Below are 132,028 nucleotides of genomic sequence, written 5' to 3'. Positions count from 1 at the left end.
GGTTCTTTCCATGGATGTTAAGTCGGTCCTCGGTCTTCAAACAACAACTAATCACACACCTTAAATGAGATTCACTTATCACTTTCAGCAATTTGGTTTTTCTACAAGAAAATTTCGTTTTTAACGACAAAAAGATAACGTTAAGCCTATCTTTTGAAATCTAAATTACTTTGGTTTCCAGTCACCACTACACTATAAGTTCGCACATTGATAAGGCCTGTGTATTAGGGTGGATCGAAAAATCCAAAATTTTTATTTTTCTAAGCTAGTATGTCAAAAAGGTGCGAAATACCCATAATAACATACATGCAAATTTTTTTTCGGTTTTGACAATTTTTTGATCGCCCCCCGCAAGGTTTTAATTTCCCTAATATCGGGTTGGAGAAAGTCTCCCACAAAATTGGTCAAAAGCATAAATACTGTGTGACTCACTTATGCGCTTTATGATGTCATAATAAGTGACTTGTGTTTAAACAGATAGGCTACAATTGACCGTTTTATCACTATGGCTAAAATACTTGGTTGTGTATCTCAACAATTAGCTGATGTAGCATTTGATTCTTCAAAAGAATTCTAGATGTAAAAGAAGCTTTATAGTACAATTATTAGAATTTGCTTGCACTGCAGGTTCCACAAAGTTTAATAAAAGTTATTTGCGCTTCTTACAGATTAAAAGGCAGTTCACTTAGACTAGTACAGGTAACTCTTCTGGGCGATGGCCTAGTTTTATACTTGGTACTCCCTTCATCAATCTTCACCATTGAGCTTACCAGTCTGTACTGGTGAATGTAGCATTGATCTGGCGATGCGAAACCCAGGATGCTTGAATCACTCAGACACTCACGATGGCTGACTACAGCTAATTAATAGAACCCTTAGATTGTATGTCAGCGATAACAATCCGTATGAGAAACTGCAAGCATTGGTTATGTTCATTTTCCGTGTTTATGCTCCAATGTGGTTCGCAATAAAATCACACTCATCTTGCAAAGATGGAGCTAGACACATTCACCAAATGATAACCACATCACGATATCTTAGTCAGAAGCACATGAAAATGATCGACCCAGTTATGCACCGCAACTCATACTTTGCTCATCCGGAAAATATAATTTTGGCTATGATAACTTACCATCGACCACATATTCGAGAACTAGGCCTGCGTAGAGTAATGAAAGCTAGAGCTGCAAAACCCAGCGGAAAAATACAAAAATTTAAAGTTCCCTCAAAGCTTAATTTTGATGCAGTGAAATACTTCGAATTGATTAACTGGACAGATCTTCCTATCACGGAGCCTCCTGTAATTAAAACAATGACGGATGCTGAGCTCCTGCAATTCATCATGATAGATGTGACTCCCGCTGTATTTTTTCCCAAATTTCCATGTCACACGCAGGCTGTTGAAAGGCTCGTGCAAGCTGGTTACCGACGCATCTAAAGCAGTTTGTGGACCGAAATATCGAGACGGCTTCATTCGTGCCCGAATTGCTTCTCGTCAGTTAATGCCAACATTTGAGTCTAAACGTGACTTTACTCACTTCAATTTGTAACTGTTTGTTATATTGCTTGCAGTCTTTGTATGCATGAGCGCATAAATTAATAAGAAGTAACTTTGCCAATGGGCCACCTGTCAACCTAGTCATATAAAGTTTAATCTTGTGAGTCTATACTCGGCCATCTGATGGTGATGGTTAATAGGCGTTTACCTGTTGGAACCGCGGGTGGTCCATCAGCCAAGTCACTTTAAAATTAATATGTTGAAAGAGGGTGAAGTCAAAACTCTTAAGTACACAAATTTTCATTGTATTTGGTGTTATATTAGAACCTTTTGCCATGTCTGCAAAGCGAGTTAAAATCGAAAAAAAATTTGCCATGCAGTTCTTGTATGTTTAAGTGCCTAAATTTGAATGTCGCGGGGGGAGATCAAAAACTTGTTCAAACCTCTTCAATTTTTTACATTGTGTTATGGTGATATATTGGCAACTTTTGCCATATCTAGCTAATTAAAATGGAGAAAAAAATTTTTTTTTGCCATTTTTGATCCACCCTACTGTGTATATTAGGGGTATAACATTTTTTCAGCCTCATATTCTTGGGTGTTAACAATTGTAAATGTTTTGTTTTTAAATGTTTGTCATATGATTGACTTTGGTTATTTATCTCAGTAAACTCTTCTTACGAATGTGATGTTTTCAGCAATGAGTATGATGTTTTTGACAAAGTTGATGTTACGTACTCATAACTCTTAATGCTTTTCTTGTACATATGATCTGTTTGATTTTCAGGAAAATATTACTTCATTCAGTTGCTTCACTATAAAATAAAGTGTTTTTAAGTTGGTTTGCAGTTTCCTATAATTTTGAATATGAATCCACACGAAAGTGTCCCTGTGAAGCTTGAAGTTTCTGAAGTATGCGAACCTTACGAAATTATTGGTCAAGATCGTTTTGAAATTGGTCCAGACAACAAGAAATGTTATCAATGTTTGCATCATGAAGAATTAACATCTCCAATTCAAGCAACTGAGAATGAAGTTCTGAATGACATTGTGTGGTATGTACCGTGTGTTGTAAGCATTGTAATCTGAAATCATCATTGGTCAATCATTAGATTGTTCACCAGAGGAACCATTCTACTGTAAGTTTTGCATTAAAAGTTACAAATGCATATCTACTGGAACCTGAAAAGTCATCAGTGGGCCCTTTCTTGTAAAAAGACATGTTATTAGTAGAGCTGCCTTATTGTATGAATCAACATGTAAAGATTTAAATAAAGCTTGAAGTTCCTAAAGTATGCAAATCGTATGAAATTATTGACCAAGATGATTTAAAAACTGCCTCAGGCTTCGAGAAATGTCATCTATGTAACTATCAAGAAAACTTATCTCCCCTCCTATCAACTGAGAGGGTGACTATAAACTGCAGTATATGTAATAAACATTTTGTTGTCAATTGTCGTTCACCTTTCAGTATAAATCAAGATGAAAATGTTCCACTGAAGCTTGAAGTTCCTGAATCATGTGAAATTATTGACCAAGATGATTTAAAAACTGCTTCAGCCACCGATAAATGTCGTACGTATTTGTATCAAGAAAGGTTATCTTTCATCCAACCAACTGAGAAAGAAACTTTAAAGTGCAATAAATGTTATAAACATTTCCGAAGCAAGTCAGCATTGATCAGTCACAAAAAAATTCATTTGTGTGAACTACTTTGTTGCAAACTTTGTGACAAGAGTTTTAAATGCAAATCTGAATTGGAAAGACATCAGCGATTTCATACTGGTAGAAAACCATATCGATGTAATGTTTGTGAAAAATCATTTGCGCAATCTGGTCATTTGAAATCTCACAAGCTAACTCATTCTGGTGAAAAACCATATAAATGTGATGTTTGTGAAACGTATTTTTCGCAATCTTGCAATTTGAAATCTCACAAACTAACTCATTCTGGAGAAAAACCATATAAATGTGATGTTTGTGAAAAGTCATTTGCACGATCTGTTGGTTTGAAATCTCATAAGTTTACTCATTCTGGAGAAAAACCTTATAAATGTGATGTTTGTGAAAAGTCATTTGCACGATCTGTTGGCTTGAAATCTCATAGGCTAACTCATTCTGGTGAAAAACCGTATAAGTGTGATATTTGTGAAAAGTCATTTTCCCGATCTGGCTATTTGAAATCTCATGAGCTAATTCATTCCGGTAAAAAAACATATAAATGTGATATTTGTTACAGGTCATATTCGCATTTGGCCAGTTTAAATCAGCACAAACGTCTCCACACTGGAGAAAAACCATATGAATGTGATGTTTGTGCAAAGTTGTTTTCGCAAACTCGTAGTTTGATATATCACAAGCTAACCCATTCTGGTGAAAGACCACATAAATGTGATATTTGTGACAAGTCGTTTTTATTCATATCTGGCTTAAATCGACACAAACTACTTCACGCTGCTGAAAAAGCATATAAATGTAATGTTTGTGAAAAGTCATTTTCGCAATCTGGTGGTTTGAAATCTCATAAGCTAACTCATTCTGATGAAAAACCATATAAATGTGATATTTGTGGCAAGTCGTTTGCACAATCTCGTGGTTTGAAATCTCATAAGCTTACTCATTCAGGTGAAAAACCATATAAATGTGATATTTGTGATAAATGGTTTTCGCACATGCATACTTTAAATCGGCACAAACGGTTTCACACTGGTGAAAAACCATATAAATGTGATGTCTGTGAAGAGTCTTTTTCGCAATCTGGTAATTTGAAATCTCATAAGCTAACTCATTCTGGTGAAAAACCACATCAATGTGATATTTGTGACGAATCGTTTTCACTCAAGTATACTTTAAAAAGGCACAAACGGTTGCACACCGGTGAAAAACCATATAAATGTGATGTCTGTGACAAGTCATTTTCACAATCTAATCATTTGAAACGGCACAAGCTAATTCATTCTGGTGAAATGCTATATAAATGTGAGGTTTGTGAAAAGTCGTTTTTGCAATCTAGTCATTTAAAATCTCATATGGTAACTCATTGTGATGAAAAACTACATACGGTAGTTGCGATATATTATCAGCACTAACAATATAGTTGCGATATATTAAATCAGCACTAACAAATCACACAGCTTATATGAGATTCATTTATCAATTTCAGAAATTTAGTTTTTCTACAAGAAAATTTAGTTTTTCAATGAGAAAAAGCTTACGTTTAGCCATCTTTTGAAATCTAAGTGATATCGGTTTCCAGTCACTACTACACCATAACTTTGCACATTAACAAGGCCTGTGCTTATTAGCCTTATAACATTTTTACAACCTCATATTCTTGGCTGTTTTGAATTGTGAATGTTTGTTTTTACATGTTTGCCATATGATCGACTTTGGTTAATTACTGAGTAAACTCTTACGAATGTGATGTTTTTAACAAAGTTGATTCTGCGTACTCGTAATTTATACTGTTTATCTTTACTTGTTAGTTCTGTTTGATTTTCAGAAATATATTACAGTAATTCAGTTGCTTCAATTAAAAGTATTATTAAAAGGAGTTTGTACTTCCTTTCAAGTTTGAATATGAATCCACACGAAATCATAGACCAAGATCATTTAGAGGTTGTTCCTGACACTAATCAGTGTTGTCTATATTCGCCTCGAGAAGATTCATCTCCTATCCAATCAACTGCGAATGAAACTCGGAATGACAATACACGGTTGTAACAAACGTTTTAATTGTTTTTTATTGTTGACTTCGAGTCACATCCACACCATAACGTGAAACCCCACTGTATTGGTTTTTCGTATTAGCCTAAGTGTCTTGCCAAATACACAGCCACTGCTCTTGAACAGTGTCGAACCGGCAGCCTCTTGAACGTCGAACCATGACTTTCACCACTTTGTTGTGCTGGTTAGCCTACTTTTCAGCCTACTTTTCTAACAGTACGTTCTAAGACCTTGTGAAATATGTATTATAAATTAATAATATATTATGTTACTATCAGGAACTTTGATCTATAGTGGATTTTTACATGTATGCCTATATTCACATGACAGTAACTACAGAAATATTATGCATCGCACTACACGAAAGAGCAAAGAGCCTGTAAAAGTTTCGAAATGGATTTTAAGTAAATATGGTTGCGCACTATTTAGTTTAGTTGTTGATTTATTTGGATTAATACTAAACTCGAAAATAAAACTTCGTGAATAAACTTTTCATTAAAAATCTTTGTGTATAATTTTATGTGATTTTAAGTTACTTTTGTTCTATTGTTACCATTTAAATATCGGACTAAATTTTGGCACTTGTGCTAAAAATCAGAAAAGCATATGGCAACACTGGTGATTGGGAAAAATTTGTGATTTTTTATACAAAAAATTAGAAGTTTTGCAGTGATTTTACATTCAGTGATCACCATCCCTAGTTTCTTCGTAAAGTGTTTAAATAGTGATTTATATCACCAAGTTCCATCCTTGTGGGTTGTTTACTTTTACACATCAGACGTTGGAAAGTGCGACATACCCTTTCCAGTTTCAATGATGATTCATCAGTGTTTTTCTACGTTTAATTTAAGTGATGTCGAAAGCGTTGAAGTTGAATTGTTAACTTGTTAGGTAACTCAGTCTGATGCAAAAGCATATGCATTCTCATTTAAATGTAATTAAAGCTCATGCAATCAACTCATTTTGGTAAAGAACCGTATGAATGTCGCAAGGATTCTTGTCACATGTTCCCATGGAAATCGACACAAACGTCTTCACACTTTAATAACATTTTTCATTTCCAGCTTAATGTCAAGTATCAGTATAAACGTTGTTGTCGCATAGTTAATACATGACGTGACTCATTCTGATGGAAAATCATATGCATCTACTGTATACTACAAAGCGTTTTCATGCTTTTAATAACTTGAAACCCCTAAGATCAATCATTCTATGCCTAATATATTAAGGTTATTTCATCATACCAATATGTTGTAAGTGGAACTACATATTTTCCCTCAATTTCTTTGAAAAGCATAAAAAGTTACACTTTGCTACAATGAAGCATATGAATATGATGTTTTTGACAAAGTTAATTTACCAATGTGTTTCATTTGACCAATCGTTTTTACATCAGCTTAGAAGTGTTTGCTCTGGTGAATCACCCATATAAATGTTATGTTTTCGACAAAGTTGATTCTACATACTCGTAATTTGGAAAGTTTATCTTTACCTTATTGATGTTTTTTTTGTGATTTTCAGGAAAATATTGCTTCATTCAGCTTCTTCATTAATGGCCTCTATCACCTTGGTTTTGGTTGTACAATATTTTTTTGCATAAATGAGTCTTTACGATTGAATATAATTTTCGATAAAATTGAAACCTTGTAAGTTTTCAAGCCAGTCTAACAATTTTATCTTGCTTGCTTTGAAAAAGATCGGCCAGAATTTTCGACGTATGGCAAGGAGCAATGTCCTGTTAAAACACACCTGTACCATCTGGAGTCGCCTTCTGCATGTCTGGAATCGCCTGTTTATCACGTCGATGTATTGGGAAGATCTCATCATTCCTTCGACCGGACGAAGTGATCCCGCAACATGGAAACAGAAACAACCCCAAAGTATTTTTTTGTCAGGGTGTTTCACGGTTTGGTCGGTGTGACATTCACGGAGTTTCTTATCAGGGGAGCGGCGGACGTATTGACTCCTATTTCCTTGAACGAAAACATAGCTTACATGGAGTGTGCAAGGCAGCCTTTGTGTGAATGCGTGGACGTTGCCATTTTTTTTTTCTTCGCCCTCTCTTGTTTCGAGTGGTGATTGCTTGAAGCAATAGTAAAACGGGCATGACCGAGAGTAACCTCAATACCTTCAGTAATGTTTTGTAGCAAGGTAAAGCTTTTTTCACAAAATTATTTCTACCACCTACTGTAGTTAAAGATTTAGTTATCAAAATTGTCAGCTAGAATCTTGGCTCCTCATCTCGATCAACGTGGCATTCTTGATTCCGAGGCCAAGATTGCGTTCTTCTGCAACAAGGATAAAATTCTAACCAGCTACAGTACTTTACTGAAGAACATAACTTTGTATAATATATTGTGTAATTATATAAATGGCCTTCATACCTTGATGAGTGTTGCTCAGTAGGCCTACCATCATAAAGACTTGCGTTTGTTCATCATTAGCTTTGTTTTGCTTATTTGTCTAGTTTGTTAAGCAAAACAATCTATGCATTTTGTTTGTACTTAGTTGCTTACCGGTACTTAGTAAGTCTGATATTGTTGAAGTCAACAAAAATATTAACGCAAGTTACATATTCTACATCTTGTATCTTCAGTCTTGTATCTTCAGTCTTGCTTCACATCATATTTTGGTTGTTACTAGACCAGTAAACGTTAAATAGCTGTTTGTTTGGGTTGTAATAAACGTGATTGGTTCCGAATAGCGTTTATACAACTCAGAAATGTGCCTGGGATTACTTCCAGTTTGGTCTATGTAATAAACGACACGAAGTTAAATCTATAGGGGCTCAAAATTGCGAAAAAATATTTTATTTGTGCTAGGTACTCATAACTTTTTATGTTTATCTTACATTTTTCTCCTGTTTGATTTTCAGAACAATATTACTTCATTCAATTGCCTAATTATAAAATAAGTGTTGTTAAGTCAGTTTGCAGTTTCCTCCAATTTTGAATATGAATTCACACGAAAGTGTCCCTGTGAAACTTGAAGTTTCTGAAGTATGCGATCTATATGAAATCATTGGCCAAGATCATTTGGAAATTGGTCCAGACACCAAGGAATGTTATCCATGTTTGCATCAGGAAGAATTGACATCTCCAATCCAATCAACTTAAAATGAAGTTCTGAATGACATTGTGTGGTATGTACCGTGTGTTATAAGCATTTTAATTTGAAATCATCGTTGGTCAATCATTAGATTGTTCACCAGAGGAACCATTTTACTGTAAGTTTTGCGCATTAAAAGTTGCAAATGTATATCTATTGGAACGTGAAAAGTCATCAGTGGGCCCTTTGTTATGAAAATACAGTAAGTTAGTAATAGAGCTGAATTTTAATATGAATCAACATGTAAAGATTCAAATGAAGCTTGAAGTTCCTAAAGTATGCAAATCGCATTGAATTATTGACTAAGATGATTTAATTGATTTAAAAACAGGTGCCTCATGCAACCAAGTGTACAACAGACTAAGGCGTTTGGTGAAGGCGAAGTCTTGTGTATTCTTTTCTTTGTATTTTTCTTCATATGTGTAATTTTGTTCTTGTTTAGATGTACTGCTATTTCAATAAATATTAGTCTACACTTGGTTTGATCACCCTATAAATGTGATGTTTCTGAAACATTGCTTTCTCAATCTGGTAATCTGAAATGTCATAAACTAACTCATTATTGTATTCGGAGTGGCAAATAAAAATCTAATCCAGAAAGCCATCAGTACTCACCGGTAAAAAACGTTTAATTATGAAGCATTAACTTTGGCTACTACTTACTAAAACCTTAACAGCCTGTTCATCTTAATAGGACCATCAGAAGGAACTCATCCTATTAAGGTGATACATGCTGTTAAGGTTTTTATAAATAGTAGCTAAAGTTGATGTAATTCGCTCTGCTTGGCCTTTTGCTTGGCATTGGGCACTTTTGTAGGAATGATAGCATTTGTTGTTTAATTTTGGAACATGTATTTTTCGCGTTTGAGTAATTTGAAACGTCACAAACAACTTGACACTGCTGATAAACTGTACAAGTGTACATACAAGTTTGACATGACTTTGAAAGTAGCTCGCTTATTGTGATACTATAACATACAAAGAGAGCCGTTAGTCTTGTTGCTCTCTCCTCTTACTTCCGCATTTGTTATTGCTTGTTTTGAGCTGACACAAAAGTGTTGGTAAAAATAATGTTTAAATTTCAAATTCTTTGCAAAGGTTTGAAACAACAGCTTGTGTTAGGCTACAAAACTATTCAGTAATTCCTGTAGCAAGACATCACATTTACTTGTTACAATGTAGTTACATCTTACAAAAATCAATTGCGTTTTTGCTGCAAAATTCCAATGAAATTTGAACTTGCAAATTTGCATTTGAATTTTGCACATGCTAGGTTGGCCTTGTCAAGATGTCTGGTGCTCATATTATAATATTTTACCCACGCCTTTTCACATCTCATCCTTTCTGTTGCTATCGAGTTGCACGATCAGTTCACAAGAAACAATTAATCATCATTTTACCTTTCAGTATGAATCAACATGAAAAGGTTCCAGTGAAGCTTGAAGTTCCTGAATCATGTGAAATTATAAACCAAGATGATTTAAAAACTGCTTCAGCCACCAAGGAATGTCCTCCATATTTGTATAAAGAAAGGTTATCTTCCATCCATCCAACTGAAATGGAAGCTCTGAATTGCAATGTATGTTATGAACATTTCCAATGCAAATCAGCAGTGAATACTCATCAAAAAATTCACTTCGGGAACGATCTTGTTGCAATTTTTGTGGTAAGAGTTTTAAATGGAAATCTGAAATGGAAAGACATAGCGAATTCACACTGGTGAAAATCCATATAAATGTGATGTTTGTAAAAAGTCATTTTCTCAATCTTGTAGTTTGAAATCTCATAAGCCAACTCATTTTGTAGAAAAAACATATAAATGTGATGTTTGTGAAAAATGTTTTTCGCAATGTGGTAATTTGAATCGTCATAAACTGACTCATTCTGAAGAAAAACCACATAAGTGTTATGTTTGTGACAAGTCGTTTTTAGTGATATATAACTTAAACCGGCACAAACTTCTTCATACTGGTAAAAAAGCATACAAATGTGATGTTTGTGAAAAGTCATTTTCACAATCTAATCATTTGAAATCTCACAAACTAACTCATTCTGGTGAAAAACCATGTAAATGTGATGTTTGTGAAAAGTTGTTTATGCATTCTGGTCATCTAAAATCTCGTGACCACATTCATCCTGGTGAACAATGAGATAAATGTGATGCTTGTAAGAAGTTATTTTCACAAATTGGTCATTTAAAATCTCATAAGCTAATTCATTCTGGTGAAAAAACATATAAATGTAATCTTTGTGAAAAATCTTTGTCGCAATGGGGTAATTTGAAACGTCATAAGCTAACTCATTCTGGTGAAAAACCACATTAATGTGATATTTGTAACAAGTCGTTTTTAGTGATATATAACTTAAACCGGCACGAACTCCTTCACACTGGTGAAAAACCATATAAATGTGATGTTTGTAAAAAGTCATTTGCACAATCTAGTAATTTGAAATCTCATATGCTAACTCATTGTGATGAAAAACTACATAAATGTGATGTTTGTGACAATTTTTTTTCACGCATGTATAATTTAAATCGGCACAAACGAATCACACACCAGTATGAGATTCACTTATCAATTTCAGCAATTTAGTTTTTCTACAAGAAAATTTCGTTTTTCAACGAGAAAACGATTACGTTTTGCCTATCTTTTGATATCTAAATTACATGGATTTTCAGTCGCCACTACATTGTAAGTTTGTACGTTGACAAGGCCTGTGTGTAGTGGGGTTATAACATTTTTACAACGTCATATTCTTGGGTGTTATGAATTGTGAATGTTTTGTTTTTGCATGTTTGTCGTATGACCGATTTCGATTATTTACCTGAGTTAACTCTTACGAACATGATGTTTTTGACAAAGTTCATTTTACGTACTCATAATTTTTAATGTTTATCTGGTATAAGTTATTTTGGCAGCCGATTGTAGCATCGAATAGACAGCGATAGACACGTGTTTCGCCCATGAGGCTGGGCTCATCAGTATCGCACCGTATTCTTGCCACTTGAGTAATCGACCGCCGCTTTACCAGTCAGTTTAACTCTTATCTTTGTGGAAAGAAAGAGCCAACAAAACCAGCAGGTGCCAGGGGTAGGTCAATGTGAAGAAAGGCGTTCTTCCCGGCTATCAGCACAAGGCTGATTACTCACTAGCACAGCGAGCTGCAGTGACGCTTCGCTAACCAGAACGGTGTAGCTTCCACGCCATTCCACAAAGATAAGAGTTAAACTGACTGGTAAAGCGGCGGTCGATTACTCAAGTGGCAAGAATACGGTGCGATACTGATGAGCCCAGCCTCATGGGCGAAACACGTGTCTATCGCTGTCTATTCGATGCTACAATCGGCTGCCAAAATAACTTAAACGTTTAATTGGAGGTCTCAATGGCTGGCGTGGAAGCTACACCGTTCTGGTTAGCGAAGCGTCACTGCAGCTCGCTGTGCTAGTGAGTAATCAGCCTTGTGCTGATAGCCGGGAAGAACGCCTTTCTTCACATTTATCTGGTATGTTTGTTCGGTTTGATTTTCAGGAAAATATTACTTCATTCAGTTGCTTCATTATAAAATAAGTGTTATTAAGTCAGTTTGCAGTTTCCTTCAGTTTGGAATGAATCCACACGAAAGTGTCCCTGTGAAACTTGAAGTTTCTTAAGTATGCGAACTTTGTGGAATCATTGTCCAAGATCATTTGGAGATTGGTCCAGACACCAAGGAATGTTATCCATGTTTGCATCAAACAGTGTCGTAGGCAGCCGTGAGATCGTGTTTGTCGATCTCACGGCCGCCTACGACACTGTATGGCACAGCGGCCTTACCTGCAAACTACTCCGTCTCCTTCCTGACAGGCACATGGTCCATATGATTATGGAACTTGTGCAAAACCGCATCTTTACCCTTTCCACCGGTAGCGGCCGACAAAGTAGACTACTTCGACTCAGGAACGGCGTCCCACAGGGCTCTGTTCTGGTTCTCCTCCTCTTTAACACTTACATCTATGACCTGCCTGACACCATCTCCAGGAAGTATGCTTACGCAGACGATTTGGCTCTCCTGCATCCAGCCGGAGATTGGCAGTCAATGGAGAGGAACCTAAGCCAGGACATGTCAACTATATCAACATATCTCCAGAAATGGAAGCTACAGCTCAGCAAGGCAAAGACAGTGTCGGCGGCCTTCCATCTAAACAACAAGGAAGCAAAACGTGAGATCAACATTACCATCGATGACGAACACCTCCCCTACTGCGCCGAACCCACCTACCTCAGCGTAACCCTGGACAGGTCACTCACGTACCGACGACACCTGGAGTCACTGCGCAAAAAACTATCGGCGCGCGTTACACTTTTGAGGCGGCTGGCGGGTTCCGGCTGGGGAGCTGATGCGAAAACCCTTCGCACAGCTACCTTGGCCCTCGTCCATTCTACCGCTGAGTACTGCGCACCAGTGTGGTGCCACAGCTCTCACACCCGCCACATTGACACCGCCATCAATGACGCACTACGCACTGTGACTGGATGCCTGCGTCCCACTCCAACGGACTGCCTTCCCATCCTTGCAGGCATCCAACCTGCTGAGCTTCGCCGTAAAGGAGCCATGATTTCCCTTGCTCGTCGTGCACTGGACCCCGACCACCTCCTCCACAGTACACTCCAGCGCCTACCTAGAGGACAGCAGCGACTGAAATCAAGACGCCCATTTGTGCCCGCCGCCCGAAAGCTTCTGAACAACGTTGAAGATCTTGAAATAAGTGCGGCACACTGGACGAACTACACATGGAACATGGAGTGGCAAAACAACACCTCCCGACTCCATGATTTCCTACCCGACGTCGATCCCCACCCTCCGGGAATGTCCCTCGCAAGACTTGCGTGGGTCCAGCTTAACCGGCGTCGGTCGCTTTCGTTCAGACATGTGCAGATGGGGCCTGGCTCCCTCACCGGGATGCGAGTGTGGCGCCACAGACCAGACAGTATATCATGTCGTCCATGACTGCCCAATCCATCAACCACCACTTGGAACGCTTGGACTGAAGGCCCAAGGTACATATAGTCCGGAAGAACAGCTCACACGACGAAGAAGAAGTTTGGCCTGGTATTGTAATTTATGTTTGGGAGCCTTGGGAGTTGCGGAATACCTCGAAAGCTTGGCACTCCTTTGCAGTAGTTCATTTCGTTCAGGTGTGTCGGTGTATATGGGGGACTTTACTTTATATCGTCGGCAAGATGTCGAAGGTCTCAGCTCCAAATGATGTAATGGCCGTATGTTTTCTGCGCTCACATTAACAGGGCATTCAACAACATTCAAAATTGTACCATTATCCTAGTTTGAGGTTGTTGGGTTGTCCTGACCTGAATGTCTTGCTCTATGGCTTGATCATTGTCAGACCTTGCAAAAGTCGTGGTCATAACTTCAATATCTTTATCAGCTAGTAGTAGTAAAGGGGCTATTTCTTGCTCAGAAAGGAACGTTCGATACGTTGCATAACTTTGCAGATATTCATCTGGTCTAATTGCATTTCTGTCAAATGGGTAGATACCCGTTTTTCGAAATCCAGCAACAATATTAGATGGTGTGAAAGCTAGTGGAGAAGAATATGAAACAATCGATGGAATAACATGGATAGACATGGATCATCTGCCAGGGTTTTCTCTCATCCAACAGTCCATTTTCTGGTTTCGGTAAGTTTTAAGCGGTCCATATACCGATACATCCAGCGGTTGCAGTCGATGAGAACAATGTGGTGGAAAACTTATATAACATTGTAATGTTTTGTTTTTTGGCAGAATCAATGATGGACACATCAATATGAGAAGAACACTTATCCAGCAAGAGCAAAATATGATTACTTGTAGATGGTTTAGTGTAGTTTACAAAATGTTGCATCCACATCGAAAACGTTTCAACGTTTTGCCATCCTGTTTGCGCTTTATGGCCAGTAACGACGCTGCCTGGAGGAGCTGCAAAAATCCAACGTCCCTGCGTTCTTACTTAGGAGAAAATGAAAAATGGAGGGATTGTGTTGCCTAAAGCGTTTTCAGCACAGCACAAAGTTACCAACTGACCACGTTCCTGTGAAACTGCAGTCCCCACGTGTTTACATCCTTTTCAGCTACAACCTTTTGAGTACTTTGGACAGTTGTCGACGTTCCATATTTGGTTTGGTCCATAGTTATTTCTCTTTAGCACTGTTTGTAAAGTATCCAAAAATATATTCACATTGTGAGGGTTGAAATTTGCCATCCTTTAAATAGAAGTGGCTCTGGGCATTCTCAAAGACAAGTCTTTTCGTCTGCTCATAAAACTTTTCATCCACTCTTCTCCAGCCAGTTTATTTGTTGTCCAAGATTGTGGCACTTGCACATGGTTTGCAACTGCAATTCGATAAGCTAGTTGTCGTAGATCATAGTAAGTATTGCCATAAAAAATTGCTGAAGCTTTTTTAGCATATTTTGCTAACTCTTGTTCAAACTTAAGGAGGAGTATTTTTCCTGGAGTGGCATACCCGACTATAGAGGTTGGGTCTTGTTTCTTTACCTTCACATATCGACCAAGGGTTCGGTAGTTTATGCCAAATTTTACTTCTGCTTCTCGTAAGCTGTGACCATAATCTAATACATATCCTACAGCAGTATTAACTATAGAGCAGAGGTTCCCAACTTGGGGGTTCGTGAGAAAGCATTTGGGGGTCCGTGATTACCTTGATAAATTTTGGAGAAAAAAAACGAAAAGCGATCTTTTTACTTTTATTTCTCTCTTGAAATGCAAATGTGTCAAGCTCAAGCCCGCGAGATTAAATTGTACCGGTATGCATTAAAATAAATCTATGCTGTTGCCTACAGTGTGTACAACTGTAGGCCCTACATTGACCTTAAACTACAATGCAACCACAATGCATGTTGATTACAGTCAAGAATAAAAACTAAAAGTCAAGAAATTTCACATTCCTATCATATTTCCTTCTGAGAAATATTTCACTACTAGAGTGGGGCGTCCTCATAAAACACCGTGTCTGTCACAATCTAGTAGTTTGAAACGGCACAAGCTCATTCATTCTGGTGAAATGCTATGTAAATGTCGTCGTCAATAAGCTGAACTATCGTAAGTCCAATTTTTTCAAAATTGCGTTTTTGATTGATTTGGTATCTTTATAGACTACAGTTTATTTTGTTAAAGCATCGTAACTTTATCTACTTTAGTTTTGATGATACAGAACGATGAACTATCGTAAATGGGAGTTACGATACTCTGCTCTAAAAGTAATTTTACACGTTTCACGTTAACACTCCCTTTTCTTTTATTTAAGTTTTCTTTCAATCGTTTTGTGCATGTTGATGTTTAAGGTTTAGTTATATTTCTTTCTATTTCGCATAGGCTACAACAATTTTGCTGTATTCAACAATAATCAACAATAATCTCTACATCCACCACCAACCACCACAACAACAATCTCAAATCTCGTAATTAATAATTACGCCAATTACACCTCTATTTATAGCAGGTTGTTTGGTCTAGTAACTTCGAGAAGGTTACGTAATGTTACATCATAAGAACTCATTGTTCTGTTAAGTTTTAGTACACGTGAACATCTTTGTTACGTCATAAACCCTGCACCTGGCAAAATATGAGAAGTAAGCAAAAGAACATTCCCGACTCGCACGTAGACAGAATGTTCTGGAAATACGTCACATAATAAGATTTCGCAATCAGAGATCATTACAGGACAGTAACCGATAATAACACATAGCATAAGAATGTTACAATTAAACATTACGCTCGATCAAGACATAATGTAGCCTGTCGTGAGGCTTCGCATATTGATTGTGACAGTAACAAGCCCAGTGTACTATTAGTTCTCATATGTTGAGTCATTTTTGTGAAAAAGGGCTAATTGTGTTAGTTGTCGTATGGGAATATAAGTACCTTTTCTGAAAAAGGGCTTGAATGTGATGTATGCAGAGGTTGCCAACCATGATTTTGAAAGTAGCTCGCTTTTTGTGATACTATAACATACAAAGAGAGCCGGTAGTTTTGTTGCTTCCTCCTGTTACTTCCGTATTTGTTATTGTTTACTTTCAGCTGAAAAAAAAGTGTTGGTGAAAGAAATGTTTAAATTTCAGATTATTTCCAAAGGTTTGAAACAACAGTTTGTGTTTAGGTTCCTAAACTGGGTCTGCTACTATTCGGTGAGTCCGATTTGGTTGGTCCGATTCGGTGAGTTCGTAACCTCTAACCCCTAACCCTAATCCCTAAAACGGCAATGATAATTAAGCTACGGTACCCGATAATTTAAAAAAAAATACAGAACAAATCACAGAATAGGGATCGGACTCACCGAATCGGACTCACCGAATCGGACTCACCGAAACGGGCCATACCGTCCTAAACTATACCATTACTCTTAAAACAAGACATCATATTTTCTTGTTATAATGTAGTTTCATCTTACAAAAACAATTTTGCTTTTGCTGCAGAATTCAAATAATTTAATTTGAACTTGCAAATTTGCATTTGACTTTCCCTCACGCTAAGTTGGCCTTGTCAAGATGTCTGATGCTCATATTATAATGTTTTACCCACACTTTTTCACATCTCATCCTTTCTGTTGCTATCGAGTTGTTTCTGAGTCGAGTTTCTGTTGCTGTTGCTATCAAATCTGCATTGGAAGACATCAGTAAATTCACACTGGTGAGAAAGCACGTTGATATGATGTTTGTGAAAAGTCATTTGTGCAATATCGTGGTTTGAAGTCTCATATAAGATAACTGGTTCTGGTAAGAGAGGACATACATGTAATGTTTGTGATAAACTGTTTTCACGCATGCATAATTTAAATCGGCAAAAACTAGTTTACACTGGTGAAAAAATCATATAAATGTGATGTTTGTGAAAGTTTGTTTTCTCAATCTGTTAATTTGAAATGTCATAAGGTAACTCATTATTGTATTCGGAGTGGCAAATAAAAATCTAATCTAGAAAGCCATCAGTGGGTACTCACTGGTAGAAAAAACATTTTATGATGGAACATTAACTTTAGCTACTACTTACTAAAACCTTAACAGCCTGATTCATCTTAATAGGATCATCATAAGGAACTCATCCTATTGTGAAACAAGCTGTTAAGGTTTTAGTAAGTAGTACCTAAAGTTGATGTAATTCGCTCTGCTTGGCCTTTTGCTTGGCATTGAGCACTTTTTGTAGTAATAATAGCATTTATTGTTTAATTTTGAAACGTTTAGTGTTTGCTCGGGTAAACGAGAAGTGTTTGTTCTGGTAAATGACCATGCGATTATGATCATGTTTTTTTTCACAATGAATATGATGTTTTTGACTAAGTTGATTCTACGTACTCATAATTTTTAATGTTCATCATACATGTTTTTCCTGTTTGATTTTTAGGAAAATATTACTTCATTATAAAATAAGTGTTAAATATGTCAGTTTGCAGTTTCCTCTAATTTTGAATATGAATCCACACGGAAGTGTCCCTATGAACCTTGAAGTTTCTGAAGTACGCGAACTTTATAAAATCATTGGCCAAGATCATTTTTTGTATTAGTTTGTGACAAATCATTTTTACGCATGCATAATTTAAATCGGCACAAACGAATCACACAACTTATACGAGATTTACTTGTCAATATCAGAAATTTAGTTTTTCAACAAGAAAAATGTTTCGTTGAGCTTATCTTTTGAAACCTAAATTACATCGGTTTCCAATCACCACTACACTATAAGTTTGCACGTTGACAAGGTGTGTGCATATTATGGTTATAACATTTTTACAACCTCATATTCTTGGGTGTTATGAATTGTGAATGTTTGTTTTTACATGTTCGTCATATGCTCTGCTTTGATTATTTCCTGAGTAAACTCTTACACAAATGTGATGTTTTTAACAATGAACATGATATGATGTTTTTAACAAAGTTGATTCTCCGGATTCGTAATTTAGACTGTTTATCTTTAACCCTTTTAGGACCGTTGGTACATATGCGTACCATGAACTTTTTCCATGATTTCTAATCATTTTCTTGTAGTTATCAAAAAGTGTTTGTCTTTAAACGTTTCTTAAATAAATAATATATTTATAAATAAAAAAAATTAGAAACTGTATTTTGTTTTAGCTTTGCTTAACTGCTTTTGTTTGGTGAACTGGTAAGGGTTTGAAGTGGTAAACTTTGAAAGATCAACAAGACAAGAAAAAAATATAAAAAAAATATAATTTTTATTCTAAATCAATGTTTAGTGATTAATCTGACTTATCCCATCAGTAAAACCACATAAAAATTAAAAAACCTGCTGCTAGACCATGCTAAACTTTTGTGGTACACATATGTACCAAAGGTCCTGAAGGGTAAATTCGATTAGTCTATGGAGAGATATAGTAATGTGGGAAAGACTTAAAAATTAAGACTGTTGTGAAATTTTAATATAAATAGCATGTAATATTTTAGGAATAATATATTATGAATTGTGAATGTTTTGTTTTTACATGTTTGTCATGTGATCGACTTTGGTTATTTATCTGAATATTATGGTTTTGACAATGTTTATGATATTTTTGACAAAGTGAATTCTACGCACTCGTAATTTGGAATATTCATTTTCACTTTTTACATGTTTCTTCTGTTTGATTTTCAGGATTCAAACGTACTTTGTTCAATTGTTTTATTTTTAGGAAGTACCGGTAATATAAGTTTGTAGTTTCCTCCAATTTTGAATATGAACCCACTTGAAAGTGTCCTTGTGAAGCTTGAAGTTTCTGAAGTATGCGAACCTTATAAGTATGCGAAGTATGGTCCAGCCACCAAGGAATGCAATCCATATTTGCATCGAGAAGGATTATCTCCCATCCAATCAACTGGGAATAAAGTTCTGAATGGCAATATGCGGTAGGGTGGACTTGGTGGTGTCAATTATTAAATCATCATAAAGCTTATCAGACAAAACTGTTTTGCCAGAATTTTTGTAGTAAGATTTACAATGTAAATCCAATGTAGAGAACAATGAAAATTCACAAGTGAAAATTCAAAAATGTGTTATATTTTGTAGCATGTGGTTTTTGCGTTTTAATAATTTGAAACGTCACAAACAACTTCACTAACTTGTGGCCAGATATTTTCACAAACCTCTAAGGCTATCTTGACATGGCAAGTAAACATGAAATTATGATTCGACAAATTAACAAATTGAAATTACAACTTATGTAATTAAATTAATCATTAAATAAACTAATTTAAAACCATGTGCAATTTCGGAAGCACGAGTCTTGAAATATTCTAAACTAGCACTCAAACTTAGTGCAAAAAAATTTTGTTTTCCTTTGTGATGTATTGATTTCTGTTTGGGACAACAAACAGTACATAAAGTTTGAGAACCAATGACCACTGGTCTAGAACGTAAACAACACAGTACAATTCAAATTGTGTGTTCACGTTCATTGTTTGTGTGCCTGTTCAGAATTTTTTCCCAAATTTTACAAGTTAAACTTGTTATTATCAATGCTAACATGTCTTCAAAGCAAAATTTTTCACTCACAGATTGCAGTAGAAAAATAAGATGCGCAAAGTAATCTTGCTGAAAAATGTGTTTTCCATCGATTTGTTGTTTCACCAAATCAATCAATCTTGTTCAATAATATTGCTCAAGTTTGCTGCGTCACGACATCTTGTCCTCATTTTATACTTATTTCCAAATATGCTTTTTCACAGGTCATCATTTCTGTATGCCAGTTTTATGGTTAGTTCTCAGAAAACAATTTTAAAAATCATTTTATTTTTCAGTATAAGTCAACATGAAAAGGTTCAAACGAAGCTTGAAGTTTCCGAAGTATGCGAACCTTGTGAAATCAATGATCAAAATAGTTTAGAAACGGCTTTATCCAACAATGGATGTCATCCATATTTGTATCAAGAAGGATTATCTTCCATCCAACCAACTGAAAAAGAAACTTTAAGCGGCAATATATGCTGTAACCATTTCCAACACAAATCAGCATTGATTACACATCAAAACATTAACTTTAGGGATCAATTTTGTTGCAATTTTTGTGATCGAAGTTTTAAATGCAAATCTAATTTGAAAATTCATCAGCGAATGCACACTGGTGAAAAACCTTATAAATGCAATCTTTGTGAAAAGTCATTTTCGCAATCTGGCAATTTAACATCTCATAAGCTAATTCATTCTGGTGCAAAACCATATGAATGTGATGTTTGTGACAAATCATTTTCGCTATCTGGCAATTTAAAATGTCATAAACTCACTCATTCTGGTGAAAAACCATATAAATGTGATGTTTGTGAAAAGTTATTTTCACTTATATCTGCTTTAAAAAGACACAAACGGGTTCACACTGGTGAAAAACCATATAAATGTGATGTTTGTGAAAAGTCATTTTCTCAAATTGGTACTTTAAACTGTCATAAGCTAAGTCATTCTGGTGAAAAACCATATAAATGTGATGTTTGTAAAAAGTCATTTTTGCAACTTTGTCATTTAAAATCTCATAAGCTAATTCACAATGGTGAAAAACCATATAAATGTGATATTTGTGAAAAATGTTTTTTGCTATCTGGTAATTTGAATCGTCATAAGCTAACTCATTCTGGTGAAAAACCACATAAATGTGATATTTGTAACAAATCGTTTTTAGTGATATATAACTTAAATCGGCACAAACTACTTCACACTGGTGAAAAACCATAATAGATGTGATGTTTGTGAAAAGCCAGTTTCACAATCTAATCATTCAAAAACTCATATGCTAACTCATTCTCGTGAAAAACCATATAAGTGTGATATTTGTGAAAAGTTGTTCTCTCAATCTGGTCATCTGAAATCTTATAAGCACACTGATATCAGTAAAAAAACATATGAATGTGATGTTCAAAGTCATTTTCACAGTCTAGTCACATTTAAAATTTCATATGTAACTCATTGTGATGAAAACATAAATAAACATGAAACATGAAAACTACATAGATACGATGTTTGACAAATCATTTTCACGCATGCCTAATCTAAATCGGCACAAACGAATCACACACCTTATATGAGATTCGCTTATCACTTTCTGCAATTTAGTTTTTCAACGAGAAAGAGATTAGGTTGAGCCTATCCTTTGAAATCTAAATTACATCGGTTTCCAGTCACCACTACACAATGAATATGATGTTTTGACAAAGTTCATTTTACGTATTCATAATTTTTAGTGTTTATCTTGTATGTTTGTTCTGTTTAATTTTCAGGAAAATATTACTTCATTCAGTTGCTTCATTATAAAATAAGTGTTATTAAGTCAGTTTGCAGTTTCCTCCAGTTTGGAATATGAATCCACACGAAAGTGTCCCTGTGAAACTTCAAATTTCTGAAGTATGCGAACCTTATGAAATCATTGACCAAGATCATTTGGAAATTGGTCCACACACCAAGGAATGTTACCAATGTTTGCATCAGGAAAAAATATCATCTCCAATCCAATCAACTGAAAATGAAGGTCTGAATGACGTTGTGTGGTATGTACCATATGTTATAAGCATTTTAATTTGAAATCATCGTTGGTCAACTATTAGATTGTTCACCAGAGGAATCATTTTATTGCATTAAAAGTTACAAATGCATATCTACTGGAACGTGAAAAGTCACCAGTGGGCCCTTTCTTTAAAAAGACAACATGTTATTAGTTGAGCTGCCTTTTAGTATGAATCAACATGTAAACATTCAAATGAAGCTTGAAGTTCCTGAAGTATGCAAATCGTATATAATTATTGACCAATATGATTTAAATAAACTATGCAGTAACTCTTATAGCAAGACATCACATTTACTTGTTATAATGTACTTTCAATGTTTCATCTTACAAAAAATAACAATTTTGTTTTTGCTGCAATATTAAAATAAAATTTGAGCTTATAAATTTGCATTTGAATTTTGCTCACGCTAAGTTGACCTTGTCAAGATGTCTGATGCTCATATTATTATATTTTACCTACGCCTTTTCACATCTCATGCTTTCAGTTGCTATCGAGTTGCACGATCACTTAGCAAGAAACAATTAATCATCATTTTACCTTTCAGTATGAACCATATAAATGTGATGTTTGTAAAAATTTATTTACGCAATCTAACAGTTTGAAATCTCATGAATTAACTCATTCTGGTGTAAAACCTCATAAATGTGAAGTTTGTGAAAAGTCATTTTCACATATATCTGCTTTAAGAAGGCTCAAACGGGTTCACACTGGTGAAAAACCATATAAATGTCATATTTGTGAAAAGATATTTACGAAATTTAATACTTTGAAATCTCATAAACTAGCTCATTCTGGTTAAAAGCCACATAAAGGATGTTTGTAAAAAGTCGTTTTCGCAATTTGGTGGTTTGAAATCTCACAAGCTTACTAACTAACTTCACAAATGTAATAACATATTTGAATTCCTTGGACCCAAAACTATAAGAATACATTTTATTATTTCTGACTCATAAAAAATAAAAATTTTAAGCTATTTTTGTTTTTGTAATATGAAAACAGTGCCTCTAGTGACACAAATGTAATCGTGGATATGTTGAAAACCTCTTGATGGCGTAAATGCCAATCTGCATCTCTTCCCAATAGCCCTAACATATTGAAAAATGAAAAAATTCTGTGAGGATGGGTTACAAAATTTCAAAATTTTGACTGCATTATTATAATAGAATGACCCGTTTGTGATGTGATCTGCTCAAAAGTGTTTACTCTAATCTAGTGGATAACCATATAAATAAAATGTTTTTGAACAACAAACAAGATGTTTTTGACAAAGTTTTTTCTGCAATCTACATATCAACAATTTGGAACGTTGATCTTTGCTTGGTTCATGTTTCTTTCTCTTTAATCAATACTCATTTAACACAAAAATCAAAAGTGAGGAAAACTAACTGGAAAAGGTGATCTGGTACTATGACACTTCCTTAAATGGGCGATCTACGTATCACAGAAAGCAATTATTAAGAAAACAAATCGATAGTTTTTTTTTCAAGTCTAAACCTTAAACCATTTGACCAGGTTAACACTCACAATAGCATTTCAAATTTTTTTTACATATAATTGATGTTGTGGAACCGGTTTTCTTCCATTAGGAGTCATCAGCACAACTGAATCGAAACAAAAATAGGAAATATCAGCACAACTAGCCCAAAAACATTTTTTTTACATATTAAATAAATAAAAGTCACTGAATGTTCAAAACCTTCATTTCTTTGCTTTATTCTTTTTCATTTCTTTTTTTCTTCATAGTATTGCTAAATAGGCCAAATACAGAAAATATTGCAACAATCAAATACGGTAACTTACTAACTTTTGATCATAGATTGGTTTTTCTAGTTTTTCCATCCCTTGTCACCTATTTCTGCCGCATTGATTGCTAAACCGTTTGCATCTTGCAAGTTTAGCATGATGATGTAATAGAAGTGTTTGTTCTAGATTACACCGTCATAAGCATTTCTTATCTTACTTGAAAAATTCATCTCAGGTATTCTACTTTTTACTGCTGCGTATACGGTCAGTTTTAGTAAGTTACCGTATTTGATTGTTGCAATATTTTCATAAACTAGCTCATTCTGGTGAAAAGCCACATAAAGGATGTTTGTAAAAGTCATTTTCGCATTCTTGTAGTTTGAAATCGCACAAGTTAACTCATTCTGGTGAAAAGCCGTATGAATGTGAATATGTGATGTTTATAAAAGCTATTTTGCAATCTTGCATTTTGAAATCTCATGGGCTAACTCATTCGTATGGTGTCTCACCAGTATGAGTTAGCTCATCAGATGGATGTTTACAACAAGTCTTTTTTGCTGATGTACACTTGATGTATGTATAACGAAGACGTATCACTAAATAAATTTACGGTTATACATCAACAGATACGACGTGCTCACCATGTTTTGCTCCGTCCTCAAATGAATGTGATATACTTGATTGCAATTAATGTTATGATTGTTTCGTTTTTAAAGGTTTGTGATATGATCCTCAGAAGTGTTTACTCTGGTCTAGTGGATAACCATATAAATAAAATGTTTTTGAACAACAAACAAGATGTTTTTGACGAAGTTTATTCTGCAATCTACATATCAGTAATTTGGAACGTTGATCTTTGCTTGGTTCATGTTTCTTTCTGTTTAATCAATACACATGTTAACACATATGCTTTAGCACAGAGTATCATTTCTGTTTGCCTTCTCATTCTGTTGAAATATCACATAAATGGGATACGGTATTTGTGATAAATCGTTTTCACGTTAGTATACTTTCATACTTTGTACCACGAGAAACCAAAAGAAAAAAAGGAAAACCAAAAGTGAGATGGAGGGACGACATTGACAAACAATGCAATACAACCAATTGGTACCAACTAGCACATAATCATGTAAATTGGCATGAAAAGGGGAAGGCTTACGCTCTGCAGTGGGCTCTCACAGGCTGAAAATGATGATGATGATACTTTGAATCAACACAAACGCTTTCACACTGGTGAAAAACCATATCAATGTGATGTTTGTGAAACGCTGTTCTCTCAATCTGGTCATCTGAAATTTCATACTAGAGAAAAACCATATGAATGTGATGTTCGTGAAAAGTCATTTGCACAATCTAGGCGTTTGAAATCTCATATGTAACTCATTGTGATAAAAAACTGCTTAGATGGGATGTTTGTGACAAATCATTTTCACGCATGCGTAACCTAAATCGGCACAAACGAATCACACACCTTATATGAAATTCACTTATCAATTTCAGCAATTTAGTTTTGCGATGAGAAAAAGATATGATAGGGTTATAACATCTTTACAACCTCATATTCTTGGGTGTTATGAATTGTGAATGTTTTGTTTTTACATGTTTGTCATATGATCGACTTTGGTTATTTATCTGAGTAAACTCTTCTTACGAATGTGATGTTTTTAACAATGAATATGATGTTTTTGACAAACTTGATTGTACGTACTCATATTTTTTAATCTTTAAGTTGTATGTTTGTTCTGTTTGATTTTCAGGAAAATATTACTTCATTCAGTTGCTTCATTATAAAATAAGTGTTATTAAGTCAGTTTGAAGTTTCCTCCAGTTTTGAATATGAATCCACACGAAAGTGTTCCTGTGAAGCTTGAAGTTTCTGAAGTATGGGAACCTTATGGAATCATTGGCCAAGATCATTTGGAAATTGGTTCAGACACCAAGGAATGTTATCCATGTTTGCACAGGAAGAATTATCATCTCCAATTCAAGCAACTGAGAATGAAGTTCTGAATGACATTGTGTGGTATGTACCGTATGTTATAAGCATTTTAACCCTTTGGAGGTTGGGGGGGTGGGCTGTCAATTCAACTTTTTTGTATCAACAGTTGTATCTCTAAAAGTAATTAATTAGCCCATGTCTCGTTAATCCTATCTGTTTCACAGCGTGAAGGGAATTGGCTGTATGTAAAATTATGTTATAAAAATTTTAATCACAAAATTGCAATGCATGTTCTTCGTTACTCTACCAAAAAATAATGTGTAAACTCACGCTAAAATTACAGCCATAAGTCACCTCAACATTTCAACGTATATGAGCAGTTCTAAAATTTACATAGTTTTAATCTTCAAATATGTTCATTGTTCAGCGTGAATAATTTTACAAAGTGAATCCCAAATTTTGAATCCGTGCCTTAAAAAATAACAGAGATATCACTCCTAAAGCATAAGAAGAATCGACAGCCCCCCCCCCCCAAACTGAGCAAGACTCCAGGAGCCCAACCTTCTAAGGATTAAACAGAAATCATCGTTGGTCAATCATTAGATTGTTCATCAGAGGAATTGTTTTATTATAAGTTTTGCATTAAAAGTTACAAATGCATATCTACTGGAACGTGGAAAGTCATCAGTGGGCCCTTTGTTATCAAAAGACAACATGTTATTAGTTGAGCTGCCTTTTAGTATGAATCAACATGTAAAGATTCGAATGATGCTTGAAGTACAGTACCTGAAATTGCAAATCGTATGAAATTATTGACCAAGATGATTTAAATAAATTATGCAGTATCTCTTACAGCAGGACGCCATATTTACGTGTTATAATGTAGTTTCTTCTCACAAAAACCAATTTTGTTATTGCTTCAGAATTCAAATAAAATTTAAACATGCAAATTTGCGTTTGAATTTTGCTCACACTAAATCGGCCTTGTCAAGATGTCTGATGCTCAATGCTCATATTATAATATTTTACCCACAATTTTTCACGTCTCATCCTTTCTGTTGCTATCGAGTTGCACGATCAGTTTACAAGAATCAATTAATCATCATTTTACCTTTCAGTATGAATCAACATGAAAAGGTTCCAGTCAAGCTTGAAGTTCCTGAATCATGCGAAATTAGAAACCAAGATGATTTGAAAACTGTTTCCACCACCAAGGAATGTCCTCCATATTTGTATCAAGAAGGGTTATCTTCCATTGATTTGCAATGTATGTTATGAACATTTCCAAAGCAAATCAGCATTGAATACTCATCAAAAAATTCACTTCAGGGAACAATGTTGTTGCAATTTTTGTGTTAAGAATTTTAAATGGAAATCTGATTTGGAAAGACATCAGCGAATTTACACTGATAAAAAGTCATACAAATGTGATGTTTGTGACAAGTCGTTTGCTCGATCTGATGGTTTGAAATCACATAGATTAACTCATTCTGGTGAAAAATCATATAAATGTGATGTTTGTAAAAAGTTATTTACGCAATCTAACAATTTGTAATCTCATGAATTAACTCATTCTGGTGAAAAACCACATAAATGTGATGTTTTTAACAAGTCATTTTCACAATTACCTAAATTAAATCAACACAAAACCATATAAATGTGATGTTTGTGAAATGTTGTTTTCGCAATCTAATACTTTAAAAATGACATCTAATACTTTTAAAAATGAAGTAAAAATAAATTATGACTCGTTTGACACACAAATCTGGAGACAACCCACCAACACTGGCTTACTTTAAAATTACATCGCTTTTTGCCCAAATAAGTGGAAGTCTGGATTAATCTTGTGTCTTTTGTCTCGTGCCCGTTTGGTTTGCTCGACGGACTTATTGTTCCACAATGAAACTAACAAGTTGAGAAATATGATATATTTAAATGGATACCCGTCATACTTTTTTGATGAAATATTAAAAGCTTTTTTGGATACGAAACCAAAAGATAAACCCGAAGAAGACGATTTTAGCAACTTTTTTGATGTACCATTCTTGGGAAAATATTCGGTAAGATTTTCAAAAAATCTAGCTAAAATTGTCAAAAAGAAATTTGATTGTGACATTTACCCTGTATATAGAACGTTCAAAGTAGGCAGATATTTCCAGCTGAAGTCGCCTACGCCCTTTGCTCTATGTTCTAATGTCGTTTATAAATTCAGTTGTTTGCGTGATGCAAGCCTGACATACATCGGTATGTCAACAAGACATTTATCGACTAGAGCTGGGGAACACCTGAATTTGAATTCTGTTCAGAAAAGCGCAATTAAAGATCACATTTTCTCATGTACAGAATGTCAAAACAACGTTTTTATCAAACAATTTGAGATCATGTCCAGAGGCAGGTCTGAGTATCAAACTAAAATCTTGGAAGCCTTGTACATAAAACGTCACAATCCACTTTTGAACAGACAATTGTATGCTTGCGGCTCATCTTTTTTGCTCTCTGTATTTTAAAATTAGTTTTTTCGCACCTTGCCTTTCTACCATATCATGTGATCTGTTTAACACCTTTTGATGCAGTTACCTTTGATTCTCGTGGAGCCTATCGTTGAGTTTGAGCTAGTCAGAAGTACTGTGCAGTTTTTGTATTTTCCTACTTATAGATTTAGTTAACCATTGCATTTTATTCAGATGTAGTTAAGTTGTGTGTATATTATTCCTGAAGAGGACATCTTGTGATGTCGAAAACGTTCGATATTTAATTGTTGCGTAGTTTTGTGTTTTTTGTAAATATAATAATCTTTAATATTATCGCATTGGATAGTCTGATATTGTTGATATATCAATACATATATATACATATCAAAACAATGAAAACTATCAATACTACAAAAAAGTGCTCAATGCTAAGCAATTTCTATTTGAATAAGACCTTCTGATGATCCGTTAGGTGAAACAATTTGTAAAGGCTTCAGATAGTAATAACTATATTTGATTTATATATACATATCAATACATATCGTTGATTGGATAGTCTGAATGGCTAGCGTGGAAGCTACACCGTTATGGTTAGCGAATCGCAGCTGCTCGCTGTACTAGCAAGTGCTCAGCCTTGTGCTGATAGCTGGGAAGAACGCCCCTCTCTTCACAAATCTTTAATATGTTAAACTTGATAACGTTGCTCGGCTTCGTATGCCTATGGTTCAACAAGACAAACTCTCTACCGAAGCTGTATAATTTTTAAAATTTCATAAACTAACTCATTCTGGTGAAAAACCACATAGATGTGATGCTTGTAACAAGTCATTTTCACAATTATCTAATTTAAATCAACACAAACGACTCCACATTGGTGACAAACCATATAAATGTGATGTTTGTAAAAGCTATTTTGCAATCTTGTATTTTAAAACCTCATAAGCAAACTCATTCGTATGGTTTCTCACCAGAATGAGTTAGCTCATCAGATGATGTTTACGACAAATCTTTTTTGCAGATGTACACTTGATGTTTGTATAACCAAAACGACTCACTAAAAAAAATACGGTAAATATCAACAGATGCGACGTGCTCCCCCATTTTTTGCTTTGTCATCAAATGAATGTGATTTACTTGAATGCAATTAATGTTATGATTGTTTCGTGTTTAAAGGTTTGTGATGTGATCGGCTCAGAAGTGTTTACTCTGGTCTAGTGGTTAACCATATAAATAAAATGTTTTTGAACAACAAACACGATGTTTTTGACAAAGTTTACTCTGCAATCTACATATCAATAATTTGGAACGTTTATCTTTGCTTGGTTCATGTTTCTTTCTGTTTAATCATTTAACACATTGCTTTTGCATCATTTCTGTTTGCCTTCTCATTCTGTTGAAATATCACATAAATGGGATACGGTATTTGTGACAAATCGTTTTCACGCTAGTATACTTTGAATCAACACAAGTGGTTTCGCCCTGGTGAAAAACGATATCAATGTATTGTTTGTGAAACGTTGTTCTCTCAATCTGGTCATCTGAAATCTCATACTAGTGAAAACCATATGAATGTGATGTTCGTGAAAAGTCATTTGCACAATCTAGCATTTGAAATCTCATATGTAACTCATTGTGATGAAAAACTACTTAGAGTTAGATGCGATGTTTGTGACAAATCATTTTCATGCATGCGTAACCTAAATCGGCACAAACGAATCACACACCTTATATGAAATTCACTTATCAATTTCAGCAATTTAGTTTTTCAATGAGATATAGTCGGATTATAACATCTTTACAACCTCATATTCTTGGGTGTTATGAATTGTGAATATTTTGTTTTTACGTACATGTTTGTCATATGATCGACTTTGGTTATTTATCTGAGTAAACTTTTCTTACGAATGTGATGTTTTTAACAATTAATGTGATGGTTTTAACAAAGGTGATTTTACGTACGCATAATTTTTAATGTTTGTCTTGTATGTTTGTTCTGTTTGATTTTCAGGAAAATATTACTTCATTCAGTTGCTTCATTATAAAATAAGTGTTATTAAGTCAGTTTGCAGTTTCATCCAGTTTGGAGTATGATCCACTTGAAAGTGTCCTTGTGAAGCTTGAAGTTTCTGAAGTATGCGACCCTTATAGAATCATTTATCAAGATCATATGGATTATGGAAACTGGTCCAGCCACCAAGGAATGTAATCCATATTTGCATCGAGAAGGATAATTTTCCATCCAATCAACTGAGAGTAAACGTAATACTTTTCTGTCGATGCGGCACCAGTCATCTTTCATATTACTCAGTTGTAGTTGGTCTGGATGTGACGAGTCTGATGACAACTGGGATTTATCAGAGTGCTTGCTACTGTCATCTGATACGTCATTACACGTGGTTGTTAAAGGAATATCATCATCACTGCTGTCACTTTCAAATTTCTTGAATTTTTTTTCTATCTTCAGTTTGGCTTGGTATTGTAATTTACGTTTGGGAGCCTTGGGAGTTGCGGAATACCTCGAAAGCTTGGCACTCCCTTGCCGTAGTTCATTTCGTTCAGGTGTGTCGGTGTATATGGAGGACTTTACTTTATATTGTCGGCGAGATGTCGAAGGTCTCGGCTCCAAATGATGTAATGGCCGTATGTTTTCTGCGCTCACATTAACAGGGCATTCAACAACATTCAAAATTGTACTATTATCCTGGTTTGAGGTTGTTTGGTTATCCTGAATGTCTTGCTCTACGGCGATCATTGTCAGACCTTGCAAAAGTCGTGGTCATAACTTCAAGGTCTTTATCAGCTAGTGAAGGGGCCATTTCTTGCTCAGAAAGGAACGATCGATACGTTGCATAACTTTGCAGATATTCATCTGGTCTAATTGCATTTCTGTCAAATGGGTAGATACCCGTTTTTCGAAATCCAGCAGCAATATTAGATGGTGTGAAAGCTAGTGGAGAAGAATATGAAACAATCGATGGAATAACATGGATCATCTGCCATCTGCCTTAGGGGGGGGGGTGGAGGTGTACATTGCGGAGGTGTACGGCGGAGGATGGACATTGCGGAGGATGGAGTTGTACATTGGGGGATGGAGGACGGAGGTGTATAAGGAAGCGACCAATAACGTAATCCAAAAACTGTCGACAGGAAGAACACAAATCTGCAGCCCGTTCCACCCTGAAGAGATCGGTTCCCTTCTCGAGATTAACCTTCAGAACAATGTCTTCACATTCAAGGAGAAGTTCTATAGCCAAGTTGACGGTCTACCAATGGGTAACGCCATATCTGGATTTCTCGCCATCTTCTTCATGGACACCCTTGAAAAGCAGACATTGCGGAACCAGACAAACCTCACTCTCTACAGACGATACGTTGACGACACATTTTTGCTGACAGTTAACAATAAGGAAGCCTTAGCCATCGAAAATGCTCTCAACCAAGCGCACCCAGCCATCAACTTTGAAATAGAATTACCAACAGCAGACAACACCATCTCACTACTGGACTTCACCATAAAAATCGACAAAGACGGCACACTCCACCACGAGTGCTACCAGAAAAAGGCAAAGGCAAAACTACTCCCACACTTCGATCCGGCCCTACCCACAAGCAGTAAGAAGACCATACTCTTTAACGAAATACAGAGAAGAAGGGATAGATGTTCTTCACCCAATAAAGCAGCACCACACCTGACTGAATTTGAAAAGACAATCAAGGAAAACGGATACCCCAAGGACTTTCTTAAGCAACCACCCAGACGACGACGACACCGACAAAGCAGACAACTCCCACCTCAGACACCATACAACCCAATACATTTCGAATTTCCTTATGTATGAGCGACGACACGGATCGTAAAATAAAGAAAGTCTTCAAAGACCTGGACTTGCCAGTCCGCCTCTTTCGACGTTCACAAACGCTCCGAAACGCATTTAAAAAACCACAAAAATCCAAACCTTGCCGGCTGCAAAACTACCAACTACGGAACGACGACATGTGTACCACCAAGAACTGTGTCTACAAGATCACATGCAAAAAATGCAGGGAAAGCTATATAGGCAGCATGATCCGCCCACTCCACTCCCGCATCAAAGAACACCTTTGCTCAGATAAAAGTTCGGTCTTTGATCATCAACAACAGTGCCACGCCGACTTTGAATTTAAAATTATTGCCAGAGAAAATGACGCGGTACAATTACGATTTAAAGAGGCCATATTCATCAGCAGGCAAAATCCAAAAATCAACAACCATGCCGAGGAGGAAGAACTGCGTCACCTAATCTACTAACAACTAATTCGGCAAAATTTTACTGCAATGGCGCCTGGCAGCGCAGGGGCTCAACAGCTGGCAGCCTCAAGCTAAACCAAAGAGCCACATGAAAGAACCACTCGCTGAATTCAACACCATTCGTCGTGGCGCATGGCTGGGGAACTGTGTTCCGAAAGCTGGTGTAATTCGATATTGCCACAACTAACTCGCAGCATCAGGCTTAAACAGATCGTTAGAATCTGCACTGTGAAGTTATTTAGTTGATTTGTCATCAAAACATTCATTTTAGGGAACGAAGTTGTTCCAAGCTTGTGATACGAGTTTTAAATGCAAATCTAGATTGGAAATTGGAAAGTCATCAGCAAATACACACTAGTGAAAAGCCATAAGTTGATTGTCAAACGTCGTTCTCGGTACTTGGTCATTTGAAGTCTAATAAGCTCACTCATTCTGGTGAAAGACCACATAAATGCATGGGTTAGCTTGTGACAAATCGTTTTCATGCTTGGATGTTTTAAATCTGTAGAAACGACTACACACTGGTGAAAAACCATATCAACGTGATGCCTGTGAAAAGTCATTTTCAATCTGGTAATTTGAAATCTCATAAACTAACTCCATCTGGTGAAAGACCACACAGATGCAATGCTTATGACAAATCGTTTTCAAACTATTTCACACTGTTGAAAAATCATAGGAATATGATATTTGTGACAAGTTATTCTCATTCGTGTTATTTGAAATCTCGTATGGTAACTCCGTCCAGTGAAAAAAAAAAGATTAATACTGTAATGTATGCATATGTAGAGGTTGGCATCCAAACTTCTAACAGTACGTTTTAAGACCTTGTGAATTATATGTTATAAATTATGTTAATACATTATGTAACTGTCAGGGACATTGGAGTTGAAGCTTTAAACAAACACTTTGCTCCTGTGCTCATAATTTAGACAATTTTCTATACCATTTACATGTTATTTCTGTTTGATGTTCAGGAAAATATTACTTGATTCAATTGCTTCATTATAAAATAAGTGTTATTGAGTCAGTTTGTAGTTTCCTTCACTTTTGAATATGAATCCACACGAAAGTGTTCCTGTGAAGCTTGAAGTTTCTGAAGTATGCGAACCTTGTGGAATCATTGATCGACATCATTTGGAAACCATTGTAGACACCAAGGAAGGTCATCCATGTTTGTATCAAGAAAAATTACCTTCCATCCAATCAACTGAGAATGAAACTCTGTATGGTAATATACGGTATGCTGCAAACATTTTAAACGTTCACCATTGTTGGTCAATTATTATTAGATAGATCATCAGATGAACCATTTTGCAGTGATTCTTAGATTATGAGTTGCAAACTAGATAGTCATCTGTGAACACTCACGAGTGAAAGAACATATGCAGGCTGTAGAAATGTTTTTTGTTAGAACTGTTGTTATTTTCGTTTTAGTAATTTGCAACGTTACAAACAATTTCACACTGTTGATAATGATAAAACCGGCAAGTTATTTTAGTTACACCAGTTGGGTGAAAAATACTGTAGCATCAATAAAAAGTCTCCATCATTGGCGATTTCAGCCAATTTTTATTGTCCTTCTGGGCTGTACTCTGCAAGAGATTCAATTCTTTGCATGAAAGTTTGTGCTGGTTTTCCATGGTGAACGTGAAGATTGGCTTCGTTGACTTTCTGTTCACTTAATCCAAGTATTTAACTTGCTAGGCATGAATCCTAGATGTGACAAAAATAAAAGTAGGCAACCATGTATTGAGTTGGTGCCGTAAGATGACTTACATCACAGAGGACTGTAGTAGATTACTTTAAAACTCTCATAAGAGAATCAATAGTGCAGTTCGCATCGAAAATTTATCAAGAAAAGAGAATACGTTTCAACACATTTTTTTTCGGACAAAGAATGGACAAAGATAAAGTAAAGAGTATGTATGTAGTTTGCAGCACGTAGTCTTGCGGTAAAATGTATTCCACGTCGACTTGCTGTTGCGCCAAATTAACCTTGGTCAATTGTCTCACGGAAATTTGGTTTTGTCAAAATGTCTTTTAGGCGTACCCATATTATACTACTTTTATTAATACTTTTTCACATCCCATCCTTTCCGTTCCTATCGAGTTGCATGATCAGTTTGCTAGAGACGATTAATTGTCGTTTTACCTTTCAGTATGAATCAAGATGACAAGGTTCCAGTTAAGCTTGAAGTTCCTGAATCATGTGAAGTTATAAACCAAGATGATTTAAAAACTGTTTCAACCACCAAAGAATGTCCTCCATATTTGTATCAAGAAAGGTTATCTTTCATCCAACCAACTGAGAAAGAAATTTTAAAGTGCAATATATGTTATAAACATTTCCAAACCCAGTCTGCATTGATCAGTCACAAAAAAAATAATTTGAATGAACGACTTTGTTGCAAACTTTGTGATAAGAGTTTTAAATGCAAATCTGAATTGGAAAGACATCAGCGATTTCACGCTGGTGAAAAACCATATCCATGTAACGTTTGTGAAAAATCATTTGCCCGATCTGCTTATTTGAAATCTCACAAGGTAACTCATTCTGGTGAAAAACCATATAGCTGTAATGTTTGTGAAAAATCATTTGCCCGATCTGGTCATTTGAAATCTCACAAACTAACTCATTCTGGTGAAAAACCATATAAATGTGATGTTTGTGAAAAGTCATTTTCGCAATCTAGCAATTTGAAATATCATAAGCTAATTCATTCTGGAGATAAACCATATAAATGTGATGTTTGTGAAAAGTTGTTTGTGCAATCTGGTACTTTGAAATCTCATATGCTAATTCATTCTGGAGAAAAATCATATAAATGTGATGTTTGTGAAAAGTCATTTGCACAATCTGTTGGTTTGAAATCTCATAAGCTAACTCATTCTGGTGTAAAACCATATAAATGTGATATTTGTGAAAAGTCTTTTTCGCTATCTGGCAATTTAAAATCTCATAAGCTAACTCATTCTGGAGAAAAACCATATAAATGTGATGTTTGTGAAAAGTTTTTTGTGCAATCTGGTCATCTGAAATCTCATAAGCTAATTCATTCTCGTGAAAAATCATATAAATGTGATGTTTGTGAAAAGTCATTTGCGCGATTTGGTGATTTAAAATCTCACAGGCTAACTCATTCTGGTGAAAAACCATATAAATGTGATGTTTGTAAAAAGTCATTTTCACAATCTAGTAATTTGAAATCTCATAAGCTAACTCATTCTGGTGAAAAGCCATATAAATGCGATGCTTGTGACAAATCATTTTCACGCATGCCTAATTTGACTCGGCACAAACGAATCACACACCTTATATGAGATTCACTTATCAATTTCAGCAATTTAGTTTTTCTTCAAGAAAATTTCGTTTTTCAGCGAGAAAAAGATTACGTTTAGCCAAAATTATGAATGTTTTGTTTTTACATGTTTGCCATATGGTCGACTTTGGTTATTTACCTGACTATGGGTGTTATGAATTGTAATTGTTTTGTTTTTGTTTGTTTGTTATATGATCGACATTGGTAATTTACCTAAGTAAACTCTTCTTACAAATGTGATATTTTTAACAATGAATATGATGTTTTTGACAAAGTTGATTCTACTCGTATTGATTATGTTTTATATATTATTTACTCGTAACTTAGACGGTTTATTTTCACCTTTTACATGTTTGTTCTGTTGAATTTTCAGTAAAGTATTTCTTCAATCAGTTGCTTCATTAGCCTATAAAATAAGTGTTGTTAAGTCACATTGCAGTTTACTCCAATTTTGAATATGAATCTACGCGAAAGTGTCCCTGTGAAGCTTGAAGTTCCTGAAGTATGCGAACCTTATAGAATCATTGGCCAAGATCATTTGGAAATTGGTCCAGACACCAAGGAATGTTATCCCTGTTTGCATAATAAAGAATTATCATCTCCAATTCAATCAACTGAAAATGAAGTTCTGAATGATGTTGTGTGGTATGTACTGTATGTTATAAGCATTTTAAACTAAAATCATCATTGGTCAATCATTGGATTGATTATCAGAGGAACCATTTTACTGTACGTTTTGCATCAAAAGTTGCAAATGCGTATCTACTGGAACATAAAAAGTCATCAGTGGGCTCTTTGTCATAAAAAGATAACATCTTATTAATAGAGCTGCCTTTTAGTATAAATCAATATGTAAAGATTCAAATGAAGTTCCTAAAGTATGCAAATCGTATGAAATTATTAATTCACACTAGTAAAACAGCATGTAGATGTGATGCTTGTGAAAAGTCATTTTTGCAATGTGATAGTTTGAAGTCTCATAAGCTGCCTCATTCTGGTGAAAGACAACATAGCCTACATGTGATGTTTGTGAAAAACCGTTTTCAAGCATAGGTGATTTAAATCGGCACAAACTAGTTTACACTGGTGAAAAACCATATAAATGTAATGTTTGTGAAAAATTGTTTTCTCAATCTGGTAATTTAAAATGTCATAAGTTAAGTCATTATTGTATTCTGAGTTGCAAATGAAAATCTAATCCAGAAAGCAAAGAATTTATTTAAAAGTGCAATCCAGAAATTCTTGAAAAAAGCATGGAATGTGATGTATGCTGAGGTTGCCAACCATGACTTTGAAAGTAGCTCGCTTATTGTGATACGATAACATTCAAAGAGAGCCATTAGTTTTGTTACTCCCTCCTGTTACTTCTGTATTTGTTACTGTTTGTTTTCAGCTGAGATAAAAGTGTTGGTGAAAAAGATATGTAAACTCCAGATTATTTGCAAAGTTTGAAACAACAGCTTGTGTTAGGCTACAAAACTATGCAGTTACTCTTATACCAGGACATCACATTTGCTTGTTATAATGTAGTTTCATCTTACAAAAAACAATTTTGTTTTTGCTGAAGAATTGAAATAAAATTTGAACTTGCAAATTTGTGTTTGAATTTTGCTCACGCTAAGTTGGCCTTGTCAAGATGTCTGATGCTCAATTGCTCATATTATAATATTTTACCTACGCTTTTTCACACTCCTCTTTGTTTCTATCGAGTTGCACAGTCAGTTTGCAAGAAACAATATTAATTATCATTTTACCTTTCAGTATAAATCAACATGAAAAAGTTTTAGTGAAGCTTGAAGTTCCTGAATCATGTGAAATTATGAACCGAGATGATTTAAAAACTGCTTCAACCACCAAGGAATGTCCTCCATATTTGTATCAAGAAGGGTTATTTTCCATACAATCAAATGAAAAGGAAACTCTGAATTGCAATGTATGTTATGAGCATTTCCAATGCAAATCAGCATTGAATACTCATCAAAAAAGTCACCTCAGGGAACGATGTTGTTATTTTTGTGGTAAGAGTTTTAAAAGGAAATATGAATTGGAAAGACATCAGAGAATTCACACTGGTGAAAAGCCATATAAATGTGATGTTTGTGAAAAGTATTTTTCGCGATCTGGTAATTTGAAATCTCATGAGCTAACTCATTCCGGTGAAAAACCATATAAATGTGATGTTTGTAAAAAGCAATTTTCGCAATCTAGCACTTTAAATTCTCATAAGCTAATTCATTCTGGTGAAAAACCATATAAATGTGACGTTTGTGAAAATTTATTTGCACGATCTAGTAATTTGAAACGGCACAAGCTAATTCATTCTGGTGAAAAACCATATAAATGTGATGTTTGTGAAAAGTCGTTTTCTGAATCTAGTAATTTGAAACGGCACAAACGAATTCATTCTGGTGAAATGCTATATAAATGTGAGGTTTGTGAAAAGTCGTTTTTGCAATCTAGCCTTTTTAAATCTCATATGCTAACTCATTCTGGCGATGAAAAACTAAATAGATTCGATGTTTGTGACAAATCATTTTCACACAAGCATAATTTAAATCAGCACAAACGGATCACACACCTTATATGAGATTCACTTATCAATTTCAGCAATTTAACCATTCTACAAAAAAATTTAGTTTTTCAACGAGAAAAATACTACGTTTAGCCTATCTTTCGAAATCTAAATTACATCGGTTTCCAGTCACTACTACACTATAAGTTCGCACGTTGACAAGGCCTGTGTATATTAGGGCTACAACATTTTTGCAACCACATATTCTTGAGTGCTTTGAAGAGTAAACTCTTCTTACGAATGTAGTGTTTTTAACAATGCATATGATGTTTTTGACAAAGTAATTTAATGTACTCGTAATATAGACTATCTTTACCTTTTACATGTTTGCTCTGTTTGATTTTCAAGAAAATATTACTTCATTCAGTTGCTTCAATTAAGATAAGTATTATTAAAAGGAGTTTGTATTTTCCTTTTATGTTTCAATATGAATCATACGAATGTAGTGTTTGTAAAAAGTAATTTTTATGTAAAACTAATTTTAATCGACATAAACGACTTTGCTCTGCTGAAAGATCACATAATTGTCCTTGTCAAGATATCTGATGAAAATTCAAACTTAAATTGACAACGGCCTTTGGTCAAACCTCCAGTTTGCACGTTGTCAAGGCCTGTGTATATAGATCGGTTTAGATCGCTATACCCTAACTATATTTCTTCCATCCCTAGTTTCTTGGTGAAGTGTTTAAATAGTGGTTCATATTACCAAGTTTCACCGTTGTGGGTTGTTTACTTTTACACATCAGACGTTGAAAACTGCGACATACCCTTTCAAGTTTCAATGACGGTTTATCAGTGTGTTTCTACGTTTTCTTTAAGTGATGTTGAAAGCGTTGAAGTTGAATTGTTAACTTGTTAGGTAACTCATTCTGGTGAAAAAGCATATGCATGCTCATTTAAATGTAATTAAAGCTCATGCAATCAACTCATTTTGGTAAAGAACCGTATCAATGTCGCATGGATTCTTGTCACATGTTCGCATGGAAATCGACACAAACGGATTCACACTTTAATAACATTTTTCATTTTCAGCTTAATTTAAAGTATCAGTATAAACGTTGTTATCGAATAGTTAATACATAAGGTAACTCATTCTGGTGCAAAATCATGTATATCTAATGTATTTTAAATAAAGTGTTTTCATGCTTTTAATAACTTGAAACCCCTAAGGTCAATCATTCTATGCTTGATATAATAAGCTAAAACCTCAATTGCCAAGGTAACAGGGATCAGTAGTCAGTAGATGTAACAGAAAATATATTTCGCACTTGCTAGTGCATCGTCAGTTTTAATAAAGGGCAGTTAAAGCCTACAAGTAATGTTTTAAATAACACTACAGTGACGCAATAATGTCAAAACATGAGCGTAACTGACGATGCACTAGCAAGTGCGAAATATATTTTCTGTTACATCTACTGACTACTGATCCCTGTTACCTTAGCAATTGAGGTTTTAGCTTTCGAGATATGGAACAGGGATCGTGTCAGAACAAGCCTAGGTTAGAAAGCGAGGCAGACTCCGACTCAGCTCAGCAGCAGCCTAGAGCAGTTAGCTACTTAATATAATAAGGTTATTTTATCATACCAATGTGTTGTGAGTGGAACGACATATTTTCTCTCAATTTCTTTAAAGAGCATAAAAAGTTACACTTTGTTACAATAAAGCATATGAATATGATGTTTTTGACAAAGTTAATTGAACAATGTGTTTTGTTTGACCAATCGTTTTTACATCGGCTCAGAAGTGTTTACTCTGGTGAATAACCCATATAAATGTTGTGTTTTCGACAAAGTTGATTCTACGTTAGGGTGCTTATTTTTTTGCCAAAAAATTTATTTTTTCTTCTGCCTGTGTTTAAAGTGTTCCTTTTGGGAAAAAAACACTGTCTGCAAAAAAAATTTGAAAAAAAGTGATCCCTAGGGGGTCCTCCGGAGCAATTTCATGAACCAGTGTGAAAATAAGCATTTTTGCTTATAATTTCCTTACTTTTGATGATAGCACAAAGATTTTGGCATCTATCCCCACTAATTCAACTACAAGGATGTCATTTTAGCTAATAAATAAGTTCTTGCACTGCATTGGGATGACAAAATGAGCATTTTTTGCTATATTTATTAATCTTTTTCAGATTGCTGTAGGTTAACTGAAGCTTATAGCTCACTGAGTACTGGTAAACCTATCATGATAAAATGAGTGTTCTGTTTGATGAGTGTGGTTCAGCATCTGGATCGAGTTCTGAAAAAAATTCTTCTGCTGTTGAGGCATCAACGTCAAAACCAACTCGTAATGCAACAAAAATTTTTGGTCTAGGTGAAAGCATTTCAATTGCTGATGCTGAAATTACTGGGGCAAGATTGCCAACCTACAGCCAAGTCATCCGTTGTTACATGTATTTGCAGCAGTATAAGCCAGGACAAACCAAGTACATAATGGCAAAAGAAGTTTTAAACAAGTTAATTCCGTTCTATAAGAAGGGCAATATTCCCATGATTCGTGAAGAAAAAGCGTGCAAAAAGATAATCCAAGCAGTTCAAAATAATGCAAAATTGAGGACAATTCCAAACAAAAGAAGAACTAAAGAATTTACCCTTGAAAAGCTTGAAAAAGAAACCAAGCTTCTTCAGAAAACATTTCCACTGTGGCCTCAAAATGCGGAAACTCTTATAACAAATCGAGAAGATTTGAATTTTTTGCAATCCATGAAAGCAAACAGAATTGCAACCTTTGGAGGCTTTGACAGAATTCACAAACAGAAAATACAAAAAATAAATGGAAGAGAAGAAGCGAGGCAACGGCGAAAAGAAAGATCAATGCAACAACAAAAAGAAACAGAAGAAACGCTCGCATTTGCTAGCAGTAGCGAGGAAAGTTTAGTTGATGATGACGATACTTTCAGTGAATCAGAGGTTGCTGATGAAGTTTCTAATCAACCACCATTCAAGACACAACGAAAAAAAACTGGCACTTCGGGAATTTTTACACCAGATCTGCTTCAGTCGCAAAAGCTCATATCTGTAGCAGCAAGAATCAAATTGACCCCGGCACAACAACGAATTTACACCAGAACGCTAATCGAAGAAAGTGGAGGTGACCCGACAAAGCTAAAAATGTCATATAGTTATGTGGACAAGTCTCGTCGCAAAGTGGCCCAAAATATTGCTACTTCAACCAAAGAAGTTTGGAAGCCTCCAAGAATATTGTCCTTGCACTGGGATTCCAAACTTCTGCCAATGTTGAACAACCCAAATGTTTCAGAAGAACGACTTACAGTTATAGTTGGAACCCAGCACGAAACAAAGCTTCTTGGTACTCCTGCATACCCACCACAGTCAGTCGGTAACAGGCAAGTTGGGGGTAAGGTAGCTGATTTCATCATGCAGTTGCTTCAATCATGGAATTGTGCCTCAAGCATTGTCAACATGGTGTTTGACACAACAGCAAGCAACACTGGTCACCTTACAGCAGCATGTGTTTGTATGCAGCAGCAGCTTGGTCATGCGCTTTTATGGTCTGGATGTCGACACCACATCGGAGAGGTAATTCTCAGTCAAATTTTTAAAGATCTTGAGATTGAGGCATCAAAATCGCCTGCTGTATCTGTGTTTCTGAGATTTAGGAAACACTTTAGCTCATTGGATACATCCATACAGCTAATGGATATTTCAAGCTCAGATTTGGGTAGCAAAACAGCACATGCAATTGAACAACTGAAAGAATATTCTTTGTCAGTGCTGCAAAGCGATTTTATACCAGCAAGAGACGACTACCATGAACTGATACAGCTGTGCACTAAATTTCTAGGAGGAAATATCACTTTGAATTTTAGAAGACCTGGAGCTTTACACAAAGCACGCTGGATGGCAAAGTTGTTGTATTCTTTCAAGATCTGCCTCCTTGAATCAGCCATTAATCGATTATCACCTAGTACAATTGCAACAACAACACAGCTGAGAAAGTTGAGACAGTTTATAAATTTTTCAGCTCTAGTATATTGTCCTTGGTGGTTTTTAAGCAGTTCTGCTGTGGATGCTCCATGCAATGATTTGAAATTGTTTAAATCAATCTTGCTTTATGCTGATGTCGATGAGTTGGTGTCTAGTAGTGCAATGAGCGCATTGCAGAGACATCTGTGGTACCTCACACCAGAGATGATTCCTCTTTTCCTTTTCAGTTCAGAGCTTTCGAATACTGAAAAGGAAGAAATTGTACAACAACTCTTATTGCATAGACCTCTTAAACCGATGATGTGCCCATCAAGTCGCTATGGTACTGGATTCGGAAAGCCAGGTTTCACAACTTGGCTTACATCTACCACCTCCTTGAGTGAACTTATTACAGAGGATTCATGGTTCTTCTTTGAGATCATAAAAATTGATGCTACGTTTTTACTTGAAAATGCTGCTAATTGGCCAAGTGCAAATTCATACCAGAGAGGTCTTCAAAATGTTGATGCTTTAAATGTTGTGAATGACTGTGCTGAACGAGGGGTGAAACAGTGTGCAGACTTTTTACCTTGTGCACATTCTGAGGACCATTTTCAAAATGTTCTGCAAGTGGTGGAGAACGACCGTAGACAGATTCCAGACATTCGAAAAAGCTCCACATAATTTTTGCTCCTACTATTTGAGTAACTGCTAGTGCATTCATTGCTATTCTTGTATCATTTTCATGTTAGTTTTGTGAAGTTTATTCATTCTTATGTTTAAACTCAATTTTTTTTTACAAAATTCATTTTTTTGTTAATTGCAAAATGTGGGCAAATTGTCTACTCAGGTTGGTTCCAGAATCTTTTTGTTAGCATAAACGACATTCTTGTAGTCGAATTTGTGGGGATAGACACCAAAATCTTAATGCTATCATCAAAAATAAGGAAATTATACGCAAAAATGCTTATTTTCACACTGGTTCATGCAATTGCTCCGGAGGACCCCCTAGGGATCATTTTTTTTCAAAATTTTTTTTGCAGACAGTGTTTTTTTTCCAAACGGAACACTTTAAACACAGGCAGAAGAAAAAATAAATTTTTTGGCAAAAAAATAAGCACCCTATTCTACGTACTCGTTATTTGGAAAGTTTATCTTTACCTTTTTCATGTTTTTTTGTGATTTTAATAAAGTAATTGCTTTATTCAACTACTTATGATGTTTTTGACAAAGCTGATTTTACGTACTCGTAATTTAGACTGTTTATCTTTACCTTTTACATGTTTGTTCTGTTTGATTTTCAGGGAAATATTACTTCATTCAGTTTCTTCATTTTAAATAAGTATCTAATTATTAAGTCAGTTTGTAGTTCTCTTCACTTTTGAATATGAATCCACACGAAAGTGTTCCTGTGAAGCTTGAGGTTTCTGAAGTATGCAAACCTTATGGAATTATTGATCAAGATCATTTGGAAACTGTTGTAGACACCAAGGAATGTCATCCATGTTTGTATAAAGAAGAATTATCTTTCATCCAATCAACTAAGAATGAAACTCTTTATGGCAATATACGGTATGCTGCAAACATTTTAAACGGTTATCATTGTTGGTCATTTATTATTAGATACGGTAGTTCATCAGACGACCCATTTTGCAGTGATTTTTTAATTAGTACCGATAGTTGCAAAGTTGCAAACTAGAAAGTCATCTGTGAACACTCACGAGTGAAAGAACATATGTAGACTGTAGAAAATGTAGTTATTACTATCTGAAGCCTTTACAAATTGTTTCACCTAACGGATCATCAGAAGGTCTTATTCAAATAGAATCTTTTGAATAAGACCTTCTGATGATCCGTTAGGTGAAACAATTTGTAAAGGCTTCAGATAGTAATAACTACATTTGATTTAATTCGCTCTGCTTTGCCTTTTTGCTTGGCATTGAGCACTTTTTGTAGTATTAATAGTTTTCATTGTTTTAGACTGTAGAAATGTATTTTGTTACAACTGTTTTTTTTTTTCGTTTCAATAATTTGCAACGTCACAAACAACTTCACAATGTTGATAATGATTAAACCGGCAAGTTACTTTAGTCACACCAGTTGGGTGCAAAATACTGTAGCATCAATAAATAAAAAGTATCCATGATTGGCAATTTTTAGCCAGTTTTTATTCTTTTGAGCTGTACTGTGTACGAGATTGAACTCTTTGCATGAAAGTTTGTGTTGGTTTTCCATAGTGAACGTGAAGATTCCTTGACTTTTTTTTCACTTAATCCAAGTATTTAACTTGCTATGCATGAAGCCTTGATGTGACAAAAATTTAATTAGGTAATAATGTATTGAGTTGGTGCAGTAGGATGACTTACATCACAGAGGACTGTAGTAGATTACTTTAAAACTGTCCTAAAATAATCAATAGTGCAGATCAAAACGAAAATTTATCAAGAAAAGAGAACACGTTTAAACACATTTTCTTTCGGACAAAGATAAAATAGAGAGTGTGTAGTTTGCAGCACGTAGTCTTGCGGTATAATGTATTCCACGTCGAGTTATTGTTGCGCCAAATTAACCTTCGTCAATAGTCTCACAGAAATTTGATTTTGTAAAAATGTCTTTTAAGCCTACCCATATTACACTACCGTACTTTTTATTATAATTTTCCACAGCACATCATTTCTGTTGCCTTCCATTTGCTTTATCAGTTTGCTAGAGACGATGAATTGTTGTTTACCTTTCAGTATAAATCAAGATGAAAAGGTTCCAGTGAAGCTTCAAGTTCCTGAATCATGTGAAATTATTGACCAAGATGATTTAAAAACTGCTTCAGCTACCGAGGAATGGCCTCCATATTTGTATCAAGAAGGGTTAACTTCTATCCAACCAACTGAGAAAGAAACTTTAAAGTGCAATATATGTTATAAACATTTCCAAAGCAAGTCAGCATTGATCAGTCACAAAAAAATTCATTTGAGTGAACGACTATGTTGCAAACTTTGTCACAAGAATTTTAAATGCAAATCTGAATTGGAAAGACATCAGCGATTTCATACTGGTAGAAAACCATATCAATGTAATGTTTGTGAAAAATCATTTACCCGATCTGGTCAATTGAAATCTCATAAGCTAATCCATTCTGGTGAAAGACCGCATCAATCTGATATTTGTGACAAGTCATATTTACATATAGCCAATTTAAATCAGCACAAACGTCTTCACTCAGGCGAAAAACCATATAAATGTGATGTTTGTGAAAAGTCATTTTCACAATCTTGTAATTTGAAACGGCACAAGCGAATTCATTCTGGTGAAAAACCATATAAATGTGATATTTGTGAAAAGTCATTTTCGCGAATTGGCATTTTAAAATCTCATAAGTTAACTCATTCTGGTGAAAAACCATATAAATGTGATATTTGTGAAAAGTCATTTTCCCAAATTGCCACTTTAAAATCTCATAAGCTAACTCATTCTGGAGAAAAACCTCATATATGTGATGTTTGTAAAAAGTCATTTGCACTATCTGGTACTTTGAAATCTCATAAGCTAACTCATTCTGGTGAAAAACCATATAAATGTGATGTTTGTGAAAAATCGTTTGCGCGATCTGCTGATATGAAATCTCATAAGCTAATTCATTCTGGTGAAAAACCTCATAAATGTGATGTTTGTGAAAAGTCATTTTTGCAATATGGTGGTTTACAATCTCATAAGCTAACTCATTCTGGTGAAAAACCATTTAAGTGTGACGTTTGTGGCAAGTCATTTTCGCAGTTTAGTCATTTAAAATCTCATAATCAAATTCATTTTGGCAAAAAAACATTCGAGTGTATTGTTTGTAAAAAGCTATTTTTACGTAAATCTAATTTCAATCGACACAAACGACTTCATTCTAGTGAAAGATTACATAAATGTGATGTTTGTGACAAATCATTTTCACGCATAGATAATTTAATTAAACACACAAGACTTCACACCTGCGAGTCACCATATAAATGTGATGTCACCTTATAATGTCCCTATAATGTCACCAAACAAACACCTTGCTTCTGTGCTCTCAGATTTATTGACGATTTTCTTTCCAGTTTTACACAACAAAAACTGTTCAAAACTATGTAATTTTGCTGTGAAATTATAATAAAATTACGCTACTTAAATGTAACGCAATCATATCTGTATATATCAATACATACATATCAATACAATGCAATACAAGTATTCATATCAATACATATCTGTCAATGTGAAGACACATTGACACATCTTCACATTGACCTACCCCTGGCACCTGCTGGTTTTGTTGGCTCTTTCTTTCCACAAAGATAAGAGTTAAACTGACTGGTAAAGCGGCGGTCGATTACTCAAGTGGCAAGAATACGGTGCGATACTGATGAGCCCAGCCTCATGGGCGAAACACGTGTCTATCGCTGTCTATTCGATGCTACAATCGGCTGCCAAAATAACTTAAACATATCTGTCATTCAATATCTACATCATATTACTTTATAGGCTGCAAAACTTAGAGCTTGGGGGTGCAATTGGAAACAGTCCCTGCCATTCACATAGCAAAAGAAAAATTGCACTTTTCACATTTATTGTTTATTATGTTTTTTAATTTTTGGTTGTGCATAATTTACACCTTTTTCTTACACCTGATATATCCTTTGTCATTTTGTGACCAAGCAATTGTCCTGAATTTTTAATTCGACTTTATTGTTGTGGAGTGACAATAGGTCTTGCGGGGACTGACTTTTTACGACCGCTGTAGCTACCGATCAAGCTTCGTGCTGCAATTCGTTCGAACGTCTTCAAATCTATGGCAGAAATGCCATCTCTGTGCTGTGCAAATTTTGTGTGCACAGTATGGGCATTATTCACAGCAATGTCCAACAAGTCAAATACAGCTCGCAAGCAATATTTGAATTTTGACTTGTGGTCAAATTGATATACGACCATTCTTGGTCCATCAGGTCAACACCCCCCATGTGTTGGTTATATTGTTTAACCATATAGGAGCAGTTGATTGTTTCTTTCTCACCACAATTTTTTTTTCTTTGAATTTGTTGCAGTGGATAGTTTGATAAAAAGTTTGACATCATGTGTACAGATTTGTTGTCCATCCATTTTGGACAACAGAATCAAAGCACCGTGTAGCTGCTTAATACGCCGCATAACTAATTAACTTCCACCGAACGAAGTGGTGTGGCTTCAATGCATCACAATCACGAGTCAGAAAACTTCTGCACTAACGCTGCTTTGTTCTACTGTGCAAAGTTTCACTAGGCTTTTTTCTTTAGGTTGTTTTTGCATGTCATGTGAGCGAAAGTGAATTTTCCCTGGGCCTTGTCTTTCTTACTGTAATACCAAAACTTAACAAATTTTGTTGCATCTTGCTGTAATAGCCTACTCGCATTTTAATCTAATTTTGTAACCAACCTTGCCTTATCAATATTACTTGGAGATTGAAGCCAGACATTGTGACGTAAGACTTGAACTAAGTTGCGCGTGATTAGTGTAGAAGTACAGGTACTCCCATCGATTTTTAGCGAAGATTTTACCTTTATCACGCTGATTCGATCTCATCAATCGTGGAAGCAACGTAACAATCGAAAGTTTTCCTACTTGAATGGAAGCTAAGGGCTACAGTATTCACATTTTCTAGATGCGCGGGAAATTATATTCTCGCAATAATTGTTCGTACCATGCAATGACAATTTATATCGCTAGTTCCTGTGTTATTTCTCTGCGGACAAATATGACTGATCTAGATGTTACTTCCCGCGGACATCACATGCTGTGATGGCGGACATGTCCGCCGTGAATTTCGAAGCCTGCGATCTGATCGTTTAAAATCTCATAAGCTAACTCATTCTGGAGAAAAAAACGTATAAATGTGATGTTTGTACAAAGTTGTTTTGCAAACTCGTAGTTTGATATATCACAAGCTAACCCATTCTGGTGAAAAACCACATGAATGTGATGTTTGTGACAAGTCATTTTCACGATGTGATAGTTTGAAATGTCATATGCTAACTCATTCTAGTGAAAAGCCATATAATTATTAGTGTGATGTTTGTAAAAAGTTGTTTTCTCAATCTAGTACTTTGAAATCTCATATGGTAACTTATTGTGATGGAAAACTACATAGGTGCGATGTTTGTGACAAATCAGTTTCACGCATGTATAATTTAAATCGGTGCAAACGAATCACACACTTTATTATGAGATTCACTTAGCATTTTCAGCATATTAGTTTTTCTACAAGAAAATTTAGTGTTTCAACGAGAAAAAGATTACGTTCAGACGAAATTGTTAATGTTTTGTTTCTGCATGGTTGGCATATGATCGACTTTGGTTTTTTACCCGAGTAAACTCTTCTTACGAATATGATGTTTTTAACAATGAATATGATGTTTTTGGCAACGTTTGTTCTATGTACTGGTAATTTAGACTGTTTGTGTTTACCTTTTACATGTTTGTTCTGTTTGATTTTCAGGAAAATATTACTTCATTCAATTGCTTCATTATAAAATAAGTATTAGTAGTTAGCAGTTTTCTGCAAATTTGAATATGAATCCACACGAAAGTGTCCCTGTGAAGTTTGAAGTTTCTGAAATACGCGAACCTTATGGAATCATTGGCCAAAATCATTTGGAAATTGGTCTAGACATCATGGAATATAAATATTTGCACCAGGAGAATTATCATCTCCAATCCTGTACTGTGGTATGTACTGTGTGGTATGTATGTACTGTATGTTATAAGCATTTTAACTTGAAATCATCGTTAGTTAATCATTAGATTGTTCATCAGAAGAACAGTTTTATTTTGATCATAGATTGGTTTTTCTAGTTGTTCCATCCCTTGTCACCTATTTCTGCCGCATTGATTGCTAAACCGTTTGCATCTTGCAAGTTGAGCATGATGATGGAATAGAAGCGTTTGTTCTAGATTACACCGTCATAAGCATTTTTTATCCTACTTGTAAAATTCATCTCAGTTATTCTACTTTTTACTGCTGCGTATACGGACAGTTTTAGTAAGTTACCGTATTTGATTGTTGCAATATTTTCATAAACTAGCTCATACTTTGAATGGACACAAATGGTTTCACACTGGTCAAAAACCATATCAATGTGATGTTTGTAAAACGTTGTTCTCTCAATCTGGTCATCTGAAATCTCATACTAGTGAAAAACCATATGAATGTGATGTTCGTGAAAAGTCATTTGCACAATCTAGGCGTTTGAAATCTCATATGTAACTGATTGTGATGAAAAACTGCTTAGATGCGATGTTTGTGACAAATCATTTTCACGCATGCGTAACCTAAATCGGCACAAACGAATCACACACCTTATAGGAAATTCACTTATCAATTTCAGCAATTTAGTTTGTCAATGAGAAAAAGATATGATAGGGTTATAACATCTTTACAACCTCATATTCTTGGGTGTTATGAATTGTGAATATTTTGTTTTTACATGTTTGTCATTGATCGACGTTAGTTATTTATCTGAGTAAACTCTTCTTACGAAAGTGATGTTTTTAACAATGAATATGATGTTTTTGACAAACTTGATTCTATGTACTCATAATTTTTAATTCTTATGTTGTATGTTTGTTCTGTTTGATTTTCAGGAAAATATTACTTCATTCAGTTGCTTCATTATAAAATAAGTGTTATTAAGTCAGTTTGCATTTTCCTCTAATTTTGAATATGAATACACAAGGAAGGTCCCCTTTGTGAAGCTTGAAGTTCCTGAAGTATGTGAACCTTATGGAATCATTGGCCAAGATCATTTGGAAATTGGTCCAGGCATCAAGGAATGTTATCCATGTTTGCATCAGGAAGAATTTTCATCTCCAATCCGATCCCAATCCAATTTTTTCTCAATTTCTTTGTAAAGCATAAAAAAGTTGCACTTTTTTACAATGAAGCATGTAGAATAGATATGATGTTTTTGACAAAGTTATTGGACCAATGTGTTTTATTTGACCAATCGTTTTTACATCGGCTTAGAAGTGTTTACTCTGGTGAATCACCCATATAATAAATGTTATGTTTTCGACAAAGTTGGTTTTACGTACTCGTAATTTGGAAAGTATGTCTACCTTATTCGTGTTTTTTTTTGTGATTTTCAGAAAATAATTGCTTCATTCAACTACTTTGTTTTAAATAAATCCTCATAAAATCAGTTTGTTCTTCCCTCACTTTTGAATATGAATCCACACGAAAGTGTTCCTGTGAAGCTTGAAGTTTCTGAAGTATGCGAAAGCGAACCTTATGAAATTATTGATCAACATCATTGGGAAACTGTTGTAGACACAAAGGAAAGTCATCCATGTTTGTATCAAGAAGAATTATCTTCCATCCAATCAACTGAGAATGAAACTCTATATGGCAATATACGGTATGCTGCAAACATTTTGAACGTTCATCATTGTTGGTCAATTATTATTAGTTTGTCTTTTTAAACCATAGGCATACGAAGCCGAACAGCGTGATCAAGTTTAACATCTTCAAGTTTATTACATTTACAGAAACACAAAACTACGCAACAAAGTAAGTATTGTCCTCTTCAGGAATAACATACATACAACTTAACTACATCTGAATAAAATACAATGGTTAACTAAATCTATAAACAGGAAAAGACAAAAACTGCACAGTACTTCTGACTAGCTCAAACTCAACGATATAGGCTCATATAGAATTCAAATTTATCGACTAGAGCTGGGGAACACCTGAATTTGAATTCTATTCAGAAAAGCGCAATTTAAGATCACATTTTTTCATGTACAGAATGCCAAAATAACGTTTCTATCAAGCAGTTTGAGATCATGTCTAGAGGCAGGTCTGAGTATCAAACTAAGATCTTGGAAGCCCTGTACATAAAACGTCACAATCCACTTTTGAACAGACAATTGTATGCTTGCGGCTCGTCTTTCTTGCTCTCTGTATTTTAAAATTAGTTTTTTCGCACCTTGCCTTTCTACCATATCATGTGATCTGTTTAACACTTTTTGATGCAGTTACCTTTGATTCTCGTGGAGCCTATATCGTTGAGTTTGAGCTAGTCAGAAGTACTGTGCAATTTTTGTCTTTTTCTGTTTATAGATTTAGTTAACCATTGTATTTATATTTTTTCAGATGTAGTTAATTTGTATGTATATTATTCCTGAAGAGGACATCTTGTGATGTCGAAGACGTTCGATACTTAATTTGTTGCGTAGTTTTATGTTTATGTAAATGTGATAAACTTGAAGATGTTAAACTTGATCACGTTGCTCGGCTTCGTATGTCTATGGTTCAACAAGACAAACTCTCTACCGAAGCTCTATATGTATATTATTCCTGAAGAGGACATCTTGTGATGTCGAAAATGTTCGATACGTAATTTGTTGCATAGTTTTTTTTCTGTAAATGTAATAAACTTGAAGATGTTAAACTTGATCATGTTGCTCGGCTTCTTATGCCTATTATTAGATAGTTCATCAGATGAATGTGATGTTTTGCAGTGAATCTTTGCTGATGAATTGCATAGTTGCAAACTAGAAAGTCATCTGTGAACACTCACGAGTGAAAGAACATGTGTAGGGCGTAGGCTGTAGAAATGTGTTTTGTTACAACTGTTGTTTTTTCGTTTTAGTAATTTGCAACGTTACGCACAACTTCACACTGTTGATAATGATAAAACCGGCAAGTTATTTTAGTTACACCAGTTGGGTGCAAAATACTGTAGCATCAATAAAAAGTCTCCATCATTGGCGATTTTTAACTAATTTTTATTCTCCTGGGCTGTACTCTGTTAGAGATTGAATTCTTTCCATGAAAGTTTCTGCTGGATTTTCGCAGTGAACGTGAAGATTGGCTTCGTTGACTTCCTGTTCACTTAATCCAAGTATTGAGCTTGCTAGGCATGAAGCCTAGATGTGACAAAACTAGAATTAGACAACAACGTATTGAGTTGGTGCAGTAGGATGACTTACGTCACAGAGGACTGTAGTAAATTACTTTAAAATGTCCTAAAAGAATCAATAGTGCAGTTCACAACGAAAATTTATCAAGAAAAGAGAATACGTTTCAACACATTTTTTTGGGAATAGAGAGGACAAAGATAAAATAGAGAGTATGCAGTTTACGGCCCGTAGTCTTGCGATAATATGACTGTATTCCACGTCGAGTTGCTGTTGTGCCAAATTAACCTTGGTCAATAGTCTCACTGAATTTGGTTTTGTCAAAATGTCTTGTAGGCCTACTCATATTATACTACTTTTGTTTATACTTTTTCACAGTACATCATTTCTGTTGCCTTCTATTTGCATGATCAGTTTGCAGGAATCAATTAATTATCGTTTTACCTTTCAGTATAAATCAACGTGAAAAAGTTCCAGTTAAGCTTGAAGTTCCTGAATCATGTGAAATTATTGACCAAGATGATTTAAAAACTGCTTCAGCCACCAAGGAATGTCCTCCATATTTATATCAAGAAAGGTTATCTTTCATCCAACCAACTGAGAAAGAAACTTTCAAGTGCAATATATGTTATAAATATTTCCAAAGCAAGTCAGCATTGATTAGTCACAAAAGAATTCATTTGAGAAAACGACTTTGTTGCAAACTGTGTGACAAGAGTTTTAAATGCAAATCTGAATTGGAAAGACATCAGCGATTTCACGCTGGTGAAAAACCATATAAATGTGATGTTTGTGAAAAGTCATTCTCACGATCTTATGATTTGAAATGTCATCAGCGAATTCATTCTGGTGAAAAGCAATATAAATGTGGTGTTTGTGAAAAGTCTTTTTCCCAAACTTGTAATTTAAAAATTCATAAGCTAATTCATTCTGGTGAAAAACCTCATAAATGTGATGTTTGTGAAATGTCATTTGCGCACTCTGGTAGTTTGAAATGTCATAAGGTAATTCATTCAGGAGAAAAACCATATAAATGTGTTGTCTGTAAAAAGTCATTTGCACGATCTGGTGATTTGAACCGGCACAAGCGAATTCATTCTGGTGAAAAACCATATAAATGTGATATTTGTGAAAAGTCATTTTCGCGAATTGGCATTTTAAAGTCTCATAAGTTAACTCATTCTGGTGAAAAACCATATAAATGTGATATTTGTGAAAAGTCATTTTCCCAAATTGCCACTTTAAAATCTCATAAGCTAACTCATTCTGGAGAAAAACCTCATAAATGTGATGTTTGTAAAATGTCATTTGCACTATCTGGTACTTTGAAATCTCATAAGCTAATTCATTCTGGTGAAAAACCATATAAATGTGATGTTTGTGAAAAATCGTTTGCGCGATCTGCTGATATGAAATCTCATAAGCCAATTCATTCTGGTGAAAAACCTCATAAATGTGATGTTTGTGAAAAGTCATTTTTGCAATATGGTGGTTTACAATCTCATAAGCTAACTCATTCTGGTGAAAAACCATATAAGTGTGACGTTTGTGGCAAGTCATTTTCGCAGTTTAGTCATTTAAAATCTCATAATCAAATTCATTTTGGCAAAAAAACATTCGAGTGTATTGTTTGTAAAAAGCTATTTTTACGTAAATCTAATTTCAATCGACACAAACGACTTCATTCTAGTGAAAGATTACATAAATGTGATGTTTGTGACAAATCATTTTCACGCATGGATAATTTAATTGAACACACAAGACTTCACACCTGCGAGTCACCATATAAATGTGATGTCACCGTATAATGTCCCTATAATGTCATCAAATAAACACCTTGCTTCTGTGCTCTCAGATTTATTGACGATTTTCTTTCCAGTTTTACACAACAAAAACTGTTCAAAACTATGTAATTTTGCTGTAAAATTATAATAAAATTACGCTACTTCAATGTAACGCAATCATATCTGTACATATCAATACAATGCAATACAAGTATTCATATCAATACATATCTGTCATTCAATATCTACATCATATTACTTTATAGGCTGCAAAACTTAGAGCTTGGGGGTGCAATTGGAAACAGTCCCTGCCATTCACATAGCAAAAGAAAAATTGCACTTTTCACATTTATTGTTTATTATGTTTTTAATTTTTGGTTGTGCATAATTTACACCTTTTTCTTACACCTGATATATCCTTTGTCATTTTGTGACCAAGCAATTGTCCTGAATTTTTAATTCGACTTTAATTTTGTGGAGTGACAATAGGTCTTGCGGGGACTGACTTTTTACGACCGCTGTAGCTACCGATCAAGCTTCGTGCTGCAATTCGTTCGAACGTCTTCAAATCTATGGCAGAAATGCCATCTCTGTGCTGTGCAAATTTTGTGTGCACATTATGGGCATTATTCACAGCAATGTCCAACAAGTCAAATACAGCTCGCAAGCAATATTTGAATTTTGACTCGTGGTCAAATTGATATACGACCATTCTTGGTCCATCAGGTCAACACCCCCCATGTGTTGGTTATATTGTTTAACCATATAGGAGCAGTTGATTGTTTCTTTCTCACCACAATTTTTTTTTCTTTGAATTTGTTGCAGTGGATAGTTTGATAAAAAGTTTGACATCATGTGTACAGATTTGTTGTCCATCCATTTTGGACAACAGAATCAAAGCACCGTGTAGCTGCTTAATACGCCGCATAACTAATTAACTTCCACCGAACGAAGTGGTGTGGCTTCAATGCATCACAATCACGAGTCAGAAAACTTCTGCACTAACGCTGCTTTGTTCTACTGTGCAAAGTTTCACTAGGCTTTTTTCTTTAGGTTGTTTTTGCATGTCATGTGAGCAAAAGTGAATTTTCCCTGGGCCTTGTCTTTCTTACTGTAATACCAAAACTTAACAAATTTTGTTGCATCTTGCTGTAATAGCCTACTCGCATTTTAATCTAATTTTGTAACCAACCTTGCCTTATCAATATTACTCGGAGATCGAAGCCAGACATTGTGACGTAAGATTTGAACTAAGTTGCGCGTGATTAGTGTAAAAGTACCGGTACTCCCATCGATTCTTAGCGAAGATTTTACCATTATCACGCTGATTCGATCTCATCAATCGTGGAAGCAACGTAAAAATCGAAAGTTTTCCTACTTGAATGGAAGCTAATGGATACAGTATTCACATTTTCTAGATGCGCGGGAAATTATATTCTCGCAATAATTGTTCGTGCCATGCAATGACAATTTATATCGCTAGTTCCTATGTTATTTCTCTGCGGAGAAATATGACTGATCTAGATGGTACTTCCCGCGGACATCACATGCTGTGACGGCGGACATGTCCGCCGTGATTTTCGAAGCCTGCGATCTGATCGTTTAAAATCTCATAAGCTAACTCATTCTGGAGAAAAAAAACCTATAAATGTGATGTTTGTACAAAGTTGTTTTTGCAAACTCGTAGTTTGATATATCACAAGCTAACCCATTCTGATGAAAAACCACATGAATGTGATGTTTGTGACAAGTCATTTTCACGACGTGATAGTTTGAAATGTCATAAGCTAACTCATTCTAGCGAAAAGCCATATAATTATTAGTGTGATGTTTGTAAAAAGTTGTTTTCTCAATCTAGTACAGTGGTTCTTAACCTTTACTAACCTGCCGAACCCTTATGCTAGCATGCAAGCTTTCGTTGAACCCCCAATTCGAGGTTTTGTCTCGGAAACAGCAATTCTCATGTCATTTTGGCATGCAACCCGGTATCGTTTTTTTGCTTCAACATCCACCAGAATAGAAAACGCATGCTCGCATAAATAAGTGGTTACGAATGGCATGAGAACTTCAAGGGCAACTTTTTTAATAGGAGGATAACTTTCCATTTGTTGGCATCAAAACGATTGAGGATTTGTTGTGTTAAGTTTCTTTTTGGCATCTCGCTTTCGAGGCATTCCATTATAATTCAACAAATCCAAATAACCACTGAGTCTTCAATTTTGATGACTAAAACATATGTTATAGTATGTGAAAAATGCATATCGGCAAAAAAAAAAATTGAAAATCGGGCAAGAGGTTTTCGAGATATCGCGTTCTGAAGTTTTGTGGCTGCCACAAGGTGGCGCTGTTGATGTGTCAAACCATATATCTGTGACGTTTGTAACAAGTCATTTTTGAAGTTTGGTCATTTGAAATATCATAAGCTAATTCATTCTGGTGAAAAACCACATAAATGTGATGTTTGTGAAAAGTCATTTGCACGATCTAGTGGTTTGAAATTTCATAAGCTAATTCATTCTGGCGGAAAACCATATAAATGTGATGTTTGTGAAAAGTCATTTTCACAATCTAGTACTTTGAATCAGCACAAGCTCACTCATTCTGGTGAAAAACCATATAAATGTGATGTTTGTGACAAATCATTTTCACGCCTGTATAATATAAATCGGCACAAACGAATCACACACCTTATATGAGATTCACTTATCAATTTCAGCAATTTAGTTTTTCTACAAGAAAATTTAGTTTTTATTGAGAAAAAGATTACGTTTAGCCTATGTTTTGAAATCTAAATTACATTGGTTTTCAGTCTCCACTGCAGTATAAGTTCGCACGTTGACAAGGCGTGTGTATATTTAGGGTGTATCACTTTTACAACCTCATATTTTGTGTGTTATAAATTGTGAATGTTTTGTTTTTACATGTTTGTCATATGATTGACTTTGGTTATTTACCTGAGTAAACACTTTTACGAATATGATGTTTTTTACAAAGCTGATTCTGCGTATTCGTAATTTAAACTGTTTATCTTTACATTTTGCATGTTTGCTCCGTTTGATGTTCGGTATAATATTACTTAATTCAGTTGCTTCAATCATGATAAGTATTATTAATTTAAGTTTGTAGTTCCTTTCACGTTTGAATATGAATCTACACGAATGAAATCATTGACCAAGATCATATGGAGATTGTTCCTGACACCAATCAATGTTATCTATATTTGCCTCGAGAAGATTTATCTCGATTTATTAGGCCAAAACAACTAGTCTTTCTGACAAATACCATAAATGGCAGTCCAGTTTTTTGAGGTATGCTAAAAGCATTGGCATCATCCTTGCAGCTTGATGGGTGGAAGAGGTTCTTTCCATGGATGTTAAGTCATTCCATGGATGTTTAGTCGGTCTTCAACACCTTATATGAGATTCACTTATCACTTTCAGCAATTTAGTTTTTCTACAAGAAAGTTTGGGTTTTCAACGACAAAAAGTTAACGTTTGCATCCTTGCAGCTTGATGGGTTGAAGAGGTTCTTTCCATGGATGTTAAGTCGGTCCTCGGTCTTCAAACAACAACTAATCACACACCTAAAATGAGATTCACTTATCACTTTCAGCAATTTAATTTTTCTACAAGAAAATTTCGTTTTTCAACAACAAAAAGATAACGTTTAGCCATCTTTTGAAATCTAAATTACATTGGTTTCCAGTCACCACTACACTATAAGTTCGCACGTTGACAAGGCCTGTGCATATTAGGGTTATAACATTTTTTCAGCCTCATATTCTTGGGTGTTAACAATTGTAACTGTTTTGTTTTTAAATGTTTGTCATATCATTGGCTTTGGTTATTTACTTGAGTAAACTCTTCTTACGAATATGATGTTTTTAGCAATGAGTATGATGTTTCTGACAAAGTTGATGTTACGTACTCATAACTTTTAATGCTTTTCTTGTATATTATATGTTCTGTTTGATTTTCAGGATAATATTACTTCATTCAGTTGCTTCATTATAAAATAAGTGTTATTAAGTCAGTTTGCAGTTTCCTCCAATTTCGAATATGAATCCACACGAAAGTGTCCCTGTGAAGCTTGAAGTATCTGAAGTATGCGAACCTTATGGAATCATTGGCCAAGATCATTTGGAAATTGGTCCAGACACCAAGGAATGTTATTCATGTTTGCATCAGGAGGAATTATCATCTCCAATCCAATCAACTGAGAATGAAATTCTGATTGACGTTGTGTGGTATGTAACGTATGTTATAAGCATTTTAAACTGAAATCATCGTTGGTCAATCATTAGATTGTTCATCAGAGGAACCATTTTTCTGTACTAGCCTGCGCGTTAGCCATAATCCCTGAACTACTTCGTGTTGTGGGATACATGTTGGCAACTTTGTCTGGTGAAGATGATAAAAACAGCTTTTTTCGTTTTAGTAATTTGAAACGTCACAAACAACTTCACACTGTTGATAATAATAATAACGGCAAGATTTTAGTTACACTAGTTGGGTGCAAAATACTGTAGCATCAATAAAAAGTTTCCATCATTGGCGATTTTCAGCCAATTTTTATTGTTCTTCTGAGCTGTACCCTGTAAGAGATTGAATTCTTTGCATGACAGTTTGTGCTTGTTTTCCATAGTGAAGAATGGCTTCCTTGACTTCCTTTTCACTTAATCCAAGTATTTAACTTGCTCTGCATGAAGCCTTGATGTGTCAAAAATAGAATTATTCAACAATGTATTGAGTTGGTGCAGTAGGATGACTTACGTCACAGAGGACTGTAGTAGATTGCATTATAACTGTCCTAAAGGAATCGTGCAGTTCGCAACTAAAATTTATCAAGAAAAGAGAATACGTTTCAACACATTTTTTTGGATCAAGAGAGGACAAAGATAAAATAGAGAGTATGTAGTTTGCAGCACGCAGTCTTGCGGTAAAATGTTATTCCACGTCGAGTTGTTGCACCAAATTAACCTTGGTCAACAGTCTCACGGAAATTTGGTTTTGTCAAAATGTCTTTTAGGCCTACTCATATTATACTACTTTTTATTATACTTTTTCACATCCCATCCTTACTGTTGCTATCGAGTTGCATGATCAGTTTTCTAGAAACGATTAATTATCGCTTTACCTTTTAGTATGAATCAAGATGAAAATGTTCCAGTGAAGCTTGAGGTTCCTGAATCATATGAAGTTATTGACCAAGATGATTTAAAACCAGCTTCAGCCACCAAGGAATGTCCTCCATATTTGTATCAAGAAAGGTTATTTTTCCTCCAACCAACTGAGAAAGAAACTTTAAAGTGCAATACATGTTATAATCATTTCCGAAGTCAGTCAGAATTGATCAGTCACAAAAAAATTCATTTGAGAGAACGACTTTGTTGCAAACTTTGTGACAAGAGTTTTAAATGTAAATCGGCATTGGAAAGACATCAGCGATTTCACGCTGGTGAAAAACCATACAAATGTGATGTTTGTGAAAAGTCTTTTTCGCAATTTAGCAAGTTAAAATCTCACAAGCGAACTCATTCTGGTGAAAGACCATATAAATGTGATGTTTGTGACAAGTCATATTTCCGTATATCCAATTTAAATCAGCACAAACGTCTTCACACAGGTGAAAAACCGTATAAATGTGATGTTTGTGACAAATCGTTTTCACACATGTATATTTTGAATCGCCACCAACTACTTCACACTGGTGAAAAACTGTATAAATGTGATGTTTGTCAAAATGCATTTCTACGATCTAATGGTTTGAAATCTCATATGCTAACTCATTCTGGTGAAAAACCATATAAATGTGATGTTTGTGAAAAGTCATTTTCGCATTCTTTTAATTTGAAATCTCATAAGCTAACTCATTCTGGTGAAAAATCATATCAATGTGATGTTTGTGAAAAGTCTTTTTCGCAATCTAGTCATTTGAAATCTCATAAGCTAACTCATTCTGGTGAAAAGCCATATAAATGTAATGTTTGTGAAAAGTCTTTTTCGCAATTTGGTCATTTGAAATCTCATGAGCTAGCTCATTCTGGTGAAAAGCCATATAAATGTGATGTTTGTGAAAAGTCATTTGCTCGATCTGGTTGTTTAAAATCTCATAAGCGAATTCATTCTGGTGAAAAACCATATAAATGTGATGTTTGTGAAAAGTCTTTTTCGCAATTTGGTCATTTGAAATCTCATAAGCTAACTCATTCTGGTGAAAAACCATATAAATGTGATGTTTGTGAAAAGTCATTTGCGCGATCTGATGGTTTAAAATGTCATATGCTAACTCATTCTGGTGAAAAATCATATAAATGTGATGTTTGTGAAAAGTCATTTTCGCATTCTTTTAATTTGAAATCTCATAAGCTAACTCATTCTGGTGAAAAACCATATAAATGTGATGTTTGTGAAAAGTTTTTTTCGCAATCTGGTAATTTGAAATCTCATAAGCTAACTCATTCTAGTGAACAATCATATGAATGTGATGTTTGTGAAAAGTCTTTTTCGCAATTTGGTCATTTGAAATCTCATAAGCTAACTCATTCTGGTGAAAAGCCATATAAATGTAATGTTTGTGAAAAGTCATTTGCTCGATCTGGTTGTTTAAAATCTCATAAGCTAACTCATTCTAGTGAAAAACCATATAAATGTGATGTTTGTGAAAGGTCATTTTCACAATCTGGTAATGTGAAACGGCACAAGCTAGTTCATTCTGGTGAAAAACCATATAAATGTGATGTTTGTGAAAAGTCGTTTTCTGAATCTAGTAATTTAAAACGGCACAAACGAATTCATTCTGGTGAAATGCTATATAAATGTGATGCTTGTGAAAAGTTGTTTTTGCAATCTAGCCATTTCAAATCTCATATGCTAACTCATTCTGGTCATGAAAAACTAGATATTTTCTCTCAATTTCTTTAAAGAGCATAAAAAGTTACACTTTGTTACAATGAAGCATATGAATATGATGTTTTTGACAAAGTTAATTGAACAATGTGTTTTGTTTGACCAATCGTTTTTACATCGGCTCAGAAGTGTTTACTCTGGTGAATAACCCATATAAATGTTGTGGTTTTGACAAAGCTGATTTTACGTACTCGTAATTTAGACTGTTTATCTTTACCTTTTACATGTTTGTTCTGTTTGATTTTCAGGAAAATATTACTTCATTCAGTTGCTTCATTTTAAATAAGTATCGTATTATTAAGTCAGTTTGTAGTTCTCTTCACTTTTGAATATGAATCCACACGAAAGTGTTCCTGTGAAGCTTGAGGTTTCTGAAATATGCAAACCTTATAGAATTATTGTTGATTTGATTGATTTTATTGTTGAACAGTTGATTGTTTCTTTGTCACCGCAACTTTTTTTTGAGTTTGTTGCAGTGGATATGCTGATAAAAAGTTTGACAGCATGTGTACAGATTTGTTGTCCATCCATTTTGCATATGATATGCCAGTTTCTGTCTGATAATAAGAAATGTATCCTCGCTTCATGGCTTTGTCGGTTGGCACATCTGTTCTGGGCAAATGCTTGCGGTTATCCCTAACAGTGCCAGCACTAAAAGTACCTGCAGTGTTGGGAAATTGAAAAAATTGTCTACAAACATCTTGTAGGCAAGATCTTTAATACTTTAGGTGAGCTGCAGCACAACAACTTCATCTAACCCATGTTGCACTTGTCCAGATTTTTTTCCTACGTTAAGGTCACATTCAAATAAATACCCAGTCTTCGAGTCACATCGACACTGTAACTTGAAACCCCACTGTCTTGGTTTTCCCTTGACGTACTGCTTCAGTATAGTTGGCCCTTTGAATTTAATCATATGTTCATCTATCGACTGGTTCTGTGCTGGCAGCATTGCCGATATTAACTGGTGGTTGAAGTGGTGGTCTAGTACCGGACGAACTTTAAATGCATGGTTATGTAATGGGTCATCACGTCACCTTATTTTAGTGTTGTCATTAAAATGCAATGTTAAAAATTTATCTTTACCTTTTTCATGTTTTTGGTTATTTTCAGGAAAATATTACTTTATTCAGTTGCTTTATTTTAAATAAGTGTCGTATTATTAAGTCAGTTTGTAGTTTGAATATGAATCCACACAAAAGTGTTCCTGTGAAGCTTGAAGTTTCTAAAGAATGCAAACCTTGTGAAATCATTGGCCAAGATCATTTGGAAATTGGTCCAGACACCAAGAAATGTTATCCATGTTTGCATCAGGCAGAAGTAACATCTCCAATCCAATCAACTGGGAATGAAGTTCTGAAGGACATTGTGTGGTATGTACTGTATGTTATAAGAATTTTAAACTGAAATCATTGTTGGTCAATCATTAGATTGTTCATCAGACAAATCATTTTTCTGTACTACGCATTGACTATATACAATCCCTGAACTATTTCGTGTTGTGGGATACATGTTGGCAACTTTGTCTGGTGTACAACGTTGTACAACTTTGTCTGGTGAGGACGATAAATAGAAAGGTACTAAAACAAATAGAATATTCTAATTTACTTTCAAGTTGAATGATTTGATTAAAAATTGATTTCTCAATCTAGTATTAGTAATTTGAAATGTCACAAGCTAACTGTTTTTTGTTTTTTTTCTTTTTAGTAATTTGCAACGTCGGAAACAACTTCACACTGTTGATAATGATAATACCGGCCAGATTTTAGTTACATCAGTTGGATGCAAAATATTGTAGCATCAATAAAAAGTCTCGATCATTTAGCGATTTTTAGCCAATTTGTATTCGTCGGGGCTGTGCTCTGTTAGAGATTGAAATGTTTGCATGAAAGTTTGTGCTGGTCTTCCATAGTGGACGTGAAGATTGGCCTCCTTGACTTCCTGTTCAGTTGATCCAAGTATTTAACTTGCTAAACATACATGAAGCCTTGTGGTGACAAAAATAGAATTAGACAACAATGTATTGAGTTGGTGCAGTAGGATGACTTATGTCACAGAGGACTGTAGTAGCTCACTTTAAAACTGTCTTAAAGGAATCAATAGTGGAGTTCGCAAAGAAAATTTATCAAGAAAAGAGAATACGTTTACAACACTTTTTTTTTGTTCGGACAAAGATCAAATAGAGAGTACAGTACCGGATGTAGCTTGCAGTAGTGATGCAAACCACGCCCCGCCACGTACGTGGCCTGACTTTCGCCGCGTGCCGCACCGCGTGGAAAGTTGAAATGACAAAGCCGCGCGGTTGCCGCATAAACTTTCAAGAATATCAGTTATGAAACTTCAAATTTAATTTGGAAACACGGATCACTTTTCCTTTAACGAAAACCCTCAGCTGGAAAGCTATGAAAATGGCTTGCATTTGACAGGGTTTTTGGGGCTGGCTTGTGAGGGAAGCTGTACGAGTGTTTTTGGATAGCCTAGCTGATAAGCTCAGCTCCCAATTACCAGGCTATAGGCCTAGCGCAACTACCGCATTAGTTACTGTAACAGTTAACCAAGTGAGTTCAGGCTATAAGTTTTACTCTTGATGTCTTGTTTGTCTGTGCAGTTCATGCAACCACTGACATTAAAATTGCGTTATTGCTTACCGTACAAAAGGTGTTTAAAAGTCCCTGATACTGGATCCAGTAAATTTCTGTTTGAAAAAGCATGATGTCTTAGAACTTAGATGCATTGCTGATAAGACAATATGATCTGGTTAGCCTAGTCAATTGGTGCACAACTGTCCCGGTAGGTTACCAGTTATATCCCATGGGTGTTTTTTGGCCACAATCGGTGTTTTTCTTCAAATGGTGTTTTTCTGCTGCTATCGAGTTGCATGATCAGTTTGCTAGAAACAATTAATTGTCGTTTTACCTTTCAGTATGATTCAAGACGAAAAGGTTCCAGTGAAGCTTGAAGTTTCTGAATCATATGAAATTATTGACGAAGATGATTTAAAAACTGCTTCAGCCACTAAGGAATGTCCTCCGTATTTGTATCAAGAAAGGTCATCTTCCATCCAACCAAGTGAGAAAGAAACTTTCAATTGCAACATATGTTATAAATATTTCCCAAGCAAGTCAGGATTGGTCAGTCACAAAGAAATTCATTTGAGAGAACGACTTTTTTGCAAACTTTGTGACAAGAATTTTAAATGCAAATCTGAAGTGGAAAGACATCAGCGATTTCACGCTGGTGAAAAACCATATCGATGTAATGTTTGTGAAAAATCATTTGCCCAATCTGGTCATTTGAAATCTCATAAGCTAACTCATTCTGGTGAAAAACCATATCAATGTGATGTTTGTAAAAAGTCTTTTTCGCAATCTGGTAATTTGAAATCTCACAAGCTAACTCATTCTGGTGAAAAACCATATAAATGTAATGTTTGTGAAAAATCATTGACCCGATCTGGTCATTTGAAATCTCATAAGCTAGCTCATTCTGGTGAAAAGCCATATAAATGTGATATAATTGTGACAAATCGTTTTTAGTGATATGTGGCTTAAATCAGCACAAATGTCTTCACACAGGTGAAAAACCATATAAATGTGATGTTTGTGAAAAGTCATTCTCACGATCTTATGATTTGATATGTCATCAGCGAATTCATTCTGGTGAAAAGCCTCATAAATGTAATATTTGTGAAAAGTCTTCTTCCCAAACTTGTAATTTAAAAATTCATAAGCAAATTTATTCTGGTGAAAAACTTCATTAATGTGATGTTTGTGAAATGTCATTTGCGCAATCTGGTAATTTGAAATGTCATAAGGTAATTCATTCAGGAGAAAACCATATAAATGTGATGTCTGTATAAAGTCATTTGCACGATCTAGTGATTTGAAATGTCATAAGATCACTCATTCTGGTGAAAAACCATACAAATGTGATGTTTGTGGCAAGTCATTTGCGCGATCTGGTATTTTAAAATATCATAAGCTCATTCATTCTAGTGAAAAACCATATATATACATGTAATGTTTGTGAAAAGTTTTTTTCGAATATATCTGCTTTAAAAAAACACAAACTTGTTCACACTGGTGAAAAACCATATAAATGCGATGTTTGTAAAAAGTCGTTTTCACATATATCTGCTTTAAAAAACCACAAACGTGTTCACACTGGTGAAAAACCATATACATGTGATGTTTGTGAAAAGTCGTTTTCACATATATCTGCTTTAAAAAAACACAAACGGGTTCACACTGGTGAAAAACCATATAAATGTGATGTTTGTGAAAGGTCGTTTTCGCATACATCTGCTTTAAACAGACACAAACTTGTTCACACTGGTGAAAAACCATATAAATGTGATGTTTGTGAAAAGTCGTTTTCACATATATCTGCTTTAAAAAAACACAAACGGGTTCACACTGGTGAAAAACCATATAAATGTGATGTTTGTGAAAGGTCGTTTTCGCATACATCTGCTTTAAACAGACACAAACTTGTTCACACTGGTGAAAAACCATATAAATGTGATGTTTGTGAAAAGTCGTTTTCACATATATCTGCTTTAAACAGACACACACGGGTTCACACTGGTGAAAAACCATATAAATGTGATGTTTGTAAAAAGTATGGGTTAGCTTGTAAAAAGTTGTAAAAAATTTTTTTCGCAATTTAGTAGTTTGAAATCTCACAAGCTAACTCATTCTGGTGTAAAACTATACGTTGTAGTTGCAACTCCTTGTTTGATATTTCGTGGACTGAGCGCTGACTGACACCAAAAGTCGTAGTGATCTCTCGGTGACTGCACAGTATGCTCGAATAGCATATAAATCGTCGTAGGTTTCCTAGAAGAGATGTCCATTTACAGACCTGTGTGGTGAATGCTAAGTGAATCAATGAGGCTGACGCAATGCAGTGTACTGTAGTGCATCAGCCGGCTAACGGATCAGTCGGCTGACGCAATTCAGCTTCATGCTAAACAAATCTGTGTTCATAGTTCTGGTTGTCTTTTTATTTGTATTTCAATGATCCTTTAATAGGCAAAATGTTTCTTACTTTGTAAAGGCCCAAAACGCCTGTGTATATTAAGATTATATCATTTTGACTACCTCGTATTCTTGGGTGTTATGACGATGATTTCGTTCTGATATGATTTTGATTTGATCGAGTCAGCAGTGTTTACTCTCTCTAGTAAATAACCATACGAATACTATGTTTTAGACAATGAATATGATGTTTTTGCAAAGTTAATTTTACGTACTCTTAATTTGGAATATTTAGTTTCACTTTTTACATGTTTCTTCTGTTTGATTTTCAGAAAAACTTAATTTGTTCAATCGTTTTATTTTTAATAAGTATCAGCAGTATAAGTTTGTAGTTTCTTCCAATTTTGAATATGAATTCACTTGAAAGTGTCTCTGTGAAGCTTGAAGTTCCTGAAGTATGCGAACCTTATGGAATCATTAACCAAGATCATTTGGAAACTGTTTTTGACACCAAGAAATGTAATCCATATGTGTATCTAGAAGGACCATCTCCCATCCAATCAACTGAGAATAAAGCTCTAAATGGCAATATGCGGTATGGTGGTATCAATTAATATATCATCATCACGCTTATCAGACAAAACTATTTCAGTGGTGTTTTTTTAGTAAGATTTACAATGCAAATCTAATGTAGAAAGCAATCAATGAAAGCTCACAAGTGAAAAGACATAAATGTGTTATTTGTAGCATGCAGTTTTTGCTTTTTAGTAATTTAAAGCGTCACAAACAACTTCACAAACCTGTGGCCAGACGTTTTCACAAACCTTTAAGGCTAACTTGACATGGCAAGTAAACATGAAATTATGATTTGATAAATTGAAATTACAAACTATGTAATTAAACCAATTATTAAATAAACTAGTTTTCCTCACAACGTCTTGTCCCCATTTTATAGTTATTTCCAAATTCGCTTTTTCACAGGTCATCATTTCTGTATGCCAGTTTTATGGTTAGTTCTCAGATAACAATTAAATCATTTTTCAGTATAAGTCAACATGAAAAGGTTGAAATGAAGCTTGAAGTTCCCGAAATATGCGAACCTTGTGAAATCAATGATCAAGATCATTTGAAAACTACTTTATCCACCAATGAATGTCATCCATCTTTGTATCAAAAAGGATCTTCCATCCAACCAACTGACAAGGAATGCTGTAACCGTTTCCAACGCAAGTCAGCATTGATTACTCATCAAAACATAAATTTCAAGGAACGATTTTGTTGCAATTTTTGTGATCAGAGTTATAAATACAAATCTAAATTGGAAATTCATCAACGAATGCACACTGGTGAAAAACCATATAAATGTGATGTTTGTGAGAAGTCGTTTTCGCATATATCTGCTTTAAAAAAACACAAAGTTGTTCACACTGGTGCAAAACCATATAAATGCGATGTTTGTGAAAAGTCGTTTTCACATATATCTGCTTTAAAAAACCACAGACTTGTTCACACTGGTGAAAAACCATATAAATGTGATGTTTGTGAAATGTCGTTTTCGCATAAATCTGCTTTAAAAAGACACAAAGTTGTTCACACTGGTGAAAAACCATATAAATGTGATGTTTGTGAAAGGTCGTTTTCACATATATCTGCTTTAAAAAAACACAAACAGGTTCACACTGGTGAAAAACCATATAAATGTGATGTTTGTGAAAAGTCGTTTTCACGTATATCTGCTTTAAACAACCACAAACGGGTTCACACTGGTGAAAAACCATATAAATGTGATGTTTGTGAAAAGTCGTTTTCACATATATCTGCTTTAAAAAAACACAAACGGTTTCACACTGGTGAAAAACCATTTAATTGTGATATTTGTGAAAGGTTATTTTCGCGATTTGATAATTTGAAATCTCACAAGCTAACTCATTCTGGTGAAAAACCATACGAATGTGACGTTTGTAAAAAGTCATTTTCAAAATTATCTAATTTAAATCAACACAAACGAGTCCACACTGGTGAAAAGCCATATAAATGTGATGTTTGTGAAAAGTATTTTTCGCGATCTGGTAATTTGAAATCTCACAAGCTTACTCATTCTGGTGAAAAACCATACGTTGTAGTTGCAACTCCTTGTTTGATATTCCGTGTGCTGAGCGCTGACTGACACGAAAAATCGCAATGATCTTTCGGTGACTTCACAATATGCTGGAATAGCGTATAAATCTTCGTACATTTCTTAGAAGAGATGTGTTTAGCATGAAGCTGAATCATTTTCACGCATGCGTAACCTAAATCGGCACAAACGAATCACACACCTTATAGGAAATTCACTTATCAATTTCAGCAATTTAGTTTGTCAATGAGAAAAAGATATGATAGGGTTATAACATCTTTACAACCTCATATTCTTGGGTGGTATGAATTGTGAATATTTTGTTTTTACATGTTTGTCATTGATCGACGTTAGTTATTTATCTGAGTAAACTCTTCTTACGAAAGTGATGTTTTTAACAATGAATATGATGTTTTTGACAAACTTGATTCTATATACTCATAATTTTTAATTCTTATGTTGTATGTTTGTTCTGTTTGATTTTCAGGAAAATATTACTTCAATCAGTTGCTTCATTATAAAATAAGTTGCATTTTCCTCTAATTTTGAATATGAATACACAAGGAAGGTCCCCTTTGTGAAGCTTGAAGTTCCTGAAGTATGTGAACCTTATGGAATCATTGGCCAAGATCATTTGGAAATTGGTCCAGGCATCAAGGAATGTTATCCATGTTTGCATCAGGAAGAATTATCATCTCCAATCCGATCCCAATCCAATTTTCTCTCAATTTCTTTGTAAAGCATAAAAAAGTTGCACTTTTTTACAATGAAGCATATAGATTAGAATAGATATGATGTTTTTGACAAAGTTATTGGACCAATGTGTTTTTTTTGACCAATCGTTTTTACATCGGCTTAGAAGTGTTTTCTCTGGTGAATCACCCATATAATAATTGTTATGTTTTCGACAAAGTTGGTTCTACGTATCCGTAATTTGGAAAGTATATCTTTACCTTATTCGTGTTTTTTTTTTGTAATTTTCAGAAAATAATTGCTTCATTCAACTACTTTGTTTTAAATAAATCCTCATAAAATCAGTTTGTTGTTCCCTCACTTTTGAATATGAATCCACGCGAAAGTGTTCCTGTGAAGCTTGAAGTTTCTGAAGTATGCGAAGGCGAACCTTATGAAATTATTGATCAACATCATTGGGAAACTGTTGTAGACTCAAAGGAAAGTCATCCATGTTTGTATCAAGAAGAATTATCTTCCATCCAATCAACTGAGAATGAAACTCTATATGGCAATATACGGTATGCTGCAAACATTTTGAACGTTCATCATTGTTGGTCAATTATTATTAGTTTGTCTTTTTGAACCATAGGCATACGAAGCCGAACAGCGTGATCAAGTTTAACATCTTCAAGTTTATTACATTTACAGAAACACAAAACTACGCAACAAATTAAGTATTGTCCTCTTCAGGAATAACATACATACAACTTAACTACATCTGAATAAAATACAATGGTTAACTAAATCTATAAACAGGAAAAGACAAAAACTGCACAGTACTTCTGACTAGCTTAGTTTTTGTCTTTTGTTTTTGTCTTTTTCTGTTTATTGATTTAGTTAACCATTGTATGTATATTTTTTTCAGATGTAGTTAATTTGTATGTATATTATTCCTGAAGAGGACATCTTGTGATGTCGAAAACGTTCGATACTTAATTTGTTGCGTAGTTTTATGTTTATGTAAATGTAATAAACTTGAAGATGTTAAACTTGATCACGTTGCTCGGCTTCGTATGTCTATGGTTCAACAAGACAAACTCGAAGCTCTATATGTACCGAAGCTCTATATGTATATTATTCCTGAAGAGGACATCTTGTGATGTCGAAAATGTTCGATACTTAATTTGTTGCATAGTTTTTTTTTCTGTACATGTAATAAACTTGAAGATGTTAAACTTGATCATGTTGCTCGGCTTCTTATGCCTATTATTATATAGTTCATCAGATGAATGTGATGTTTTGCAGTGAATCTTTGATGATGAATTGCATAGTTGCAAACTAGAAAGTCATCTGTGAACACTCACGAGTGAAAGAACATGTGTAGGCTGTAGAAATGTGTTTTGTTACAACTGTTGTTTTTTCGTTTTAGTAATTTGCAACGTTACGCACAACTTCACACTGTTGATACTGATAAAACCGGCAAGTTATTTTAGTTACACCAGTTGGGTGCAAAATACTGTAGCATCAATAAAAAGTCTCCATCATTGGCGATTTTTAACTAATTTTTATTCTCCTGGGCTGTACTCTGTTAGAGATTGAATTCTTTCCATGAAAGTTTCTGCTTGATTTTCGCAGTGAACGTGAAGATTGGCTTCGTTGACTTCCTGTTCACTTAATCCAAGTATTGAACTTGCTAGGCATGAAGCCTAGATGTGACAAAACTAGAATTAGACAACAACGTATTGAGTTGGTGCAGTAGGATGACTTACGTCACAAAGGACTGTAGTAAATTACTTTAAAATGTCCTAAAAGAATCAATAGTGCAGTTCACAACGAAAATTTATCAAGAAAAGAGAATACGTTTCAACACATTTTTTTTGGGCATAGAGAGGACAAAGATAAAATAGAGAGTAAGCAGTTTGCGGCCCGTAGTCTTGCGATAATATGACTGTATTCCACGTCGAGTTGCTGTTGTGCCAAATTAACCTTGGTCAATAGTCTCACTGAATTTGGTTTTGTCAAAATGTCTTGTAGGCCTACTCATATTATACTACTTTTGTTTATACTTTTTCACAGTACATCATTTCTGTTGCCTTCTATTTGCATGATCAGTTTGCAGGAATCAATTAATTATCGTTTTACCTTTCAGTATAAATCAACGTGAAAGAGTTCCAGTTAAGCTTGAAGTTCCTAATTCATGTGAAATTATTGACCAAGATGATTTAAAAACTGCTTCAGCCACCAAGGAATGTCCTCCATATTTATATCAAGAAAGGTTATCTTTCATCCAACCAACTGAGAAAGAAACTTTCAAGTGCAATATATGTTATAAATATTTCCAAAGCAAGTCAGCATTGATTAGTCACAAAAGAATTCATTTGAGAAAACGACTTTGTTGCAAACTGTGTGACAAGAGTTTTAAATGCAAATCTGAATTGGAAAGACATCAGCGATTTCACGCTGGTGAAAAACCATATAAATGTGATGTTTGTGAAAAGTCATTCTCACGATCTTATGATTTGAAATGTCATCAGCGAATTCATTCTGGTGAAAAGCAATATAAATGTGGTGTTTGTGAAAAGTCTTTTTCCCAAACTTGTAATTTAAAAATTCATAAGCTAATTCATTCTGGTGAAAAACCTCATAAATGTGATGTTTGTGAAATGTCATTTGCGCACTCTGGTAATTTGAAATGTCATAAGGTAATTCATTCAGGAGAAAAACCATATAAATGTGATGTTTGTGAAAAGTCATTTTCACAATCTTGTAATTTGAAACGGCACAAGCGAATTCATTCTGGTGAAAAACCATATAAATGTGATATTTGTGAAAAGTCATTTTCGCGAATTGGCATTTAAAAATCTCATAAGTTAACTCATTCTGGTGAAAAACCATATAAATGTGATATTTGTGAAAAGTCATTTTCCCAAATTGCCACTTTAAAATCTCATAAGCTATCTCATTCTGGAGAAAAACCTCATAAATGTGATGTTTGTAAAATGTCATTTGCACTATCTGGTACTTTGAAATCTCATAAGCTAATTCATTCTGGTGAAAAACCATATAAATGTGATGTTTGTGAAAAATCGTTTGCGCGATCTGCTGATATGAAATCTCATAAGCCAATTCATTCTGGTGAAAAACCTCATAAATGTGATGTTTGTGAAAAGTCATTTTTGCAATATGGTGGTTTACAATCTCATAAGCTAACTCATTCTGGTGAAAAACCATATAAGTGTGACGTTTGTGGCAAGTCATTTTCGCAGTTTAGTCATTTAAAATCTCATAATCAAATTCATTTTGGCAAAAAAACATTCGAATGTATTGTTTGTAAAAAGCTATTTTTACGTAAATCTAATTTCAATCGTCACAAACGACTTCATTCTAGTGAAAGATTACATAAATGTGATGTTTGTGACAAATCATTTTCACGCATGGATAATTTAATTAAACACACAAGACTTCACACCTGCGAGTCACCATATAAATGTGATGTCACCCTATAATGTCCCTATAATGTCATCAAACAAACACCTTGCTTCTGTGCTCTCAGATTTATTGACGATTTTCTTTCCAGTTTTACACAACAAAAACTGTTCAAAACTATGTAATTTTGCTGTAAAATTATAATAAAATTACGCTACTTCAATGTAACGCAATCATATCTGTACATATCAATACAATGCAATACAAGTATTCATATCAATACATATCTGTCATTCAATATCTACATCATATTACTTTATAGGCTGCAAAACTTAGAGCTTGGGGGTGCAATTGGAAACAGTCCCTGCCATTCACATAGCAAAAGAAAAATTGCACTTTTCACATTTATTGTTTATTATGTTTTTTAATTTTTGGTTGTGCATAATTTACACCTTTTTCTTACACCTGATATATCCTTTGTCATTTTGTGACCAAGCAATTGTCCTGAATTTTTAATTCGACTTTATTTTTGTGGAGTGACAATAGGTCTTGCGGGGACTGACTTTTTACGACCGCTGTAGCTACCGATCAAGCTTTGTGCTGCAATTCGTTTGAACGTCTTCAAATCTATGGCAGAAATGCCATCTCTGTGCTGTGCAAATTTTGTGTGCACAGTATGGGCATTATTCACAGCAATGTCCAACAAGTCAAATACAGCTCGCAAGCAATATTTGAATTTTGACTTGTGGTCAAATTGATATACGACCATTCTTGGTCCATCAGGTCAACACCCCCCATGTGTTGGTTATATTGTTTAACCATATAGGAGCAGTTGATTGTTTCTTTCTCTCCACAATTTTTTTTTCTTTGAATTTGTTGCAGTGGATAGTTTGATAAAAAGTTTGACATCATGTGTACAGATTTGTTGTCCATCCATTTTGGACAACAGAATTAAAGCACCGTGTAGCTGCTTAATACGCCGCATAACTAATTAACTTCCACCGAACGAAGTGGTGTGGCTTCAATGCATCACAATCACGAGTCAGAAAACTTCTGCACTAACGCTGCTTTGTTCTACTGTGCAAAGTTTCACTAGGCTTTTTTCTTAAGGTTGTTTTTGCATGTCATAAATGTGTTGCTTGTGGCAAATCGTTTTTACACATGAATACTTTAAATCGGCACAAACGACTTCACATTGGTATGAAAACATTTAAACATGATTTTTGTAAAAGATTGTTTTCGCAATCTTGTATTTTAAAATCTCGTGAGCTGTCTCATTCTAGTGTAAAATTATATAAATGAAACGTCGTGTTCACTATTAGGTATTTGAACTAATTGTTTGATGTTCAGAAAAACTTACTTTGTTTTAATAAGTATCAGTAATATAAGGTTGTAGTTTCCTTCACTTATGAATATGAATCTACACGAAAGTGTTCCTGTGAAGCTTGAAGTTCCTGATGTATGCGAACCTTATGACATCATTGATCAAGATCATTTGGAGACTGGTCCAGGCACCAAGGAATGTCATCCATATTTGTGCCGAGAAGGATTATCTCCCATCCAATCTACTGAAAATGAAGCTCTGAATGGCATTATATGGTATGGTGGTATCAATTATTAAATCATCAGAAAGCTTATCAAACAAAACTGTTTTAGTGGCATTATTGTATTAAGATTTACAATGCAAATCCAATGTAGAAAACAATCAATGAAAAATCACAGGTGAAAAGACATAAATGTTTTATTTGTAGCATGTGGTTATCGCGTTTTAATAATTTGAAACATCACAAACCTGTGGTCAGGTGTTTTCACAAGCCTCTAAGGCTAACTCGACCTGGCGAATAAACCTAAAATTATGATTTGACATATGGATAAAACAAAATTACAAAATGTGTAATTAAACCAATCATTAAAAAAATAATTTAAAAAACTATGTGCAATTTCGGAAACACGAGTTTTGAAATATTCTAAGCTAGCTCTCACAGTTTTTGCCAAAAAACTTTGTTGCCCTGTGCAATGTATTGATTTCTGTTAGGGCCAACAAATAGGGGTAGGCAGTACAGGGTGGATTTTAGGCACTAACTTTGGATTTTGCATAGGACTCTTTTTTAAGCAATAATATGATATGACAATGCAGAATCAGCAAAAAAAATTGAAATTTAGCCGTTTTTGGCGGTTAGCACCACAAAAAATTGAAAATTGCATTTTCGGATTGTGAATTTAACAAAAAATCACAATTTTCTGGAATAAATGGTTTTCAAATGTAAAATACTGCATAAACTTGTCATTTTTTTATGCAAATGGGCTCTGTGAAGATGGAATAATAACACAAGACTAATTTGGAATTTTATTAGTCAAAGAAAAGTCCAAAAAACACAAAAAAATGGTGAAAAAGCATCAATTTTTTATGATAAAGTGTTCAGGAAAGGACAGGCCTATTGCAAAGCCTTGGACACTAGAAGAGATACAGTAGAAGAATGGTGGAGTATAAAGTGGTGAAGTTTTCGAGGTTAATGCATTTAATGGACTTCTTTAACCGAGGGGGGGTACATTTCTGGGAGGAGGGGTATGAAATAAGGATTTGAGTAACTGATTCCAGAGTCATGTCGCTGAGGGAAAATACTTAAACAGATTTTATTAAATACATTTAGTAGGCTACTATAATTATTATTAATCTTGTTACTAATACTATAATTGTTTTTTTCAGATGACAGAAAATAATACAATATTTGTGCTAGGGGATGTTTTTCCCAAAAATTATGATGCAGCGATTGCTATATTTAGTGTTGCCCAAAAACTGAAATCAGAGAAGATGACACTTTGCATCAAGTTATATGTTACTGCTTTAATAAAAACATGGACAAAAGCATTCGGAAAAGATTACATCATTGAATACATAAGTGATCAACTGATTGGTTGTTGTTGTATTTCACATGTGCCCCGACCGATTAGCACTGATATTCAGTTGATCACTTAATGTATTCGATAGGTCGGTTTCGTCTTCAATTTGCATGTGTTGTTCTTCAATCCTATCTTGTTCAATGATTGCCTGTTGTTCAGCTAGTTCTGATTCCTTTTCTATGACATACTCAACTTCTTCACTGATGCGCATGACTTGATACCCCAGTTGGTCGATATAAAAAGCCTTTTCATCGCTTGTTAAATCATCCATATTCTTCCCTATTTCAAGAAGACCATTGGTTGGTACTGTATAGTGTATACGTCTTGCGATTCTTTATAAACATCAATAACATTTTTCTCCAGGATTTGTGGAGATGCCGAATACTCTTTTTCACAAAAGCCATTCCTATCTTTTTTGATTTTGTGCGGTTGTGTTCGGCATAAACATGATTGTGGTAGTGGGTTATGACCTTTTGAACTTTCTCCATGATGCATTTTCGGTCAATGATGTAATCCTTTACGAATGCTTTTGTCCATGTTATTATCAAAGCTGTAACATATAACCTGATGCAAAGCGTCATCTTATCTGATTTCAGTTTTTGGGCAACACTAAATATAGCAATCGCTGCATCATAATTTTTGGGACAAATAGCCCTAGCACAAATATTGTATTATTTTCTGTCATCTGAAAAAAACAATTATAGTATTAGTAACAAGATTAACATAATCATAGTAGCCTACTAAATGTATTTAATAAAATCCGTTTAGGTATTTTCCCTCAGCGGCAAGACTCTGGAATCAGTTACTCAAATCCTTACTTCGTACCCCCTCCCCTCAAAAATGTCCTCCCCTCGGTTTAAGAAGTCTATTAAATGCATTAACCTTGAAAGCTTCACCATTTTATACCCCACCATTCTTCTACTGTATATATCTCTTCTAGTGTCCAAGGCTTTGCAATAGGCATGTCCTTTCCTGAACACTTTATCATAAAAAACTGATGCTTTTTCACCATTTTTTTGTGTTTTTTGGACTTTTCTTTGACTAAAAAAATTCCAAATTAGTCTTGAGTTATTATTCCATCTTCATAGAGCCTATTTGCATAAAAAAATGACAAGTTTATGCAGTATTTTACATTTGAAAACCATTCATTCCAGAAAATTGTGATTTTTTGTTAAATTCACAATCCGAAAATGCAATTTTCAGTTTTTTGTGATGCTAACCGCCAAAAACGCCTAAAGTTCAATTTTTTTTGCTGATTCTGCATTGTCATATCATATTATTGCTTAAAGGGACTCATGTTGTCAACCTCCTCGTGGTGAGTCCTGGTAATTCATATTAATGAAGCGAATGGCAACAATCAGAGACCGCAACTCACTCAAACGCAAGAAGAAGAATTGCTTAAAAAAGAGTCCTATGCAAAATCTGAATACCTTCATTTTTACTGCCTACCCCTACAACAAACAGTACATAAAGTTGGAGAACCAATGAACACTGGTCTAGAACGTAAACAACGCAGTACAATTCAAATTGTGTGCCTGTTGAGAATTTCCCCCCAAATTTTACAAGTTAGGCTTGTTATTGTCAATGCTAACTTGTCTTCAAAACGAAATGTTTCACTCACAGATAGTGGTAAAAAAAGAAGATGCACAAAGTAATCTCTTTAAAAAGGGTGTCCTCCATCGATTTGTTGTTTCACCAGCTTAATCTTGGTCAATAGTATTGCTCAAGTTTTCGGCGTCTCGACGACTTGTCCCCATTTTATACTTATTTCCAAATATGCTTTTTCTCAGCACATCATTTCTGAATGCCAGTTTTATGGTTAGTTCGTAAAAAAACATTAAATCATTTTCTTTTTCAGTGTAAGTCAACATGAAAAAGTTCAAATGAAGCTTGAAGTTCCCGAAGTATGCAAACTTTATGAAATCACCGATCCACATCATTTAGAAACTGCTTTATCCACCAATCATCGTCATCCATATTTGTATCAAGAAGGATTATCTTCCATCCAATCAAATGAAAAGGAAACTTTTAGCGGCCATGTATGCTGTAACCATTTCCAACACAAGTCAGCATTCATTATTCATCAAAGCATTAACTTCAGGGAACGACTTTGTTGCAATTTTTGTGATCGGAGTTTCAAATACAAATCTAAATTGAAATGTCATCAGCGAATGCACACTGGTGAAAAACCATATAAATGCGATCTTTGTGAAAAGTCATTTTCGCAATCTGGCAATTTAACATCTCATAAGCTCACTCATTCTGGTGCAAAACCATATGAATGTGATGTTTGTGAGAAATCATTTTCGCTATCTGGCAATTTAAAATGGCATAAACTCACTCATTCTGGTGAAAAACCATATAAATGTGATATTTGTGAAAAGTTATTTTCACACATATCTGCTTTAAAAACACACAAACAGGTTCACACTGGTGAAAAACCATATAAATACGATGTTTGTGAAAAGTCATTTTTACGTATATCTGCTTTAAAAAGACACAAACAGGTTCACATTGGTGAAAAACCATATAAATGTGATATTTGTGAAAAGTTTTTTTCGCAATTTAGTAGTTTGAAAACTCACAAGCTAACTCATTCTGGTGAAAAGGCTTATAACTGTGATGTTTGTGAAAAGTCATTTTCGCATATATTTGCTTTAAAAAGGCACAAACCGGTTCACACTGGTGAAAAACCGTATAAATGTGATGTTTGTAAAAAGTCATTTTTGCATTTATCTGCTTTAGAAAGGCACAAACCGGTTCACACTGGTGAAAAACCATTTAATTGTGATATTTGTGAAAAGTCATTTTCGCGATTGGATAATTTGAAATCTCACAAGCTAACTCATTCTGGTGAGAAACCATATAACTGTGATGTTTGTGAAAAGTCATTTTCACGTATATCTGCTTTAAAAAGGCATAAACCGTGTATACTGTAAATCGGCACAAACGAATTACACACCTTATATGAGATTTACTTATTAATTTCAGTAATTTAGGTTTTCTGGAGGAAAAATTAGATTTTCAACGAGAAAAAGATTCCGTTTTGCCTATCTTTTGAAATTTAAATTCGATCGGTTTCCATTCACTACTACACTGTAAGTTCGCACGTTGACAAGGCCTGTGTATAGTAAGGTTATAATATTTTTACAACCTCATATTCTTGGGGGTTATGAGTTGTGAATGCTTTGTTTTTACATGTTTGTAATATGATCGACTTTGGTCGCTTGAAGTTTTTGAAGTATGCGAACCTTATGCAATCATTGGCCAAGATCATTTGAAAATTGGTCCAGACACCAAGAAATGTTATCCGTGTTTGCACCAGGAAGAATTATCATCTCCAATCCAATCAACTGAGAATGAAGTTCTGAATGACATTGTGTGGTATAATAAGAATTTTAAGCTGGCGCTTGTGTTTGCTGTACATTGTTTGATCTTTCTAAAAGTTCTCTAACGGAAAAACATAAAAACTAATCATTGATTTTCATGGTGTTTTGTTGTTAAAAAAAAGATAATACTTTTTTGCAAAAATTGAACGTTAGAAATATGAATATGGAAATACGATAATTTAACAAAGAAAAAAATTCTTGAAATGTAGTTACAACAATACAGCAAACTTGTTGTAGCCTATGCGAATCAACATGCAAAATCGATTGAACAAAAAATTAACCAAAAGAAAATAATGTGTTAACGTGAAACTTGTAAAATAACTTTCAGAGCAGAGTATCGTAAGTCCCATTTTATTTTATTATTTTTTCAAAACTATCATAACTCCCATTTACGATAGTTCATCGATCTGTATCATCAAAACTAATGCAGATAGAATTACGGTGCTTTAACAAAATAAACTGTAGTCTATAAACATACAAAATCAATCAAAAATGCAATTTTAAAAAATTTGGACTAACGATAGTTCAGCTTATTAGCGACGATATGCTAACTCATTCAGGTAAAAAATCATTTAAATGTGATGTTTGTGAAAAGTCACTTTTGCAATATGGTGGTTTGAAATCTCACAAGCTAATTCATTCTGGTGAAAAAAACAAATAAATGTGATGTTTTTGACAATGACAATATTTATATACTCGTAATTTAGACTGTTGATCTTTACTTTTTATGTGTTTGTTCTGTTTGATTTTCTAGAAAATATTACTTCATTCAGTTGCTTCATTATAAAACAAGTGTTATTAACTATTAAGTGAGTTTGCAGTTTCCTCCAATTTTGAATATGAATCCACACGAAAGTGTCCCTGTGAAGCTTGAAGTTTCTGAAGTATGCGAACCTTATGGAATCATTGGCCAAGATCATTTGGAAATTGGTCGAGACACCAAGGAATGTTATCCATGTTTGCATCAAGAAGAATTAACATCTCCAATCCAATCAACTGAGAATGAAGTTCTGAATGACATTGTGTGGTATGTACCGTGTGTTATAAGCATTTTAATTTGAAATCATCGTTGTTGGTCAATCATTAGATTGTTCACCAGAGGAACTATTTTACTGTAAGTTTTGGGCATTAAATGTTGCAAATTTATGCATATCTATTGGAACGTGAAAAGTCATCTGTGGGCCCTTTGTTATGAAAAGACAGTAAGTTAGTAATAGAGCTGCCTTTTAGTATGAATCAACATGTAAAGATTCAAATGAAGCTTGAAGTTCCTAAAGTATGTAAATCGCATTGAATTATTGAATAAGATGATTTAAAAACTGGTGGCTGTCTGCCTCATGCAACCAAGTGTACATACAACAGACTAAGGCGTTTGGTGAAGGCGAAGGAGGATATTGATCAATAAGAGTGCATCTTGTGTATTCTTTTCTTTGTATTTTTCTTCATATGTGTAATTTTTTTCTTTTTTACTGTAGATGTACTGTTATTTCAATAAATATTAGTCTACACTTGGTTTGATCACCCTATAAATGTGATGTTTCTGAAACATTGCTTTCTCAATCTGGTAATCTGAAATGTCATAAACTAACTCATTATTGTATTCGGAGTGGCAAATAAAAATCTAATCCAGAAAGCCATCAGTACTCACAGGTAAAAAACATTTAATTCTGAAGCATTAACTTTAGCTACTACTTACTAAAACCTTAACAGCCTGTTTCATCTTAATAGGACCATCAGAAGGAACTCATCCTATTAAGGTGATACATGCTGTTAAGGTTTTAATAAGTAGTAGCTAAAGTTGATGTAACTCGCTCTGCTTGGCCTTTTGCTTCGCATTGGGCACTTTTGTAGTAATGATAGCATTTGTTGTTTAATTTTGGAACATGTATTTTTCGCGTTTGAGTAATTTGAAACGTCGCAAACAACTTCACACTGCTGATAAACTGTACATACAAGTTAGACATGACTTTGAAAGTAGCTTGCTTATTGTGATACTATAACATACAAAGAGAGCCGTTAGTCTTGTTGCTAGGCTGGGCTGTTGCCTTCCATCTGCATGATCAGTTTGCTAGAAATTATTAATTGTCATTTCACCATTCAGCATGAATCAACATGAAAAGGTTCCGGTGAAGCATGAAGTTTCTGAAATTATAAATCAAGATGATTTAAAAAGTGCTTCAGCTACCAAGGAATGTTCTCCATATTTGTATCAAGAAAGGTTATCTTCCATCCAACCAACTGAGAAAGAAACTTTAAAGTGCAATATATGTCATAAACATTTCCGACGTATATCAAAACTGATCAGTCACAAAAAAAGTCATTTGAGTGAACGACTTTGTTGCAAACTTTGTGACAAGAGTTTCAAATGCAAATCTGAAGTGGAAAGACATCAGCGATTTCACGCTGGTGAAAAACCATATCGATGTAATGTTTGTGAAAAGTCATTTGCCCAATCTGGTCAGTTGAAATCTCATAAGCTAACTCATTCTGGTGAAAAACCACATAAATGTGATGTTTGTGAAAGGTATTTTTCGCGATCTGGTAATTTGAAATCTCATATGCTAACTCATTCTGGTGAAAAACCACATAAATGTGATGTTTGTGAAAAGTCATTCCTACGATCTGGTGGTTTGAAAAATCATAAGCTCATTCATTCTGATGAAAAACTATTTAAATGTGATATTTGTACAAAGTTGTTTTCGCAAAGTCAAAGTTTGAAATATCATATGCTAACTCATTCTGGTGAAAGACCACATAAATGTGATATTTGTGACAAGTCGTTTTTAGTGATAGGTAATTTAAATAAGCACAAACGTCTTCACACAGGTGAAAAACCGTATAAATGTGATGTTTGTGAAAAGTCATTTTCACACTCTGGTAATTTGAATTCTCATAAGCTAACTCATTCTCGTGAAAAACCACATAAATGTCATGTTTGTAAAAAGTCATTCCTACGATCTAGTGATTTGAAATATCATATGCTCAATCATTCTGATGAAAAACCATTTAAATGTGATGTTTGTGAAAAGTCATTTTCGCGAATTAATACTTTAAAATCTCATAAGCTAACTCATTCTGGTGAAAGACTACATAAATGTGATATTTGTGACAAGTCGTTTTTTGTGATAGGTAAATTGAATATGCACAAACGTCTTCATACAGGTGAAAAACCGTATAAATGTGATATTTGTGCAAAGTTGTTTTCGCAAAGTCAAAGTTTGAAATATCATATGCTAACTCATTCTGGTGAAAGACCACATAAATGTGATATTTGTGACAAGTCGTTTTCAGTGATAGGTAATTTGAATATGCACAAACGTCTTCACACAGGTGAAAAACCATATAAATGTGATGTTTGTGAAAAGTCATTTTCACAATCTGGTAGTTTGAAACGGCACAAGCTAATTCATTCTGGTTAAATGCTATATAAATATGAGGTTTGTGAAAAGTTGTTTTTGCAATCTAGTAATTTGAAATCTCATAGTAACACATTCTGGTGAAAAAACAACATAGTTGCGATGAGTTACATTACATAGTTGCGATGTTTGTGACAAATTATTTTCATACATGCGTAATTAAAATCGGCACAAACGAACCACACACCTTATATGAGATGCACTTATCATTTTCAGCAGTTTAGTTTTTTAACGAGAAAAAGATTACGTTTAGTCTATCTTTCGAAATTTAAATTACATCGGTTTCCAGTCACCACTACACTATAAGTTCGCATGTTGTCAAGGCCTGTGTATATTAGGGTTATAACCAGAGCTTTGGAGCCGGAGCACCGGAGCCGTGTGTTTTTAACGGAGCTGGAGCCGTAGCTCTACGTGAAATTCAGGTGGAGCTGGAGCCAGTTGTTTGAAAAATAGCTCCGGCTCCGATGTATTTCTTAAGATGCCACTATTATTGGCTGAATTCACATAATTTAACAGTAACCCTTCACAAAATTAAGAAATTATTTGACGTCGAATTAGCGAATATGTTTTGAAACGCAGTTCCGCAAGACATTTTCATAAAAGTACCTTAAATTTCGTAAAGTTGTGCCATTTTTTAGCAACAATTGACTGCAGGCAATTTTAAGCTTTAGAAATTAAACTGATATGTCGTCATTATTTTAATGAAAGCACTTTTGGGAGCCTGGAGTCCGAGCAGTGGTATCAATAAGCTCCGGAGCAGGATCTGAAGCTAGTTTACGATGAAAGAGAGCTGCGGAGCTGGAGCAACTTAAAATTTACGCCTGCTCCAAAGCCCTGGAACATTTTTACAACCTCATATTCTTGGGTGTTATGAATTGTGAATATTTTGTTTTTACATGTTTGCGATATGATCGACTTTGGTTATTTACCTGAGTAAACTCTTCCTACAAATGTGATGTTTTCAACAGTGAATGTATGGCATGGAGCAAGATCTTGCTAAAATATCCCCCCACCTTCAGGAAATGCCCTTTGCATGTCATGAGTTAAGGTTCGTGTTATTACTTCAGAGTATCGAGCTGAGTTCATCATTCCCTCAATTGGGATTAAATGGATACTAAAGGAAAAACCTGACTTGGCGATTTTCCACGTTCTTTTTGTTTAACTTGCTACCATAAAACGATTTTCAATACAATTTTGCCCATTGCGGTCTGACCACCATTGCGCGCGTGCTTTTGTCAGAGCTTTCAAAACGAGATTGGGCTTTAGCAGCGAAGCGTGCGACTGTACACTGTACATTCTGCGTCACAAGAGACTAGCAATCAGCTAATCGCGCAATAATTGTTACTGCAGGCGATTTGACTGTAGGCTGTGTATGTATAATGTATGTACATCAAAACATCACATTTCAACATCAAAACATCATACACTCATACAGTTTGCTCAAAACACCAGATGTGGTAACGTAGCTAATGGCTATTGTTATTGCTGTCTTTTGTGACGTATTCTCGAGCAGTATTTGCACTTTTGGTTATTTTGAAAAAAATGAAAATTAATGAAACATTGGTCTTTGGGCCTTGCCAGCGCCATTGAAAACAATTTTTTTTCGGTATTTTTTCTTAAAATGTATTCTTGAATGTTCAGTTTACGCATTTTAATGCTAATTCCCGTTTGAAATTTTCATTTAGTAGGCCTTTAATGTTCCAACGCCAGAAAATCCAAAACAACCCCAGAACATTTTTTGCGGGGTGTTTAACTGTTTGATTAGAATGCAGGGGACTCAACCTCTCTCTTTCACTAATTGTTACATATTTGGTGAGAAGTTGTTTTTCAAGGGTTTCCTAGCTTTTCTTTCAACTTCCAGCAATCGACGCCGAACAGTATAGTACCACTTACCTTCACCCCAGAGGGTTGCAAATCCTTTTGCAACTCAAAACTGCTCTTTCTTGGATCAAGCTAACTATTTCTGATGATAACAGAATAGTCCCTTGGTGTCGACTTTCGTTTTCTTCCACATATTCCCTTACGTTTGGGGGTAAAAGAGCATGTTTCTAGTGGGGGGTTGTTTCAGCAAGATCTTGCTCCATGCCATACATCCAAGCAAATGACGAGAGTTTTGTATCAACTTAAGATAAACGTTCTAGATTGGCCTGGAAACTCTCCTGACCTCAACCCAATAGAAAACCTTTGGTTAATTTTGAAATCTCGTTTGCAAAAACTCGATTGCACTACAAAAACTAAACTCATAGAAGCCATTATTCAAGTATGGTATAGAGACCCAGAAATTCAAAAAAACAGCCAAAAGATTCTTGAATCGATGCCAAAGCGTGTGAAAGAGCTGTTGAAGAATCGAAGTGGTCCACACAAGTTATTAGCACCGGTTTTGAAATGTATTGTGTAAAATAAATAAGAAAAACGTTGAATAACTGAAACTGTATGTTTTTTCCTGCTTGAGTCAATTAATATGGACACGAGTGGTCGGCTGTATGTACTCGTAATTTGGACTGTTTATCTTTACCTTTTACATGTTTGTTCTGTTTGATTTTCAGGAAAACATTACTTCATTCAGTTGCTTCATTATAAAATAAGTGTTATTAAGTCAGTTGGCAGTTTTTTCCTATTTTGAATGCGAATCCACAAGAAAGTGTCCTTGTGAAGCTTGAAGTTTCTGATGTATGCGAACCTTATGAAATCATTGGCCAAGATCATTTGAAATTTGGTCCAGACACCAAGAAATGTTATCCGTGTTTGCATCAGGAAGAATTATCATCTCCGATCCAATCAACTGAGAATGAAGTTCTGAATGACGTTGTGTGGTATAATAAGAATTTTAAGGTTGGCGCAGTGTTTGCTGTACATTGTTTGTTCTTTCTAAAAGTTCTCTAAGGGAAAAACATAAAAACTGAACATTGTTTTTCATAATGTTTTGTCGTTGAAAAAAAAGATACTTTTTTGCAAAAATTGAACGTTAGAAAAATGAATATGGACATACGATAATTTAACAAAGAAAAAAATTCTCGAAATGTAGTTACAACAATACAGCAAACTTGTTGTAGCCTATGCGAATCAACATGTAAAAATGATTGAAAAAAAATTAACCAAAAGATAATGGTGTGTTAACGTGAAACGTGTAAAATAACTTTCAGAGCAGAGTATCGTAAGTCCCTTTTTATTTTATTATTTTTTCAAGACTATCATAACTCCCATTTACGATAGTTCATCGTTCTGTATCATCAAAACTAATGCAGATAGAGTTACGATGCTTCAACAAAATAAACTGTAGTCTATAAAGACACAAAATCAATCAAAAATGCAATTTTGAAAAATTTGGACTTACGATAGTTCAGCTTATTAACAACGATATCCTAACTCATTCAGGTAAAAAATCATTTAAATGTGATGTTTGTGAAAAGTCATTTTCTCAATCTAGTAATTTAAAACGCCACAAGCTAATTGATTATGGTGAAATGCTATATAAATGTGATGTTTGTGAAAACTCGTTTTCACAATCTAGTAATTTGAAGCGGCACAAGCTTATTCATTCTGGTGAAATGCTATGTAAATGTGATGTTTGTGAAAAGTCATTTTCACAATCTAGTAATTTGAAGCGGCACAAGCTAATTCATTATGGTGAAATGCTATGTAAATGTGATGTTTGTGAAAAGTCGTTTTTGCAATCTAGTAATTTGAAAGAGCACAAGCTAATTCATTCTGGTGAAATGCTATGTAAACATGATGTTTGTGAAAAGTCGATTTTGCAATCTAGTAATTTGAAAGGGAACAAGCTAATTCATACTGGTGAAATGCTATATAAATGTGATGTTTGTGAAAAGTTGTTTTTGAAATCTTGTAATTTGATATCTCGCATCGTAACTCATTGTAATGAAAAACTGCAAAGATGCAATTTTTGTGACAAATCATTTTCACGCATAAGTTATATTGGCACAAACAAATAACACACCTTATGTGAAATTGACTTATCAATTTCAACAATTTAGTTTTTCTACAAGAAAATTTAGTGTTTCAACGAGTAAAAGATTACGTTTAGCCAAAATCGGAATGTTTTGTTTTTACATTTTTTTCATTTGAATGACTGGTTATTTGCTTGAATAAACTCTTCTTACGAATGTGATGTTTTTGACAATACAATATTTATGTACTCGAAATTTAGACTGTTGAACTTTCCTTTTTATATGTTTGTTCTGTTTGATTTTCTAGAAAATATTACTTCATTCAGTTGCTTCATTATAAAACAAATGTTATTAACTATTAATTGAGTTTGCATTTTCCTCCAATTTTGAATATGAATCCACACGAAAGTGTCCCTGTGAAGTTTGAAGTTTCTGAAGTATGCGAACCTTATGGAATCATTGGCAAAGATCATTTGGAAATTGGTCCAGACACCAAGCAATGTTATCCACGTTTGCATCTGGAAGAATTATCATATCCAATCCAATCAACTGAGAATGAAATTCTGAATGACATTGTGTGGTATGTACCGCGTGTTGTAAGCATTTTAATTTGAAATCATCATTGGTCAATCATTTGATTTTTCACCAGAGGAATTTGATTTTTCACACAATTTCAAATTATTTTCAAAGGTTTGAAACAACAGCTTGTGTTAGGCTACAAAACTATGCAGTAACTCCTATAGCAGAACATCACATTTACTTGTTATAATGTATTTACATCTTAGAAAAATCAATTGCGTTTTTGCTGCAGAATTCCAATAAAATTTGAACTTGCAAATTTGCGTTTGAATTTTGCACCCGCTAAGTTAACCTTGTCAAGATGTCTGGTGCTCATATTATAATATTTTACCCACGCCTTTTCACATCTCATCCTTTCTGTTGCTATCGAGTTGCACGATCAGTTCACAAGAAACAATTAATCATCATTTACCTTTCAGTATAAATCAAAATAAAAAGGTTCCAATGAAGCTGGAAGTTCCTGAATCATGCGAAGTTATAAACCAAGATGATTTAAAAACTGCTTCAACTACCAAGGAATGTCCTTCATATTTGTATCAAGAAGGGTTATCTTCCATCCAACCAACTGAAATGGAAGCTCTGAATTGCAATGTTATGAACATTTCCAATGCAAATCAGCATTGAATACTCATCAAAAAATTCACTTCAGGGAACAATCTTGTTATTTTTGTCGTAAGAGTTTTAAATGGAAATGTGATTTGGAAAGTCATCAGCGAATTCACACTGGTGAAAAGTCATACCAGTTTTCAATCGTGCCATATAAAATCTCATAGGTTAAATCATTCCTGTGAAAAAAAAACATATAAATGTTACGTTTGTGAAAAGTTGTTTTTATCAATCTCGTCATTTGAAATCTCATTTACCAAGTCATTCTTATTGAAGACCGCATAAATGTGTTGCTTGTGGCAAATCGTTTTTACACATGAATACTTTAAATCGGCACAAACGACTTCACATTGGTATGAAAACATTTAAACATGATTTTTGTAAAAGATTGTTTTCGCAATCTTGTATTTTAAAATCTCGTGAGCTATCTCATTCTAGTATAAAATTATATAAATGTAATATAAATGAAACGTCGTGTTCGCTATTAGGTATTTGAACTAATTGTTTAATGTTCAGGAAAACTTACTTTGTTTTAATAAGTATCAGTAATATAAGGTTGTAGTTTCCTTCACTTTTGAATATGAATCTACACGAAAGTGTTCCTGTGAAGCTTGAAGTTCCTGAAGTATGCGAACCTTATGACATCATTGATCAAGATCATTTGGAGACTGGTCCAGGCACCAAGGAATGTCATCCATATTTGTGCCGAGAAGGATTATCTCCCATCCAATCTACTGAAAATGAAGCTCTGAATGGCATTATATGGTATGGTGGTATCAATTATTAAATCATCAGAAAGCTTATCAGACAAAACTGTTTTAGTGGCATTATTGTATTAAGATTTACAATGCAAATCCAATGTAGAAAACAATCAATGAAAACTCACAGGTGAAAAGACATAAATGTTTTATTTGTAGCATGTGGCTATCGCGTTTTATTAATTTGAAACATCACAAACCTGTGGTCAGGTGTTTTCACAAGCCTCTAAGGCTAACTCGACCTGGCGAATAAACATAAAATTATGATTTGACATATGGATAAAACAAAATTACAAAATGTGTAATTAAACCAATCATTAAAAAAAATAATTTAAAAAACTATGTGCAATTTCGGAAACACGAGTTTTGAAATATTCTAAACTAGCTCACAGTTTTTGCCAAAACACTTTGTTGCCCTGTGCAATGTATTGATTTCTGTTAGGGACAACAAACAGTACATAAAGTTGGAGAACCAATGAACACTGGTCTAGAACGTAAACAACGCAGTACAATTCAAATTGTGTGCCTGTTGAGAATTTCCCCCCAAATTTTACAAGTTAGGCTTGTTATTGTCAATGCTAACTTGTCTTCAAAACAAAATGTTTCACTCACAGATAGTGGTAAAAAAAGAAGATGCACAAAGTAATCTCTTTAAAAAGGGTGTCCTCCATCGATTTGTTGTTTCACCAGCTTAATCTTGGTCAATAGTATTGCTCAAGTTTTCGGCGTCTCGACGACTTGTCCCCATTTTATACTTATTTCCAAATATGCTTTTTCTCAGCACATCATTTCTGAATGCCAGTTTTATGGTTAGTTCGTAAAAAACAATTAAATCATTTTTCAGTATAAGTCAACATGAAAAAGTTCAAATGAAGCTTGAAGTTCCCGAAGTATGCAAACCTTGTGAAATCATCGATCAAGATCGTTTGAAAACTGCTTTATCCACCAATGAATGTCCTCCATATTTGTATCAAGAAGGATTATCTTCCATCCAACCAGCTCACAAAGAATGCTGTAACCATTTCCAACGCAAGTCAGCATTGATTACTCATCAAAACATGAATTTCAAGGAACATCATTTAGAAACTGCTTTATCCACCAATCATCGTCATCCATATTTGTATCAAGAAGGATTATCTTCCATCCAATCAAATGAAAAAGAAACTTTAAGCGGCAATATATGCTGTAACTATTTCCAACACAAATCAGCATTGATTACTCATCAAAACATTAACTTTAGGGATCGATTTTGTTGCAATTTTTGTGATCGAAGTTTCAAATGCAAATCTAATTTGAAAGTTCATCAGCGAATGCACACTGGTGAAAAACCTTATAAATGCAATCTTTGTGAAAAGTCATTTTCGCAATCTGGCAATTTAACATCTCATAAGCTCACTCATTCTGGTGAAAAACCATATGAATGTGATGTTTGTGAGAAATCATTTTCGCTATCTGGCAATTTAAAATGGCATAAACTCACTCATTCTGGTGAAAAACCATATAAATGTGATATTTGTGAAAAGTTATTTTCACACATATCTGCTTTAAAAACACACAAACAGGTTCACACAGGTGAAAAACCATATAAATGCGACGTTTGTGAAAAGTCGTTTTTACGTAAACCTGCTTTAAAAAGACACAAACGGGTTCACACTGGTGAAAAACCATATAAATGTGATATTTGTGAAAAACTTTTTTCGCATTTTAGTAGTTTGAAAACTCACAAGTTAATTCATTCTGGTGAAAAGGCTTATAACTGTGATGTTTGTGAAAAGTCATTTGCGCATTTATTTGCTTTAAAAAGGCACAAACCGGTTCACACTGGTGAAAAACCGTATAAATGTGATGTTTGTAAAAAGTCATTTTCGCATTTATTTGCTTTAGAAAGGCACAAACGGATTCACACTGGTGAAAAACCATTTAATTGTGATATTTGTGAAAAGTCATTTTCGCGATTTGATAATTTGAAATCTCACAAGCTAACTCATTCTAGTGAGAAACCATATAACTGTGATGTTTGTGAAAAGTTATTTTTACATATATCTGCTTTTAAAAGGCATAAACCGTGTGTAATGTAAATCGGCACAAACGAATTACGGTACACACCTTATATGAGATTTACTTATTAATTTCAGTAATTTAGTTTTTCCAATTAGCTTTTCAACGAGAAACTTAGTAAATTAAAATTAGAAAATTAGAAATAGTTAATTAGAAAATTAGAAACGGAATAATTAGCTTTTCAACGAGAAAAAGATTCCATTTAGGCTATCTTTTGAAATCTAAATTCGATCGGTTTCCATTCACTACTACACTGTAAGTTCGCACGTTGACAAGGCCTGTGTATAGTAAGGTTATAATATTTTTACAACCACATATTCTTGGATGTTATGAATTGTGAATGCTTTGTTTTTACATGTTTGTCATATGATCGACTTTGGTTATGTACCTGAGTTTGCAACGTCACAAACAACTTCACACTGTTATAATGATAATACCGGCAAGGTTTTAGTTACACCAGTTGGGTGCAAAATACTGTAGCATCAATAAAAAACCTCCATCATTGGCGAAAGTCTCCGTCATCAACAACAACTAGTAGTTTGAAATCTCATAAGCTAACTCATACTAGTGAAAAACCATATAAATGTGATGTTTGTGAAAAGTCATTTTCACAATCTAGCAATTTGAAACAGCACAAGCTAATTCATTCTGGTGAAACACTATATAAATGTGAGGTTTGTGAAAAGTCGTTTTTACAATCTAGTAATTTGAAATTTCATCGGATAACTCATTGTGATGAAAAACTACATAGATGCAATGTTTGCGAGAAATTATTTTCACACATAAATAATTTAAATCGGCACAAACGAATCACACACCTTGTATGAAATTCACTTATCAATTTCAGCAATTTGGTTTTTCTACAACAAAATTTAGTTTTTCAACGAGAAAAAGATTACATTGAGCCTATCTTTTGATATTTTTATTACATCGGTTTCCAGTCACCACTACACTATAAGTTCGCACGTTGACAAGGCCTGTGTAAGTGTGTATATTAAGGTTAAAACAGTTTTACAACCACATATTCTTGGGTGTTTTGAATTGTGACTGTTTTGTTTTTACATGTTTTTCATATGATTGACTTTGATTACTTACCTGAATAAACTCTTCTTACGAATGTGATGTTTTTGACAATGAATATGATGTTTTTTGCAAAGTTGATTTTGGGTTCTCATAATTGTTAATGTTTATCTTGTGTGTTTATTCTGTTTCATTTTCAGGACAATTTACTTCATTCAGTTGCTTTATTATCAAATATATAAGTGTTATTAAGTCAGTTTGCAGTTTCCTCCATTTTTGAATACGAATCCACACGGAAGTTTCCCTGTGAAGCTTAAAGTTTTTGAAGTATGCGAACCTATGAAATCATTGGCCAAGATCGTTTGGAAGTTGGTCCAGACACCAAGGAATGTTATTCATGTTTGCATCAGGAAGAATTATCATTTCCAATCCAATTTTCTCTCAATTTCTTTGAAAAGCATAGAAAAGTTGCACTTTGTTGTTGCATGAATCAACATGGAAAGGTTCCAGTGAAGCATGAAGTTCCTGATATTATTGACCAAGATGATTTAAAAGCTGCTTCAGCCGCTAAGGAATGTCCTACATATTTGTATCAAGAAAGGTTATCTTCCATCCAACCAACTGAAAAAGAAACTTTAAAGTGCAATGTATGTTATAAACATATCCAAAGCCAGTCAGCATTGATCAGTCCCAAAAAATTCATTGGATGGAACGACCTTGTTGCAAACTTTGTGACTAAAGTTTTAAACACAAATCTTAAGTGGATAAACGTCAGCGATTTCACGCTGGTGAAAAACCATATCGCTGTAATGTTTGCGAAAAATCATTTGCCCTGTCTGATCATTTAAAATCTCATGACCTAACTCATTCTGGTGAAAAACCATAATATAAATGTGATCTTTGTGAAAAGTATTTTTCGCAATCTAGCAATTTAAAATCTTATAAGCTAACTCATTCTGGAGAAAAACCATATAAATGTGATATTTGTGAAAAGTCGTTGTCACTCCAGTATACTTTGAAGCGGTACAAACGGTTTCACACCGGTGAAAAACCACATAAATGGGACATGGGTGGTGTCTGTGAAAAGTTGTTTTCGCAACCTGGCAATTTGAAGTCTCGTAAGCTAACTCATGCTGGTGAAAAACCATATCAATGTGATACTTGTGACAAATCGTTTTCACTCATGTATACTTTGAATCGGCACAAACGGTTTCACACTGGTGAAAACCATATGAATGTGATTTCTGTGACAAGTCATTTTCACAATCTATTCATTTGAATTCTCATATCAGCTAAATCATTTGTTACACTACTGGACAAATGACGATTTTTTTTTATTTGATTTCATTATTATGATTCTTTATTATTAAATGCTAATGGAAAATCATTTTTGAAATCTGCTGGTGAGGAACTTTGCTTTAATAAACGTTTTTCTACAAACAGATCAATTTTAGTAATAGTTTTAACTAGAATTGTCACGTTGCACTACGGGACACCTGAAACAACCATCAATTTACCCATTTTTCTGCGATCAACATTTCTTAATTAGCCTTTAACATTAAATTTTTTGGCGGAAAATGTATGTATGGCTTTATTTGTGTCATGGGCGATAATCTTAAGATGTTTGAAATAATTTAAATCTCTACAATGTTTAGTATGTTACACTATGGGACGTTACACTACGGGACACATTTTCCTTGCATTACTTAATTCAAAACAAACGAACGAATTCAAAAACAAAACGAAAAATTCACAGCAACTTATGTGTCAAATAACATTCTGTGTTAGTGTGTATGCAGCTCAGACTCCACTGAGCACATGCCATCAGCTCTAGCCAAAATATCCTTAGGTTTATCACTCCAATATCATCATCCTCTGGATATTGATAGCGATTAGGTCCACACGATACTTAACTCGTATCCTTCCTTCAGATTTAAGGTGTGTCAAAACCTTCCCTATACAGAAATTTTTGTCATAAATTACCGCAACCCAAGAGTTTTCAATTTCGTCATCATCGTCTCTTTCATTTTGAAAATCAGTAGTTTGATAATTTGTTGGCGAGAGATAATTTAGAATTGGTTCTTGCTGTTCCAATGTCATTTGATGGATTTTTCGAATTCCATCCAAGGCAGATTCTGCATCAAATTTTCCCTTCCACTCCTCTTTCTTTATTGTTTCTGTAATTTCATGTTTAGTAGTTTTTATGATTTTGATTTTAGAATCTTTGTTGACCCGGGCAGCAATCACGAAAGAGTCTAGGTCATTTACGACAATCCGTCTGGATATGTCAAGATCATAAACCGCCAGCTTCACTCTACCACCAATTCCGTCTACTGCGCCTTTCCCTTGTCCGGCACAAAAAAAGTTCCATACGATTTGCATTGGATATTTCCTTTGTAATTCCCGTATCGTGGTAACAATATACCAATTGCGGAACTGAGATGTGATGCCATAACACTACATTTTTACAAATTTGATTTCTGCTGGCAGCTCCTTAAAGATTTTGTTCAAAAACACAAACACCTCTTCTTTAGTGTGCTAAGGTGTATCAGAACAAATACAGTAAGATTGGCTGGACCCCTTCTACCACACAACAGCCGTAAATAGCGTAAAATGCTTTCTGGCCCAATAAGATGATTGAACTTCATCTTGAGGAATGCAGGAGTAATTTTCCGCGATGTCAGTTTGAATCACAACCACTGAATTGAAGTTGCTGTCTTTAGTGTTTTTGATGTCTTCATGAAAAGAATTTGCTTGCATGGAGTTTACATAACAATGATTCATGAAGTCCGGAAAACTTTTAAACATATTTATTAGTAAATCTTTAACCTTTATTTCCTCTTGTTTTTTCTCCAAGTAACCTTAACCCACTTGCAGCATGGCACAGCATCATTGTTAAAATTTTCTTCTACATAATATTTCCATATTATCTTGAGTAGTTTTGAATCCTTACATTCTGAACATTCTTGCATCCAACATCCAAATTTTTCCTTACAAACACATTTTTTCCGCATGTCTTTTGAAATTCTGCAGAATCTTTCAGAATCATATTTTGACAACGAGTCTAGCATTAACTCCATATTTGAAATTAATGACAAAAACATGTCCAAAACACAATAGACAGAGTTTTCACAAAATAAACTCTTTTGTTTCATATGCACATGCAGGCTTTGTATGGTATCATAGTGGATGACTGGATGTCTACCACTACCAACCTGAAGCACCACCTACAGCATTTACTGCAAAACAAGTAACTTTTAAGATGCGTACTACTACATATTCAAACTTTTGTAATTTCACAAAACAACAGAACAGACCCTGTAATACACAATGAAGAACATTAACTGTCTAACTGTGTATCATTGAAAGTTATTGTAAAATGCATTTACACTTGATGGTACATTCTGAAACGGTCCCTGCCATTCACATAGCAAAGGAAAATATTGCACTCTTAACAAGTATTGTTTGTCCTGTTTTCCAACTTTTTAGTTGTGCACAGCTTACACCTTTTTCTTGCAACTGACACATCCTTTGTCATTTTGTGACCAAGCAATTGTCCTGAATTGTTATTTCGGATTCTGTTTTGTGGCGTGACAATAGGTTCTGCGGGGACTGACGTTTTACGACCGCTGTAGCTACCGATCAGGCTTCATGCTACAGTTAGTTTTAACGTCTTCAAATCTGTGGCAGAAATGCCATCCCTGTGCTGTGCAAATTCTGTGTGCACAGAATGGGCATTATCCACAGCAATGTCCAACAAGTCAAATTCAGCTCGCAAGTAAAATTTGAATTTTGACTTGTGGTCACATTGATATACGACCTTTTTTGGTCCAACAGGTCAACACCCCCCATGTGTTAGTTATATTGTTTGACCGTATAGGAGCAATTAATTTTTTTTGAACTTGTTGCAGTGGATAAGCTGATAAAAAGTTTGACAGTATGTGTACACATTTGTTGTTCATCCATTTTGCATATGATATGCTAATTTCTCTATGATAACAAGAAATGTATCCTCGCTTCATGACTTTGTCAGTTGGCACATCTATTCTAGACAAATGCTTGCGGTTAGCCCTAACAGTACCAACACAAAAAGTACCCTTCTGCAATAAAAGTACCTGCAATGTTGGGGAATTGAAAAAATTGTCCACAAACACCTTGCAGGCAAGGTCTTTAATGCTTTCGGTGAGCTACAGCACAACACCTTCATCTTACCCAGGGGTTCTTAACCGGGGGTAAATTTTACCTACCGAGGGGGTAAATTTACTGAATCATAAATTAAAGCAAACTCCATTTTCTTTGTTATTAAAAAAAAATGGTAGTGTTGCACTCGATTTTGATTCAAATTCATGCTTAATGTAAGTTTTCGTCTTTTTCTTTTACCTCCCTTCTATGCTCGGTGCTAAGTCTGGCTTTACAATTCTGTTGAAACAACGCGCACCGAACATCATTTCTACTCACTGTGCCCTTCATCGACATGCACTGCCATGTGAAACTCTTCCAGAATATTTGAAAGCAGTATTGCAGCATGTGGTTGAATGTGTGAATTTTACCAGGGCAGGTGCTCTTAATCATCGTCTTTTCAAAGTGGTTTGTGATCAGGTGGGGTCAGAACACTCTGTTCTCCTTTATCACACCGAAGTTCGGTGGCTCTCTAAGGTCTTGAGTTTTCAAACTACATGGTGAACTCGAGATTTTTCTTCGAGAACGCAAATCCCCGTTGAGTAAGCACTTTAATTGGCGACAATAAATTTATTAGTGCATTGACTTACTGGACAGACATTTTTTCAAGTTTGAACCAGCTCAATATGCAAATGTAAGGAAAAAGTGTTACCATGTACATGATAAAATTCAGGGCTTTTACACAAAGTTAGATCTGTGGAGTAGAAGAGTTCAAAAAGGAATTTACGCAAATTGTCCAACATTTGATGATTGGAAAGTCAGTAGAGGTCGCAACGAGATTTCTAACCTCGAAGTCGAAATATGCCAGCACCTTGCAGCCTTAAAAAAAGAACTTTGACGGTTACTTCAAAGGTGAAAGTTTTAACAGTACTGCTCATTAAATAACTTATATTTAAACCTTCGAAGCAAAGTTAGAAAGTATTGCTGACGATGATCTTTGCAAATATGAATTGATAGATCTTCAGTGTTCAACAACGCTTTGTTCCAAATTCTTATCGTGCCCTGGTGACTTTTCCAAGTTTTGGTGTGGATTAGTCGAAGAGTTTCCTACGCTGACTAAGCGTGCATTTGAAGTTATTATACCTTTTCCAACTACTTATCTGTGTGAAGCAGGGCTCTGTTCATTGTTGACTATTCAAACAAAACACCGAGCTCGCTTAGTTCCCAAAGACAACATGTGAGTAGCGACTCTTTCAACGACTGTTCCAAGAATCTCCAAAATTGTTCGTGGAAAGCAAGCACAAAAGTGTCACTGACTGACTGCTGTAATTGCGTGTCAGTTATTAATAAAAGAAAAAAAAATTAAACATTCTTGTGTGTTTTTATCATAGTTATTTAGGACATTTGAGTAGGCATTATTTTTCACAGGACCCCGTCAAGAACAATCGTGTCTTCGGAAAATAAACAGCTTTTTTATATTTGCATGGTAAATCCAGACAAAAAAGGATGTTTTGCATTTCTTTGCATGGTTGACTTGACACGATGACATCACAAGGGGCCACCAAAACGGTGGGGGTAAATTTTACTTTTTTTATTCGGCAAGGGGTAAACGAGACAAAAAAAGGTTAAGAACCCCTGATCTAACCCATGCTGCACCTGCCCAGATTTTTTTCCTACGTAAAGGTTGCATTCAGATAAATACCCAGTCTTTGAGTCACATCGACACCATAACTTAAAACCCCACTGTATTGATTTTCCCTTGACGTACGTCGTACTGCTTCAGTATATTTCGCCCTTTGAATTTAATCATATGTTCATCTATCGATTGGTGCTGTGTAGGCAGCATTACTGACATAAACTGGTGGTTGAAGTGGTGCAGTACCGGACGAACTTTAAATGCACGGTTATGTAATGGGTCATCACGTGACCTCATGTTAGTGTTGTCATTAACATGCAATAAACAGCGAATACGTTCAAACCTCTTGCGAGGCATAATATTTGCAATAAAGGAAACTGCAAGGTCAGGTTCTTTTGACCAATAGTCACGTAGACATGGAACTTGGTCATATCCCATAACAAAGTGCATGCCTAAGAATGCCTTCGTGTCATCAACATTCGTAGTGACAACATGTGCAGTTTGTTCGCTGTACAGAATGGTTTGGGGAATGACAATCTCTTCCAAATACTTTTCAAACCCTGCAACCTCATTAAAAACTTCGTAAGGAGTTGGATTATCGGTGACATCAAGCAGTAGCCTATTGTCAATCATGGATGTGTTCGTTTTTGCATGTTTGTGATATTATCAACCCAAAAGTGTTTGCTCTGGAAAATAACCATACGAATATGATCATGTTTTTTTTTTCACAATGAACGTTTTTTACAAAGTTGATACAACGTACTCATAATTTTTATTGTTCAAATTACATGTTTCTTCCGTTTGATTTTCAGTAAAATATTACTTCATTCAGTTGCTTCATTATAAAATAAGTTTTGTTAAGTCAATTTACAGTTTCCTTCGGTTTTGAATATGAATCCACACGAAAGTGTCCCTGTGAAGCTTGAAATTCCCGAAGTATGCGAACCTTATGAAATCAATGATCAAGATCATTTGGAAACTGTTGTAGACAACAAGGAATGCCATCCATGTTTGTATCAATCAACTGAGAATAAAACTCTGTATGGAAATATACGGTATGCCGTAAACATTTTAAACGTTCATCATTGTTAGTCAAAGTCATCGATGAACACTCACGAGTGAAAGAACATATGTAGCTGTAGAAATGATTTTTTGTTACAACTGTTTTTGTTTTTTCGTTCCTGTAATTTGCAACGTCACAAACAACTTTACACTGTTGATAACACAGGCCAACAAAAAAAAATTTGGCACAAGAGGTGAGAGTCATTTTAGAGTATTTCAGGGCCCCTGATTCCGAAAATGCACTTAGTTTTTTCGAATTGGCTCTAGTTTTCGAGATATTCGACAATCAAAATATTTTTGAAATCCTTACTCAAAAGCTTTCAATTGTCACATTACTTATTTTCAGCCCTGCTTACCATTGTGATGTCATAATTGCACTTGTCTAATTCAATTGGTTGATATTGTACGAAACTTCAAAATGCAAGCAAGGGTTGAAATGAACTGTGATTAATGTAAGGGAGACATAAATTTTCAATGAAAACAGTTGTGAATCAGTACCTCACAAGAAAAATAGCCCGAAAGTCATGTGTTTATGAATGCAGCTTGCAGCAAGTCTTTGCTGCAAGAAGTTTTTTTCATCTATAGGCTAATAAATGGCATAGGCTAATAAAATATGCCTTTAACGAGTAAGATGCTGCCCTCTATACGTCTGCATTGACACTGTCTGCATTGTAAAGCACTGAGGAGCAACACATTCTGCGATGGATACAGCGCTATATAAAAACAAGCAATATTATTACTTTGACATGAAAGTGGTTGATCGAGATGTCCTGGGTTCCTCCTAAAGTATGCAAACATTGCACTCAAACCCGTGTCTGGGCTCAAGGCTAAGAAGTGCCATGGCGTAAAGAGAGCCGTGGAATCACCTTATTGATACTTCTGTACGGTGAACATGTTCGAATGAAGTCGTCACAAAGGAAGTTGGAACATCATGTGTACATGGAGTGTGCAAGGCGGCCATTGCATGGACGTTGCCATTTATGTTTTTTCTTTGCGCTTTCTTGTTTCAAGTGGGGATTTGCTTGAAACAATAGTAAAACGGGAATGACTGAGAGTAACTTCAAAACCTTCAGCAATGTTTTGGAGCAAGGTCAAGGTTTTTTCTCAAACCATTTCTACCACCTATTGTAGTTAGAGATTTAGTTATCAAAAGTGGCAGCTGGAATCTTGGCTCCTCATCTCGATTAACATGGCATTCTTGACTCCGAGGCCAAAATTACGTTCTCCCGTAACAAGGATAAAATTCTAAGCAGCTACTTTACTGAAAAACATAACTTTGTACTGCATTCTGACCGTGATGGGGTGTTGCTCACTAGGTGTAAAATAATAAAGAGTTGCGTTTGTTTATCGATAGCTTTGTTTTGCTTATTTGTCTAATTTTTTTTTAGCAAAACAATGTATGCATTTTGTTATTACTTAGTAGCTTAGTTAGTGTAAGTCTTATACTGTTGAAGTCAACAAATATATTAACCCATATCATCCTGAAGTCTTATTTTTTTCGATATCTTGTTTGCACCTTAGTTTTAGGGTAAGTTGAACAAATTCGCCCAAATTTTTGCACACTTTTGTGTTTAGCTGGAAATAAGGCCAGTTTTATGTGCGTCAGTTTAAACTGACGCTAGGAAGATATAGTTGCAAAATTTCACCGATTTTTTTCTGCGTGACACGTTATTCATCAAAATGTAAAAGTATTAGAAAGAACATGAAGTCAAAAATCAAACACATTACACTCGAAGTCAGTGTTAATTTGCAACAAATCTAAGCTATCCAAGCACCAGTTCATGTTCAATGACTATTCAAAATGGTAGGCTTTGAAGCATTGCGGATGAAGAGCAACATTGCAAATTTCACAATAAAATAAAGATGTTCCAGTGCATCCTCGTTTTGCACAGCGACGCTGTTTCACCTTCATTATCCAATGGTCACCAAAGCTTTGTTTTACATGCTTTCAAGGAGTTGCTCGTGCTCCAGGACATAGGGTAAGTGGAAGTTCCTTCCTATGAAGGTGATAATACGCTCCCACAATTGCTCTTCTAAAGCCAAGTGCATCCATCCGACTCTCTCCACTGTCCAACTTGCGAAGCCGGTATAAGTGAAACGCATAACTGCGATATCAACACAAAAGCGGAACAGAGGCCACCACCATTACTTGCTTCGTAAATTGATCATGTAGCATGATATGTTTTGATCCAACCGATCAACTCCACCCATGTATCGATTGTAAACCCCAACAACATTTGGCTGGGGAATGGTTATACTCTTTTTCTCTTTCTGACTGCAGCGTTTTGCTGTATTCAGGGATTCTTTTCCTACAAACGTTGAAAGAACATTCACAACTTTGTTGTCTTTCCACCGAACTGCTGCAATATTGGATGACGTTTGAATAGCAACGTCTGATGCACCTCTTTGTAGCTTGTTGACTTCTTCAACCGTTTTAACGGAAGGTTTCCATTCGACAGGTTCTTGCAGTCCCTGTTCCAAAATTTAATTGGTTTTCCAAATTTAAATTTAATTGGTTTTCCATGAATATACTGCTTGGCTCCATGTCTGCCGAAGTATGGGACCATGGATTCATCCACACTGTAGGATGAACCAGCAGTTTACAGAACTGCCGGTAGAAGTACCGGTAGGCCTACTGTTCAATTGGTTATAATAATGTTAGTTTGCCAGGCCTATCAGCTAGCAAGAACAAATAGTATAGTGGTATTGGAAACCTACACATAGAAAAACCAGGGCATGTCTGTCATCATTAGGCCTATCTGACAGCTGATCAGTTTGTTTTGGCACAGGTGCTACTACCAGTATCACATTCAATACCAGCATGACTAGATCATACCTAGCCTGCTAGTTACTTACTGAAGTCATTATACTTTGCTACTTCAGGCTCATAATTAACTTAAATCTGATACTGAAGAGGTGTAGGCAGGGTCGTAGCCAGACCGCAGAGCAAGAGGGGGGCAATTTTTTTTAGGGGGGGCAAAAAAATTTAAATGGGCAAAATCATTATAATTGTAGCTGTTGCTCGAGAATGTTGGGATTTTGCCAGGGGGGCGAGGTCCCCCTGGCCCCCGGCTGGCTATGGGCCTGGTTGTAGGGTCATTTAAAAACAACTGAATCAATTTAAAACCGACAGTTTGAAGAACTCCAGGTTTGCTTCAACAGCACAAAACTGCCATTTACGTTTCAAAAACCATTCACATCTTCCTAGCGTCAGTTTAAACTGACGGAAGCAGATCGGATGTCAGGAGTCGGTCAAACAACCTTTTTCTGCAACTGCAACTTATTTTGACTGCTGAAGAACCAATTTACCGCGGAAACAATTTTGGAAATTTTTGATTGTCAAATGCGCCCACTAGTGGAAAATATATTTTTAAAAAAGAAGGATTTTTTAGTTATTATTATTAATCAAATTATATTATGCAATGTCAAAATTATTTCAAAGCGTTTTTTGTGTAGATAGTTCTCTCTTGGGCCGCTGGAAACAGTGTTTTGACCTATATGATGTTTTATGTGTGAGTGACGTTATTTTTTCTAGCGTCAGTTTAAACTGACGCTAGAAAGATATGGGTTAACGCAAAACACAAGTTGTATATTCCACATCTTGTATCCTCAGACTTGCTTCACATCGTATTTTGATTGTTACTGGGCCAGTAAACGTTAAATAGCTGTTTGTTTGGGTTGCAATCAACGTGATTGGTTCCAAATAGCGCTTATACAACTCAGAAATGTGCCTGAGATTACTTTCAGTTTTGTCTATGTAATAAACCACACGACGTTCAATCTATAGAGGCTCAAAATTGCGAAAAAAATGTTTTTGCTGTATCTCAAAAACAAGTGCATTAGGTAATCAGGGGCCTCAAAATACCCTAAAATGACTCTAACATGTCGTACCTTTTAAACAAAATTTTTTTTTTATTAGCCTGTGTAATGATAAAACCGGCAAGTTGTTTTAGTTACACCAGTTTGATGCAAAATACTGTGGTATCAATAATTCTCCATCATAGGCGATTTTCAGCCAATTTTTATTTATCTTCTGGGCTGTACTCTATAAGAGATTGAATTCTATTCTTTGCATGAAAGTTTGTGCTGGTTTTCCATAGTGAACATAAAGATTGGCTTCGTTGACTGCCTTTTCACTTAATCCAAGTATTTAACTTGCTGGGCTGTTGCCTTCCATCTGCATGATCAGTTTGCTAGAAACTATAAATTGTCATTTCACCTTTCAGCATGAATCAACATGAAAAGGTTCCAATGAAGCATGAAGTTCCTGAAATTGTAAATCAAGATGATTTAAAAACTGCTTTAGCCACCAAGGAATGTCCTCCATATTTGTATCAGCAAAGGTTATCTTCCATCCAATCAACTCAGAAAGAAACTTTCAAGTGTAATATATGTCATAAACATTTCCGAAGCAAATCAAAATTGATCAGTCACAAAAAAAGTCATTTGAGTGAACCACTTTATTGCAAACTTTGTGACGAGAGTTTTAAATGCAAATCTGAATTGGATAGACATCAGCGATTTCACGCTAGTGAAAAACCATATCGATGTAATGTTTGTAAAAAATCATTTGCCCGATCTGGTCAGTTGAAATCTCATAAGCTAACTCATTCTGGTGAAAAACCATATAAATGTGATGTTTGTAAAAAGTCATTCCTACGATCTGGTGGTTTGAAATGTCATAAGCTCACTCATTCTGATGAAAAACTATTTAAATGTGATATTTGTGCAAAGTTGTTTTCGCAAAGTCAAAGTTTGAAATATCATATGCTAACTCATTCTGGTGAAAAACCACATAAATGTGATATTTGTGACAAGTCGTTTTTAGTGATAGGTGATTTAAATAAGCACAAACGTCTTCACACAGGTGAAAAACCATATAAATGTGATGTTTGTGAAAAGTCATTTTCACACTCTGGTACTTTGAATTCTCATAAGCTAACTCATTCTGGTGAAAAACCACATAAATGTGATGTTTGTAAAAAGTCATTCCTACGATCTGGTGGTTTGAAATGTCATAAGCTAACTCATTCTGATGAAAAACCATTTAAATGTGATGTTTGTGCAAAGTTGTTTACGCAAAGTCAAAGTTTGAAATATCATATGCTAACTCATTCTGGTGAAAGACTACATAAATGTGATATTTGTAACAAGTCGTTTTTTGTGATAGGTAAATTGAATATGCACAAACGTCTTCATACAGGTGAAAAACGGTACAAATGTGATATTTGTGCAAAGTTGTTTTCGCAAAGTCAAAGTTTGAAATATCATATGCTAACTCATTCTGGTGAAAGACTGCATAAATGTGATATTTGTGACAAGTCGTTTTTAGTGATAGGTAAATTAAATCGGCACAAACGGTTTCACACAGGTGAAAAACCATATAAATGTGATATTTGTGCAAAGTTGTTTTCGCAAAGTCAAAGTTTGAAATATCATATGCTAACTCATTCTGGTGAAAGACCACATCAATGTGATATTTGTGACAAGTCGTTTTTAGGGATAGGTAATTTAAATATGCACAAACGTCTTCACACAGGTGAAAAACCATATAAATGTGATGTTTGTGAAAAGTCATTTTCGCAATCTGGTAGTTTAAAACGGCACAAGTTAATTCATTCTAGTTAAATGCTATATAAATATGAGGTTTGTGAAAAGTTGTTTTTGCAATCTAGTAATTTGAAATGTTATGGTGAAAAACTACATTGGTGAAAAACTACATATGGTGAAAAACTACATATGGTGAAAAACTACACTACAAATTATTTTCACACATGCGTAATTAAAATCGGCACAATCGAATCACACACCTTATATGAGATTCACTTATCATTTTCAGCAGTTTAGCTTTTTAACGAGAAAAAGATTAGGTTGAGCCTATCTTTCGAAATTTAAATTACCGTACATCGGTTTCCAGTCACCACTACACTATAAGTTCGCATGTTTACAAGGCCTGTGTATATTAGGGTTATAACCAGAGCTTTGGTGCCGGAGCACCGGAGCCGTGCATTTTTAAAGGAGCTGGAACCGTAGCTCTACGTGAAATTCAGGTGGAGCTGGAGCCAGTTGTTTGAAAAATAGCTCCGGCCCCGATATATTTCATAAGATGCCACTACTATTGGCTGAATTCACATATATAATTTAACAGTAACCCTTCACAAAATTAAAAAATTATTTGACGTCGAATTAACGAATATGTTTTAAAACGCAGTTCCGCAAGACATTTTGATAAAGGTACCTTAACCCATTTGTGCCGAAAATACTTTAAAAAAAATTTGAAAATTAAAATATTGCATAATCATGACCTAAAAAACATTTCACAATTAATTTTTTCTTAATTATGTTAGTACTGGGGGGAAAAAAGACCGTCCTACATGTAGGACGCTAGGAAAATCCGCTATCAAATTTCGCAAGTTTCTTGTGCGTAATGCATAGGGCTAATCGTTATCGCTCAAAGTGATGAATGGGAAATGTCTTGTCATCGAGCATTTTATTGAAATGAAAGTTCACAAAATACGAAGATGAAAAAGTACCAAAGCAACACATCACTGAAACAAGCCATTGCGAAATATGATATTGCTTGAAGCATTTGACAAGCAGACCAACATCACATTTTTCGCATTTTGTAGTAGTTATTGCATGGCAATAGGCGAATCTAGTTTGTTTGTCCTGGGCTACAGCACCCAATGCTCATATGCATCGTAACGTACATCGGATAAAACCTTTTGTAGTCTGCCCCGCTTTCCTTGTTGAAGTGGCTTTTTATGTTGTGACAAGCATACTCTGGCAATATATCTTCGAAAAGAAAGAAAATCCATTGAATTGCCGCTATTACAAATTCTTTGCAGTTGCCATGCATTGTTGACAGAAATATCGAGCATGCATGAAATCAACCACGAATCACATTTATTTCCTCTTATTGCGATGCGATAGTTCGAAATGTCCTGTTCCATTATGTCAACGCCCCACATATGTTCGTCATAGAACTTGATTAAACAAGGTTGTTCAATTTGCACACGCTTCTTTTCAGAGGATGGATATCGAGAGGCTTTAGCAGTTGGGTAAACTCCACTCACATTCGAACATAAACTTACCACACTGTTGTCATTCCATTTGCAAACCAGCACGCCGTTGTCGGTATCGGTTCTAAATCAAACTTGCTTCTTCCTTGTTTTTTCAGAGCATCTTTAGCGATCAGCGGACATTTTTCGGTCCGTTTTCACGAATTGTACCTGTTGCTTTCACTAATTTGTCCTTCAGCGTCGTAGCCAATTTCACACTACTGAAAAAGTTGTCATAACACAAGTGGAAAAACTTTCTGCTGCACTAGCGAGGCCATCAGCAAAATTGTTGACAAGGTTTCCTCCAAGGCCTAAACTTACTTACTTAGGCTACTTACTGACTTACCAGATCCCTAATTACTTCACTTACGTCACGTTGCGCATGTAAAAACGTCAAGAGAAAACTAAATATTTATCAAAAAATTTCAGTAAATTACGATAAATACAGTATGTTATTGTTCTAAAAACAAACACAACTACTTTGTTATGCAGCATAGAAATCGTAGGGAATCGCTGTTTGATACCGCTTGATGCGTAGGAATTGATTGCCGCTTTTGCTAATTGATTGCTTTGATTGCCGCTCCGGAGCAGGATCTGGAGCTAGTTTATGATGAAAGAGAGCTGCGGAGCTAGAGCAACTTAAAATTTACGCCTGCTCCAAAGCCCTGGTTATAACATTTTTACAACCTCATATTCTTGGGTGTTATGAATTGTGAATGTTTTGTATTCACATGTTTGCGATATGATCGACTTTGGTTATTTACCTGAGTAAACTCTTCCTACAAATGTGACGTTTTCAACAGTGAATGTATGGCATGAAGCAAGACCTTGCTAAAATATCCCCCCACCTTCAGGAAATGCCCTTTGCATGTCATGAGTTAAGGTTCGTGTTATTACTTCAGAGTATCGAGCTGAGTTCATCATTCCCTCAATTGGGATTAATGTTCCAACGCCAGAAAATCCAAAACTACCCCAGAACATTTTTTGCGGGGTGTTTAACTGTTTGATTAAAATGCAGGGGACTCAACCTCTCTCCTTCGCTAACTCTTACATATTTGCACAAAGAAATGACTCTCACCTGAAAACAAAACTTTTTTCCAATCTTCTACAGACCAATTCTTGTACTTTTTTGCCCAGGCTAAACGCTTTGCTTCATTTTTTTTGGTGAGAAGTTGTTTTTTAAGGGTTTCCTAGCTTTTCTTTCAACTTCCAGCAATCGACGCCGAACAGTATAGTACCACTTACCTTCACCCCAGAGTGTTGCAAATCCTTTTGCAACTTAAAACTGCTCTTTCTTTGATCAAGCTAACTATTTCTGATGATAACAGAATAGTCCCTTGGTGTCGTCTTTCGTTTTTTTCCACATATTCCCTTACGTTTGAGGGTAAAAAAGCCTGTTTCTAGTGGGGGGTTGTTTCAGCAAGATCTTGCTTCATACCATACATCTAAGCAAATGAAGAGAGTTTTGTATTAACTTAACTTAAGATAAACATTCTAGATCAGTGGTTCCCAACCTTTTTGTTGTCACGGACCCCTTTAGACAAATTATTAATTATGCGGACCCCTGCCTAAATTTTGCCTGAAACTCAATTAACATACTACTGCATTGACTATTGCAAAGAAATTTATTTTCACACGAGTCAGTTCAATCACAGTACTATTGACTATTGTAATAATTATGCTACTCAACTACTGTACGGTGTCATATTGCATTGCCGCTGTGAATCCTGCGGCAAATATCAGGTTAAACAGTTGCTCAAATAAGAAAATGAATGGATTGTTCAAGAAATGTCAGCAGTATTTGAATATTAAGGTGACCCAAAGTACCATGCCGAAACTTTTTCAACGTAAGCAAATTTAATGAGATGGTTGTTGTTGCCTTTCCTGAACTAAACTACTAAACTGCAGTTAAGTTTTAGATCTCAAATCAAAACTCAACTCTTTTGATCTCAAATCAATTAGGTCATCTTTACTGAGATCGTCATCGCTAATGTTGTTCAAGGATTTTCAATCCATGTCCAAAAAGAAAAGGATTTCGAATCCATGTTTCAACTTCGTTCGGCAGGTGTTCTAAATTAAAATAACGTTGAAATGAGATTTGCAGGGTTTCAAGTGTGCGCAAATTTTTCTCTCATAGAGATCAGAAGAGTACATTCTCTTTCAGCTTCATTCGTCAAGATAAGATCTTCTAACGTTGGAAAGTTAGCGTAATTACCTGCTTGCTGCTTCCAATCTACGTTTCCAAACCGGCAACTTAGCTAAAAACGCTTTCTGTCTGTCAGCTGCATCAATTATTGTCACACCTGGTCCTTGAATGCCACGATCAACATTGTTAGTATGGCCGAAAATATCGGCTAAGTAGGCCATGTCGTATAACTTTTACTCTCGAACAATTTTGAGAGGGGACTTCCTTTTGCTTTCAAAAGAGTTGATACCTCATTTTTTAACTGCTGCAGTCGTTTTAAAACTTCTCTAAATAACCAACGTACCTCAGAATGATACAAGAGTACTCCGTAATCTGACCCTACTTCTTGACAGAGCGCTTTAAAAGTACGGTGGTTTAAATCTCTGCTTTTGATGGAATTAACGACTTTCACGCAATTTGTCAGAATTTCTTTGAGACTTGCTAGTAAAGTTTTTGCTGCTAAGGCGTACCTGCGCAAAAAGCAATGGGTAACAACCACGCGAGGAGCTTCGTTTTTTACTAAAGCAGCAAATCCGGATTTGTTCCCGAGCATAGCTGGTGCTCCATCCGTGCATATAGAACAAAGTTTTTTTTCTCCAAAATTCATAAAAATAATCACGAACCCCCAAATGCTTTCTCACGGACCCCCAAGGGGTCCGCGAACCCCAGGTTGGAAACCACTGTTCTAGATTGACCTGGAAACTCTCCTGACCTCAACCCAATAGAAAACCTTTGGTCAATTTTGAAATCTCGTTTGCAAAAACTCGATTGCACTACAAAAACTAAACTCATAGAAACCATCATTCAAGTATGGTATAGAGACCCAGAAATTCAAAAAAAAACAGCAAAAAGATTTTTAAATCGATGCCAAAACGTGTGAAAGAGGTGTTGAAGAATCGAGGTGGTCACACAAGTTATTAGCACCGATTTTGAAATGTATTGTGTAAAATAAATAATAAAAACGTTGAATAACTGAACTGTACGTTTTTTCCTGCTTGAGTCAATTAATATGGACAGTTGGACACGACTGGTCGACTGTATGTACTCGTAATTTAGACTGTTTATCTTTACCTTTTACATGTTTCTTTTGTTTGATTTTCAGGAAAATATTACTTCATTCAGTTGCTTTATTATAAAATAAGTTTTATTAAGTCAGTTTGCAGCTTCCTCCAATTTTGAGTATGAATCCACAAGAAAGTGTCCTTGTGAAGCTTGAAGTTTCTGAAGTATGCGAACCTTATGGAATCATTGGCCAAGATCATTTGAAAATTGGTCCAGACACCAAGAAATGTTATCCGTGTTTGCATCAGGAAGAATTATCATCTCCAATCCAATCAACTGAGAATGAAGTTCTGAATGACGTTGTGTGGTATAATAAGAATTTTAAGGTTGGGGGTGTGTTTGCTGTACATTGTTTGATCTTTCTAAAAGTTCTCTAACGGAAAAACATAAAAACTAAACATTGTTTTTCATGGTGTTTTGTTGAAAAAAAAGATAATACTTTTTTGCAAAAATAATTGAATGAGTGAAGAGTGAATCAATGAGGCTAATGCAATGCAGTGTACTGTATTGCATCAGCTAGCTAACGGATCAGTCGGCTGGCGCAATTCAGCTTCATTGTAAACACAAACTGTGTTCATAGTTCTGGTTGTCTTTTCATTTGTATTTCAATGATCCTTTGATATTATCAAAAGTTTTCTTGCTTTGTAAAGGCCCAAAACGCTTGTGTATATTAGGGTTATATAATTTTTACTACCTCGTATTCCTGGGTGTGATGACGATGATTTCGTTCTTATATGTTTTTCATATGATCGAATCAGAAGTGTTTACTCTCTCTAGTAAATAAGCATATGAATATTTTGTTTTTGACAATGAAAATGATGGACGAAGTGACCCCACACCATGGAAACAGAAACAACCTCAGAGCATTTTTTTTCAGGGTGTTTCACGGTTTGGTCGGTGTGACATTCATCAGGGGAGCGGCGGACGTATTGACTCCTATTTCCTTGAACGAAGAAATAGCTTACATGGAGTGTGCAAGGCAGCTTTTGCGTGAATGCGTGGACGTTGCCATTTCTGTTTTTTCTCACATGTCCTGCCTTTACATAATTTTTTTTTGTTGGCCTGTGTAATCCGTGAGACTGAGCGCTGACTGACACCAAAAATCGCAGCGATCTCTCTGTGACTTCACAGTATGCTCGAATAGCGTAAAAATGTTCATACGTTTCCTAGAAGTGATGTCCATTTACAGAGCTGTGTGGTGAATGCTAAGTGAATCAATGAAGCTACGCAATGCAGTGTGCTGGATTGCATCAGCTTGCTAACGGATCAGTCGGCTGACGCAATTCAGCTTCATGCTAAACACAAACTTCGATAGTTCAAATTTTCTTGCTTTGTAAAGATTCAAAACGCCCGTGTATATTGGGGTGATATCATTTTGACTACCTCGTATTCCTAGATGTTATCACGATGATTTCGTTCTCATGTGTGTTTGATATGATCGAGTCAGAAGTTTTTACTCTCTCTAGTACATAACCCTACGAATATTATGTTTTAGACAATAAATATGATGTTTTTGACAAAGTTAATTTTACGTACTCGTAATTTGGAATATTTATTTTCACTTTTTACATGTTTCTTCTGTTTGATTTTCAGGAAACTTACTTCGTTCAATCGTTTTATTTTTAATAAGTATCAGTAATATAAGTTCGTAGTTTCCTACACTTTTGAATATGAATCCACATGAAAGTGTCCCTGTGAAGCTTGAAGTTCCTGAAGTATGCGAACCTTATGGAATCATTAACCAAGATCATTTGGAAACTGGTCCAGACACCAAGGAATGTAATCCATATTTGTATCGAGAAGGACCATCTCCCATCCAATCAACTGAGAACAAAGCTCTGAATTGCAATATATGGTATGGTGGTATCAATTAATAAATTATCATAAAGCTTATCAGACAGAACTGTTTCGGTGGTGTTTTTTTAGTAAGATTTACAGTGCAAATCTAATATAGAGAGCAATCAATGAAAACTCACAAGTGAAAAGACATAAATGTGTTATTTGCAGCATGTGGTTTTTGCTTGTAATTTGAAACGTCACGAACAACTTCACAAACCTGTGGCCAGATATTTTCATAAACCTCTAAGGCTATCTTGACATGGCAAGTAAACAGAAAATTATGATTCGATGAATTGAAATTACAAACTATGTAATTAAACCAATCATTAAATAAACTAATTTTCCTCACAACATCTTGTCCCCATTTTACATTTATTTCCAAATTATGCTTTTTCACAACATATCATTTCTGTATGCCAGTTTTATGGTTAGTTCTCAGAAAACAATTAAATCATTTTTCAGTATAAGTCAACATGAAAAGGTTCAAATGAAGCTTGAAGTTCCCGAAGTATGCGAACCTTGTGAAGTCAATGATCAAGATCATTCTGAAACTGGTCCAGCCACCAATGAACGTCATCCATATTTGTATCAAGAAGGATTATCTTCCATCCAACCAACTGACAAGGAATGCTGTAACCGTTTCCAACGCAAGCCAGCATTGATTACTTATCAAAACATAAATTTCAAGGAACGATTTTGTTGCAATTTTTGTGATCAGAGTTTTAAATATAAATCTAAATTGGAAAGACATCAGCGAATTCACACCGGCGAAAAACCATATAAATGTGATATTTGTGAAAAGTCATTTTCGCGATCTGGCAATTTAAAATCTCATAAGCTTACTCACTTCAGTGGTGAAAAACTATATGAATGTGATGTTTGCAACAAACCATTTTTGCACTCTGGTAGCTTAAAATCTCATAAGCTTACTCATTCTGGTGATAAACCATATGAATGTGATGTTTGTGAAAAGTCATTTACACATATATCTGCTTTAAAAAGGCATAAACGGGTTCACACCGGTGAAAAACCATATAAATGTGATGTTTGTGAAAAAGCGTTTTTACATTCCAGTAACTTGAAACATCATAAGCTAACTCATTCTGGTGAAAGACTACATAGATGTGATGTCTGTGACAAACTGTTTTCAAACAAATCACATTTGAATCGGCACAAACGACTTCACACTGGTGAAAAACCATATAAATGTGATGTTTGTGACAAATCATTTTCGCAATCTAATAATTTGAAGTCTCATAAGCTAACTCATTCTGGTGAAAAGCCACATAAATGTGATGCTTGTACCAAGTCATTTTCACAATTATCTTATTTAAAGCAACACAAACGACTCCACACTGGTGAAAAACCATATAAATGTGATGTTTGTGAAAAGTCGTTTGCATTTATATCTGCTTTGAAAAGGCACAAACGACTCCACACTGGTGAAAACCCATATAAATGTGATGTTTGACAGGTGTTTATGACAAATCTGTTTTGAAGATGTTATACTTTGTGGATAACCAAGACGTCTCACTAAAAAATCTACAATTAAATAGCAACAATTACGGCGTCCCGCTCTTGTTTTGATCGGTCACCAGATCTTCTTGTTGCATATGAGGCAGCGATTCAGGTAAGATCTTCCAACTGTTGCTCCCAGTGCAATGTTTTCATATCAGTGTCTATGAGATCCACATGTTCTGCAGGTCGTTCGACGTTCACCATAAACACAGGCTGGTGAGTCACACAAACCCCAGAAAAACATATTGCGTTTGAAGCAACCAACACCAGTACGGAGGCGATTCAAAGTCACCCATCCTTTTCTTGGCAGGTCTGAACCAGGTGGTAGTTTAGTGTCTGGTGTGACTTGGAACTGGTTGGGCCGTAAGATAGTTTCCCAGCAGTCTCTCCATGACTTCATAAGGTCGAAATGATCTTCATGAAGCGCCACAATGTGTCGAGAAAAAGGGCGCCTGGAAGGCAGGCGTTGACGTGTGGGCTGTTGTGCATCAAGGACTACAGTGTGGAGAAGATGGCGATCATTGACCTCTGCCTTTAATGCGAGCCGTATGGTGGAATTCTCTCTGCGTGGTTTTGGTGGGGTGATGCCTGAAAGCACTGGTAATAAGCCTGTGGGGGTTGTACGCAGGCATCCAGTGATTATGCACAATCATGGTGTCGTTAAGGGCGATATCTACTTTTTCCTGTATGTGTGCTGCGACATCAGACTGGAGAAGCATATTCGGCAGCATTGTACACAAGCCCTAGGGCACTAGTGCGCAGTGTCGGGGTTTTGGATCCCCAAGTCGACCCAACTAGACAATAGATATCTGAGAAGGCTGTTTCTTGCTGATGCTTTAACACGAACTGAGTCACAGTGTTTTTATACGTGAATTGCCGATCCAAGGTCACTCCCAGATATGTAGGGCAGGGGTCATGTCCGGATCAGGGATCCATCTAGATTTTAGAGGTACTCGTAACTGACGGCCAGCTTCCTTGTTGCTGAGGTGGAAAAGTGTGATGGTGGTTTTAGCTGTGCTGATTTTTAATCTCCAGTCTTATAGGCATTGTGAGATCATTGCCTATTCCCGTTTTGAAAGCTCTGACAAAAGCACTCGCAGAATGCGCACGAAGAATGATCACGCAGAATGATCACGCCTATTCCCGTTTTGAAAGCTCTGACAAAAGCACTCGCAGAATGCTGATCAGACCGCAATGGGGCAAAGATTAAGTTTTATTGAAAATCGTTTTATGGTAGCATGTTAAACACAAAGAACGCGGAAAATCGCCAAGTCAGCGACTGCGACTGTACAGTCTACGTCACTAACGACAAGCAATCAGCTGATCGGGCAATATTTCTTACTGCGGGCGATTTAACTGTATGTATTCTCTCATTAACCAGAGTTTCTATGATTACAATCCGTAGTTTGTATACTTGGAGAATGAAATAATGTTTTGTCTAGTTCAAATACTGCATTCAAAGAAATGGCATACACATGATTTCACACAACCAACCAACTCTACATAGGCTACTGTGTAAATTCACGCTCGTCTGATCACATAGGCTACATTTCTGGGACCAACAAAATGAGCGATTTTATGTAGATTTAACAGAACATTGAATTGCTTTTCAAAGTTTTGTGCATTTTTCACTCGGTGCAGACTTAGGCCTACATATTACTAAGGCCATTTTAATTTAACCTAAAAAAAGCTTTTTTACTTTATTTTTACTGAAAGGAATTGCTAACTTGGAAACAAATAAGGCGATAGCAAGGCAAGTCAATTTATTTTGTTTCAATAGTGCCATGTATTAACAAACAAGCAGAGTAAATGTAATCATGCATGTCTTTCTTCCATGCTGTATCTATCTCACAGTAGCACAAAGCTTGATGTTGCTCATCCATTGCCACACAGTGACAACATGAACACCTGTTGATATAAATTGGAAATAATTAGGGCGATTACTTTTTTACTTGTAAAAAAAAGTCAAAAATTCATCAAAACTGTGGCATTAGGTCGAAAATTGTTTACAAACTGCATTGTTGTGGTGTCGTAAAGGTTGCACTGTCAGTGAATTTTTCATTTTACACCTTGTAGCCTATTTTGGCGCAGAGGGATGGTGTAACGGATAAGGCGTTGGCTTTCTTATTAGGCCTAGCTCAGTGGTTACGCGCCCGGCTCAAGATCATGCAGCGCTGGTTCGACTCTCGGGGTGTGCGCTTGAGCAACGCATTTCGAACGACTCTCCAATTCAGGGGCACCAAGTGAATGGAATAATTCCCCGGCAACAACACTTCAACAATATGAAAACTTCACCCTGTCAATCTCGGTAACCGGCCCTGTGTCAAGAGCCTCTACATTTACAAGTATGCGAAACTACCAGGAACAACCTATCAAGGCTTTGTCAGTCCGAGGATAAAGATTCAAAACCAACCAAACCTGGTTCGACCCCCGGCTTAAGCTGGTTGTTTAAAACACCTCTACCTAGGGTGTAATAAATTGGGTAGGCATAATTGCTGCAGGAAAAGCGGCCGAGAGAAAGGAACTGGCCACCCTACTTTCTTCAGTGCCAAAGGCTTAGTACAATGAGTACCTATCTTCTCATACCCAACACTTGAATCAAGTATGAGATCACATTTGCCTTTTTAGCCTACTGGTGTAAATGGCCCATTATGTACTTATTGTGAATCATAAGCCATTAGGTTAATATGGTGTGGTGCCCAACACACCTCAAAATGTGTAAAATTTTTGATAGGTCGTTTTGAGGCAGCTGTGTTGTACAGCATTTTGTACAATGATGCGTAATTTAACTACTTGAGTTTTTCATACGTCAAAATTTGTCAAAAAAATGTTAATGTCAAAAGTTTCAATTTTTAGGCCAAAAAATAATTGCCATAATGATAATTCATTGCATAGGCGACCGGTACGAGAAAATGCAACTTTGCAATATAATTAGTAGGCCTATTAGGCAAGGTAAACTTAAGAGCGTTAAGATTTCATTTTATTATAATTTTGGTTGCATTTGTAAAGTTGTTTTCAACGTGTAGGTTTAAGGCCTTATAAACCCATAGGGAAATCCAATGCAAAGCTGAGCACTTATCCCGCTATGGTCGGTGATTTAATTCTTTTGTGTTAAGTAACGCTAAACAAATGCAGTAGCCTATATATGGTGTCAAATATCTAAATTTGCTTAGCAGTCAGTGTTTCCCACTCGATCCTCCTGCTGAGAAACGTCAGTGACATCAGCAAGGTGAAGCTGATTGATCCTTGCCTCTGTGTACTCAGGCTCAAAATGATAGGGTTCAGGTTCTAGCACACTTTCTTCTTCATCATCACTTACTTCTGCAACCACCGTACTATCTTCCTCTTCATATTGGAAACTAACGTCCGAGTCAGACATTCTCCAATATGACACATAAAATTTATAGTAACCTACAGCACCTAAAGGTAAAGGCAATGATGTACGCGCATACAAAAAATATTGACGCCGTCAGCGTAAACGTAAACATTTGAAAAACCATACGCCGTATGCGTCAACGTAACTTGTAAAAAATGTTGTCAGCTTTAGCGCATACACTAGCATAAACTAATTTTGTTTGCTAGGTGCCAAACATTCACACGGTATAAACTAATCGAAACAAACAAGTTTTATTTTGAATTTCCACGAAGAAACACAAGCATCTGAAAGTGTTCATCTGACATTTTGCTGTGTTTTGGTTCCAATATGTCTTTACCCATTGAAAACATTCTTTCAACTGCAGCGCTGGAAGGTATTGTTGTAGCGAAAAAAACACATTAAAAAGTATGCGTTGACGCTATGCGCTAAAAAAACGCGAAAACTTTACGGCGTAGCCTCAAGTGCAAGCTAACTAAAAAAATGTGGCGCAAGCGTTAGCGTAAACAAAAAGTCTGCGGCGTAGAATTTGCGGTGTATACGTACATCTCTGGTTAAAGGTCCCACACTCAGATACTGACCTTTGGGAATGAGAAGATAAGGTTCTCATTATACTAAGCCTTCGGCTCTAAGGAGAGTAGGGTGGCTAGTTCCTTTCTCTCAGCCGCCTTTACTTCAGCAACTACGCCCACCCAATTTATTACACCCTGGGTAGAGGTGAGCAGTGTTTTTCAACAACCAGCTGGCCGGGAGTCGAACCAGGTTTGCATAATTGGAAAGCCAACGCCTTATCCGTTGCGCCATCCCGCTCAGCATCTAAAAATTGACAACTGTATAAACCACGCATACAATAACGATGTTATAATTAAAATAACTTGCGTTCTTCTGGTAACTATAGGCTACCGTACTAAGTTGCGTTCTTCTGGGAACCTCCTGAGAAGAACGCAAGTTACTTCAATTATCAAATGCCTGGTGAACCGTTTCACTCTGTTTTTAACGATGTTATAAGTTGAATTCAATTAAATTTTATTTTTTGCTATTGGAGCAAACATGTACAGAACGACAAAGTAAACACACGAATTTTACACCAACAAAAGGAAAAACTCCTTGAAAACGGTACCTTTGCTTCAAGAGCTATTCCATCTACCATACATGGTAGGATGCTAGCCATTGGTAGGCCCCAGGCCAGTGGTTCTTAATTTGCTTAATCCCTGCAGCCTTAGTTAACTGCTGATTAGTTCTTTTACCCCAAAGACAACAAGCACTAGGTTAACGGCCTTGTTGTAAATTTGGCCCTGGGGTACAAGTTATTAAAACCTAATACTGTAATTCTAACTAAATACAATAAACTATAAAATCAACATTACTTCATTAACTTGGCGTCTTCTATAAGCTGGTCGCCAGGAAGAAGTCAAATGTGATCTTTCAGCTGTTGCACTAGTTCCTGGTGGAGAAGGAAAGATTGATGGACATGCAACAGGTTTCAAATCAAGTCTTTTGGCATATCTCATTTTGAACTGAAGAAAAATTTTGAATCTGCTTCTTGAAAATGCAGACTACAAATTCTGTAGTTTTGGTCCATTTAAAAATTATTTGAATATCTCACAAATGCACAAATTGGATTAATTTGACAAACGCAGTTCAGTTGTTTTTATTTCTGACCATCACAGCAAAAACAATGCACGTTAAAAAAGCAAAGGTTGAGAAAAGGGTAGAAGCGACAAAACGCGAACGTTAAAACGTGCTTGTGACCGAAGTAAGTTACAAAGTGGAAATAAATTTGGCACGGTCGCAACACCTTGAGAAAAATTTAAGATAGAAAGGGAAATAAAATGTTACAAACAAACAAAACAACAACAACATATAGGCTGCATATATACAATAGCTTTATTAGCCGATATAGCTTTAGCTGATATTTTCAAGACTTGTATAAATAGACACTTGTTATGATGATCGGCCATGGTGCGTTTTCAAGAGTGCTGATGGTCGTGAGGGGAACACATCTTGCTGCGTCTAGCTCAAAGCAAAGAAGAGCAAGGCAGGCAAAGCAAACCCCACAGAGAAATCCTACCACGGGCAAAGCCATTTCAAGCGCAACGCACCAGGCCTTGCACGACTATTAAAATAGTTACAACTAGACAACACAAAACAACGACAAAAACAAATAAAACAAACAAGCAAAAAAACAGCATCGTCTTGCGGAAATCCAATTATACCCAGGGAAGTTATGTCTTGCAAATATCAAGCATGCTTTGATATAAAGTTACGTCGAAGTCGATTACGTCGAAGCGATAATTATAAGTTCCCAGCCAGCTAAACTCGTCACCTCCACACCGATCCAACGTCTGTGTTAACCCTTTATCCTGTGACGTATTTTGGCCAGTTGACTTGCGGACGGGGGGGTCGGTTCGACACTATCACTTTGAGCTCGTGTAACTCAAAAACTACGCAAGATAGATCAATCAAATTTTCACATGGTGTAGATAATTTATCTGACAAAATAACATCGAAACTCTTTTGCAATTTGTTCAACAGGGCAACTTGAAATATCAAATAATTTGATGGTTGGTCATATTTTTTTATTTGACTTGAGAAATTGCTTCTTAATTAACTTATAATTGAGTGTGACGGGTTAATTCCATTGTGTAGATTTTAATCTCTTACGCGGAGACGTCGTCCACGCTTCAATGAAATCGTAATTGGCGTCCGACTCGCGTTTGCTTGTTGTTTTGCCGGAGGCATTGCAAAAAAAATTTGCTTTTTTTCAACATTTGCAGAGAATGAGACATAATCATCGCAAAAAACTATTTCAAGTTCTTTTTGAGCCACATGTTTATAGTCTACACTTTTTCAAACGTACTGTCATTACTTGATATTGGAACTAAATCAAGCAAATTTTTTTTCACATTCACACTGTCGAATTTGGTTATGTATGATCAAGAAACACTTTGCATTTCACAGCACATCTCAGGAAGCTATTTATTCGTTTTTAACATTATTTCAACGTCTAAAGAGGTTGAATCGATGTAAAAAGTGTCTGATTTGCTGTCTGGGTAGCGATTGAATACAGAAAAGTAAGGTAGCCTAATGGTGTCACGTGGTATTTGAACAACAACCTATCCAAAGGTAGTGACTTCCTTCGATAGGAGCTTGTTCCATTTTAGGCCATCATGCACTCCAAAAACAAAGAGCGTCTAAAACTTCTGACTGATAAACTATGTCACGATGCATTCCAAAGTGATATGTTTCAATACTTACCAACAATGATCACTTTGAATAAAACAATTTTGCAAACAGCTGTGACAAAATGTAGTGATAATAATCGTTTAGTCAAATCGTGTTGGTAGGTTATAGAAGAGGTCGTTTGCCAAATGGAACTCCCGTTCTGCGTAACAAACTCAAAGTCGTGACATAACGATACAAAAAATTGAAAAAAAATCTTTTTCAGGCCGAGTGCTATTGTCGTAAAAAAACAAAAAATCACTAAAGTGTTGACTTTTTCCTTGGGCAAAATTGAAGGTTGTTGATATTTTAAAAATGCACGTTTGTGTCAAAATGATTGAAGTGTTTTTTTTTTTCATGTTGTTAACTAGATTTGCAAAATAACGTTTTCTACATTTTTTTTCTAATTTGTTGGACATGCATTTTGTGTCAAGCTATTTATTACGCATGAGAAGATTTCTTTCTGTTCAAATTTTGAAATAGCATTTTAGATGCAGTTTGCGGTTGATGGCGTTACTGCAAAAGCCATCTTTTGTAATTGACACACATCCAAAAACAAAAGACGCATAAACTACTGCTGGCTGATAGACCACGTCACAATACATCATAATGATGTTTTTCCGAACCGAAGACCCAGAAAACCAATTTCGTCGTATATTAGTTTAGACGTCTGCAGACGTTGAACCAATGACAAAAAGTGATTTTCTGATTTGAAACAAAGTGATTGCTGTTTCCAATGTGCAAACATTTTGATAAAAAGTAATCAAGTTTTGGCTACAGCTTTCTGGTCCATTTAGGCTACTCTGGTCGATCGACTCACGTTGCAAATAACTTGTTTTGTGTAAGGTCTTGCTTGTGAAAAAATCGAAGTAAAAACACAAAAATGAAGTAAGCTATATTTACAAAGTGTTATATTCTTGAATGAACCATAGTTTTTAAAAAAAATAGTTTGAACAGGTTTCATCTGATAGAAACTATAATTGATATCATCGCGAAGGAGCAAATAGCTGCGATAATCACTTCAAGCAATTCTTTGAGGTGATTTTCATTATGCAAACCAAGGTGAACCTCAATACACATATTTTTATGCCAAACGATAAAAATCGTTCTTTCTTTTTTTCAAGGGTAAGGAAAACGATCCGTATAAAATATAATTCAATTCAACATATTTTCCTTATTTTGTCAGATATGCATTTTGTGTAACAATGCTTTTGAAAAATTGCTGAGTATGGTATAGCGTTTGAGATGCAGTCAGCGAATACAACTCTATGGTTGATGGCGTTATTACAAAAGCCAATCTTTTGTCAGGGAAATGTATTCGAAAACAAAAAGGCACAAAAGCGCTGACTGATAGATTACGTTACGATACGTTACAAAAACGAGGCATTGATTTCAGATTCTTTCAACCCAACAAACAACTTTGCTCCAAATGACACAAACGTCCAAATTTATGGAGAAAAAGATATAGGCCTACACCGTTTTGTGAAAATAAGTTTTTGTAGACCAACATTTGAATGAAAAGTTTGAAATTATTGAGTTGGTCCTAATAGTGTTTCTGCTGAGATATATCAAAACTTTTCAATCCTCGTATAAAAAAATAATTTTGTAATCTCTCAAGCAACTGCAAAAGTACCATTTAGGTAAAGATTCAGTGATGATACAGTATGCACAATGCTTGTCAAAGCACAATAATTTAGCTGCGTGTGTTTTTCCACAAAAGCCAAGCAGTTTAGATAGTCTGTGTCAAGTTCTTTTCAGTATCCTTCAATCTCTCGTTTTCATAAAACATTTTCACAACATCCATAAATATTCATGTGAATATAAGTGTACAGGTACATGCAAAAGTTTATTGGCGGGTCAAGAACGCACTCCTTGCTTTCCGACAAGAAATCAAGAAACTTACGACATCAGTCTGTTTGTTTTCTGAGATAAACAGAGTTTTGTCAAGAACTTTCCTACTGCTTCTTGTTATAAGTTAGAAACAAAATGTATTCGCCATAGAAAACAACGTAAAATTACATTTTTTTCAGCATAGCTTATCGGATGCTCTCTGATAATTTCAAAGCAACTCAGATGTAATTAAAAGATTAATCAAAGCAACTCAAAACTCGAGTTTGCAAACAAAAGGCGGAATCATTACAGTTGAATGCTTTACAACAAAACCAAATCATGAGATATCTGCGTCGCAGTTCCACGCACGGCGGCGCTCAGTAATCCTATTAATCCGTATAATTTGAAAACAAAAGGGCTAGCTAAAATATCAGAGTATGTTATGAAAATCATGCCATATCTCTAAAACTATAGACAATAGCAACGTCATTTAAAGCGGAATAAATACTTGAATAATTTTTAGGAAAAGTCAAGAAATTTCAAAGCTGTGGATCGCGTAGTTCTTTAATGATATTGCTTTGAAAAGTACCAAGTCCCAACCGACCCCCCCCCCACAGGAAATAGGGTTAATTATTGATTCTATCTTTTGTTAACCCTTTTTCCTGTGACGTTTTTTGGCCAGTTGACCTGCGGACGGGGGGATCGGTTCGACACTAGCACTTTGAGCTCGTGTAACTCAAAAACTACGCAAGATAAATCAATTAATTTTTCACATGATGCAGATAATTTATCTGACAACACAGCATCGAAACTCTTTTGCAATTTGTTCAACAGCACAAGTTGAGAAATCAAATAATTTGATGGTTGGTCATATTTTTTTATTTGCTTGAGAAATCGCTTCTAAATTAACCTATAATTGAGTGTGAAGGGTTAATTCCATTGTGTACCATTTTAATCTTTTACGCGGAGACGTCATCCACGCTTCAATGAAATCGTAATTGGCGTCCGACTAACGTTTGCTTGTTGTTTTGCCGGAGGCATTGTAAAAAAATTTTGCTTTGTTTCGACATTTGCAGAGAATGAGACAAAATCACCACAAAGAAAAACTATTTCAAGTTCTTTTTGAGCCACATGTTTATAGTCTACACTTTTTCAAACGTACTGTCATTGCTTGATATTAGAACTAAATCAAGCAAATTTTTTTCACATTCACAGTGTCGAATTTGGTTATGCATGATCAAGAAACACTTTGTATTTCACAGCACATCTCAGGGAGCTATTTATTCGTTTTTAACATTGAGACGTTGAATCGATGTAAAAAGTGTCTGATTTGCTGTCTGGGTAGCGGTTGAATACAGAAAAGTAAGGTAGCCTAATGGTGTCACGTGGTATTTGAACTACAACCTATCCAAAGGTAGTGACTTGCTTCGATAGGAGCTCGTGCCATTTTTGGCCATCATGCACTCCAAAAACAAAGAGCGTCTACAACTCCTGAATGATGAACTATGTCACGATGCATTACAAAAGTGATATTTTTCAATACTTACCAACAATGATCACTTTGAATGAAACAATTTTGCAAACAGTTTTGATAAAATGTAGTGATAATAATCGTTTAGTCAAATTGTGTTGGTAGGCTATAGAAGAGGTCGTTTGCACATTGCCAAATGGAACTCCCGTTCTGCGTGACAAACTCAAAGTCGTGGAATAACGATACGAAAAATAGATACATTTAGCAAGATATCAAATCTTGCAAAAAAAACTATTTCAGGTTGAGTGTTATTGTCGTACAAAAACAAAAAATCACTAAAGTTTTGACTTTTTCCTTGGGCAAAATTGAAGGTTATTGATATTTTAAAAATGCACGTTTGTGTCTAAATGATTGAAATGTTTTTTTTTCATTTTGTTAACTAGATTTGCAAGATAACGTTTTCTACATTTTTTTTCTAATTTGTTAGACATGCATTTTGTGTCGTTATTTATTACGCATTAGAAGATTTCTTTCTTTTCAAATGTTGAAATAGCATTTTAGATGCAGTTTGCGGTTGGTGGCGTTACTGCAAAAGCCATCTTTTGTAATTGACACACACCCAAAAACAAAAGGCGCATAAACTACTGCTGGCTGATAGACCACGTCACAATACATCGTAGCGATGTTTTTCCGAACCAAAGACCCAGAAAACCAATTTTGTTGTATGTTAGTTTAGACGTCTGCAGACGTTGAACCAATGACAAAAAGTGATTTGCTGATTTCAAACAAAGTGATTGCTGTTCCCAATGTGCAAACATTTTGATAAAAAGTAATCAAGTTTTGGCCACAGCTTTCTGGTCCATTTAGGCTACTATGGTCAATCAACTCACGTTGCAAATAACTTATCGAGTCGACATTCCTAGGTAGGCTCACACTGAAATTGTTTTGTGTAAAGTCTTGCTTGTAAAAAAATCGAAGTAAAAACACAAAAATGATTATATTTACAAAGTATTATATTCTTGAATGAACCACAGTTTCAAGAAAAAATAATAATTTGAACAGGTTTCATCTGATAAAAAATGTAATTGATATCATCGCGAAGGATCAAATAGCTGCGAAAATCACTTCGAGCATTCCTTTGTGGTGATTTTCATTATGCAAACCAAGGTGAACCTCAACATACATATTTTTACGCCAAACGATAAAAAATCGTTGTTTTTGTTTTCTAATTAGTTTTATGAGACAAGGAAAACGATCCCTATAAACAATAATTTAATTCAACATATTTCCCTTCTTTTGTCAGATATGCATTTTGTGTAACAATGCTTTAGAAAAATTGCTGAGTGTGGTATAGCGTTTGAGATGCAGTCAGAGAATGCAACTTTATGGTTGAAGGCGTTATTACAAAAGCCAATCTTTTGTCACGGAAATGTATTCGAAAATAAAAAGTCACAAAAGCGGCTGACTGATAGATTGCGTTACAATACGTTACAAAAACGAGTCATTGATTTCAGATTCTTTCAACCCAACAAACAATTTTGCTCCAAATGACACAAACGTCCAAATTTATGGAGAAAAATATATAGGCCTACACCGTTTTGTGAAAATAAGCTTTTGAAGACCAACATTTGAATGAAAAGTTTGAATTTATTGAGTTGGTCCTAATAGTGTTTCTGCTAAGATATATCCAAACTTTTAAATCCTCGTAGAGAAAAAATAATTTTGTAATCTCTCAAGCAACTGCAAAATTACCATTTAGGTAAAGATTCAGTGCTGATATAATATGCACAATGTTTGTCAAAGCACAATAATTTAGCTGCGCGTGTTTTTCCACAAAAGCCAAGCAGTTTAGATAGTCCGTGTCAAGTTCTTTTCGGTATCCATCAATCTCTCGTTTTCATAAAACATTTTCACAACATCCAAAAGTATTCATGTGAATATAAGTGTACAGGTACATGCAAAAATTTATTGGCGGGTCAAGAACGCACTCCTTGCTTTCGGACAAGAAATCAAGAAACTTAACTCATCAGTCTGTTTGTTTTATGAGATAAACACAGTTTTGTCAAGAATTTTCCTACTGCTTCTTGTTATAAGTTAGAAATAAAATGTATTGGCCATACAAAACAACGTAAAATTACATTTTTTTCAGCATAGCTTATCGGATGCTCTCTGATAATTTCAAAGAAACTCAGATGTAATTAAAAGATTAATCAAAGCAACTCAAAACTCGAGTTTGCAAATAAAAGGCGGAATCATTACGGTTGAATGCTTTACAACAAAGCCAACTCATGAGATATCTGCGTCGCAGACCACGCACGGCGGCGCTCAGTAATCCTATTAATTCGTATCATTTGAAAACAAAAGGGCTGGCTAGTAGCTAGCTGAAATATCAGAGTATGTTATGAAAATCATGTAATATCTTTAAAACTATAGACAATAGCAACGTCATTTAAAGTGGAATAAATACTTGAATAATTTTTAGGAAAAGTCAAGAAATTTCAAAGCTGTGGATCGCGTAGTTCTTTAATGATATTGCTTTGAAAAGTACCAAGTCCCTACCGACCCCCCCCACAGGAAATAGGGTTAAGGCTCTCACTCCTAAGGAGGTTTTCAATCGAATGAATACAGTCCAGTCTGATTCAGCATATTTTCATATGTATTTTCAATATCCAGGGTGAGACTATTTACATTCAAATAAGTCAATTTCAGATAGTTAACTACAGACTAGTTTGTCGATAAAAACATTTCCACCTTATGAGACCTTATTCAAATAGAACAACACATTAATTAGATACACATACCGTAATAAACTCATCAATCCAAAGAGATTAAGCTAAATTATTATTATTTGTTCTAAAATCCATAGCTCACTGTCAATTCTAATTTCGTTTCGACCACGATATAATGCTGGCACGTTAAAGCCTAAAATCTGGTATCCGGTCATTAATAAATAAAAGAAGTACGTTGTACAAATATTTTACAGTCTGCGTACGTTGAACTGCACACAAACGCAATCTTAATGTGTAGCTGATAATAACTATTCGTCAAATAATAGTGTTATGTAAAGCAATGCATTGTTATTTCCTTTTTTGTTGACTAATTCAGAAGTGACACTTTGTTTTCTAAACGTGTTATTTTTATTCAGGTCTAAACAGAGCCTTCGACAAACTGAAGAAAGCCACTGGAGAACTTTACGACCGCAAGTTTAATGTAGATATGTCAAAGTTTGATAATCCCGCATCAAGTTTAGCTGAAGTTTCCCCAGAACTTTTGTCAATTGGGTTCTATGAGGGACGGTTCATTCCAAACGACGACCAGTATGATCCCAAAACCAGACAAATTAAATATAATATGTCAGATAAAATAGTTTCCATTGATCAAATAATTTCTCGACGTCAATCACAAAATTTCATATCAATCGTCGGTTACCCTGGGGCGGGAAGACCACACTGACAAAGCGCCTGGCTAGACGTCTTGACCAGACTAAAGACTCTCTCGTTTTGAGGTTCCTTTTTACGAACGTGAGTGATTGGGGTGATGAAAAACTAACCTTGAAAGAATTTTGCTTGGAGATGTAGCCTAAAGTTTAATATAAATCAGGAGGAAAAAAATATGCTTTTCGAGTGGATAAAAAATCATACCCAAAATTGCTTTTTTATCTTTGACGGATTCGACCAAGTAAATTGGAATTTGAACGATAAAGTGAAAAGATGTAATTACGACACTTTACTCACCTGCCAGGACCTTGTGTCTAATCTCTGCCTAAGATTTTTTTTACCCAATTGCCACGTAGTGTTCAGCTCACGACCACACGCTATGCTCAAAACCCCTCAAAAATGTCGCCCACAGCAGTAGTATAGAATGGGTCGATCGTTGTCTGCTGGCAGTACGAAACAATACCTGGCAGTACGAAAACGCAGAGCCAAAAAGCAGTGCAAGTCCGAAAGTTGGGTCCAAGTCCTTCCTTTCGGCTGACGACAAAGTTTTTGCTTCATACGAACGATGACAACGATCTTACCTTCAACACCCAAGTGACGTCTGACAATCGTCTCAACATGTCTCCCAAATTTCATCGTTTGTTTTACAAAATTGAACTGAAAAAAACTTTCAGTTGTTAGTATCTTTGTTATTCTTTTTGCTTCTCGATGTTTGACAAGTCAGCTCACATTTGTGCAACACCTCTCCAAGTTCGTCTCCGTTTTCCCTTGCATCTTTTTTGTTCACCTTACCTTCAACAAACAATTGATGTACCTGATCTGACAATGGTCAATGGTCTCAAGATAGGTCTTTTAAATTTAATATTTTATTCTACAAAATTTAACTAAAAGATAAACTGAAGCAAAGAACAATATGTGGTTTGTTACAAAAAAGAAACTTTCAGTTGTTAGTACATTTGTTATTCTTTTAGCTTCTCCATGCTTGACAAGGTGTACAACAGCTCTCCATGTTCGTCTCTTTTTCCCTGGACCTTTCTGTTTCTACCCTACCTTCAACAACCAATTGATGCAGCTGGTCTGACGATCCTCTCAACATATGCCGCACATTTCATCTTTTGTTTTACAAAATCGTAAACTAAAACTTATGAAGGTCTACTCAATAAAATTACAGACTAAAACTTATAAAATTTCTTATAAATTTGGAAAAGAAAATTTAATTAAGGACACGTACTCTGTGCTCTGTCACCAAAAGTAAACTTGCAGTTGTTATAAAGTCGTCCACTTGTCAAATCATGCGTTGTAAACCTTGTGCTAAAAATTGATTGTTTTGGTCATCATTATAAAAGCATTATATGCGACTTGTGTTAGCTGTGCATTTGTGTGGTTCTTTTATGCAAAAGGGATTGTCGACACTTGCGTTTGTTTCTCATATTTAGAAAATCTTGTCTTTTTATCATTACAAGTAGTTTAAGATAAAACTTGAAATGACTACAACACTCAGAAGTTTATCTAAAAACCCTATTGGTAACCATCACTTGAGTATGTCATAGATCGATAGTGTCTCACCTGGTAATTCACAACACCTCACCTGTCTCACCTGGTAAAAAACAACAACAAAAAAACAAAAACGAGCTAGTACAGCTGCAGTCAACTCCAGCCTAGGAACACTAATCGATTTAAGTGGAGCGACTCTAGCTTTTCCCATAACAAGCGCACAAGTAATTAAATTATTCTTATAAACAACACGCACGTAAGCACACGCTCCGTAACCATCAACTGAAGCATCTGAGAATACATGCAATTCGACTTTTGTCAGTTTTCTGGTTAGGGAGCTTAAAGCTTCTTGCAAGAGATACTTCCTTCAAATTTGGTAATGCCTGCACCCATTCTACCCAGGCCCTCTCCAAACCCTCCATGGACGGAAGAGGTTCATCCCAAGAAAGACCCAAACGGCGAGTCTCTTGCAAGATTTTCCTAGCAGGCAGGACACATGGCTGTAGCAGCCCTAGGGGGTCATATGTTTGAGCAATAACTGATAACAGCCCCCTCCTAGTACAAGGTTTTACATTGAGGTTCACTTTAACCTCCAAGCAATCGGAATCCGCATTCCAAAACACACCCAATGCCTTCTGAGTAGGCAGTTCTCGTTGCTGCAGGTCAACTACACTCGAAGCATGATCCTTTTCTGGAATAAGACTTAGAACATCCTTATTATTTGAAAGGAACTTAGTTAATTTAAATCCGCCACTATCAAGAAGTTTGCACAGCTCCTTTATTAAACATGAGGCTTGATTAGGTGTAGCACATGATTTACACAGATCGTCCACATAAAAATGTTTTTGCACAGTGCTTACCGTTTCATGGCAAGCTTCGCTCAAGTTTTCCTCTGCTGTTCGGCGAAGAGCAAAGGCAGCCACGGAAGGTGACGAGGTGGCCCCAAATAGATGCACATTCATCCGAAAGGCTGCGGGGATGCGAGTTAGATCATTGTTCGGGTACCAGAGAAACCTAAAAACATCACGATCCTTCTCTTCCACAAGTACCTGGTAAAACATACTTTTTATGTTTGCCACCACTGCAATAGGCTCTTGTCTAAAGCGCATTAAGACACCCACAAGACTATTGGCTAGGTCAGGTCCTTGGAGCAGCTTGTCATTCAGCGACACGCCATTGGCCTTAGCACTACAGTCGACCACCCTAAATTTAGTCACAACTGACGTACAGTGATGCGGTACATACTAAGTCTTACCTTCTGGTTCAACAGCTCCATCCGGTATTTGGCAGCAGAAACTGTTAGCAACCAGCTCAGTCATCTTCTCACTGTACTTTCTACACAAGTCGGGATTTGCAATTAGCTTCTTCGTCAGATCTCGAAGACGTTTCTCGGCTACGTGGAGGTTATTCGGCAAGTCAAAGTTGTCTTTCTTCCATGGAAGACCAATTTGGTGATGTTTACCAACTTTTAAGGCAGACCTTTCCATAATGTCAAAGGCACGCCTGTCTTCTTTTGACATACACGGCAATTGCGGCGCATCAAGATCATGGAAATCCTGGTCAAGAATACGTAGTAACTCCTTGCAACCTTGTTTATCTACACCAAGCTCACTGACAAAGTTAACACGTACCTCGTTGTTATCAAGCTCATTCTTGGAGACATAATCCACCCCCACAACGTCCAGCCTAAGGCAGTGTGCAAGCCAAAAGGTTGGTTATCTAACTAACCCATACCTACTCTCACTAACCCGGAATGCATTGTGGACATTTTGCCCCAGCATTCCAGCAATAAGTCTACTGTATTTGTTTCTAATTTTGGGAAGGACAGATCTTGAAGATGTGGAAATAGGCTCGTTAGTTCATTTGTAGGAATGCTTGTGTGCACATCGACTATGGAATCCTGCACCAAAGCATCCCTAACAGCAAAAACTCGGCTCTCACCTACTCCTTGAATATAAAAATGATTAATTTTCGAAGAGACCTTTGTTACGGCATTGCTGGTGTGCATTTTTACGTTGGCCTTTGCCAAATCTGCACCAATTCGCTTAGCAAGGGCCGTTGTACACAAAGTGGTCTCAGACCCATCATCCATGTAGGCATATGTGTTTACGTAACTATCAGGGTTTGATACTCACACCTTGACTGGGACGACTTTATGCAATTTCCTGCTGCGCTCAATCTTTTTGTCATTGTAAGAACTATATGTGACAAGAACATTGCTGTCATTTTGTGCAGTTTTTGTCCGAGGTACAGACTTATCAAAATGAAGCAAGGAATTATGACGCTTGCCACATTCTCGACAGGCCAGCCCAGAAGAACACTCACGTACGCTGTGCCCAGACTGGAAACAGTTGAAACACAGCCCATGTAATTTAACAAATTGGTGTCGTTTATCAACAGGTCTCTCTTTAAAGGTAGGACATTGCCATAGCCAGTGCACACCTTTACACAACTCTTTTGAACGCTTGAAGGCGTAGCAGAGCTTTCCTTTACGGCATTTACCTTGACCTGACTACGCGATCGCGAGTATTTAGACCCTGTAAATGTTTTTAACTGACTCGCAAGCATATCCTGGCCTAATGCACATTCCGCATCAGCCGCAGCATCGTCTACAAGAGTCCTCAACTCCTTAAACCCTCCACAGCCTCTACGAGACATAGGCACAAAATCTCTTTTTACTTTATCGGGAAGGCAATTAAATATTTTATGAATCACTTCAGGTGAGTTTAACTCTGCCAAATGTCCTAGAGACATTTACGTCTGCTCACATTCAAACATTCTGTTTCTGAGGCAGTTTAAAGCAGATGAGTCGAACTTCTTTATGGGGGGACCATATAACATTCCCTCTCGTAGTCTTGATGCCAAAAGGTTCTGATTACCAAACCGCTGGTCCAATCTTTCCCAAGCAGTTTGATAAGCCAGAGTCCTGTTTGAGTGCCCTCCAAGACCACGAATAGCTCTTCCTGCCTCACCTGTGCATAAAGATTACAGATGCAACATCTTTACATCGTCATCTGGATATATACACGCCACAAATGTAAAGAACTTACGCTTAAACTCTGGATATTCCAGGATATCACCATTAAATTTCTCAAGTGTCACAGGTGGAACCACATCATGTGCGCTCTGCCTGAAACTGGGCGTCAAAACATTAACTGGCGCCACCGATGGTCCATTTAAACCGAAGCCTTGTGGCTGCATTGTATTCGACAGTCTACTCAGCACAATAGGGGACGATGACAAATTACCGACTTATGCCAGTCCTACTTGCGTATTTTCATACACAGCTGCATTTACGCTCACACCCGGGTAGACGCTAGTCTGAGCACCAGAAATAAAGGGATTGTCTACACTATTGGATAACAGCGAAGTTGTGGTACTTAATGAAGACGTTGTACCAATTGGCACATGAGCAAGCGACGTTGCTACAGCAGCACTAGCATTCACTGCACTGGTGTTTGTTATCATAGAAGGGCTAGACATCGCTCTAGACACATAACTAGAAGACGCCCCAGACGCGACATTTGTATTAGCCGAAGTTTGGCACTGCTCCCTGATAAAGTCCATCGCACGTCCAAGATCAAACCACCTGTGCCTTACAAGCTGCTTACTCGAATCTGAGAGCCAGACATTCGACATTATCTTGTCAAAGGAAATTTTAACATCTTGCAGTTCCATTTCGCAACACTGTATTAGATTATTCATTTTGTCGACACTCTGCTTTTGTAATAAAGGCCAAATAATTGCTTTTGCATCGCACAAACTCCTTTCTGCATGCGAGAGATTCTCCAAAAACGATGCAAACTCTGCTGAAGGGTTCGAATGACTACTACTCACTAACATGGGAGATTGTGATGCAACAGTGTCAGTTAAAGTTGTTTTTACGTTAAATTTGCTGTTTATGGTAATTAAAGATTGATCTACAAACGACATAAGAGGCGATGATTGAGTAGCAATCACAGTGACGTCGGAAGCATCTACCTGCGATGATATCAAGGTTACGTTACTTTCACTCGATGAAACTTCAGTCATATTTAAAGGGTTCTTGGTTACACTTGATCTAAGGAAATAGTGACTCATTTGTACAACAGCAAAGTAAATTAACAGCTTAGAAGCAAAATACGAAACTATAATGAAACAATGTAACTTACAATGAAATACCTTTTTAACTCTTACAACAATAGTGCCTACAAGCTACAACATGAGCACGAACAACAATATGGTGTACGCTTCCACGTGAAGCAATTAACCAAAAACAACAGATCCACTGACCTAGAGCAACTAGAGACGCACACAAGAATGCCGATTGCCACTAAATTCACGCGCGATGACAAACTACGTCACCGTGCCACTAGGTCCGAGTGAATGAAAGAAAACTAAGCAAACTTCTAGTCAAAGCACTAGACAAAAACACAAGGTGACCAGCTCACTACACTGTTACTGAAACCACCAAAAAATAACAAGATTAAACCACAAAGCCTGACCAGAATGGTACAGATAAAATTTATCAATAATATAATGTAACAACCGAATTTTGCTGGGTCTTTAACAGACCCTGCATCCAACAGTTGTGCTTTATTTTGTCCGACCAGAACGGCTACCAGGTTAGGCCTCAATTGATTACGATACTGACTCAAGTTGACTAAAAGTTTATTCAGGTACACACGAAGACACTTACTTGCAATCTACACGCGATTAGTCAACCTTCATCAGTAAGAATTATTGATAAATGTGACTGTCAACCGCTCAAGTCGAAACACAAAAAGAATGCTTTACGATAAATGAAACACAAAGATTCAAACTCATGCAGCTGGAGGTCACTAAAGCGTGAGCGCAAAACAAGAACATTAAAAATAAAAAAGGGATCTCATAAATCGTTTCTACAGTTATGTCTTTGGAGAATTTGAAGAGTTCGTTGTTGACGTTATCAGGGCCAGCAGCACGACGGTTTTTCAAGGAAGAAATTGCTGCAGACACTTCCTTCAATACATGGAATGTTGTAGTCCTGTTAATATTAGTTAAAGTTTATTCTATTAGAGAACTCTATGGTTCAACAAAGCAAACTCTCTACCAAAGCTTTATTCTATTAAACTGCAATTATGCTCCACTGGTGTTAAATGATTTTTTATTCTTAACGTTTCTTTATCCTATCCACGAAGATTTCATGCGCAATATAATGACGATAAAGTTTAAAACACAAAATGAGCGAACAATTAAAATATATGTCACGATTTCTTTCTATCTCTTACCAGGAAAAAGACTTGGAAAGGTTCAACGACGTATTTTAATGGGTTATAACCGAAAAGCAGTCAATTAAATGTCGAAAGGTTCCACTAGTGAAATGATAATCTAACTTCTTGAAGGACTTTAACGAACAGCTTCTCAAATAACTCTAATTTCAAACACAATTTATATCAGCACCAATTCTCATCTACTTGTATTCGATTTCTTCAACTCTCAATCAACAATAATTTCTGCACCAACTGCCAATCCACAACTCTCATAATCAACTCGTCATAATACAACTCCCATAATAAACTCTCAGAATAATCATTACGCAAATTACACCACTATTTATAAAAGGTTTGTTCGGTCTAGTAACATCGGGAAGGTTACGTAATGTCACATTGTTCTGTCAAGTTGCAATAAATGTCAACAAGCAGAAGCTTAAAGAAGTCTAAAGAATTTCACGTAGGGTATAAGATTCTTACATAATAAATATTTCGCAATCGGACATCTACTGGTAAACATCCTTATGACGTCATGACAAACGACGTTCAGAAATTATGAAAAACAACAGAACATTCCAGATTTGCATGCTTACAGACGATTCTGGAAATGCGTTACATAATACAGATTTCTCATTCAAAGGTTACTTCAGGTCAATACCCGATAATAACACATCGCTCAAAATTCCATAATGAAAACAGCACATTCTGTCAAGACGCAAAGCAGCCCGACGCGAGGCCTTGCACATTGATTGTGACAATATATATGTATTAAGATGCAAAAAATGCAATATGACGAAATAATGCAAATAAAGTCAACATGTTTCTACGTTTATTAGACGTTAAAATACGTTTCACTTGCAGTAAAATTGTTTTCTCATTCTTTGATTTCTGAAGATATTGCGTTGCTTATTGCCTTTAAAT

The 132,028-nt window shown here is 35.4% G+C and overlaps 12 protein-coding genes and 1 long non-coding RNA gene across 13 annotated transcripts in view; all 13 read left to right on the top strand.

Moving 5' to 3' along the window:
- LOC145771179 (uncharacterized) overlaps positions 1-4,993 on the top strand; it is a 10,823-nt gene extending 5,830 nt beyond the window's left edge. The window contains exons 6-9 of the mRNA XM_082582914.1: positions 1,248-1,363; positions 2,348-2,553; positions 2,970-3,073; positions 3,455-4,993. Of these exons, the coding sequence (XP_082439040.1) occupies positions 1,248-1,363; positions 2,348-2,553; positions 2,970-3,073; positions 3,455-4,587 (1,559 nt within the window). The 3' untranslated portion in view covers positions 4,588-4,993. The remainder of the gene's footprint in view (positions 1-1,247; positions 1,364-2,347; positions 2,554-2,969; positions 3,074-3,454) is intronic.
- A 20,546-nt stretch (positions 4,994-25,539) lies between these two features.
- Positions 25,540-27,354, top strand: LOC145770389 (uncharacterized). Its single transcript, XR_014289146.1, has 2 exons — positions 25,540-25,633; positions 26,668-27,354. It is a non-coding gene; the product is annotated as an uncharacterized LOC145770389 (long non-coding RNA).
- A 6,010-nt stretch (positions 27,355-33,364) lies between these two features.
- On the top strand, positions 33,365-35,997 carry LOC145771178 (uncharacterized). Its single transcript, XM_082582913.1, has 2 exons — positions 33,365-33,549; positions 34,471-35,997. Exons 1-2 carry the CDS (start codon positions 33,365-33,367, stop codon positions 35,630-35,632), a joined length of 1,347 nt encoding a protein of 448 aa, XP_082439039.1. The 3' UTR covers positions 35,633-35,997.
- Positions 35,998-43,513: 7,516 nt separating this feature from the next.
- Positions 43,514-49,059, top strand: LOC145771176 (uncharacterized). The gene is made up of 5 exons (XM_082582912.1): positions 43,514-43,698; positions 44,865-45,430; positions 45,602-45,621; positions 45,802-45,957; positions 48,976-49,059. Exons 1-5 carry the CDS (start codon positions 43,514-43,516, stop codon positions 49,057-49,059), a joined length of 1,011 nt encoding a protein of 336 aa, XP_082439038.1.
- A 1,287-nt stretch (positions 49,060-50,346) lies between these two features.
- Positions 50,347-61,842, top strand: LOC145771175 (uncharacterized). Its single transcript, XM_082582911.1, has 8 exons — positions 50,347-50,537; positions 52,496-52,689; positions 53,062-53,229; positions 53,317-53,846; positions 57,869-58,074; positions 58,972-59,097; positions 59,338-59,476; positions 59,696-61,842. The coding sequence occupies exons 1-8, from the start codon at positions 50,347-50,349 to the stop codon at positions 60,749-60,751; spliced, it is 2,610 nt and encodes an 869-aa protein (XP_082439037.1). The 3' UTR covers positions 60,752-61,842.
- A 79-nt stretch (positions 61,843-61,921) lies between these two features.
- Positions 61,922-64,288, top strand: LOC145771174 (uncharacterized). Its single transcript, XM_082582910.1, has 2 exons — positions 61,922-62,109; positions 63,660-64,288. The coding sequence occupies exons 1-2, from the start codon at positions 61,922-61,924 to the stop codon at positions 64,270-64,272; spliced, it is 801 nt and encodes a 266-aa protein (XP_082439036.1). The 3' UTR covers positions 64,273-64,288.
- Positions 64,289-80,202: 15,914 nt separating this feature from the next.
- LOC145771204 (uncharacterized) lies at positions 80,203-84,067 on the top strand. The gene is made up of 2 exons (XM_082582938.1): positions 80,203-81,300; positions 81,385-84,067. The coding sequence occupies exons 1-2, from the start codon at positions 80,325-80,327 to the stop codon at positions 81,639-81,641; spliced, it is 1,233 nt and encodes a 410-aa protein (XP_082439064.1). The 5' UTR covers positions 80,203-80,324; the 3' UTR covers positions 81,642-84,067.
- A 413-nt stretch (positions 84,068-84,480) lies between these two features.
- Positions 84,481-87,214, top strand: LOC145771205 (uncharacterized). Its single transcript, XM_082582939.1, has 2 exons — positions 84,481-86,126; positions 86,545-87,214. Exons 1-2 carry the CDS (start codon positions 85,939-85,941, stop codon positions 86,747-86,749), a joined length of 393 nt encoding a protein of 130 aa, XP_082439065.1. The 5' UTR covers positions 84,481-85,938; the 3' UTR covers positions 86,750-87,214.
- Positions 87,215-87,298: 84 nt separating this feature from the next.
- LOC145771173 (uncharacterized) lies at positions 87,299-90,095 on the top strand. Its single transcript, XM_082582909.1, has 2 exons — positions 87,299-87,496; positions 88,334-90,095. The coding sequence occupies exons 1-2, from the start codon at positions 87,312-87,314 to the stop codon at positions 89,565-89,567; spliced, it is 1,419 nt and encodes a 472-aa protein (XP_082439035.1). The 5' UTR covers positions 87,299-87,311; the 3' UTR covers positions 89,568-90,095.
- An 11,516-nt stretch (positions 90,096-101,611) lies between these two features.
- LOC145771172 (uncharacterized) lies at positions 101,612-103,012 on the top strand. The gene is made up of 2 exons (XM_082582908.1): positions 101,612-101,999; positions 102,756-103,012. The coding sequence occupies exons 1-2, from the start codon at positions 101,612-101,614 to the stop codon at positions 103,010-103,012; spliced, it is 645 nt and encodes a 214-aa protein (XP_082439034.1).
- Positions 102,021-102,726, top strand: LOC145770131 (uncharacterized). The gene is made up of 3 exons (XM_082581717.1): positions 102,021-102,053; positions 102,119-102,671; positions 102,707-102,726. Exons 1-3 carry the CDS (start codon positions 102,021-102,023, stop codon positions 102,724-102,726), a joined length of 606 nt encoding a protein of 201 aa, XP_082437843.1.
- Positions 103,013-103,839: 827 nt separating the features above from the next.
- On the top strand, positions 103,840-109,219 carry LOC145771206 (uncharacterized). Its single transcript, XM_082582940.1, has 2 exons — positions 103,840-108,018; positions 108,570-109,219. The coding sequence occupies exons 1-2, from the start codon at positions 107,812-107,814 to the stop codon at positions 108,684-108,686; spliced, it is 324 nt and encodes a 107-aa protein (XP_082439066.1). The 5' UTR covers positions 103,840-107,811; the 3' UTR covers positions 108,687-109,219.
- Positions 109,220-109,362: 143 nt separating this feature from the next.
- LOC145771171 (uncharacterized) lies at positions 109,363-111,057 on the top strand. Its single transcript, XM_082582907.1, has 2 exons — positions 109,363-109,547; positions 109,994-111,057. The coding sequence occupies exons 1-2, from the start codon at positions 109,363-109,365 to the stop codon at positions 111,000-111,002; spliced, it is 1,194 nt and encodes a 397-aa protein (XP_082439033.1). The 3' UTR covers positions 111,003-111,057.
- Positions 111,058-132,028: the final 20,971 nt, after the last annotated feature.

Source organism: Aplidium turbinatum, chromosome 5 (assembly GCF_918807975.1).
Source record: "Aplidium turbinatum chromosome 5, kaAplTurb1.1, whole genome shotgun sequence".
Classification (NCBI taxonomy): domain Eukaryota; kingdom Metazoa; phylum Chordata; class Ascidiacea; order Aplousobranchia; family Polyclinidae; genus Aplidium; species Aplidium turbinatum.
The sequence above is the reverse complement of the archived record's forward strand: the minus strand, read 5'-3'. Positions and strand labels throughout refer to the sequence as shown.

Bases quoted from the DNA above. Each gene is read 5' to 3' on its own strand.
- LOC145771205 (XM_082582939.1), top strand. From the start codon at position 85,939: ATGAATCCACACGAAAGTGTCCCTGTGAAGTTTGAAGTTTCTGAAGTA. The intron at 86,127-86,544 runs GTATGTACCGCG...TTTACCTTTCAG, and splicing joins ATTCTGAATGACATTGTGTG to TATAAATCAAAATAAAAAGG.
- LOC145770131 (XM_082581717.1), top strand. From the start codon at position 102,021: ATGTTTGTAAAAAGTCATTCCTACGATCTGGTG. The intron at 102,054-102,118 runs GTTTGAAATGTC...ATTTGTGCAAAG, and splicing joins GTCATTCCTACGATCTGGTG to TTGTTTTCGCAAAGTCAAAG. The intron at 102,672-102,706 runs GTGAAAGACTGC...ATTTGTGACAAG, and splicing joins TCATATGCTAACTCATTCTG to TCGTTTTTAGTGATAGGTAA.
- LOC145771171 (XM_082582907.1), top strand. From the start codon at position 109,363: ATGAATCCACATGAAAGTGTCCCTGTGAAGCTTGAAGTTCCTGAAGTA. The intron at 109,548-109,993 runs GTATGGTGGTAT...ATCATTTTTCAG, and splicing joins GCTCTGAATTGCAATATATG to TATAAGTCAACATGAAAAGG.
- LOC145771172 (XM_082582908.1), top strand. From the start codon at position 101,612: ATGAATCAACATGAAAAGGTTCCAATGAAGCATGAAGTTCCTGAAATT. The intron at 102,000-102,755 runs GTGAAAAACCAT...GGTTTCACACAG, and splicing joins TCATAAGCTAACTCATTCTG to GTGAAAAACCATATAAATGT.
- LOC145771175 (XM_082582911.1), top strand. From the start codon at position 50,347: ATGAATCCACACGAAAGTGTTCCTGTGAAGCTTGAAGTTTCTGAAGTA. The intron at 59,098-59,337 runs GTTATTTTTCCT...TTCGCAATTTAG, and splicing joins CCATATTTGTATCAAGAAAG to CAAGTTAAAATCTCACAAGC. The intron at 59,477-59,695 runs GTTTGTGACAAA...TCTCATAAGCTA, and splicing joins AAAAACCGTATAAATGTGAT to ACTCATTCTGGTGAAAAATC.
- LOC145771173 (XM_082582909.1), top strand. From the start codon at position 87,312: ATGAATCTACACGAAAGTGTTCCTGTGAAGCTTGAAGTTCCTGAAGTA. The intron at 87,497-88,333 runs GTATGGTGGTAT...ATCATTTTTCAG, and splicing joins GCTCTGAATGGCATTATATG to TATAAGTCAACATGAAAAAG.
- LOC145771174 (XM_082582910.1), top strand. From the start codon at position 61,922: ATGAATCCACACAAAAGTGTTCCTGTGAAGCTTGAAGTTTCTAAAGAA. The intron at 62,110-63,659 runs GTATGTACTGTA...TTTACCTTTCAG, and splicing joins GTTCTGAAGGACATTGTGTG to TATGATTCAAGACGAAAAGG.
- LOC145771204 (XM_082582938.1), top strand. From the start codon at position 80,325: ATGAATCAACATGAAAAGGTTCCGGTGAAGCATGAAGTTTCTGAAATT. The intron at 81,301-81,384 runs GTGAAAGACTAC...GTCTTCATACAG, and splicing joins TCATAAGCTAACTCATTCTG to GTGAAAAACCGTATAAATGT.
- LOC145771178 (XM_082582913.1), top strand. From the start codon at position 33,365: ATGAATCCACACGAAAGTGTTCCTGTGAAGCTTGAAGTTTCTGAAGTA. The intron at 33,550-34,470 runs GTATGCTGCAAA...TTTACCTTTCAG, and splicing joins ACTCTGTATGGTAATATACG to TATGAATCAAGATGACAAGG.
- LOC145771176 (XM_082582912.1), top strand. From the start codon at position 43,514: ATGAATCCACACGAAAGTGTTCCTGTGAAGCTTGAGGTTTCTGAAGTA. The intron at 45,431-45,601 runs GTGAAAAACCAT...CTCATTCTGGAG, and splicing joins GCACAAGCGAATTCATTCTG to AAAAACCTCATATATGTGAT. The intron at 45,958-48,975 runs GTTTGTAAAAAG...TGGTTTTTCTAG, and splicing joins AAAAAACATTCGAGTGTATT to TTGTTCCATCCCTTGTCACC.
- LOC145771206 (XM_082582940.1), top strand. From the start codon at position 107,812: ATGAATCCACAAGAAAGTGTCCTTGTGAAGCTTGAAGTTTCTGAAGTA. The intron at 108,019-108,569 runs GTTGGGGGTGTG...ATTTTTTTTCAG, and splicing joins GGTATAATAAGAATTTTAAG to GGTGTTTCACGGTTTGGTCG.